The following is a 135,339-nucleotide window of genomic DNA, read 5'->3' on the forward strand; positions in this document are numbered from 1 at the left end:
CCACACCAGCCCTTCCTCAGCTTTTGGCAGTTCTCCTTAACCATGGTGTCAAACAGGTGTCGCATAGCATTGGTGTGCTGTTAGAGTAGCCCTACTGACAAGGAGCTCCTAAGAAATCGAGCTCCATTTCAAGCTGACTGTGCTTCCTCTTGCTTTAGCGTACAAACAGAAATGGAGAGCACACATGATAAGAGAGTTCTTGCAGGCAGTCTTGATTCTAATGCACTGCTGGACCCTCCTCTCCTGCCTGAGCCCTTTCCCTAAGCACAGCAGCCTGGGAGACCTCATTGGCAAAGCTCCTCCTCCCTTCCTCCTCCTCTATGTGCCCTTTTTCACTGGAGTTCGGGTCAGCTTATCCAGGCCACCCTCCTGAGACATCAGCTCATCTCCTGAGCCTCACGACAGACCACTCTTGTGCTCGGCGGAGGCTCTCCTTCATTTCCTGCTTGCTGCTCTGCCCTCGGGCAGATGCTGGGGAGGTTAAATGTGATGACCACAAAGGCAAAGCCCTGCCAGGGACACCACCCATGCAGAGCAATGTTAACCTGGGGGAGGTCTCCACTCCTACCCAGAACGTCTCCTTGACCAGCAGGCTCAAGGGAACCAACACCGGTCTCCCATGACCCTCAGATTTGTCCCAGAGCACCTCGGATGCTCTGGATTTGCTCCAGGTCTCTGTGGCACTGGCACTGCAAAGAGATACTGATACACAGAAGCCTAGCGTTATCATACTCTGAAATGCAGCTGGCTGAGCAGAAACAGAAGCAGGTGGTGAGATGCTGGCTGTTCAGCAGGCCCAGCAGGTGCGTGTGCTCTGACACACAGCAACACTCAGGCTGCCGCTGCTGCTTCCCCTTGGGGGCTGGTGTGCAGTGGGGGAACCGTCTCCTTCCTACTTCAGCGCTGTATGGGGCGAGCGTGGCTGTGTGGGGGCTCACAGGCTGAAGGGCACAGACCTGCAGGCAACTGGGCAGCGCCTCCATCTGCCCACAGGCCACTGTGAGGGGCCCAGGCCCTCCTGCCAATGTGCCATGGAGCCTGGGGCTGGGCTTGACTTGGTGCCACCCTGGAGCTTTCTAGCCCAGAGCCAGCCCCAGTGCCTGCCCCATGTGGAGGGCTGCAGTGCGGAGGGACCTGGTGCCAGAGGTCAGCCCCACAGCAGCAAGGAGGCTGCAGCAGATGCTGCCCCCAGCACAGGACAGTCCCTGTCAAGGAAGGGCTCTTGTCATGCTCCCTGGCACAGTGTGACACACCCAGACCCATGCGGGATCAGGCATAGGAAGGGCCCACACACCCTGCACCCACTGCAGCACCCAGGTGGGGAGCCCTGCTCAGATCATCATCAGGCTCCCCACGGGGACAGCCAGGCAGGCACCCACCCACTGGTGGGGAGCGCATGATGCCAGAAGTGGAGCCGAGACGCATATATGGGCATGCACGGGGATGGAGAAGGTTATTGGAGGCTGGGGCTCCGTCAGATGGGAGATAACCCTCCTGATAACGTCTCAAAAGGTGCCTAATGCCGTTGATTGGCTCCCCTGGCAGCGGGGCCTGCACCTCTGCCTATATATTGCCCCCCCCACCACAGCAGTCTCTGGTGGCCCAGGAGGAGAGCGGGTGCTGGGGGCTGCACTGTGGGGCAGGAGGTGTTTGGGATGGCCACCATCAGCCAGCTCCTTGCCAGCGCACTGGGGCTGCTGCTGTGCGTGCAGCTCTGCAGGGGTGAGTGCCTGCGGGCTCCCCGGGGCTGGAGCTGCCTGCCCTCATGCCGAGAGTGGGAGGCAGCCCTGGGGTTGGGGAGGCCACCGTGGGGCTGGGGTGGCCACCATGGGTCTGTGCGTGACCTGCTGGGAGGGCTTCCTAGGGACACCAGCGGAGACACCCCACCCAGGCAGCCCTCGGGGACTCGCAGTGCCTGCGCTGCGCTGGGGACAGGGCTTATGCCAGTGGGGCCAAACACTGAGCACATGTGCCAGGACATGTGCTCTGCTGTGTTCACCTTGCATCGGGTGCTGGACATTCAGGAGAATGTCCTGCAGTGCGCCGAGGCTTTCCCCCCCAACAGCCATACATCGGGACCCAAAAGCCAGGCCCGCAGTGGGGAGTGGAGGCCATCAGGGCAGGGAACAGCTGTGGGACAGAGTCCCCCAGCCAGCCTGGTAGGGCAGGCTGTGCCAGGTGCCCGTGGCACCATGCTGGGACTCCATGTCCTCCTTTGTGGTCCCACATGGGCACCCACAGGCACCGGGGAGCTGCGACTGGTTAACGGAGGCAGCCGCTGCGCCGGTCGGGTGGAGATGAAGCACGAGGGCCAGTGGGGCACCATGTGCAGCTATGACTTCGACTGGGATGTCCGTGGGGCCTCCGTGGTCTGCAGGCAGTTGGGATGCGGCACCGTGGCCAGGGCCTCCCCGTACACCCCATTTGGGGCTGGGACTGGCCGGATTTGGCTGCAACCCTTCTTATGCCGTGGCACTGAGACAGCGCTCCACAACTGCCCCCACTTCGGCTGGGGCCAGCACTACTGTGGCCATGACACAGATGTTGGGGTGACGTGCTCAGGTGAGGGTTTGGGTGACCGTACTGTGGTGCAGCCCCTTGGCTGCTCACGGTTGGGAGCTGGCATGGCCATTACCAGGGACTTCCCAATGGGGACTCCCTGGACACAGATGGGGTGCAGGAGTGGGGCTGGAGGGCAGCACCCTCATGCCCTGAGGGCACCTCTAATGCAGATGCCGTGGAGCTGAGGCTGGTGAATGGAGGTGGTCCCTGTGCAGGCAGAGTGGAGGTGAAGCTGCGGGGCCAGTGGGGGACGGTGGCAGATAATGAATGGGACATGGAAGATGCCGAGGTGGTGTGTCAGCAGCTGGGCTGTGGCTCAGCCAAAAGCGCCCATGCCTGGAGCCGCTTTGGGAAAGGGTCTGGACCAATTCATCTGGCTGTCGTTGACTGTCGCGGGGATGAGTCTGCCCTCTGGGAATGTACTATCAAGGGATGGGAGCTGTACAATGGAAGCCATAGCTGGGATGTTGGCGTGGTCTGCCAAGGTAAGAGCTGTGGTGGTCACAGCCCAGGCTGTCTCGCCCCCGGGGGCCACCTGTGCCAGCACCAAAGCTCTGGTGGCAGCCCCTCCACAACACCCCAACATGTCCCAGGGACCCCCAAGAGACCCCAGACTCTCTCCTCCGGCAGGGTTTGTGCGGCTGGTTGGCGGAGATGGTGCCTGCTTGGGCCGCGTGGAGGTCAGGCAGGGCCGAGCCTGGGCCACCCTCTGTGAAGCCCACATGGACCTCAACACCGCCCATGTCATCTGCAAGGAGCTGGGCTGTGGAGCAGCTCTGGCCATCACTGGGGCGGCACGCTTTGGGGCAGGAGCTGGGCCCATCTGGGACGGGGGCTTTGAGTGTGCAGGCAATGAATCCCTCCTGTCTGCCTGCGCCCGCAGGCTGCCCCATGGCCAGGGCTGCACCCACACCAGTGACGCTGCCATCATCTGCTCCCGTAAGAGAGCAGGGCACGGGACAGAGGCTGCAGCGGGAGGCGGGGGAGACGGGCAGCAGGGACAGGGGTGCCCAGGGCAGGGACGGGGCAGGGAGGCTGCGGCCTGGCTTGTGGCAGTCCCCAGGGGCACGAGACGGCAGCGGGGCATGGGGAGGCAGAGGGCTGCCATGCCTGCATGCCCCCACCATTGCAGAGCAGGGGACATGAGCTTTCATCTCCAGCGTCTTTTCTCCCTCCCAGCCTACACAGGCTTCAGGCTGGTGAACGGCAGCACAGAGTGCACAGGGCGGGTGGAGCTGGAGGCACGCGGCACCTGGGGCTCCCTCTGCGACGCTGGCTGGGACGTGCCCGATGCCCAGGTGCTCTGCCACCACCTTGGCTGCGGCTTTGCTGCCTCTGTGCCTCGCAGAGGGTATTTTGGGACAGGGAGCGGCCCGCTGTGGCAGGACACATTTCACTGCAGCGGGACCGAGTCCCACCTGGGAGAGTGCCCTGCCATGGCGCTGGGGACCCCTGCCTGCTCGCCGGACCACGCTGCCGCAGTCAATTGCTCAGGTGCGTGCGGGGCAGGTGGCGTCAGACAGGAGGGCCTGCTGTGGGGAGGGGACCCAGCACCCCAAATGGAGGGGTGCCCCTCCTTCTCACTGCCAGCAGGAGCTGTGGGGCACAGGGCCCGTCTGGGGAAGCAGGGCCATGTCAGGGCAGGAGGAGGGCTGAGCCCAGGCACAGGGTAGCAGGCACATGGGCAGGAGGAGGGCAGTGGGGCTGTGCTGTCCCCCGGCAAGCCGTGGGGCTCCTTGGCACCCCACGGTCCCCACAGGACATCTCCCCTCTGTGTGGGGCCAGGTGGCACTGAACCCCTGCGGCTGGTGGACGGGGAGAGCCGTTGTGACGGGCGCCTGGAGGTGGCCCTGGGTGGGGCCTGGGGCCGAGTCCTGCCACAGCAGTGGGACGACAGCGGTGCCAGCGTGGTGTGCCGGCAGCTCCGGTGCGGCACGGTGCAGAAGGCCTACACCGCCCCAGTGCTGGGGCCAGGCTCGAGTCCCCTGGGGCTGAGTGGGCTCTGGTGTGCAGGCACGGAGACCCACCTGGCCCAGTGCAATGCCACGCTGCCCAGCGCCGTGCCATCGGGCCACACTGAGGAGGCGGTGGTTGTGTGCTCAGGTGAGTGTGCCAGGAAGGGCCCCAGGGTGCCGCAGGGGCCTGAGTGGCTGCCCCATCCCGGGCTGTCTCTGGCTGCAGGGAGCCGGCGGGTGCGGCTGGCAAGCGGCCCTGGGCGCTGTGCTGGGAGAGTGGAGGTCTACGTGCAGGGGGCCTGGATCCATGTCTGTGAGGATGCCTGGGACCTCTGGGATGCCACCGTCGTCTGCCGCCAGCTGGGCTGCGGCAAGGCCCTGGCAGTGCCCGGCTCAGCCCGCTACGGCCGGGGCTCGGGGCCAGTGTGGCTGGGCGCCGGTGGGTGCTCCGGGACCGAGGCGACACTCTGGGACTGCTCGGCCCCGGCCCCGGCTCCAGGGCAGCGTGGTTGCAAGCAGGGTGCTGGCGCAGCAGCCGTTTGCTCAGGTCAGTGGCATCCTCCACTGGGGCCAGACGTAGCAGGGCTGTGGGACTGGCCGTGGTGCCAGCCCTCCCCACCGGCCTCCCTGACCAGCTCCCCACACCCTGGGCAGTCCCGGGGAGCGAGATGGCGCCTTTGCCCCACTGCCCCAGCGTGTCCGCTGCTTGGGGTGCTTCTCTTAGTGCCTCGGGGAGGTGGGCGGCGTAGTCATAAGAGTGGGGGTGTCTGCCCAGCCCTGGCTCAGCTGTGCCCCGCCCCGCTCATGCTATCCCCTTGCAGAGCTCACAGTCCTGCGGCTGGCGGGTGGCAGTGGCTGCACTGGGCGCCTGGAGGTCTTCTACAATGGGACGTGGGGCAGCGTGTGCGCCAATGGCACCAGCCCCGCCACAGCCGCCGTGGTGTGCCAGCAGCTGGGCTGCGGGGCCACGGGCCGACTGGCATCTGCCCCAGCAACCACACAGGGCTCAGGCCCCGCGTGGCTGGCCTGGGTGCAGTGCGAGCTGGGGACCGACTCCCTCTGGCACTGCCCCTCGGCACCCTGGCACCTGCAGCCCTGTGACTTCCCTGGGGACACCCACATCACATGTGACAGGGACCCTGGCGGCACCAGAGTGACTCCCACGCCAGCCAGGGCAACTGGATGCCCAGACGGCACAGCTTGCACAGGTAGCTTTGCCAGCGCAGTGGCCCCAGGGACCCTCCAGCTCGGGCTGGCGCAGCCCAGTGGAGGGGGAGCAGCTCTGGCAAGGAGACCCCAGCTGCCCGGGCACTGTCACCCCTCGGCTTCATGCAGGGGTTGGCCCTTCGGCCCAGGGGTGCCCTCCTTGGCCTCCCTGTCCTGCCAGCCACTCCCCTGCATCCCCCCATGCATCCACAGTGATGCAGGATGGGACAGGGTCCCCAGCCTCCCTCCAGCTCTGCCGTGTTTTGGTGTCCTCACAGGTGCCCACAGGAGCCCCGCGGGGGGTGCTGGGGCCATGCCAGTGCCCACCATCCTCTGCATCATCCTGGGGACCCTGCTCTGCCTGGCCCTGGGGGCTCTCGCCATGCAGGCATGGCGCACCATGGCTCAGCACAGAGGTGGGTCGCACCGGGGTTCTCCGGGGCTGAATCTACCAGGACGAGGCACCAGGGCAGAGCCAGTCAGGGCTGGGGGCCACTGATGGCTCCCGGGACTGCCTGGCCATGGGGCGGCCCGGCTGCACAGGCTGGGGACAGGCGTGGCGGTGGAGGCCAGGAGGCCAGTGCTGAAAGAGGGCAGGACGCAGCGCAGCACAAGGGCCAGGCAGGGGCACCAGAGCCACTCGGTGGATGGGGCACAGCAGTGGAGCTGGGCCACAGGGATATCGGGGGCACAGCTGGTGACCCCCACCATCCCATGTGCTGTGCCCATGGCCTGGGGTTATGGCTGCCCTTGCTTTCCAGGCCCTGGCAGAGCTGGGGACACAATCTCTGAGGCCGTCTATGAGGAGCTCGACTACACCCTGACGCCGGAGTACCAGGAGGTGCCCAGTGGCTCAGGTGCGTACACCCTGACTCCCGTGCTCGGGCCAGCCCAGCCCGGCACCTCTCCCTGGGGAAGGAGGTCTCTGCGCTGAGGCCCCCACGCACCCGCTGCAGCAGCTGTGCTGGGAGCCTGGCCATGTGCTGGCCACGGGGAGCTGGAGTGCAGGGCCGTATCCTGGCCCCTCACAGTCCCCGCTGTGCGGTGAGGCTGTCCTGCCCAGGGTGCTGGCCAGGCCGTGGGACTGGGCAGCCTCTCCTAACGCCCCATCCTCCAGGCTCTCCATCAGAAGGCTCAGCAGCAAAGCTGCCGTATTACACCAGTGACAGCGTGGAGGTCAGCAGCCCCGCGACAGCAGCAGGTACGGGGCCGGAGTGCAGGGCCGTGCTGCAACGCGCCCAGAGGCGCAGCCGTCATGCCACAGCCAGTGCCAGCAGGGGCCTCACATGGTGCCTGTGCAGCATGGCCACGTGGCCCTCGGTTATTTTCTGGGCCAACACTCGTGGCTGGGGATGAGCCTCTGGGCTGCTGGCTCCATCCGAGAGCTGGCAGCCCCATGCAGCAGGCCTGGCCCCCATGTCGGCACCCGCAGCTCTGTGGTCAGTGGGGGCTGGCACAACGCGACCCCTGCCCTGGCCTTCATTTCACTGCCCTGTCTGTTGCAGACACCCCTGCCCTGCCCAGGCATGGCCCCCCGGATGGGTATGACGATGCCGCGGCCGTGCTGCACCCGGGAGAGGCCGCTTCTCCAGGGTTGAGTGACGGAGGTGTCTCCGAGGTCACGGTGCTGGAAGGTAAGAGGCACCACAGCCCATACAGCAGCACTGCCATTCCCAGCGCTGTGCCATCCCGCCGGGAGAGGTGGCTCCCCGTGCTCTACTGCGGCGGTGGGTGGTGCCTGGGCATGGCGGGGACCACTGGCCTGGACCTGGCAGCCGGGGGATGAAATGCCCCCTAGAGGCACCGGCCATGCTGTCCGCAGCGGGGAGCCGGCCCTCGCTGAGCCACCCGGAGCTGCCAGGAGCCACGACAGATGCACCAGCTTCAGCGCCCCGAGACATGGGCTACGACGATGTTGGTGTCAGTGGCCCCAGGACATCACTGTGAGCATGGCGGGGCCGTGCTGTGGCAGTCCCTGAGGACACACACGGTGCCATGGGGCTCTGCCCCCATGAGCCACAGGCCAACCACAGCAGGCATCGTCTGTCTCACTAACGGCCCACTCGGGCTGGCCAGGGACTATGGGCACCATGGAGATGTGCCTCCATCATCCCTCCTGCGCAGCCCTCCAGGTGCTGCCTGAGTTTGTGCTTCCACTGTGCATTTCTCTCTCTTCTATTAAAAAAAATTAAAAAATGTTTGGAGCCTCGGCCCCAAGGTGAGGCCTTTGGGCACACTGCTGTATCCTCAGGGGTGGCTGGGGCGGACAAGGAGCATGTCCTGCTCAGAGTGAGCTCTGTTGCACATAGCCAGTAACTCTCCTGCCGGCCTCACACGGCTCCAGTTAATCGCTGTTGCTGCTGCAGGTCTTTCGCCCGCACTGTCCTACACTGGGATGTTACCATGCACGGCACCCTGACTACTGTGGCCCTCACCCGCCCCAGAGCAGCTCTGCACCAGGTCGACATTTGCCATCGCTGGTGGTGCACACTGCCCATGGCAGGGACTGCAGTGGAGCAAGCGTTGCTCTATAGAAAGGGCCAAGCATGGGCAGCGCCGCCTGATGCAGCAGTGGTGGAGCAGCTGGCAGGCTTCCTCTCCTCGCTGGAGGTTTCCCTTGCTGTAAGGCAGGCCTGCAGCCCAAACACAAGGGCAGGACAATAGTGTGACAAGTGGAGATGTCTTGGAGGGAGGCTATGGTCTGCCTTCCTGCCTGCCACCTAGTAAAAGCCCCCATCTGGGAGAGCAGGGCAGATGCTTTGTCTCCTTGATTGGAGGCATCACTGGGCACCAGTGAAAAGAGTCTGGCCCCATCCTCTTCACAAATTCCCTTCACATAGTTATACCCATCAATAGAGACCCCCCCGCCCTCAGGCTTCTCTCCTCCACCATGAACAGGCCCAGCTCTCTCAGCTTTTCCTTGTATGATACATATTCCCATTCCTTCAGCATCATAGGAGCCCTTTGCTGCACTTGCTCCAGGAGCTCCGTGTCTCTCTTGTCTTGAGGAGTCCAGAACTGCACACAGCACTCCAGACGTGGCCTCCCCAGGGCTCAGTAGAGGCAAAGGATCACCTCCCTCCACCTGCTGACAACACTCTGCCTAATGCAGCCCAGCATACCCTTGGCCTTCTTGGCCACAAGGGCACGGTGCTGGCTCACGGTCAGCTTGTTGTCCACCAGGCCTCCCAGGTCCTTCTCTGCACGGCTGCTTTCCAGCAGGTCAGCCACCACCCTCTACTGCTGCAGCGGGTATTCCTCCCCAGGGGCAGGCCTCTGCACTTCACCTGATTCAGCTTCATGAGGTTCCCCTCTGCCCATCTCCCCAGACCGTCAAGCTACCTCAGAAGGGCAGCACAGCCCTCTGGGGTATCTGCCACTCCTCTCAGGATCACCCTTGGATCATCAGCACACTTGCTGTGGGTGCACTCTGTCCCCTCATCCACGTCACTGAGGAAGAAGATGAACAGTACTGCACCCAGCATGGACCCCTGGCAGACACCGCCAGCTACAGTCCTCCAACGAGACTTTGTGCTGCTCATCACAATCCTCTGAGCTCTGCCAGACAGCCAGTTTTCAAGCCACCTCACTGTCTGCCCATCTAACCCACACTTCCTCAGCTTGCCTGTGAGGATGTGATGGGAGACAGTGTCCAAAGCCTTGCTCAAGTCAAGGGAGACAACTTGCCCTGCTCTCCCCTCATCTACCCAGCCAGGCGTCCCATCCTAGAAGGCTCTCACGTTGGTTAAGCATGATTTCCCCCTTTGGGAATCCACACTTGCTACTCTGGATCTGGAAAAGTCAGCCTCTCTTGAGGCTTTCTCCCTGCTCTCCAGGGCCTGGGATATGCGGAGGGCCCGTCTTTGCAGGAAAGACTGCAGCAAAGCAGCATTTAGGATCTCTGCCTTTCCAACATGCTTTGTCACCAGGGCACTTTGCCCAGTCAGCAGTGAGCCCACAACTTCCCTTCTCCTCCTTTGGTTATTGATGGATTTAAAGAAGCCCTGCTTGCTTCACATCCCTCAACACATTAAACTCCAAAGGGGCCGGGGTCTCGGCCTGGACCTTTTGAGCCCCATCCTTCCTACTCGGACAACATCCCTCTATTCCTCCCATGTTTCCTGAGGCTGGCTCCACACAAGCCCTGCCTCAGCTCTTGGCAGTTCTCCTTAACCATGGTGTCAAACAGATGTCCCCTGGCATTGTAGTACTCTAAGAGTAGTTCAGGAAACCACAAGTGTAAGCCACACACATGCAGCCACAGGCAACAAGCAAGCCAACGCTGCTGTTACTATGGCACGGCTGTTTCAACCTCATGAAGAAGGACAAGCGCCACACACCACTGTGTTGCTGGGAGCTGCAGGGATGGGAAAGACAATGACAAGGAGGAAGATCACCATGGAGTGGGCAGGAGCAGTCCTTTATACACAGTTTGACTATGTTTTCTACCTCAACTGGAAAGAAATCAGCCCCACTACAGCAGGGAGTGCAGCACACTTGATTTCCAAGCTCTGTCATTGCCCCTACTTGGACTCTTCCATCTTGGCTGGACCAGAAGTGCCTGGAGCCTGCACTTGCACTCTCTCCCCTGGCCTTCACAGTCTGGGTGGTTTTTTCCAGGCACAGCCCACATGGACTCACGAGCCACCTGGGCCCTGCATGGCCAATGCCTTTTGCTCAGACAGCAAGCAGGCCCTGCAGCGTCCTAGTGGGATGCAAGTACGGAGTTGAACTCTCTGGACTTGTGCACCCCCGAGCTAAAGAGAAACCTGAAACGAGAGCTCAAGGCCCCTGTGACCTTCTGCCCAACAAGAGCCGGCACAGAGCCTGGCTTGGGTCAGAATGGTTTGGGCTGGCCCTGTGGGACTCCTGCCACGTGCTTAACCCTGGCTCCTGTTCCCTGATTCAGAGCTGGAAAGCACTGAAACACAGATATGGTTCACCTGAGCAGACACTGAGACAGGACAACCACAGTGTCCCTCTCTCGCCTGCACAGCCCTGGGTGCACCATGGCTGCTTGGAGGCCAGTGTGGCAAACCCCATGAGCTGTGAGACTTTGGATACCTTCTGCCTCTTTTCCCCAGAAGCACCAGGGCAGTGAAAGCCATGGGCAGGGAGTGGGCATGGCAGCAGGGCTGTGGCCGTGCAGGCCCCCTGAGGTCGGATGCTGTGGGGCCGGGACAGTGTATCGCCATCGAGGTGGACCATGCCGTGTGGTCTCCGGCGGCAGTTCTTCTCTTTTTCTTGTTCGATTGAAAGACTGAACACATTGGGAGTAAAGGAAGAAACGTAGCAGGAGTTGGCTGCGCTCAAGGGAAGAAGGGAATTTTGCTGCTGTCATACCGGTGGGGGAGGACGGTGGCATTATGGGTAGGCGTGCCTCAAAGGGAGGCCACGGCCTGTCTTCCTGCCTGCCACCAAGCGTTGGCCCCATCCGAGACAGCAAGGCACACACTTTATGTCCGTGATTGGAGGCATCACCCACAAGGGGTACAAAGGAGGGTTGGGAAGAAAGCTGAAGGCATGTCTCTCAATGCTAAATATCCCTCTCTGGCTTCCCAACTGCTGCACTTTCATCTCTATAATCAGCTCACAGCTTTGGTACCTCCCATGAATGTTCCGCCAGTTAAACACAGAAGGTCTACATGCTCAATGGTTACGCTGCATTAGTTTTCTATGCTGCTCTTTCCTCTCTATGTGGTCAGTGCATATGCTGCATGAGCTTTCTATGCCACTCTTGTCTCTCTGCAAGGCCTGCCGGCATTTGTACGCAGCCCATACCGGAATGCTGAGGTCTGACAAGCCCCTGCCGCTAGTCCACTTCCCGACGGCTTCTGTTGCTGTGACCTGCTACTCTTTCAACTAGGGAAGCAAGTAGCTATGCACTGAGCTTTGCAGCCAAGGTAGGATGTGTCCTGCGAGAGCCCTGACTCAGCTGCTGATCTGCACCTCATCCCTGGTGTCTGTACACAGTGGGAAAATCCCCACACTGGGGCACTGGAGCTGTCTGTTGCACTGCAGCTGCAAAAAATGTCCCCACGTGGCAGCTGAGCTTGCCTGGGCAGAGGAGGATTCCCACCAGCTGTGACGCAACTGTGGGCAGGTGCTGGCCACCCTCGTCCCTGCCTTGGAAGGGGGTTCCGGGATGTTGGATGGAGGGTGCATTCCAAGGTGGAGCGAGGTGCTGGGAACTCCCCTGCCCTTGGGTGGGTGCTGCTGCCACAGCTTAGAGGAGGCCTGAGAGACCTGCAAGGCATTGCTGGGCTGAACTGCTTTGCTGGTACAGCCAGCCACGAGCACAGGTCCCCTTGACAACCAAATCCACCTAGCTACCTACTGCAGATGCTGAAGCAGCCACCCTTCCAGGCATTGTGTGGGAGGGAAACAAGGGGACAGGGCTGGGGCCGTGCCTGATTCACTGGACCTGAAAAGGGCACAGACTGGAAGTGGCATCCTCCCATGTTCCCACTGCAGTCGGTGGGGAGAAACAGGCCATACAGGGGGGGAATGCAGGTGCAGGCTGGACTGAACCATCCCGGGCACTGTCTCCCTCTGCCCTCCCAGTTCTGCACCAGCACCTGCACTAGCAGGGAGCATGAATGATGAAGTGCATCTGCACAGGGCTGACAGCATGGCACGACTGAAGCTGCCCTCCACTCTGCCTTGTGTTCACGGAAGCACAGAAGCACGCAACGGCAGAGGTTGGAAGGGACCTCTGGAGATCATTGTGGTCAATGCCCCTGCCCATGAGGGTCATCTAAAGCCCATCGCCCAGGACCCTATCCAGACGCCTCTGCAATGTCTCCTAGGACGGAGACCCCACAATCTCCCCAGGAAACCTGTTCCCGGGCTCTGTCACACTCACAGGAAAGTTTTTCCCTCTGGGCAGACGGAACTTCCTGGGTTTCAGGTTGTGCCCGTTGCCTCTCGTCCTATCGCTAGGCACCACTGAAAAGCTCTTGACACCCTCCCTTCAGATATTTATGCCCACTGATAAAGATTCCCCCACAGCCTTCCCTTCTCCACCATGAACAGGCCCAGTTCTCTCAGCCTTTCCGCGTGTGACAGATGCTCCCATCTCTTAAGCATCATAGGAGCCAAATGGGCCTTGACATTCCGAGCCCCATCCTTGCCTGCTTGGACAACATCCCTCCATTTCTCCCACATTTCCTGAGGCTGGCTCCACACCAGCCCTTCCTCAACCTTTCGCACTTCTCCTTAACCATGGTGTCAAACAGGTGTCACACAGCATTGGTGTGCTGTTAGAGTAGCCCTACTGATGAGGAGCTCCTAAGAAATCAAGCTCCCTTTCAAGCTGACTGTGCTTCCTCTTCGTTTAGATTACAAACAAAAATACAAAGCGCACATGACAAGACAGTTCCTGCAGGCAGTTATGATTCTAATGCACTGCTGGACCCTCCTCTCCTGCCTGAGCCCTTTCCCTAAGCACAGCAGCCTGGGAGACCTTGTTGGCAAAGCTCCTCCTCCCTTCCTCCTCCTCTATGTGCCCTTTTTCACTGGAGTTCAGGCCAGCTTATCCAGGCCATCCTCCTGAGACATCAGCTCATCTCCTGAGCCTCACGACAGACCACTCTTGTGCTCGGCGGAGGCTCTCCTTCATTCCCTGCTGGCTGTGCTGCACTTAGGCAGATGCTGGGGAGGCAAAGCCCTACCAGTGACAACACCCATGCAGAGCGATATTCACCTGGGGGATGTCCCCACTCCTACCCAAAATGTCCCAAATGACCAGCAGGCTCAAGGGAACCAACACCGGTCTCCTATATCCCTCAGATTTGTCCAAGAGCCTCTCAGTTGCTCTGGATTTGCTCCAGGTCTCTGTGGCACTGGCACTGCAAAGAGATACTGATACACAGAAGCCTAGCGTTATCATACTCTGAAATGCAGCTGGCTGAGCTGAAACAGAAGCAGGTGGTGAGATGCTGGCTGTTCAGCAGGCCCAGCAGATGCCTGTGCTCTGACACAGAGCAGCACTCGGGCTGCTGCAGCTGCTTCCCCTTGGGGGCTGGTGTGCAGTGGGGGAACCAACTCCTTCCTTCCCCGTCACTGCATGGGGCAAGCGTGGCTGCCATGGGGACTGTGGGGCTGAGGGGCACAGGCCTGCAGGCAACTGGATAGCACCTCCATCCACCCACAGGCTGCTGTGAGGAGCCCAGTCCCTCCTGCCAATGTGCCATGGAGCCTGGGGCTGGGCTTGACTTGGTGTCGCCCTGGAGCTTTCTAGCCCAGAGCCAGCCCCAGTGCCTGCCCCATGTGGAGGGCTGCAGTGCGGAGGGACCTGGTGCCAGAGGTCAGCCCCACAGCAGCAAGGAGCCTGCAGCAGATGCTGCCCCCTGCAGAGGACGGTCCCTGTCAAGGAAGGGCTCTTGCCACGCTCCCTGGCACAGTGTGACACACCCAGACCCATGCGGGATCAGGCATAGGGAGGGTCCGCACACCCTGCACCCGCTGCAGCACCCAGGTGGGGAGTCCTGCTCAGATCATCATCAGGCTCCCCACGGGGACAGCCAGGCAGGCACCCACCCACTGGTGGGGTGCGCGTGATGCCAGAAGTGGAGCCGAGACACATATATGGGCATGCACGGGGATGGAGAAGGTTATTGGAGGCTGGGGCTCCGTCAGATGGGAGATAACCCTCCTGATAACGTCTCAAAAGGTGCCTAAAGCCGTTGATTGGCTCCCCTGGCAGCGGGGCCTGCGCTTCTGCCTATATATTGCCCTCCCCACAGCGGGGGCCTCTGGTGGCCTGGGAGGCAAGCAGGAGCTGGGGACTGCAGCATTGGGCAGGAGGTGTTTGGGATGGCCACCATCAGCCAGCTCCTTGCCAGTGCACTGGGACTGCTGCTGTGCGTGCAGCTCTGCAGGGGTGAGTGCCTGCGGGCTCCCCGGGGATGGAGCTGCCTGCCCTCATGCCGAGAGTGGGAGGCAGCCCTGGGGTTGGGGAGGCCACCGTGGGGCTGGGGTGGCCACCATGGGTCTGTGCGTGACCTGCTGGGAGGGCTTCCTAGGGACATCAGCGGAGACACCCCACCCAGGCAGCCCTCGGGGACTCGCAGTGCCTGCGCTGCGCTGGGGACAGGGCTTATGCCAGTGGGGCCAAACACTGAGCACATGTGGCAGGACATGTCCTCTGCTGTGTTCACCTTGCATCGGGTGCTGGACATTCAGGGTCTGGATATGGCCCTACCTTTCTTCACACCTGGTGTCCTGCAGTGCACCCAAGGCTTTTCCACCCACACAGCCATATGCCAGGGTCCAAAAGCCAGGCCCGCAGTGGGGAGTGGAGGCCATCAGGGCAGGGAACAGCTGTGGGACAGAGCTCCCTGGCCAGCCTGGCAGGGCATGCTACACCAGACAACACTGACACCATGCTGGGACTCCATGTCCTCCTTTGTGGTCCCACATGGGCACCCACAGGCACCGGGGAGCTGCGACTGGTTAACGGAGGCAGCCGCTGCGCCGGCCGGGTGGAGGTGAAGCACGAGGGCCAGTGGGGCACCGTGTGCAGCTATGACTTCCTCTGGGATGTCCGTGGGGCCTCCGTGGTCTGCAGGCAGCTGGGATGTGGCACCGTGGCAAGGACTTCCCCATACATGCCGTTCGGGGCAGGGGCTGGCCGGATTTGGCTGCAACCTTTTCTATGTCGTGGCACTGAGACAGCACTCCACCACTGTCCCCACTACGGCTGGGGCCAGCACTACTGTGGCCATGACACAGATGTTGGGGTGACGTGCTCAGGTGAGGGATCAGGATACTCTGCCAGGGAGCAGACCCTTGGCTGTGCGCAGTTGGGAGATGGCATGGCTATGCCCAGGGCCTCCCCACTGGGGCCTGCCCAGGCACAGATGGGGTACAAGAGTAGAGCTGGAGTGCAGCACCCTCATGCCCTGAGGGCACCTCTAATACAGATGCTGTGGAGCTCAGGCTGGTGAATGGAGGTGGTCCCTGTGCAGGCAGAGTGGAGGTGAAGCTGCGGGGCCAGTGGGGAACGGTGGCAGATGACGTATGGGACATGGAGGATGCCGAGGTGGTGTGTCAGCAGCTGGGCTGTGGCTCGGCCAAAAGCGCCCATGACTCGACCCACTTTGGGAGAGGGTCTGGACCTATTCAACTGGCTCTTGTGGACTGTCGCGGGGATGAGTCTGCACTCTGGGAATGCACTGTCCCGGGATGGGGGCCATACCCTGGCCGCCATGACTGGGATGTTGGTGTGGTCTGCCAAGGTAAGAGCCATGGGGTCCCTCCAGGCTGCCTCGCACTCAGGCCCCGCTATGCCAGCACCAGGATTATGGGGGCAGCCCCCCTGCAAGCCCCCAGCGTGTTCCACAGACCCCCAAGAGACCCCAGACTCTCTCCTCCGGCAGGGTTTGTGCGGCTGGTCGGCGGGGACGGCGCCTGCTCGGGCCGTGTGGAGGTCAGGCAGGGCCGAGCCTGGGCCACCCTCTGCAAGGCCCACGTGGACCTCAACACCGCCCACGTCATCTGCAAGGAGCTGGGTTGCGGAGCAGCTCTGGCCATCACTGGGGCGGCACGCTTTGGGGCAGGAGCTGGGCCCATCTGGGACGGGGGCTTTGAGTGTGCAGGCAACGAATCCCTCCTGTCTGCCTGCGCCCGCAGGCTGCCCCATGGCCAGGGCTGCACCCACACCAGTGACGCTGCCATCATCTGCTCCCATAAGAGAGCAGGGCACGGGACAGCGGCTGCAGCGGGAGGCAGGGGAGACGGGCAGCAGGGACAGGAGTGCCCAGGGCAGGGACGGGGCAGGGAGGCTGCGGGCTGGCTTGTGGCAGCCCCCAGGGGTGCGGGAAGGCAGCAGGGTGTGGGAGGCAGAGGGCTGCCATGCCTGCATGCCCCCACCATTGCAGAGCACGGGACATGAGGCCTTCATCTCCAGCGTCTTTTCTCCCTCCCAGCCTACACGGGCTTCAGGCTGGTGAACGGCAGCACAGAGTGCACAGGGCGGGTGGAGCTGGAGGCACGCGGCACCTGGGGCTCCCTCTGCGATGCCGGCTGGGACATGCCCGACGCCCAGGTGCTCTGCCACCACCTCGGCTGCGGCTTTGCTGCCTCTGTGCCCCGTGGAGGGTATTTTGGGACAGGGAGCAGCCCGCTGTGGCAGGACACGTTTCACTGCAGCGGGACCGAGTCCCACCTGGGAGAGTGCCCTGCCACGGTGCTGGGGACCCCCGCCTGCTCGCCGGACCACGCTGCCGCAGTCAATTGCTCAGGTGCGTGTGGGGCAGGTGGTGCCAGCCACAAGGGCTTCCTGGGGGGAGGGGACCCAGCACCCCAAAAAGGAAGGGTACCCCACTCCCCCTACTGCCACCAGGAGCTGTGGGGCACAGGGCCCATCTGGGGAAGCAGCGCCATGTCAGGGCAGGAGGAGGGCTGAGCCCAGGCATAGGGCAGCAGGCACATGGGCAGGAGGAGGGCAGTGGGGCCGTGCTGTCCCCCAGCATCCTGTGGGACTCCTTGGCACCCCACGGTCCCCAAAGAGCCTCAGGACATCTCCCCTCTGTGCGGGGACAGGTGGCACGGAACCCCTGCGGCTGGTGGATGGGGAGAGCCGCTGTGACGGACACCTGGAGGTGGCCCTGGGTGGGGCCTGGGGCCGAGTCCTGGCTCAGCAGTGGGATGCCAGCAGTGCAAGCGTGGTGTGCCGGCAGCTCCGGTGCGGCACGGTGCAGAAGGCCTATGCTGCCCCAGTGCTGGGGCCAGGCTCGAGCCCCCTGGGGCTGAGCGGGCTCCGGTGTGTGGGCACGGAGGCTCGCCTGGCCCAGTGCAACTCCACGCTGCCCAGCGCTGTGCCGCCGGACCATGCCGAGGAAGCGGCAGTTGTGTGCTCGGGTGAGTGTGCCGGGAAGGGCCCCGGGGCACTGTGGGGGCCCGAGCAGCTGCCCCATCCCGGGCTGTCTCTGGCTGCAGGGAGCCAGCGCATCCGGCTGGTGAGTGGCCCTGGGCGCTGTGCTGGGAGAGTGGAGGTCTACGTGCAGGGGACCTGGAGCCGCGTCTGCGAGGACACCTGGGACCTGTGGGATGCCGCTGTCGTCTGCCACCAGTTGGGCTGCGGCGAGGTCCTGGCAGTGCCCGGCTCGGCCCGCTACGGCCGGGGCTCGGGGCCAGTGTGGCTGGGTGCTGGCGCCTGCTCTGGCGCCGAGGCGACACTCTGGGACTGCCCAGCCCCGGCACCAGCCCCAGCCCTGGCCCCGGGGCAGCGTGGCTGTAAGGAGGGTGCTGGTGCGGCAGCCATCTGCTCAGGTCAGCACCGCGCTCCACCAGGGCCAGGGCCAGCGGGGCTGTGGGACCGGTTGTGGCATCAGCCCTCCCAACCGGCCTCCCTGCCCACCTCCCCACACCCTGGGCAGTCCGGGGAGTGAGACGGCACCTTCGCCCCACTGCCCTGCCGTGTCCACTCCTTAGGATGCTTCTCATGGTGACCCGGGGAGGTGGGCGGAGTGGCCGGGACAGCAGGGGTGTTGCCCAGCCCCGCCTGAGCTGTGCCTACGCCCCCATGCTACCCCCTTGCAGAGCTCACAGCCCTGCGGCTGGCAGGCGGCAGCAGCTGCACCGGGCGCCTGGAGGTCTTCTACAATGGGACGTGGGGCAGCGTGTGCGCCAATGGCACCAGCCCCGCCACAGCCGTCGTGGTGTGCCAGCAGCTGGGCTGCGGGGCCACGGGCCGACTGGCATCTGCCCCAGCAACCACACAGGGCTCAGGCCCCGCGTGGCTGGCCTGGGTGCAGTGCGAGCTGGGGACCGACTCCCTCTGGCACTGCCCCTCGGCACCCTGGCACCTGCAGCCCTGTGACTTCCCTGGGGACACCCACATCACATGTGACAGGGACCCTGGCGGCACCAGATTGACTCCCACGCCAGCCAGGGCAACTGGATGCCCAGACGGCACAGCTTGCACAGGTAGCTTTGCCAGCGCAGTGGCCCCAGGGACCCTCCAGCTCGGGCTGGCGCAGCCCAGTGGAGGGGGAGCAGCTCTGGCAAGGAGATCCCAGCTGCCCGGGCACTGTCACCCCTCGGCTTCATGCAGGGGTTGGCCCTTTGGCCCAGGGGTGCCCTCCTTGGCCTCCCTGTCCTGCCAGCCACTCCCCTGCATCCCCCCATGCATCCACAGTGATGCAGGATGGGACAGGGTCCCCAGCCTCCCTCCAGCTCTGCCGTGTTTTGGTGTCCTCACAGGTGCCCACAGGAGCCCCACAGCGGGTGCTGGGGCCATGCCAGTGCCCACCATCCTCTGCATCATCCTGGGGACCCTGCTCTGCCTGGCCCTGGGGGCTCTCGCCATGCAGGCATGGCGCACCATGGCTCAGCACAGAGGTGGGTCGCACCGGGGTTCTCCGGGGCTGAATCTACCAGGACGAGGCACCAGGGCAGAGCCAGTCAGGGCTGGGGGCCACTGATGGCTCCCGGGACTGCCTGGCCATGGGACGGCCCGGCTGCACAGGCTGGGGACAGGCGTGGCGGTGGAGGCCAGGAGGCCAGTGCTGAAAGAGGGCAGGACGCGGCGCAGCACAAGGGCCAGGCAGGGGCACCAGAGCCACTCGGCAGATGGGGCACAGCAGTGGAGCTGGGCCACAGGGATATCGGGGGCACAGCTGGTGACCCCCACCATCCCATGTGCTGTGCCCATGGCCTGGGGTTATGGCTGCCCTTGCTTTCCAGGCCCTGGCAGAGCTGGGGACACAATCTCTGAGGCCGTCTATGAGGAGCTCGACTACACCCTGACGCCGGAGTACCAGGAGGTGCCCAGTGGCTCAGGTGCGTACACCCTGACTCCCGTGCTCGGGCCAGCCCAGCCCGGCACCTCTCCCTGGGGAAGGAGGTCTCTGCGCTGAGGCCCCCACGCACCCGCTGCAGCAGCTGTGCTGGGAGCCTGGCCATGTGCTGGCCACGGGGAGCTGGAGTGCAGGGCTGTATCCTGGCCCCTCACAGTCCCCGCTGTGCGGTGAGGCTGTCCTGCCCAGGGTGCTGGCCAGGCCGTGGGACTGGGCAGCCTCTCCTAACGCCCCATCCTCCAGGCTCTCCATCAGAAGGCTCAGCAGCAAAGCTGCCGTATTACACCAGTGACAGCGTGGAGGTCAGCAGCCCCGCGACAGCAGCAGGTACGGGGCCGGAGTGCAGGGCCGTGCTGCAACGCGCCCAGAGGCGCAGCCGTCATGCCACAGCCAGTGCCAGCAGGGGCCTCACATGGTGCCTGTGCAGCATGGCCACGTGGCCCTTGGTTATTTTCTGGGCCAACACTCGTGGCTGGGGATGAGCCTCTGGGCTGCTGGCTCCATCCGAGAGCTGGCAGCCCCATGCAGCAGGCCCGGCCCCCATGTCGGCACCCGCAGCTCTGTGGTCAGTGGGGGCTGGCACAACGCGACCCCTGCCCTGGCCTTCATTTCACTGCCCTGTCTGTTGCAGACACCCCTGCCCTGCCCAGGCATGGCCCCCCGGATGGGTATGACGATGCCGCGGCCGTGCTGCACCCGGGAGAGGCCGCTTCTCCAGGGTTGAGTGACGGAGGTGTCTCCGAGGTCACGGTGCTGGAAGGTAAGAGGCACCACAGCCCATACAGCAGCACTGCCATTCCCAGCGCTGTGCCATCCCGCCGGGAGAGGTGGCTCCCCGTGCTCTATTGCGGCGGTGGGTGGTGCCTGGGCATGGCGGGGACCACTGGCCTGGACCTGGCAGCCGGGGGATGAAATGCCCCCTAGAGGCACCGGCCATGCTGTCCGCAGCGGGGAGCCGGCCCTCGCTGAGCCACCCGGAGCTGCCAGGAGCCACGACAGATGCACCAGCTTCAGCGCCCCAAGACATGGGCTACGACGATGTTGGTGTCAGTGGCCCCAGGACATCACTGTGAGCATGGCGGGGCCGTGCTGTGGCAGTCCCTGAGGACACACACGGTGCCATGGGGCTCTGCCCCCATGAGCCACAGGCCAACCACAGCAGGCATCGTCTGTCTCACTAACGGCCCACTCGGGCTGGCCAGGGACTATGGGCACCATGGAGATGTGCCTCCATCATCCCTCCTGCGCAGCCCTCCAGGTGCTGCCTGAGTTTGTGCTTCCACTGTGCATTTCTCTCTCTTCTATTAAAAAAAATTAAAAAATGTTTGGAGCCTCGGCCCCAAGGTGAGGCCTTTGGGCACACTGCTGTATCCTCAGGGGTGGCTGGGGCGGACAAGGAGCATGTCCTGCTCAGAGTGAGCTCTGTTGCACATAGCCAGTAACTCTCCTGCCGGCCTCACACGGCTCCAGTTAATCGCTGTTGCTGCTGCAGGTCTTTCGCCCGCACTGTCCTACACTGGGATGTTACCATGCACGGCACCCTGACTACTGTGGCCCTCACCCGCCCCAGAGCAGCTCTGCACCAGGTCGACATTTGCCATCGCTGGTGGTGCACACTGCCCATGGCAGGGACTGCAGTGGAGCAAGCGTTGCTCTATAGAAAGGGCCAAGCATGGGCAGCGCCGCCTGATGCAGCAGTGGTGGAGCAGCTGGCAGGCTTCCTCTCCTCGCTGGAGGTTTCCCTTGCTGTAAGGCAGGCCTGCAGCCCAAACACAAGGGCAGGACAATAGTGTGACAATTGGAGATGTCTTGGAGGGAGGCTATGGTCTGCCTTCCTGCCTGCCACCTAGTAAAAGCCCCCATCTGGGAGAGCAGGGCAGATGCTTTGTCTCCTTGATTGGAGGCATCACTGGGCACCAGTGAAAAGAGTCTGGCCCCATCCTCTTCACAAATTCCCTTCACATAGTTATACCCATCAATAGAGACCCCCCGACCTCAGGCTTCTCTCCTCCACCATGAACAGGCCCAGCTCTCTCAGCTTTTCCTTGTATGATACATATTCCCATTCCTTCAGCATCATAGGAGCCCTTTGCTGCACTTGCTCCAGGAGCTCCGTGTCTCTCTTGTCTTGAGGAGTCCAGAACTGCACACAGCACTCCAGACGTGGCCTCCCCAGGGCTCAGTAGAGGCAAAGGATCACCTCCCTCCACCTGCTGACAACACTCTGCCTAATGCAGCCCAGCATACCCTTGGCCTTCTTGGCCACAAGGGCACGGTGCTGGCTCACGGTCAGCTTGTTGTCCACCAGGCCTCCCAGGTCCTTCTCTGCATGGCTGCTTTCCAGCAGGTCAGCCACCACCCTCTACTGCTGCAGCGGGTATTCCTCCCCAGGGGCAGGCCTCTGCACTTCACCTGATTCAGCTTCATGAGGTTCCCCTCTGCCCATCTCCCCAGACCGTCGAGCTACCTCAGAAGGGCAGCACAGCCCTCTGGGGTATCTGCCACTCCTCTCAGGATCACCCTTGGATCATCAGCACACTTGCTGCAGGTGCACTCTGTCCCCTCATCCACGTCACTGAGGAAGAAGATGAACAGTACTGCACCCAGCATGGACCCCTGGCAGACACCGCCAGCTACAGGCCTCCAACGAGACTTTGTGCTGCTCATCACAATCCTCTGAGCTCTGCCAGACAGCCAGTTTTCAAGCCACCTCACTGTCTGCCCATCTAACCCACACTTCCTCAGCTTGCCTGTGAGGATGTGATGGGAGACAGTGTCCAAAGCCTTGCTCAAGTCAAGGGAGACAACTTGCCCTGCTCTCCCCTCATCTACCCAGCCAGGCGTCCCATCCTAGAAGGCTCTCACGTTGGTTAAGCATGATTTCCCCCTTTGGGAATCCACACTTGCTACTCTGGATCTGGAAAAGTCAGCCTCTCTTGAGGCTTTCTCCCTGCTCTCCAGGGCCTGGGATATGCGGAGGGCCCGTCTTTGCAGGAAAGACTTTAGCAAAGCAGCATTTAGGATCTCTGCCTTTCCAACATGCTTTGTCACCAGGGCACTTTGCCCAGTCAGCAGTGAGCCCACAACTTCCCTTCTCCTCCTTTGGTTATTGATGGATTTAAAGAAGCCCTGCTTGCTTCACATCCCTCAACACATTAAACTCCAAAGGGGCCGGGGTCTCGGCCTGGACCTTTTGAGCCCCATCCTTCCTACTCGGACAACATCCCTCTATTCCTCCCATGTTTCCTGAGGCTGGCTCCACACAAGCCCTGCCTCAGCTCTTGGCAGTTCTCCTTAACCATGGTGTCAAACAGATGTCCCCTGGCATTGTAGTACTCTAAGAGTAGTTCAGGAAACCACAAGTGTAAGCCACACACATGCAGCCACAGGCAACAAGCAAGCCAACGCTGCTGTTACTATGGCACGGCTGTTTCAACCTCATGAAGAAGGACAAGCGCCACACACCACTGTGTTGCTGGGAGCTGCAGGGATGGGAAAGACAATGACAAGGAGGAAGATCACCATGGAGTGGGCAGGAGCAGTCCTTTATACACAGTTTGACTATGTTTTCTACCTCAACTGGAAAGAAATCAGCCCCACTACAGCAGGGAGTGCAGCACACTTGATTTCCAAGCTCTGTCATTGCCCCTACTTGGACTCTTCCATCTGGGCTGGACCAGGAGTGCCTCTGCATGGAGCCAGCACTTGCACTCTCTCCCCTGGCCTTCACAGTCTGGGTGGTTTTTTCCAGGCACAGCCCACATGGACTCACGAGCCACCTGGGCCCTGCATGGCCAATGCCTTTTGCTCAGACAGCAAGCAGGCCCTGCAGCGTCCTAGTGGGATGCAAGTACGGAGTTGCAGTCTCTGGACTTGTGCACCCCCGAGCTAAAGAGAAACCTGAAACGAGAGCTCAAGGCCCCTGTGACCTTCTGCCCAACAAGAGCCGGCACAGAGCCTGGCTTGGGTCAGAATGGTTTGGGCTGGCCCTGTGGGACTCCTGCCACGTGCTTAACCCTGGCTCCCGTTCCCTGATTCAGAGCTGGAAAGCACTGAAACACAGATATGGTTCACCTGAGCAGACACTGAGACAGGACAACCACAGTGTCCCTCTCTCGCCTGCACAGCCCTGGGTGCACCATGGCTGCTTGGAGGCCAGTGTGGCAAACCCCATGAGCTGTGAGACTTTGGATACCTTCTGCCTCTTTTCCCCAGAAGCACCAGGGCAGTGAAAGCCATGGGCAGGGAGTGGGCATGGCAGCAGGGCTGTGGCCGTGCAGGCCCCCTGAGGTCGGATGCTGTGGGGCCGGGACAGTGTATCGCCATCGAGGTGGACCATGCCGTGTGGTCTCCGGCGGCAGTTCTTCTCTTTTTCTTGTTCGATTGAAAGACTGAACACATTGGGAGTAAAGGAAGAAACGTAGCAGGAGTTGGCTGCGCTCAAGGGAAGAAGGGAATTTTGCTGCTGTCATACCGGTGGGGGAGGACGGTGGCATTATGGGTAGGCGTGCCTCAAAGGGAGGCCACGGCCTGTCTTCCTGCCTGCCACCAAGCGTTGGCCCCATCCGAGACAGCAAGGCACACACTTTATGTCCGTGATTGGAGGCATCACCCACAAGGGGTACAAAGGAGGGTTGGGAAGAAAGCTGAAGGCATGTCTCTCAATGCTAAATATCCCTCTCTGGCTTCCCAACTGCTGCACTTTCATCTCTATAATCAGCTCACAGCTTTGGTACCTCCCATGAATGTTCCGCCAGTTAAACACAGAAGGTCTACATGCTCAATGGTTACGCTGCATTAGTTTTCTATGCTGCTCTTTCCTCTCTATGTGGTCAGTGCATATGCTGCATGAGCTTTCTATGCCACTCTTGTCTCTCTGCAAGGCCTGCCGGCATTTGTACGCAGCCCATACCGGAATGCTGAGGTCTGACAAGCCCCTGCCGCTAGTCCACTTCCCGACGGCTTCTGTTGCTGTGACCTGCTACTCTTTCAACTAGGGAAGCAAGTAGCTATGCACTGAGCTTTGCAGCCAAGGTAGGATGTGTCCTGCGAGAGCCCTGACTCAGCTGCTGATCTGCACCTCATCCCTGGTGTCTGTACACAGTGGGAAAATCCCCACACTGGGGCACTGGAGCTGTCTGTTGCACTGCAGCTGCAAAAAATGTCCCCACGTGGCAGCTGAGCTTGCCTGGGCAGAGGAGGATTCCCACCAGCTGTGACGCAACTGTGGGCAGGTGCTGGCCACCCTCGTCCCTGCCTTGGAAGGGGGTTCCGGGATGTTGGATGGAGGGTGCATTCCAAGGTGGAGCGAGGTGCTGGGAACTCCCCTGCCCTTGGGTGGGTGCTGCTGCCACAGCTTAGAGGAGGCCTGAGAGACCTGCAAGGCATTGCTGGGCTGAACTGCTTTGCTGGTACAGCCAGCCACGAGCATAGGTCCCCTTGACAACCAAATCCACCTAGCTACCTACTGCAGATGCTGAAGCAGCCACCCTTCCAGGCGTTGTGTGGGAGGGAAACAAGGGGACAGGGCTGGGGCCGTGCCTGATTCACTGGACCTGAAAAGGGTACAGACTGGAAGTGGCATCCTCCCATGTTCCCACTGCAGTCGGTGGGGAGAAACAGGCCGTACGGGGAGGGGGGGAATGCAGGTGCAGGCTGGACTGAACCATCCCGGGCGCTGTCTCCCTCTGCCCTCCCAGTTCTGCACCAGCACCTGCACTAGCAGGGAGCAGGGCCTGGCAGCTCGGCAGTGGCAGTGCCACCTCAGGCCAATGCCGCACAGGGTAAAGAAGCTCTTTGTGTCAGGAAGGCCTTGAAGTGGCCAGAGCTTTCCAGATCCTTTTGCCTTGGGGTGACGTTTCAGTGCATCTGCACAGGGCCGATAGCGTGGCACAACTGACTCTGCCCTCCACCCTGCCTTGTGTTCACGGAAGCACAGAAGCACACAACGGCAGAGGTTGGAAGGGACCTCTGGAGATCATCGCGGCCAATGCCCCTGTCCATGAGGGTCATCTAAAGCCCATCGCCCAGGACCCTATCCAGACGCCTCTGCAATGCCTCCAAGGACGGAGACTCCACGACCTCCCCAGGAAACCTGTTCCCGGGCTCTGTCACACTCACAGGAAAGAAGCTTATCCTGCTGGGCAGACGGAACTTCCTGGGTTTCAGTTTGTGCCCATTGCCTCTCATCCTATTGCTGGGCACCACTGAAAAGCTCTTGTCACCCTCCCTTCAGATATTTATGCCCACTGATAAAGGTCTCCCCACAGGCTTCCCTTCTCCACCAAGAACAGGCCCAGTTCTCTCAGCCTTTCCGCGTGTGACAGATGCTCCCATCTCTTAAGCATCGTAGGAGCCAAATGGGCTTTGACATTCCGAGCCCCATCCTTGCCTGCTTGGACAACATCCCTCCATTTCTCCCACATTTCCTGAGGCTGGCTCCACACCAGCCCTTCCTCAGCTTTTGGCAGTTCTCCTTAACCATGGTGTCAAACAGATGTCACACAGCATTGGAGTGCTGTTAGAGTAGTCCTATTGATGAGGAGCTCCTAAGAAATCTGGCTCTGTTTCGAAATGACTTTGTTGCTTCTTCGTTTAGAGTGGAAACAGACATGCAGAGCACACATGATAAGAGAGTTCCTGCAGGCAGTCATGATTCTAATGCACTGCTGGACCCTCCTCTCCTGCCTGAGCCCTTTCCCTAAGCACAGCAGCCTGGGAGACCTTGTTGGCAAAGCTCCTGCTCCCTTCCTCTTTCCCTAAGCACAGCAGCCTGGGAGACCTTGTTGGCAAAGCTCCTGCTCCCTTCCTCCTCCTCTATGTGCCCTTTTCACTGGAGTTCGGGTCAGCTTATCCAGGCCACCCTCCTGAGACATCAGCTCATCTCCTGAGCCTCACGACAGACCACTCTTGTGCTCGGCGGAGGCTCTCCTTCATTCCCTGCTTGCTGCTCTGCACTCAGGCAGATGCTGGGGAGGTTAAATGTGATGATCACAAAGGCAAAGCCCTGCCAGGGATACCACCCATGCAGAGCAATGTTGACGTGGGGGAGGTCTCCACTCCTGGCCAGACTGTGCCCTTGACCAGCAGGCTCAAGGGAACCAACACCGGTCTCCCATGACCCTCAGATTTGTCCCCAGAGCCCCTCGGATGCTCTGGATTTGCTCCAGGTCTCTGTGGCACTGGCACTGCAAAGAGATACTGATACACAGAAGCCTAGCGTTATCGTACTCTGAAATGCAGCTGGCTGAGCAGAAACAGAAGCAGGTGGTGAGATGCTGGCTGTTCAGCAGCCCTGGCAGATGCGTGTGCTCTGACACACAGCAGCACTCAGGCTGCCGCTGCTGCTTCCCCGTGGGGGCTGGTGTGCAGTGGGGGAACCACCTCCTTCCTGCCTTAGGGCTGTGTCGAGTGAGTGTGGCTGTGTGGGGGCTCACAGGCTGAAGGGCACAGACCTACAGGCAACTGGGCAGCGCCTCCATCCACCCACAGGCTGCTGCGAGGGGCCCAGGAGGGGCCCAGTCCCTCCTGCCAATGTGCCATGGAGCCTGGGGCTGGGCTTGACTTGGTGCTGCCCTGGAGCTTTCTAGCCCAGAGCCAGCCCCAGTGCCTGCCCCATGTGGAGGGCTGCAGTGCGGAGGGACCTGGTGCCAGAGGTCAGCCCCACAGCAGCAAGGAGGCTGCAGCAGATGCTGCCCGCAGCACAGGACAGTCCCTGTCAAGGGAGGGCTCTTGCCGGGCTCCCTGGCATAGCGTGCCACACTCAGATCCACACAGGCTCAGGCACAGGGAGGGCCCGCACACCCTGCACCCACTGCAGCACCCAGGTGCGGAGTCCTGCTCAGATCATCATCAGGCTCCCCACGGGGACAGCCAGGCAGGCACCCACCCACTGGTGGGGAGCGCGTTTTGCCAGAAGTGGAGCCGAGACGCATATATGGGCATGCACGGGGATGGAGAAGGTTATTGGAGGCTGGGGCTCCGTCAAATGGGAGATAACCCTCCTGATAATGTCTCAAAACGTGCCTGACGCCGTTGATTGGCTCCCCTGGCAGTGGGGCCTGCACCTCTGCCTATATATTGCCCTCCCCACCGCAGCAGTCTCTGGTGGCCCAGGAGGAGAGCGGGTGCTGGAGATTGCAGCATGGGGCAGGAGGTGTTTGGGATGGCCACCACCAGCCAGTTCCTTGCCAGCGCACTGGGGCTGCTGCTGTGCGTGCAGCTCTGCAGGGGTGAGTGCCTGCGGGCTCCCCGGGGATGGAGCTGCCTGCCCCCATGCTGAGAGTGGGAGGCAGCCCTGGGGATGGGGAAGCCACAATGGGCCTGGGTTGGCCACCATGGGTCTGTGCGTGACCTGCTGGGCGAGCTTCCCAAGCAACCAGCAGAGACACCCTGCCTGGGCAGCCCTTGGGGACTCGCCGTGCCTGTGTTGCGCTGGGGACAGGGCTTTTGCCAGTGGGGCCAGACACTGAGCACATGTGGCAGGACATGTCCTCGGCCACCTCCACCTTGCATTGGGTGCCGGATATTCAGGGTCTGTATACGGCCCTGCTTTTCTTCACATCTGAGCATATGTGGCAGGATGCATGCCCCGCAGTTTTCCCCTTGCGCCAGGTGCTGGACATTGAGGGGCTGGATATGGCCTTGCCTTTCTTCACAGCTCGCATCCTGCAGTGCCCCCAGGGCTTTTCCAGACACACGGCCGTACAGTGGGACCCAAAAGCCAGGCCCACAGTGGGGAGTGGAGGCCATCAGGGCAGGGAACAGCTGTGGGACAGAGTCCCCCAGCCAGCCTGGTAGGGCAGGCTGTGCCAGGTGCCCGTGGCACCATGCTGGGACTCCATGTCCTCCTTTGTGGTCCCACATGGGCACCCACAGGCACCGGGGAGCTGCGACTGGTTAACGGAGGCAGCCGCTGCGCCGGTCGGGTGGAGGTGAAGCACGAGGGCCAGTGGGGCACCGTGTGCAGCTATGACTTCGACTGGGATGTCCGCGGGGCCTCCGTGGTCTGCAGGCAGCTGGGATGTGGCACCATGGCCAGGGCCTCCCCATACATGCCGTTCGGGGCAGGGGCTGGCCGGATTTGGCTGCAACCCTTCTTCTGCCGTGGCACCGAGACAGCGCTCCACTACTGCCCCCACTTTGGCTGGGGCCAGCACTACTGTGACCACAATTGGGATGTTGGGGTGACATGCTCAGGTGAGGTTTTGGGTTACCGTGCTGGGGGGGGCAGCCCCTTGGCTGCACGCAGTTGGGAGCCAGCATGGGTATGCCCACGGCCTCCCCACCTGCGGCTCCTCGGGCACACACGGAGTGCAGGAGTGGGGCTGCAGTGCACCACTCTCATGCCCTGAGGGCACCTCTAATGCAGATGCTGTGGAGCTGAGGCTGGTGAATGGAGGTGGTCCCTGCGCAGGCAGAGTGGAGGTGAAGCTGCGGGGCCAGTGGGGAACGGTGGCAGACAACAGCTGGGAAATGGAGGACGCCGAGGTGGTGTGTCAGCAGCTGGGCTGTGGCTCGGCCAAAAGCGCACACGGCTCAACTCGCTTTGGGAAAGGGTCTGGACCAATCCATCTGGCTCTGGTGGACTGTCGTGGGGACGAGTCTGCCATCTGGGAATGCACTGTCCAGGGGTGGGGGCCATACACTGGCCCCCATGACTGGGATGTTGGCGTGGTCTGCCAAGGTAAGAGCTGTGGTGGTCACGGCCCAGGCTTTCTCGCAATTGGGGCCGTCTGTGCCAGCACCATGGCTCTGGTGGCAGCCCCTCCACAACCCCCCAGCGTGTCCCAGGGACCCCCAAGAGATCCCAGACTCTCTCCTCCGGCAGGGTTTGTGCGGCTGGTTGGCGGAGACAGTGCCTGCTTGGGCCGCGTGGAGGTCAGGCAGGGCCGAGCCTGGGCCACCCTCTGTGAAGCCCACGTGGACCTCAACACCGCCCATGTCATCTGCAAGGAGCTGGGCTGTGGAGCAGCTCTGGCCATCACTGGGGCGGCACGCTTTGGGGCAGGAGCTGGGCCCATCTGGGACGGGGGCTTTGAGTGTGCAGGCAACGAATCCCTCCTGTCTGCCTGTGCCCGCAGGCTGCCCCATGGCCAGGGCTGCACCCACACCAGCGACGCCGGTGTCATCTGCTCCCGTAAGAGCGTGGGGTGCGGGGCAGAGGCTGCAGCGGGGGGCGCAGGAAACGGGCAGAGGAGACAGGGATGACCTGGGCAGGGACGGGGCAGGGAGGCTGCGGGCTGGCTTGTGGCAGCCCCCAGGGGTGCGGGAAGGCAGCAGGGTGTGGGAGGCAGAGGGCTGCCATGCCTGCATGCCCCCACCATTGCAGAGCAGGGGACATGAGGCCATCATCTCCAGCACCCTTTTCTCCCTCCCAGCCTACACAGGCTTCAGGCTGGTGAACGGCAGCACAGAGTGCACAGGGCGGGTGGAGCTGGAGGCACGCGGCACCTGGGGCTCCCTCTGCGATGCCGGCTGGGACATGCCCGACGCCCAGGTGCTCTGCCACCACCTCGGCTGCGGCTTTGCAGCCTCCGTGCCCCACGGAGGGTATTTTGGGACAGGGAGCGGCCCGCTGTGGCGGGACACTTTTCACTGCAGCGGGACCGAGTCCCACCTGGGAGAGTGCCCTGCCACGGCGCTGGGGACCCCCGCCTGCTCACCGGACCACGCTGCTGCAGTCAATTGCTCAGGTGCGTGCGGGGAGGTGGCGTCAGACAGGAGGGCCTCCTGGGGAGGGGGGACCTGGCACCCCAAATGGAGGGGTGCCCCTCCCTCCCACTGCCACCAGGAGCTGTGGGACACAGGGCCCATCTGGGGAAGCAGGGCCATGTCAGGGCAGGAGGAGGGCTGAGCCCAGGCACAGGGCAGCAGGCACATGGGCAGGAGGAGGGCAGTGGGGCCGTGCTGTCCCCCAGCATCCTGTGGGACTCCTTGGCACCCCACGGTCCCCACAGTGCCTCAGGACATCTCGCCTCTGTGCGGGGACAGGTGGTGCTGAACCCCTGCGGCTGGTGGACGGGGAGAGCCGCTGCGATGTCCGCCTGGAAGTGGCCCTGGGTGGGGCCTGGGGCCGAGTCCTGCCACAGCAGTGGGATGCCAGCAGTGCCAGCGTGGTGTGCCAGCAGCTCCGGTGCGGCACAGTGCAGAAGGCCTATGCTGCCCCAGTGCTGCAGCCAGGCTCGAGTCCCCTGGGGCTGAGCGGGCTCCGGTGCATGGGCACAGAGGCTCGCCTGGCCCAGTGCAATGCCACCCTGCACAGCACCATGCCACCGGGCCACACCGAGGAAGCAGTGGTTGTGTGTTCGGGTGAGTGTGCCGGGAAGGGCCCCGGGGCGCCGTGGGGGACCGAGCGGCTGCCCCATCCCGGGCTGTCTCTGGCTGCAGGGAGCCGGCGGGTGCGGCTGGCGAGCGGCCCTGGGCGCTGTGCTGGGAGAGTGGAGGTCTACGTGCAGGGGACCTGGAGCCACGTCTGCGAGGACGCCTGGGACCTCTGGGACGCCACCGTCGTCTGCCGCCAGCTGGGCTGCGGCGAGACCCTGGCAGTGCCCGGCTCGGCCCACTATGGCCGGGGCTCGGGGCCAGTGTGGCTGGGCGCCGGCAGGTGCTCCGGGGCTGAGGCAACGCTCTGGGACTGCCCGGCCCCGGCCCCGGTCCTGGCCCTGGGGCAGCGTGGTTGCAAGCAGGGTGCTGGCGCAGCAGCCGTTTGCTCAGGTCAGCGGCATGCTCCACCGGGGCCAGGGAGAGCGGGGCTGTGGGACCGGCCGTGGTGCCAGCCCTCCCCACCGGCCTCCCTGACCAGCTCCCCACACCCTGGGCAGTACGGGAAGCGAGACGGCACCTTTGCCCCACTGCCCCAGCGTGTCCACTGCTTGGGGTGCTTCTCCTGGTGCCCCGGGGAGGTGGGCGGAGTGGCCAGGACAGTGGGGGTGTCTGCCCACGCCTGCCTGAGCTGTGCTTCCCCATTCTGCCCCCTTGCAGAGCTCACAGTCCTGCGGCTGGCGGGTGGCAGCGGCTGCACTGGGCGCCTGGAGGTCTTCTACAATGGGACATGGGGCAGCGTGTGCGCCAATGGCACCAGCCCCGCCACAGCCGCCGTGGTGTGCCAGCAGCTGGGCTGCGGAGCCACGGGACGGCTGGCATCTGCTCCGGCAACCACACAGGGCTCAGGCCCTGCGTGGCTGGCCTGGGTGCAGTGCGAGCTGGGGACCGACTCCCTCTGGCACTGCCCCTCGGCACCCTGGCACCTGCAGCCCTGCGACTCCCCTGGGGACACCCACATCACATGTGACGGGGACCCTGGCGGCACCAGAGTGACTCCCACGCCAGCCAGGGCAACTGGATGCCCAGACGGCACAGCTTGCACAGGTAGCTTTGCCAGCGCAGTGGCCCCAGGGACCCTCCAGCTCGGGCTGGCGCAGCCCAGTGGAGGGGGAGCAGCTCTGGCAAGGAGACCCCAGCTGCCCGGGCACTGTCACCCCTCGGCTTCATGCAGGGGTTGGCCCTTCGGCCCAGGGGTGCCCTCCTTGGCCTCGCTGTCCTGCCAGCCACTCCCCTGCATCCCCCCATGCATCCACAGTGATGCAGGACGGGACAGGGTCCCCAGCCTCCCTCCAGCTCCGCCGTGTTTTGGTAGCTCTGCCTGCGCAGGGCAGCGTGGTGGCCCCAGGGATCCTCCAGCTGGCGCAGCCCAGTGGAGGGGGAGCAGCTCTGGCAAGGAGACCCCAGATGCCGAGCACTGCCCTGAGCTACACGCAGTCCCCCCAGGCACAGGGGTGCCCTCCTTGGCCTCCCTGTCCCTCAAGCTGCTCCCCTGCATCCTCTCGTGGGTCCACAGTGATGCAGGATGGGACAGGGTTCCCGACATCCCTCCAGCTCTGCCGTGTTTTGGTGTCCTCACAGGTGCCCACAGGAGCCCCGCGGGGGGTGCTGGGGCCATGTCGGTGCCCACCATCCTCTGCATCGTCCTGGGCACTCTGCTCTGCCTGGCCCTGGGGGCCCTCGCTGTGCAGGCATGGCGCGCCATGGCTCGGCACAGAGGTGGGTCGCACCGGGGTTCTCCGGGGCTGAATCTACCAGGATGAGGGCCAGGGCAGAGCCAGTCAGGGCTGGGGGCCACTGATGGCTCCCGGGACTGCCTGGCCATGGGGCGGCCCAGCTGCACAGGCTGGGGACAGGCACAGCATTGGAGGCCAGGAGGCCAGTGCCAAGCGAGGGCAGGACCCGGCGAAGCACGAGGGCCAGGCAGGGGCACCAGAGCCACTCAGCGGATGGGGCACAGCAGTGGAGCTGGGCCACAGGGATATCGGGGGCACAGCTGGTGACCCCCACCATCCCACGTGCTGTGCCCATGGCCTGGGGTTATGGCTGCCCTTGCTTTCCAGGCCCTGGCAGAGCTGGGGACACAATCTCTGAGGCCGTCTATGAGGAGCTTGACTACACCCTGACGCCGGAGTACCAGGAGGTGCCCAGTGGCTCAGGTGTGTGCACCCTGACTCCCGTGCTCGGGTCAGCCCAGCCCGGCACCTCTCCCTGGGGAAGGAGGTCTCTGCGCTGAGGCCCCCACGCACCCGCTGCAGCAGCTGTGCTGGGAGCCTGGCCATGTGCTGACCACGGGGAGCTGCAGTGCAGGGCCGTATCCTGGCCCCTCACAGTCCCCGCTGTGTGGCGAGGCTGTCCTGCCCAGGGTGCTGGCTAGGCCGTGGGACTGGGCAGCCTCTCCTAATGCCCCATCCCCCAGGCTCTCCATCAGAAGGCTCAGCTACAAAGCTGCCGTATTACACCAGTGACAGTGTGGAGGTCAGCAGCCCCGCGACAGCAGCAGGTACGGGGCCGGAGTGCAGGGCCGTGCTGCAACACGCCCAGAGGTGCAGCCCTCGTGCCGCAGCCAGTGCCAGCAGGGGCCTCACATGGTGCCTGTGCAGCATGGCCACGTGGCCCGCGGTTATTTTCTGGGCCAACACTCATGGCTGGGGATGAGCCTCTGGGCTGCTGGCTCCATCCGAGAGCTGGCAGCCCCATGCAGCAGGCCTGGCCCCCATGTCGGCACCCGCAGCTCCTTGGCCAGTGGGGGCTGGCACAACACGTCCCTGCCCTGGCCTTCGTTTCACTGCCCTGTCTGTTGCAGACACCCCTGCCCTGCCCAGGCATGGCCCCCCGGACGGGTATGATGATGCTGAGGCTGTCCTGCACCCAGGAGAGGCCGCTTCTCCAGGGTCAAGCAACGGAGATGTTTCTGAGGTTGCAGTGCTGGAAGGTAAGAGGTGCCGCAGCCTGCACAGCAGCACTGGCATTCCCAGCACTGTGCCATCCCGCCGGGAGAGGTGGCTCCCCCGTGCTCTACTGCGGCGGTGGGTGGTGCCTGGGCATGGCGGGGACCACTGGCCTGGACCTGGCAGCCGGGGGATGAAATGCCCCCTAGAGGCACCGGCCATGCTGTCCGCAGCGGGGAGCCGGCCCTCGCTGAGCCACCCGGAGCTGCCAGGAGCCACGACAGATGCACCAGCTTCAGCGCCCCAAGACATGGGCTACGACGATGTTGGTGTCAGTGGCCCCAGGACATCACCGTGAGCATGGCGGGGCCGGGCTGTGGCAGTCCCTGAGGACACACACGGTGCCATGGGGATCTGCCCCCATGAGCCACAGGCCAGCCACAGCAGGTATCGTCTGTCTCACTAACGGCCCACTCGGGCTGGCCAGGGACTATGGGCACCATGGAGATGTGTCTCCATCATCCCCCCCACGCAGCCCTCCAGGCGCTGCCTGAGTTTGTGCTTCCACTGTGCATTTCTCTCTCTTCTATTAAAAAAAATAAAAAAATGTTTGGAGCCTCGGCCCCAAGGTGAGGCCTTTGGGCACACTGCTGTATCCTCAGGGGTGGCTGGGGAGGACAAGGAGCACGTCCTGCTCAGAGTGAGCTCTGTTGCACATAGCCAGTAACTCTCCTGCTGGCCTGGCACAACTCCAGTTAATCGCTGTTGCTGCTGCAGGTCTTTCGCCCGCACTGTCCTACACTGGGATGTTACCATGCACGGCACCCTGACTACTGTGGCCCTCACCCGCCCCAGAGCAGCTCTGCACCAGGTCGACATTTGCCATTGCTGGTGGTGCACACTGCCCATGGCAGGGACTGCAGTGGAGCGAGCGCTGCTCTATAGAAAGGGCCAAGCATGGGCAGCGCCGCCCGATGCAGCAGTGGTGGAGCAGCTGGCAGGCTTCCTCTCCTCGCTGGAGGTTTCCCTTGCTGTAAGGCAGGCCTGCAGCCCAAACACAAGGGCAGGACAATAGTGTGACAAGTGGAGATGTCTTGGAGGGAGGCTATGGTCTGCCTTCCTGCCTGCCACCTAGTAAAAGCCCCCATCTGGGAGAGCAGGGCAGATGCTTTGTCTCCTTGATTGGGGGCATCATTGGGGACCACTGAAAGCAGTCTGGCCCCATCCTCTTCACACACTCCCTTCACATATTTATACCCATCAGTACAGACCCCCCGCCCTCAGGCTTCTCTCCTCCACCATGAACAGGCCCAGCTCTCTCAGCTTTTCCTTGTATGATACATATTCCCATTCCTTCAGCATCATAGGAGCCCTTTGCTGCACTCACTCCAGGAGCTCCATGTCTCTCTCATCTTGAGGAGCCCAGAACTGCACACAGCACTCCGGACGTGGCCTCCCCAGGGCTCAGTAGAGGCACAGGATCACCTCCCTCCACCTGCTGACAACACTCTGCCTAATGCAGCCCAGCATACCCTTGGCCTTCTTGGCCACAAGGGCACGGTCAGCTTGCTGTCCACCAGGCCTCCCAGGTCCTTCTCTGCATGGCTGCTTTCCAGCAGGTCAGCCTGTGGCGGACAGATGAGTGAACTTTTGCCTTAAACATTTCTTGGTACATAAGATGCAAGCAAACCATAACCCCAAACAAGCCACCTGTTCCCAGCAGAAACAGGACTGAGCTGCTGCGACCCCCGAAATGGTCTCCCTGCGACCACCCAGGACACACCAAGCCTGCGCTGAACCAGGGCACGATCGGGCAGAGACTTTGGGACCTGGACTGCAAATTACTGCTGCTTAACACAACTTTTATAAAACTTGCTTAGCCGCACTCCCTAGTTCAGTGAGAAAGGGCCCCAGAGCTGGTGCAGACTGGAAAGATAAGGGAGTTACAAGCAGTTTGCATTCCTATGCTTCACACTCTGGGAGGGAGGCTGTCAAGGCTTTGAAATAAGGCCTGCTTGGGCGCCAGGACCCTGGGAAACAAAGCCTCCCCTCACTGCTGAAACAGTGTTAATTAGGGGGGGTCTGGATTATATCCTCCTTGTCAGGACCTTGGAAGATAACACCTACTGTCACTGCTGGGGCAGTGCTAATTGCTGGAACAACACCTGTTTGTCAGGGCCCTGAGAAAGAAGGGCAGAACCCGAGGAATCAACACATTTGTCAGCAGAAACCGCAACAGTAAAGATAAGGGAGAAAAGCAGCCTGCCTGGGAACAACGATGAGACCCAATAGGGAGCAGGAGACCCCAGACCCAAAAATTACTATTGGTCTGAACTACCGCGTGAGGGGTGGGAAACTTAATTTGAAAAAGCTATAATTGCCCAGGGATTTCTTTGTTCAGGGTCCCTCTTTGGAGGCACCCAACTCGAGCTGTAACTACTGCACGCGTGTCATTCCAAACTTTTCAGCGGGAACCTAGGGTCGGACCCTGCTCGAGTTGTAATTACTGCACGCGCATCGCTAAAATTTACACCCAGGGTGAAGAGGACCAACGGGACGCCGCTGGATCCACGGGTGGTGATATCTCTTTCTCTCTCCCCCTTTTCTCTCTCTCTCTTTCTCTTTCTCCTCCCCTTCGCCTTCTCCCCCCACCTTTTCTCCCCACTCTGTGGAAAATAAAGTTAAAAGGTTGTACGCTATTTGACCGGTTTTAGCGTCTTAATCTCGTCTTTGGGATCATAACGAACCCCCCCCCCCGATATTGGATCGGGACACAGCCACCACCCTTTACTGCTGCAGCGGGTATTCCTCCCCAGGGGCAGGCCTCTGCACTTCCCTTGATTCAGCTTCATGAGGTTCCCCTCTGCCCACCTCCCCAGACTGTCGAGCTCCCTCGGAAGGGCAGTGCATCCCTCTGGGCTATCAGCCACTCCTCCTGGTTTTCAATCATCAGCACACTTGCTGTGGGTGCACTCTGTCCCTTCATTCACGTCACTGAGGAAGAAGATGAACAGTACTGCACCCAGCATGGACCCCTGGCAGACACCGCCAGCTACAGGCCTCCAACGAGACTTTGTGCTGCTCATCACAATCCTCTGAGCTCTGCCAGACAGCCAGTTTTCAAGCCACCTCACTGTCTGCCCATCTAACCCACACTTCCTCAGCTTGCCTGTGAGGATGTGATGGGAGACAGCGTCCAAAGCCTTGCTCAAGTGAAGGGAGACAACTTGCCCTGCTCTCCCCTCATCTACCCAGCCAGGCGCCCCATCCTAGAAGGCTCTCACGTTGGTTAAGCATGATTTCCCCCTTTGGGAATCCATGCTCGCTACTCTGGATCACTTTCTTAGCCTCCACATGCTTGCCAATGGTGTCCAGGATGAGCTGCTCCATCACCTTGGCAGGGATCGAGGTGAGGCTGCCCAGCGTGTATTTCCCTGCACCCTCCTTCTTGCCCTCGTGGAAGACTGGAGTGGCATTGGCTCTCTTCCAGGCCTCAGGCACCTCTCCTGATCTCCAGCACCTTCCAAAGAGGACTGAGAGGGGCCTAGCAAGGACCTTGGCCAGCTCGTCAGCACCCCTGGGGGCATGCCATGAGGGTGCATGGACTTGTGGATGTCCAGTTTGCTTCAGTGATCCCTAAGTCCATCCTCCTCCACCGAGGAAAAGTCGTCCTCTCTTGAGGCTTTCTCCCTGCTCTCCAGGGCCTGGGATGTGGGGAGGGCCAGTGTTCATGGGAATGACTGCAGCAAAGCAGCATTCAGGATCTCTGCCTTTTCTGTATGCTTTGTCACCAGGGCCCTTTCCCCGGTCAGCAGTGAGCCCACAACTTCCCTTCTCCTCCTTTGGTTATTGATGGATTTAAAGAAGCCCTGCTTGCTCTCCTTCACATCCCTCAACACATTAAACTCCAAAGGGGCCTCAGAGTAGGCCTTCTGAGCCCCAGCTCTGCCTACTCGGGCAACATCCCTCTATTCCTCCCATGTTTCCTGAGGCTGGCTCCACACAAGCCCTGCTTCAGCTCTTGGCAGTTCTCCTTAAGCATGGTGTCAAACAGATGTCCCCTGGCATTGCAGTACTCTAAGAGTAGTTCAGGAAACCACAAGTGTAAGCCAGACACATGCAGCCTCAGGCAACAAGCAAGCTAACGCTGCTGTTACTGTGGCACGGCTGTTTCAACCTCATGAAGAAGGACAAGCGCCACACACCACTGTGCTGCTGGGAGCTGCAGGGATGGGAAAGACAATGACAAGGAGGAAGATCACTGTGGAGTGGGCAGGAGCAGTATAAAGATACACAGTTTGACTATGTTTTCTACCTCAACTGGAAAGAAATCAGCCCCACTACAGCAGGGAGTGCAGCACACTTGATTTCCAAGCTCTGTCATTGCCCCTACTTGGACTCTTCCATCTGGGCTGGACCAGAAGTGCCTCTGCCTGGAGCCTGCACTTGCACTCGCTCCTCTGGCCTTCACGGTCTGGGTGGTATTTTTTGACAGGCACAGCCCACATGGAGCCATGAGCCACCTGGGCCCTGCATGGCCAATGCCTTTTGCTCAGACAGCAAGCAGGTCCTGCGGTGTCCTAGTGGGATGCAAGTACGGAGTTGCACTCTCTAGACTTGTGCACCCCCGAGCTAAAGAGAAACCTGAAACGAGAGCTCAAGGCCCCTGTGACCTTCTGCCCAAACAAGAGCTGGCACAGAGCCTGGCTTTGATCAGAGTGGTTCAGGTGGGCCCTGTGGGACTCCTGCCACGTGCTTAACCCTGGCTCCCGTTCCCTGATTCAGAGCTGGAAAGCACTGAAACACAGATATGGTTCACCTGAGCAGACACTGAGACAGGACAACCACAGTGTCCCTCTCTCGCCTGCACAGCCCTGGGTGCACCAGGGCTGCTTGGAGGCCAGCGTGGCAAATCCCGTGAGCTGTTAGGCTTTGGATACCTTCTGCCTCTTTCCCCTCGAAGCCCCAGGACAGTGAAAGCCATGGGCAGGGAGTGGGCATGGCAGTAAGGCTGTGGCCGTGCAGGCTCCCTGAGGTCGGATGCTGTGGGCCTGGGTCAGTGTGTCACCATCGAGGTGGACCATGCCCTGCAGTCTTAGGTGGCAGTGAATACCTGGCGTCATTTTAGCAGTTCTTCTTTTCTTGCTCTATTGAAAGATTGAACACATTGGGATTAAAGGAAGAAACGTAGCAGGAACTGGCTGCACTCAAGGGAAGAAGGGAATTTTGCTGCTGTCATACTGGTGGGGGAGGATGGTGCCATTACGGATGGGGGTGCTTTGAAGGGAGGCTACGGCCTGCCTTCCTGCCTGCCACCAAGCGTTGGCCCCATCCAAGACAGCAAGGCACGCGGTTTGTGTCCGTGATTGGAGGCATCACCCACAAGGGGTACAAAGCGGGCCTGGGAAGAAAGCTGAATGCACGTCTCTCAATACTAAATATCCCTCTCTGGCTTCCCAACTGCTGCACTTCCATCTCTATAATCAGCTCACAGCTTTGATACCTCCCGTGATTGTCCCACCAGTTAAACACAGAAGGTCTATGTGGTCAGTGCATATGCTGCATGAGCTTTCTATGCCACTCTGGTCTCTCTGCAAGGCCTGCTGGCATTTGTACGCAGCCCATACCGGAATGCTGAGGTCTGACAAGCCCCTGCCACTAGTCCACTTCCCGACAGCTTCTGTTGCTGTGACCTGCTACTCTTTCAACTAGGGAAGCAAGTGGCTATGCACTGAGGTTTGCAGCCAAGGTAGGATGTGTCCTGCGAGAGCCCTGACTCAGTTGCTGGTCTGCACCTCATCCCTGCTGTCTGTACACAGTGGGAAAATCCCCACGCTGGGGCACAGGAGCTGTCTGTTGTGCTGCAGCTGGGAAAAATGTCCCCACGTGGCAGCGGGGCTGTCTGGGCAGGGAAGGATTCCCACCAGCTGTGAAGCAACTGTGAGCAGGTGCTGGCCACCTTCGTTCCTGCCCTGGCAGAGGGCTCTCGGATGTCGGATGGAGGGTGCATTCCGAGGCGGAGCGAGGTGCTGGGAATTCCCCTGCCCTTGGGTGAGGGCTGCTGCCACAACTTAGAGGAGGCCCGAGAGACCTGCAAGGCATTGCTGGGCTGAACTGCTTTGCTGGTACAGCCAGCCACGAGCACAGGTCCCCTTGACCCCCCCAGTCCACCTAGCTACCTACTGCAGATGCTGAAGCAGCCACCCTTCCAGGCGTTGTGTGGGAGGGAAACAAGGGGGCAGGGCTGGGGCCGTGCCTGATTCACTGGACCTGAAAAGGACAGAGACCAGAAGTGCATCCTCCTATGTCCCCAGTGACTGCAGGGGGAGAAACAAGCCATACAGGGCGGGGATTGCAAGTGCAGGCTGGACTGAACCATCCCGGGCGCTGTCTCCCTCTGCCCTCCCAGTTCTGCACCAGCACCTGCACTAGCAGGGAGCAGGGCCTGGCAGCTTGGCAGTGGCAGTGCCACCTCAGGCCAATGCCGCACAGGGTAAAGAAGCTCTTTGTGTCAGGAAGGCCTTGAAGTGGCCAGAGCTTTCCAGATCCTTTTGCCTTGGGGTGACGTTTCAGTGCATCTGCACAGGGCCGACAGCGTGGCACGACTGACTCTGCCCTCCACCCTGCCTTGTGTTCACGGAAGCACAGAAGCACACAACGGCAGAGGTTGGAAGGGACCTCTGGAGATCATCGAGGCCAATGCCCCTGTCCATGAGGGTCATCTAAAGCCCATCACCCAGGACCCTATCCAGACGCCTCTGCAATGCCTCCAAAGATGGAGACTCCACAACCTCCCCGGGCAACCTGTTCCCGGGCTCCGTCACCCTCACAGGAAAGAAGCTTATCCTGCTGGGCAGACGGAACTTCCTGGGTTTCAGGTTGTGCCCGTTGCCTCTTGTCCTATCGCTGGGCACCACTGAAAAGCTCTTGACACCCTCCCTTCAGATATTTATGCCCACTGATAAAGATTCCCCCACAGCCTTCCCTTCTCCACCATGAACAGGCCCAGTTCTCTCAGCCTTTCCGCGTGTGACAGATGCTCCCATCTCTTAAGCATCGTAGGAGCCAAATGGGCCTTGACATTCCGAGCCCCATCCTTGCCTGCTTGGACAACATCCCTCCATTCCTCCCACATTTCCTGAGGCTGGCTCCACACCAGCCCTTCCTCAGCTTTTGGCAGTTCTCCTTAACCATGGTGTCAAACAAGTGTCACATAGCATTGGTGTGCTGTTAGAGTAGCCCTACTGATGAGGAGCTCCTAAGAAATCGAGCTCCCTTTCAAGCTGACTGTGCTTCCTCTTGCTTTAGCGTACAAACAGAAATGGAGAGCACACATGATAAGAGAGTTCTTGCAGGCAGTCTTGATTCTCATGCACTGCTGGACCCTCCTCTCCTGCCTGAGCCCTTTCCCTAAGCACAGCAGCCTGGGAGACCTCATTGGCAAAGCTCCTCCTCCCTTCCTCCTCCTCTATGTGCCCTTTTTCACTGGAGTTCGGGTCAGCTTATCCAGGCCACCCTCCTGAGACATCAGCTCATCTCCTGAGCCTCACGACAGACCACTCTTGTGCTCGGCGGAGGCTCTCCTTCATTTCCTGCTTGCTGCTCTGCCCTCGGGCAGATGCTGGGGAGGTTAAATGTGATGACCACAAAGGCAAGGCCCTGCCAGGGACACCACCCATGCAGAGCAATGTTAACCTGGGGGAGGTCTCCACTCCTGGCCAGACTGTCCCCTTGACCAGCAGGCTCAAGGGAACCAACACTGGTCTCCCATGACCCTCAGATTTGTCCCAGAGCACCTCGGATGCTCTGGATTTGCTCCAGGTCTCTGTGGCACTGGCACTGCAAAGAGATACTGATACACAGAAGCCTAGCGTTATCATACTCTGAAATGCAGCTGGCTGAGCAGAAACAGAAGCAGGTGGTGAGATGCTGGCTGTTCAGCAGGCCCAGCAGGTGCATGTGCTCTGACACACAGCAGCACTCAGGCTGCCGCTGCTGCTTCCCCTTGGGGGCTGGTGTGCAGTGGGGGAACCGTCTCCTTCCTACTTCAGCGCTGTATGGGGCGAGCGTGGCTGTGTGGGGGCTCACAGGCTGAAGGGCACACACCTGCAGGCAACTGGGCAGCGCCTCCATCTGCCCACAGGCCACTGTGAGGGGCCCAGTCCCTCCTGCCAATGTGCCATGGAGCCTGGGGCTGGGCTTGACTTGGTGCCACCCTGGAGCTTTCTAGCCCAGAGCCAGCCCCAGTGCCTGCCCCATGTGGAGGGCTGCAGTGCGGAGGGACCTGGTGCCAGAGGTCAGCCCCACAGCAGCAAGGAGGCTGCAGCAGATGCTGCCCGCAGCACAGGACAGTCCCTGTCAAGGAAGGGCTCTTGTCATGCTCCCTGGCACAGTGTGACACACCCAGACCCATGCGGGATCAGGCATAGGAAGGGCCCACACACCCTGCACCCACTGCAGCACCCAGGTGGGGAGCTCTGCTCAGATCATCATCAGGCTCCCCACGGGGACAGCCAGGCAGGCACCCACCCACTGGTGGGGAGCGCATGATGCCAGAAGTGGAGCCGAGACGCATATATGGGCATGCACGGGGATGGAGAAGGTTATTGGAGGCTGGGGCTCCGTCAGATGGGAGATAACCCTCCTGATAACGTCTCAAAAGGTGCCTAATGCCGTTGATTGGCTCCCCTGGCAGCGGGGCCTGCACCTCTGCCTATATATTGCCCCCCCCACCACAGCAGTCTCTGGTGGCCCAGGAGGAGAGCGGGTGCTGGGGGCTGCACTGTGGGGCAGGAGGTGTTTGGGATGGCCACCATCAGCCAGCTCCTTGCCAGCGCACTGGGGCTGCTGCTGTGCGTGCAGCTCTGCAGGGGTGAGTGCCTGTGGGCTCCCCGGGGCTGGAGCTGCCTGCCCTCATGCCGAGAGTGGGAGGCAGCCCTGGGGTTGGGGAGGCCACCGTGGGGCTGGGGTGGCCACCATGGGTCTGTGCGTGACCTGCTGGGAGGGCTTCCTAGGGACACCAGCGGAGACACCCCACCCAGGCAGCCCTCGGGGACTCGCAGTGCCTGCGCTGCGCTGGGGACAGGGCTTATGCCAGTGGGGCCAAACACTGAGCACATGTGGCAGGACATGTGCTCTGCTGTGTTCACCTTGCATCGGGTGCTGGACATTCAGGAGAATGTCCTGCAGTGCGCCGAGGCTTTCCCCCCCAACAGCCATACATCGGGACCCAAAAGCCAGGCCCGCAGTGGGGAGTGGAGGCCATCAGGGCAGGGAACAGCTGTGGGACAGAGTCCCCCAGCCAGCCTGGTAGGGCAGGCTGTGCCAGGTGCCCGTGGCACCATGCTGGGACTCCATGTCCTCCTTTGTGGTCCCACATGGGCACCCACAGGCACCGGGGAGCTGCGACTGGTTAACGGAGGCAGCCGCTGCGCCGGTCGGGTGGAGATGAAGCACGAGGGCCAGTGGGGCACCGTGTGCAGCTATGACTTCCTCTGGGATGTCCGTGGGGCCTCCGTGGTCTGCAGGCAGCTGGGATGCGGCACCGTGGCCAGGGCCTCCCCGTACACCCCATTTGGGGCTGGGACTGGCCGGATTTGGCTGCAACCCTTCTTATGCCGTGGCACTGAGACAGCGCTCCACAACTGCCCCCACTTCGGCTGGGGCCAGCACTACTGTGGCCATGACACAGATGTTGGGGTGACGTGCTCAGGTGAGGGTTTGGGTGACCGTACTGTGGTGCAGCCCCTTGGCTGCTCACGGTTGGGAGCTGGCATGGCCATTACCAGGGACTTCCCAATGGGGACTGCCTGGGCACAGATGGGGTGCAGGAGTGGGCTGCAGTGCACCACACTCATGCCCTGAGGGCACCTCTAATGCAGACGCCGTGGAGCTGAGGCTGGTGAATGGAGGTGGTCCCTGTGCAGGCAGAGTGGAGGTGAAGCTGCGGGGCCAGTGGGGGACGGTGGCAGACAACAGCTGGGAAATGGAGGACGCCGAGGTGGTGTGTCAGCAGCTGGGCTGTGGCTCGGCCAAAAGCGCACACGGCTCAACTCGCTTTGGGAAAGGGTCTGGACCAATCCATCTGGTTCGAGTTGACTGTCACGGGGATGAATCTGCCCTCTGGGAATGCACTGTCCAGGGGTGGGGGCCATACACTGGCCCCCATGACTGGGATGTTGGCGTGGTCTGCCAAGGTAAGAGCTGTGGTGGTCACGGCCCAGGCTTTCTCGCAATTGGGGCCGTCTGTGCCAGCACCATGGCTCTGGTGGCAGCCCCTCCACAACCCCCCAGCGTGTCCCAGGGACCCCCAAGAGATCCCAGACTCTCTCCTCCGGCAGGGTTTGTGCGGCTGGTTGGCGGAGACAGTGCCTGCTTGGGCCGCGTGGAGGTCAGGCAGGGCCGAGCCTGGGCCACCCTCTGTGAAGCCCACATGGACCTCAACACCGCCCATGTCATCTGCAAGGAGCTGGGCTGTGGAGCAGCTCTGGCCATCACTGGGGCGGCACGCTTTGGGGCAGGAGCTGGGCCCATCTGGGATGGGGGCTTTGAGTGTGCAGGCAACGAATCCCTCCTGTCTGCTTGCACCCGCAGGCTGCCCCATGGCCAGGGCTGCACCCACACCAGTGACGCTGCCATCATCTGCTCCCGTAAGAGAGCAGGGCACGGGACAGAGGCTGCAGCGGGAGGCGGGGGAGACGGGCAGCAGGGACAGGGGTGCCCAGGGCAGGGACGGGGCAGGGAGGCTGCGGGCTGGCTTGTGGCAGTCCCTAGGGGCACGAGAAGGCAGCGGGGTGTGGGAGGCAGAGGGCTGCCATGCCTGCATGCCCCCACCATTGCAGAGCAGGGGACATGAGCCTTCATCTCCAGCGTCTTTTCTCCCTCCCAGCCTACACAGGCTTCAGGCTGGTGAATGGCAGCACAGAGTGCACAGGGCGGGTGGAGCTGGAGGCACGCGGCACCTGGGGCTCCCTCTGCGACGCCGGCTGGGACATGCCCGACGCCCAGGTGCTCTGCCACCACCTCGGCTGCGGCTTTGCAGCCTCTGTGCCTCGCAGAGGGTATTTTGGGACAGGGAGCGGCCCACTGTGGCAGGACACATTTCACTGCAGCGGGACTGAGTCCCACCTGGGAGAGTGCCCTGCCACGGCGCTGGGGACCCCCGCCTGCTCACTGGGCCACGCTGCTGCAGTCAATTGCTCAGGTGCGTGCGGGGCAGGTGGCGTCAGACAGGAGGGCCTGCTGTGGGGAGGGGACCCAGCACCCCAAATGGAGGGGTGCCCCTCCTTCTCACTGCCACCAGGAGCTGTGGGGCACAGGGCCCATCTGGGGAAGCAGGGCCATGTCAGGGCAGGAGGAGGGCTGAGCCCACACACAGGGTAGCAGGCACATGGGCAGGAGGAGGGCAGTGGGGCCGTGCTGTCCCCCGGCAAGCCGTGGGGCTTCTTGGCACCCCACGGTCCCCACAGCGTCTCAGGACATCTCCCCTCTGTGTGGGGCCAGGTGGAACTGAACCCCTGCGGCTGGTGGATGGGGAGAGCCGCTGTGACGGGCGCCTGGAGGTGGCCCTGGGTGGGGCCTGGGGCCGAGTCCAGCAGTGGGACGACAGCGGTGCCAGCGTGGTGTGCCGGCAGCTCCGGTGCGGCACGGTGCAGAAGGCCTACGCCGCCCCAGTGCTGCAGCCAGGCTCGAGTCCCCTGGGGCTGAGCGGGCTCTGGTGTGCAGGCACGGAGACCCACCTGGCCCAGTGCAATGCCACGCTGCCCAGCGCCGTGCCATCGGGCCACACTGAGGAGGCGGTGGTTGTGTGCTCAGGTGAGTGTGCCAGGAAGGGCCCCGGGGCGCCACAGGGGCCTGAGTGGCTGCCCCATCCCGGGCTGTCTCTGGCTGCAGGGAGCCGGCGGGTGCGGCTGGCAAGCGGCCCTGGGCGCTGTGCTGGGAGAGTGGAGGTCTACGTGCAGGGGGCCTGGATCCATGTCTGTGAGGATGCCTGGGACCTCTGGGATGCCACCGTCGTCTGCCGCCAGCTGGGCTGCGGCAAGGCCCTGGCAGTGCCCGACTCAGCCCGCTACGGCCGGGGCTCGGGGCCAGTGTGGCTGGGCGCTGGCGGGTGCTCTGGGGCCGAGGCGACACTCTGGGACTGCCCGGCCCCGGCCCCAGCCCCAGGGCAGCGTGGTTGCAAGCAGGGTGCTGGCGCAGCAGCCGTTTGCTCAGGTCAGTGGCATCCTCCACCGGGGCCAGAGGTAGCAGGGCTGTGGGACTGGCCGTGGTGCCAGCCCTCCCCACCGGCCTCCCTGACCAGCTCCCCACACCCTGGGCAGTCCCGGGGAGCGAGATGGTGCCTTTGCCCCACTGCCCCAGCGTGTCCACTGCTTGGGGTGCTTCTCTTGGTGCCCCGGGGAGGTGGGTGGCGTGGTCGTAAGAGTGGGGGTGTTGCCCAGCCCTGGCTCAGCTGTGCCCCGCCCCGCTCATGCTATCCCCTTGCAGAGCTCACAGTCCTGCGGCTGGCGGGTGGCAGCAGCTGCACCGGGCGCCTGGAGGTCTTCTACAATGGGACGTGGGGCAGCGTGTGCGCCAATGGCACCAGCCCCGCCACAGCCGCCGTGGTGTGCCAGCAGCTGGGCTGCGGGGCCACGGGCCGACTGGCATCTGCCCCAGCAACCACACAGGGCTCAGGCCCTGCGTGGCTGGCCTGGGTGCAGTGCGAGCTGGGGACCGACTCCCTCTGGCACTGCCCCTCGGCACCCTGGCACCTGCAGCCCTGCGACTCCCCTGGGGACACCCACATCACATGTGACGGGGACCCTGGCGGCACCAGAGTGACTCCCACGCCAGCCAGGGCAACTGGATGCCCAGACGGCACAGCTTGCACAGGTAGCTTTGCCAGCGCAGTGGCCCCAGGGACCCTCCAGCTCGGGCTGGCGCAGCCCAGTGGAGGGGGAGCAGCTCTGGCAAGGAGACCCCAGCTGCCCGGGCACTGTCACCCCTCGGCTTCATGCAGGGGTTGGCCCTTTGGCCCAGGGGTGCCCTCCTTGGCCTCCCTGTCCCTCAAGCTGCTCCCCTGCATCCTCCCATGCATCCACAGTGATGCAGGATGGGACAGGGTCCCCAGCCTCCCTCCAGCTCTGCCGTGTTTTGGTGTCCTCACAGGTGCCCACAGGAGCCCTGCGGGGGGTGCTGGGGCCATGGCAGTGCCCACCATCCTCTGCATCATCCTGGGGACCCTGCTCTGCCTGGCCCTGGGGGCTCTCGCCATGCAGGCATGGTGTGCCATGGCTCAGCACAGAGGTGGGTCGCACCGGGGTTCTCCGGGGCTGAATCTACCAGGACGAGGCACCAGGGCAGAGCCAGTCAGGGCTGGGGGCCACTGATGGCTCCCGGGACTGCCTGGCCATGGGGCGGCCCGGCTGCACAGGCTGGGGACAGGCATGGCGGTGGAGGCCAGGAGGCCAGTGCTGAAAGAGGGCAGGACGCGGCGCAGCACGAGGGCCAGGCAGGGGCACCAGAGCCACTCAGCAGATGGGGCACAGCAGTGGAGCTGGGCCACAGGGATATCGGGGGCACAGCTGGGGACCCCCACCATCCCATGTGCTGTGCCCATGGCCTGGGGTTATGGCTGCCCTTGCTTTCCAGGCCCTGGCAGAGCTGGGGACACAATCTCTGAGGCCGTCTATGAGGAGCTCGACTACACCCTGACGCCAGAGTACCAGGAGGTGCCCAGTGGCTCAGGTGCGTACACCCTGACTCCCGTGGGAAGAGGCCAGCCCAGCCCGGCACCTCTCCCTGGGGAAGGAGGTCTCTGTGCTGAGGCCCCCACGCACCCGCTGCAGCAGCTGTGCTGGGAGCCCAGCCATGTGCTGACCACGGGGAGCTGCAGTGCAGGGCCGTATCCTGGCCCCTCACAGTCCCCGCTGTGCGGTGAGGCTGTCCTGCCCAGGGTGCTGGCTAGGCCGTGGGACTGGGCAGCCTCTCCTAACGCCCCATCCTCCAGGCTCTCCATCGGAGGGCTCAGCTACAAAGCTGCCGTATTACACCAGTGACAGTGTGGAGGTCAGCAGCCCCGCGACAGCAGCAGGTACGGGGCCGGAGTGCAGGGCCGTGCTGCAACGCGCCCAGAGGTGCAGCCGTCATGCCACAGCCAGTGCCAGCAGGGGCCTCACATGGTGCCTGTGCAGCATGGCCACGTGGCCCGCGGTTATTTTCTGGGCCAACACTCGTGGCTGGGGATGAGCCTCTGGGCTGCTGGCTCCATCCGAGAGCTGGCAGCCCCATGCAGCAGGCCTGGCCCCCATGTCGGCACCCGCAGCTCCTTGGCCAGTGGTGGCTGGCACAACACGTCCCTGCCCTGGCCTTCGTTTCACTGCCCTGTCTGTTGCAGACACCCCTGCCCAGGCATGGCCCCCCGGACGGGTATGATGATGCTGCGGCTGTCCTGCACCCAGGAGAGGCCGCTTCTCCAGGGTCAAGCAACGGAGATGTTTCTGAGGTTGCAGTGCTGGAAGGTAAGAGGTGCCGCAGCCTGCACAGCAGCACTGCCATTCCCAGCACTGTGCCATCCCGCCGGGAGAGGTGGCTCCCCCGTGCTCTACTGCGGCGGTGGGTGGTGCCTGGGCATGGCGGGGACCACTGGCCTGGACCTGGCAGCCGGGGGATGAAATGCCCCCTAGAGGCACCGGCCATGCTGTCCGCAGCGGGGAGCCGGCCCTCGCTGAGCCACCCGGAGCTGCCAGGAGCCACGACAGATGCACCAGCTTCAGCGCCCCAAGACATGGGCTACGACGATGTTGGTGTCAGTGGCCCCAGGACATCACCGTGAGCATGGCGGGGCCGGGCTGTGGCAGTCCCTGAGGACACACACGGTGCCATGGGGATCTGCCCCCATGAGCCACAGGCCAGCCACAGCAGGTATCGTCTGTCTCACTAACGGCCCACTCGGGCTGGCCAGGGACTATGGGCACCATGGAGATGTGTCTCCATCATCCCCCCCACGCAGCCCTCCAGGCGCTGCCTGAGTTTGTGCTTCCACTGTCCATTTCTCTCTCTTCTATTAAAAAAAATAAAAAAATGTTTGGAGCCTCGGCCCCAAGGTGAGGCCTTTGGGCACATTGCTATATCCCGGGGGTGGCTGGGGCGGACAAGGAGCATGTCCTGCTCAGAGTGAGCTCTGTTGCATGGAGCCAGTAACTCTCCTGCCGGCCTCACACGGCTCCAGTTAATCGCTGTTGCTGCTACGGGTCTTTCGCCCGCACTGTCCTAAGCCGAGACGCCTCCCTACATGGCACCCTGGCTGCTGTTGCCCTCACCCGCCCCAGAGCAGCGCTGCACCAGGTCGACATTTGCCATTGCTGGTGGTGCACACTGCCCATGGCAGGGACTGCCATGGAGCGAGCGCTGCTCTATAGAAAGAGCCAAGCATGGGCAGCGCCGCCCGATGCAGCAGTGGTGGAGCAGCTGGCAGGCTTCCTCTCCTCGCTGGAGGTTTCCCTTGCTGTAAGGCAGGCCTGCAGCCCAAACACAAGGGCAGGACAACAGTGTGACAAGTGGAGATGTCTTGGAGGGAGGCTATGGTCTGCCTTCCTGCCTGCCACCTAGTAAAAGCCCCCATCTGGGAGAGCAGGGCAGATGCTTTGTCTCCTTGATTGGAGGCATCACTGGGCACCAGTGAAAAGAGTCTGGCCCCATCCTCTTCACAAACTCCCTTCACATAGTTATACCCATCAATAGAGACCCCCCGACCTCAGGCTTCTCTCCTCCACCATGAACAGGCCCAGCTCTCTCAGCTTTTCCTCGTATGATACATATTCCCATTCCTTCAGCATCATAGGAGCCCTTTGCTGCACTTGCTCCAGGAGCTCCGTGTCTCTCTTGTCTTGGGGAGCCCAGAACTGCACATAGCACTCCAGACGTGGCCTCCCCAGGGCTCAGTAGAGGCACAGGATCACCTCCCTCCACCTGCTGACAACACTCTGCCTAATGCAGCCCAGCATACCCTTGGCCTTCTTGGCCACAAGGGCACAGTACTGGCTCACGGTCAGCTTGTTGTCCACCAGGCCTCCCAGGTCCTTCTCTGCACGGTTGCTTTCCAGCAGGTCAGCCACCACCCTCTACTGCTGCAGCGGGTATTCCTCCCCAGGGGCAGGCCTCTGCACTTCACCTGATTCAGCTTCATGAGGTTCCCATCTGCCCACCTCCCCAGACTGTCAAGCTCGCTCGCAAGGGCAGCACAGCCCCCTGGGCTATCAGCCACTCCTCCTGGTTTTCGATCATCAGCACACTTGCTGTGGGTGCACTCTGTCCCCTCATCCACGTCACTGAGGAAGAAGATGAACAGTACTGCACCCAGCATGGACCCCTGGCAGACACTGCCAGCTACAGTCCTCCAACGAGACTTTGTGCTGCTCATCACAACCCTCTGAGCTCTGCCAGACAGCCAGTTTTCAAGCCACCTCACTGTCTGCCCATCTAACCCACACTTCCTCAGCTTGCCTGTGAGGATGTGATGGGAGACAGCGTCCAAAGCCTTGCTCAAGTGAAGGGAGACAACTTGCCCTGCTCTCCCCTCATCTACCCAGCCAGGCGTCCCATCCTAGAAGGCTCTCACGTTGGTTAAGCATGATTTCCCCCTTTGGGAATCCACACTTGCTACTCTGGATCTGGAAAAGTCAGCCTCTCTTGAGGCTTTCTCCCTGCTCTCCAGGGCCTGGGATATGCGGAGGGCCCGTCTTTGCAGGAAAGACTGCAGCAAAGCAGCATTTAGGATCTCTGCCTTTCCAACATGCTTTGTCACCAGGGCCCTTTCCCCGGTCAGCAGTGAGCCCACAACTTCCCTTCTCCTCCTTTGGTTATTGATGGATTTAAAGAAGCCCTGCTTGCTTCACATCCCTCAACACATTAAACTCCAAAGGGGCCGGGGTCTCGGCCTGGACCTTTTGAGCCACATCCTTCCTACTCGGACAACATCCCTCTATTCCTCCCACGTTTCCTGAGGCTGGCTCCACACAAGCCCTGCCTCAGCTTTTGGCAGTTCTCCTTAACCACGGTGTCAAACAGATGTCCCCTGGCATTGTAGTACTCTAAGAGTAGTTCAGGAAACCACAAGTGTAAGCCAGACACATGCAGCCTCAGGCAACAAGCAAGCTAACGCTGCTGTTACTGTGGCACGGCTGTTTCAACCTCATGAAGAAGGACAAGCGCCACACACCACTGTGCTGCTGGGAGCTGCAGGGATGGGAAAGACAATGACAAGGAGGAAGATCACTGTGGAGTGGGCAGGAGCAGTATAAAGATACACAGTTTGACTATGTTTTCTACCTCAACTGGAAAGAAATCAGCCCCACTACAGCAGGGAGTGCAGCACACTTGATTTCCAAGCTCTGTCATTGCCCCTACTTGGACTCTTCCATCTGGGCTGGACCAGAAGTGCCTCTGCCTGGAGCCTGCACTTGCACTCGCTCCTCTGGCCTTCACGGTCTGGGTGGTATTTTTTGACAGGCACAGCCCACATGGAGCCATGAGCCACCTGGGCCCTGCATGGCCAATGCCTTTTGCTCAGACAGCAAGCAGGTCCTGCGGTGTCCTAGTGGGATGCAAGTACGGAGTTGCACTCTCTGGACTTGTGCACCCCCGAGCTTAAGAGAAACCTGAAACGAGAGCTCAAGGCCCCTGTGACCTTCTGCCCAAACAAGAGCTGGCACAGAGCCTGGCTTTGATCAGAGTGGTTCAGGTGGGCCCTGTGGGACTCCTGCCACGTGCTTAACCCTGGCTCCCGTTCCCTGATTCAGAGCTGGAAAGCACTGAAACACAGATATGGTTCACCTGAGCAGACACTGAGACAGGACAACCAAAGTCTCCCCCTGTCACCTGCACTGCCCTGGGTGCACCATGGCTGCTTGGAGGCCAGTGTGGCAAACCCCGTGAGCTGTGAGGCTTTGGATACCTTCTGCCTCTTTTCCCCAGAAGCACCAGGGCAGTGAAAGCCATGGGCAGGGAGTGGGCATGGCAGCAGGGCTGTGGCCGTGCAGGCCCCCTGAGGTCAGATGCTGTGGGGCCGGGACAGTGTGTTGCCATCGAGGTGGACCATGCCGTGTGGTCTCAGGCAGCAGTGAATACCTAGGGTCATTTTAGCAGTTCCTCTCCTTTTCCAGCTTGATTGAAAGATTGAACACATTGGGATTAAAGGAAGAAACGCAGCAGCAGTTGGCTGCACTCGAGGGAAGAAGGGAATTTTGCTGCTGTCATACCGGTGGGGGAGGATGGTGTCGTTATGGATGGGGGTGCTTTGAATCTCCACGCTCAGGCACACTAGATGCCTGTTGTGCTGCAGCTGGGGAAAAATGTCCCCACGTGGCAGCGGGGCTGTCTGGGCAGGGAAGGATTCCCACCAGCTGTGAAGCAACTGTGAGCAGGTGCTGGCCACCTTCGTTCCTGCCCTGGCAGAGGGCTCCCGGATGTCGGATGGAGGGTGCATTCCGAGGCGGAGCGAGGTGCTGGGAATTCCCCTGCCCTTGGGTGAGGGCTGCTGCCACAACTTAGAGGAGGCCCGAGAGACCTGCAAGGCATTGCTGGGCTGAACTGCTTTGCTGGTACAGCCAGCCACGAGCACAGGTCCCCTTGACCCCCCCAGTCCACCTAGCTACCTACTGCAGATGCTGAAGCAGCCACCCTTCCAGGCATTGTGTGGGAGGGAAACAAGGGGGCAGGGCTGGGGCCGTGCCTGATTCACTGGACCTGAAAAGGACAGAGACCAGAAGTGCATCCTCCTATGTCCCCAGTGACTGCAGGGGGAGAAACAAGCCATACAGGGCGGGGATTGCAAGTGCAGGCTGGACTGAACCATCCCGGGCGCTGTCTCCCTCTGCCCTCCCAGTTCTGCACCAGCACCTGCACTAGCAGGGAGCAGGGCCTGATAGCTCAGCAGTGGCAGTGCCACCTCAGGCCAATGCCGCACAGGGTAAAGAAGCCCTTTGTGTCAGGAAGGCCTTGAAGTGGCCAGAGCTTTCCAGATCCTTTTGCCTTGGGCTGAGGATTAAATGCATCTGCACAGGGCCGACAGCGTGGCACGACTGACTCTGCCCTCCACCCTGCCTTGTGTTCACGGAAGCACAGAAGCACACAACGGCAGAGGTTGGAAGGGACCTCTGGAGATCATCGAGGCCAATGCCCCTGTCCATGAGGGTCATCTAAAGCCCATCACCCAGGACCCTATCCAGACGCCTCTGCAATGCCTCCAAAGATGGAGACTCCACAACCTCCCCAGGAAACCTGTTCCCGGGCTCCGTCACCCTCACAGGAAAGAAGCTTATCCTGCTGGGCAGACGGAACTTCCTGGGTTTCAGGTTGTGCCCGTTGCCTCTTGTCCTATTGCTGGGCACCACTGAAAAGCTCTTGACACCCTCCCTTCAGATATTTATGCCCACTGATAAAGATTCCCCCACAGCCTTCCCTTCTCCACCATGAACAGGCCCAGTTCTCTCAGCCTTTCCGCGTGTGACAGATGCTCCCATCTCTTAAGCATCGTAGGAGCCAAATGGGCCTTGACATTCCGAGCCCCATCCTTGCCTGCTTGGACAACATCCCTCCATTTCTCCCACATTTCCTGAGGCTGGCTCCACACCAGCCCTTCCTCAGCTTTTGGCAGTTCTCCTTAACCATGGTGTCAAACAGGTGTCGCATAGCATTGGTGTGCTGTTAGAGTAGCCCTACTGACAAGGAGCTCCTAAGAAATCGAGCTCCATTTCAAGCTGACTGTGCTTCCTCTTGCTTTAGCGTACAAACAGAAATGGAGAGCACACATGATAAGAGAGTTCTTGCAGGCAGTCTTGATTCTCATGCACTGCTGGACCCTCCTCTCCTGCCTGAGCCCTTTCCCTAAGCACAGCAGCCTGGGAGACCTCATTGGCAAAGCTCCTCCTCCCTTCCTCCTCCTCTATGTGCCCTTTTTCACTGGAGTTCGGGTCAGCTTATCCAGGCCACCCTCCTGAGACATCAGCTCATCTCCTGAGCCTCACGACAGACCACTCTTGTGCTCGGCGGAGGCTCTCCTTCATTTCCTGCTTGCTGCTCTGCCCTCGGGCAGATGCTGGGGAGGTTAAATGTGATGACCACAAAGGCAAGGCCCTGCCAGGGACACCACCCATGCAGAGCAATGTTAACCTGGGGGAGGTCTCCACTCCTGGCCAGACTGTCCCCTTGACCAGCAGGCTCAAGGGAACCAACACCGGTCTCCCATGACCCTCAGATTTGTCCAAGAGCCTCTCAGTTGCTCTGGATTTGCTCCAGGTCTCTGTGGCACTGGCACTGCAAAGAGATACTGATACACAGAAGCCTAGCGTTATCATACTCTGAAATGCAGCTGGCTGAGCAGAAACAGAAGCAGGTGGTGAGATGCTGGCTGTTCAGCAGGCCCAGCAGATGCGTGTGCTCTGACACAGAGCAGCACTCGGGCTGCTGCTGCTGCTTCCGCGTGGGGGCTGGTGTGCAGTGGGGGAATCACCTCCTTCCTACCTCAGCGCTGTATGGGGCGAGCGTGGCTGTGTGGGGGCTCACAGGCTGAAGGGCACACACCTGCAGGCAACTGGGCAGCGCCTCCATCTGCCCACAGGCCACTGTGAGGGGCCCAGGCCCTCCTGCCAATGTGCCATGGAGCCTGGGGCTGGGCTTGACTTGGTGCCACCCTGGAGCTTTCTAGCCCAGAGCCAGCCCCAGTGCCTGCCCCATGTGGAGGGCTGCAGTGCGGAGGGACCTGGTGCCAGAGGTCAGCCCCACAGCAGCAAGGAGGCTGCAGCAGATGCTGCCCGCAGCACAGGACAGTCCCTGTCAAGGAAGGGCTCTTGTCATGCTCCCTGGCACAGTGTGACACACCCAGACCCATGCGGGATCAGGCATAGGAAGGGCCCACACACCCTGCACCCACTGCAGCACCCAGGTGGGGAGCTCTGCTCAGATCATCATCAGGCTCCCCACGGGGACAGCCAGGCAGGCACCCACCCACTGGTGGGGAGCGCATGATGCCAGAAGTGGAGCCGAGACGCATATATGGGCATGCACGGGGATGGAGAAGGTTGTTGGAGGCTGGGGCTCCGTCAGATGGGAGATAACCCTCCTGATAACGTCTCAAAAGGTGCCTAATGCCGTTGATTGGCTCCCCTGGCAGCGGGGCCTGCGCTTCTGCCTATATATTGCCCCCCCCCACCACAGCAGTCTCTGGTGGCCCAGGAGGCGAGCGGGTGCTGGGGGCTGCACTGTGGGGCAGGAGGTGTTTGGGATGGCCACCATCAGCCAGCTCCTTGCCAGCGCACTGGGGCTGCTGCTGTGCGTGCAGCTCTGCAGGGGTGAGTGCCTGCAGGCTCCCTGGGGCTGGAGCTGCCTGCCCTCATGCCGAGAGTGGGAGGCAGCCTTGGGGATGGGGAGGCCACCATGGGGCTGGGGTGGCCTCCATGGGTCTGTGTGTGACCTTCTGGGTGGGCTTCTCAGAGGCACCAGTGGAGGCACACCACCTGGGCAGCCCTCGGGGCCCACAGTGCCTGCACTGTGCTGGGGACAGGGTTTTTGCAGTGGGGCCGAACACTGAGCACATGTGGCAGGACATGTCCTCTGCTGTGTTCACCTTGCATCGGGTGCTGGACATTCAGGGTCTGGATATGGCCCTACCTTTCTTCACACCTGGTGTCCTGCAGTGCACCCAAGGCTTTTCCACCCACACAGCCATATGCCAGGGTCCAAAAGCCAGGCCCGCAGTGGGGAGTGGAGGCCATCAGGGCAGGGAACAGCTGTGGGACAGAGCTCCCTGGCCAGCCTGGCAGGGCATGCTACACCAGACAACACTGACACCATGCTGGGACTCCATGTCCTCCTTTGTGGTCCCACATGGGCACCCACAGGCACCGGGGAGCTGCGACTGGTTGACGGAGGCAGCCGCTGCGCCGGCCGGGTGGAGGTGAAGCACGAGGGCCAGTGGGGCACCGTGTGCAGCTATGACTTCATCTGGGATGTCCGTGGGGCCTCCGTGGTCTGCAGGCAGCTGGGATGTGGCACCGTGGCAAGGACTTCCCCATACATGCCGTTCGGGGCAGGGGCTGGCCAGATTTGGCTGCAACCTTTTCTATGTCGTGGCAGTGAGACAGCACTCCACCACTGTCCCCACTACGGCTGGGGCCAGCACTACTGTGGCCATGACACAGATGTTGGGGTGACGTGCTCAGGTGAGGGATCAGGATACTCTGCCAGGGAGCAGACCCTTGGCTGTGCGCAGTTTGGAGATGGCATGGCTATGCCCAGGGACTTCCCAATGGGGACTGCCTGGGCACAGATGGGGTGCAGGAGTGGGGCTGCAGTGCACCACACTCACGCCCTGAGGGCACCTCTAATACAGATGCTGTGGAGCTCAGGCTGGTGAATGGAGGTGGTCCCTGTGCAGGCAGAGTGGAGGTGAAGCTGCGGGGCCAGTGGGGAACGGTGGCAGATGACGTATGGGACATGGAGGATGCCGAGGTGGTGTGTCAGCAGCTGGGCTGTGGCTCGGCCAAAAGCGCCCATGACTCGACCCACTTTGGGAGAGGGTCTGGACCTACTCAACTGGCTCTTGTGGACTGTCGCGGGGATGAGTCTGCACTCTGGGAATGCACTGTCCCGGGATGGGGGCCATACCCTGGCCCCCATGACTGGGATGTTGGTGTGGTCTGCCAAGGTAAGAGCCATGGGGTCCCTCTAGGCTGCCTCGCACTCAGGCCCCACTATGCCAGCACCATGGTTATGGGGGCAGCCCCCCTGCAAGCCCCCAGCGTGTTCCAGGGACCCCCAAGAGACCCCAGACTCTCTCCTCCGGCAGGGTTTGTGCGGCTGGTTGGCGGGGACTGCACCTGCTTGGGCCGCGTGGAGGTCAGGCAGGGCCGAGGCTGGGCCACCCTCTGCAAGGCCCACGTGGACCTCAACACCGCCCACGTCATCTGCAAGGAGCTGGGTTGCGGAGCAGCTCTGGCCATCACTGGGGCAGCACGCTTTGGGGCAGGAGCTGGGCCCATCTGGGACGGGGGCTTTGAGTGTGCATCAACGAATCCCTCCTGTCTGCTTGCACCCGAAGGCTGCCCCATGGCCAGGTCTGCACCCACGCCAGCGACGCTGCCGTCATCTGCTCCTGTAAGAGAGCAGGGTACGGGGCAGAAGCTGTAGTGGGAGGTGCGGGGAGACGGGCAGCAGGGACAGGGGTGCCCTGGGCAGGGACAGGGTAGGGAGGCTGCGGGCTGGCTTGTGGCAGCCCCCAGGGGCACGAGAAGGCAGCGGGGCATGGGGAGGCAGAGGGCTGCCATGCCTGCATGCCCCCACCATTGCAGAGCAGGGGACATGAGGCCTTCATCTCCAGCGCCCTTTTCTCCCTCCCAGCCTACACGGGCTTCAGGCTGGTGAACGGCAGCACAGAGTGCACAGGGCAGGTGGAGCTGGAGGCACGCGGCACCTGGGGCTCCCTCTGCGATGCCGGCTGGGACATGCCCGATGCCCAGGTGCTCTGCCACCACCTCGGCTGCGGCTTTGCCACCTCCGTGCCCCGTGGAGGGTGTTTTGGGACAGGGAGCGGCCCGCTGTGGCAGGACACATTTCACTGCAGTGGGACCAAGTCCCACCTGGGAGAGTGCCCTGCCACGGTGCTGGGGATCCCTGCTTGCTCACCGGACCACGCTGCCGCAGTCAATTGCTCAGGTGCGTGTGGGGCAGGTGGCGTCAGACAGGAGGGCCTGCTGTGGGGAGGGGACCCAGCACCCCAAAAAGGAAGGGTACCCCACTCCCCCTACTGCCACCAGGAGCTGTGGGGCACAGGGCCCATCTGGGGAAGCAGGGCCATGTCAGGGCAGGAGGAGGGCTGAGCCCAGACACGGCAGCAGGCACATGGGCAGGAGGAGGGCAGTGGGGCCGTGCTGTCCCCCAGCATCCTGTGGGACTCCTTGGCACCCCACGGTCCCCAAAGAGCCTCAGGACATCTGCCCTCTGTGCGGGGACAGGTGGCACTGAACCCCTGTGGCTGGTGGATGGGGAGAGCCGCTGCGACGGACACCTGGAGGTGGCCCTGGGTGGGGCCTGGGGCCGAGTCCTGCCACAGCAGTGGGATGACAGCAGTGCAAGCGTGGTGTGCCGGCAGCTCCAGTGCGGCACGGTGCAGAAGGCCTATGCTGCCCCAGTGCTGGGGCCAGGCTCGAGCCCCCTGGGGCTGAGCGGGCTCCGGTGTGTGGGCACAGAGGCTCGCCTGGCCCAGTGCAACTCCACGCTGCCCAGCGCCGTGCCGCCGGACCACGCCGAGGAAGCGGCAGTTGTGTGCTCGGGTGAGTGTGCCGGGAAGGGCCCCGGAACACTGTGGGGGCCCGAGCGGCTGCCCCAACCCAAGCTGTCTCTGGCTGCAGGGAGCCAGCGCGTGCGGCTGGTGAGTGGCCCTGGGCGCTGTGCTGGGAGAGTGGAGGTCTACGTGCAGGGGACCTGGAGCCGCGTCTGCGAGGACACCTGGGACCTGTGGGACGCCGCTGTCGTCTGCCACCAGTTGGGCTGCGGCGAGGTCCTGGCAGTGCCCGGCTCGGCCCGCTACGGCCGGGGCTCGGGGCCAGTGTGGCTGGGTGCTGGCGCCTGCTCCGGGGCCGAGGCGACACTCTGGGACTGCCCAGCCCCGGCACCAGCCCCAGCCCTGGCCCCGGGGCAGCGTGGCTGTAAGGAGGGTGCTGGTGCGGCAGCCATCTGCTCAGGTCAGCACCGCGCTCCACCAGGGCCAGGGCCAGCGGGGCTGTGGGACCGGTTGTGGCATCAGCCCTCCCGACCGGCCTCCCTGCCCACCTCCCCACACCCTGGGCAGTCCAGGGAGTGAGACGGCACCTTCGCCCCACTGCCCTGCCGTGTCCACTCCTTAGGATGCTTCTCATGGTGACCCGGGGAGGTGGGCGGAGTGGCCGGGACAGCAGGGGTGTTGCCCAGCCCCGCCTGAGCTGTGCCTACGCCCCCATGCTACCCCCTTGCAGAGCTCACAGCCCTGCGGCTGGCAGGCGGCAGCAGCTGCACCGGGCGCCTGGAGGTCTTCTACAACGGGACGTGGGGCAGTGTGTGCGCCAACGGCACCAGCCCTGCCACAGCCGCTGTGGTGTGCCAGCAGCTGGGCTGTGGGGCTGGGGGCCGGCTGTCACCTACACCCACAACCACACAGGGCTCAGGCCCCGCGTGGCTGGCCTGGGTGCAGTGCGAGCTGGGGGCCGACTCCCTCTGGCACTGCCCCTCGGCACCCTGGCAGCTGCAGCCCTGTGACTCCCCTGGGGACACCCACATCTTGTGCGACAGGGAGCCTGGAGGTACCAGAGCAACTCCCACATCAGCCACGGCAACCAGCTGTCCAGATGGCACATCCTGCACAGGTAGCTCTGCCTGCACAGGGCAGCGCGGTGGCCCCAGGGATCCTCCAGCTCGGGGTGGTGCAGCCTCTCTGTCCCGCCAGCCACTCCCCTGCATCCCGCTGTGTGTCCACAGTGATGCAGCATGGGATATGGCCAGACTCCCTCCAGCCGTGCAGCTCGTGTCGGTGTCGTCGCAGGTGCTCACAGGACCCACGCGGCAGGGGCTGGATCCATGCCGGTGCCCACCATGCTCTGCATCGTCCTGGGCACCCTGCTCTGCCTGGCCGCGGGGACCCTCACTGTGCAGGCATGGCGCGCCATGGCTCAGCACAGAGGTGGGTTGTGCCAGTGGTCTCTGGGGCTGAAGCTACTAGGACGAGGAGTCAGGGCAGAGCCAGTCAGGGCTGGGGGCTGCTGATGGCTCCGGGGACTGCCTGGCCATGGGGCGGCCCAGCTGCACAGGCTGGAGTTGGGTGTGGCAGTGGAAGCCAGGAGGCCAGCGCTGAGCGAAGGCAGGACCCGGCGCAGGACAGAGGCCAGGCAGGGGTGCCAGAGCCACTCAGAGGATGGGGCAGAGCAGTGGAGCTGGGCCACAGGGTTATCGCGGGCACAGCTGGTGACCCCCTCCATCCCACATTCTGTGCCCACGGCCTGGGGTTACGGCTGCCCTTGCTTTCTAGGCCCTGGCAGAGCCACGGATGCAATCTCTGAGGCCGTCTATGAGGAGCTCGACTACACCCTGACACCGGAGTACCAGGAGGTGCCCAGTGTCTCAGGTGCATGCACCCTGGGACAGGAGCTTCAAGTGTTCAGGCAACGAATCTCTCCTGTCTGCCTGCACCCACAGACTGCCCCATGGCCAGGGCCACACACTCGCACCGATGCCAGTGTTGTCTGCTCTCATAAGAGCACGGAGCACGGGGAAAAGGCTGCAGAGGGAGGCACTGGGAGACGGGCAGTGGGGACAGGGGTGCCCTGGGCAGGGACGGGGCATGGAGGCTGTGGGCTGGCTTGTGGCACCCCCCAGGGGTGTGGGGAGGCAGAGGGATGCGGGAGGCAGAGGGCTGCAATGGCCTGGCAGGCCATGACTCCCAACAGCCCCTCCCTGGCCAGCCCGGCTCAGCCCAGTGCCTCTCCATGGGGAGGGAGGTCCCTGTACTGAGGCCCCCACGCACCCGCTGCAGCAGCTGGGCTGGGAGCCCGGCCACGTGCAGGCCATGGGGAGCTGCAGCGCAGAGGCATCTCCTGGCCCTCCACAGTCACCGCTGTGTGGCAAGGCTGTCCTGCCCAGGGTGCTGGCCAGGCCATGGGTCCAGGCAGCCTCCCCTAACGCCCCATCCTCCAGGCTCCCCGTCGGAGGGCTCAGTGATGAAGCTGCCATATTGCACCTTCCACAATGTGGAGGCCACCAGCCCCGGGACAGCAGCAGGTACGGGGCCGGGGCGCAGGACTGTGCTGCGGTGTGCCCAGAGCTGCAGCCCTCTGAGGCAGCTGGTGCCAGCAGGGGCCTCACATGGTGCCTTGGCAGCATGGCCATGTGGCCCTCGGTTATTTTCTGGCCTGGCACTTGTGGCTGGGGACAAGTCTTGGGCTGCTGGCTCCATTCGAGAGCTGGCAGCCCCATGCAGCAGGCCCTAACATTGGCACCCCCAGTTCCACAGCCAGTGGGGGCTGGCACAACGCGGCCCCTGCCCCCGCCTTTGTTTCACTGACCATCTGTCGCAGACAACCCTGCCCAGGCACGACCTCCCAGATGGGTATAATGATGCCGCGGCCACGCTGCGCCCTGGAGTGGCCCCTGCTCAGGGGCCGAGCAAGGAAGGTGTCTCCGAGGCAGTGGGGCTGGGAGGTAAGAGGCACCACAGCCTGCGTGGCAGTGCTGCTGTTCCCAGCACCGTGCCATCCCACCAGGAGAGGCAGCTTCCCCGCGCTGTGCCGCAGTGGTGGGCAGCGTGTGGGCATGGGGGGGATCCCCAGGCGGGTCCTGGCAGCCAGGGGATGAAACAGCCGCTACAGAAACTGGCCTTGCTGACCCCAGTGGGGAGCCCACCCTCGCTGAGCCACCTGGAGCTGCCGGGAGCTGTGACAAACGCCCTAGCCTCAGCGCCTGGGGACATGGGCTACGGCGACGTTGGCGTCAGCAGCCCCGGGACATCGCTGTGAGCACGATGGGGCCACGCTGCAGCAGTCCCTGGGGATGCACGTGGTGCCATGGGGCTCTGCCCCCACGCAGCCACGGCCCAGCCTCAGAGGGCGTTGGCTGCCTGATTGACCACCCACTCAGGCCTGCCAGGGCCTACGGGCACTGTGGAGATCTGCCTCCATCATCCCGCCAACACAGCCCTCTGGCCATGCCAGACTTTGTGTGTCCTTCCACTGTGCATTTCTCTCTTTTCTATTGTTCTCATGGCCGGGGCACAGGGCCATGCTGCCACGTGCCCGGAGGTGCAGCCCTCTGATGCAGCTGGTGGTCTCACGTGGTGCCTGGGCAGCATGGCCATGTGGCCCTCGGTTATTTTCTGGCCTGGCATTCATGGCTGAGGACTAGCCTCAGGGCTGCTGGCTCCATCCGAGAGCTGGCAGCCCCACACAGTGGGCCCCAACATCGGCAGCCCCAGGTCCATGGCCAGTGGGGGCTGGCACAACGCAACGCCTGCCCCAGCCTGGGTTTCACTGTCCTGTCTGTTGCAGACACCCCTGCACTGCTCTGGCACAACCCTCCCCAAATGGGTACGGTGATGCTGCGGCCGTGGTGTACTCAGGAGAGGCCACTGCTCCGGGACTGAGCAACGGAGATGTCTCCGAGCCGGCGGCACTGGGAGGTAAGAGGCGCCGCAGCCCACACAGCAGCGCTGCTGTTCCCAGCACTGTGCTGTCTGGCCGGGAGAGGTGGCTCCCCCGTGCACTTCCGCGGCAGTGTGCAGTGCCTGGGCACAAGTGGAGCCCCGGGCCTGGACCTGGCAGACGGGGGATAAAACGGCCCCTAGAGGTACCAGCCATGCTGTCTGCAGAGGGGAGCCGGCCCTCGCTGAGCCACCCAGAGCTGCCGGGAGCCGCGACAGATGCACCAGCTTCAGCGCCCCAAGACATGGGCTACGACGATGTTGGTGTCAGCGGCCCCGGGACGTTGCTATGAGGATGGCAGGGCCACACTGCAGCAGTCCCTGAGGACACGCGTGGTGCCATGGGGATCTGCCCCCACGCAGCCACAGGCCAGCCACAGCGGGCATCGCCTGTCTCATTAACCGCCCACTTGGGCCAGCCAGGGACTATGGGCACCATGGAGATGGGCCTCCATCATCCCTCCTGCGCAGCCCTCCAGGCGCTGCCTGAGTTTGTGCTTCCACTGTGCATTTCTCTCTCTTCTATTAAAAAAATAAAAAAATGTTTGGAGCCTCGGCCCCAAGGTGAGGCCTTTGGGCACATTGCCGTATCCCGGGGGTGGCTGGGGTGGACACGGAGCACGTTCTGCTCAGCGTGAGCTCTGTTGCACGGACCAGTAACTCTCCTGCCGGCCTCACACGGCTCCAGTTAATCGCTGTTGCTGCTGCGGGTGTTTTGTCCGCACTGTCCTAAGCTGAGACGCCTCCCTACATGGCACCCTGGCTGCTGTGGCCTGCACCCGCCCCAGAGCAGCGCTGCACCAGGTCGACATTCTCCATCGCTGCTGGTGCACACTGCCCACGTCAGAGACTGCCACAGAGCAAGTGCTGCTCTGCGGAAAGAGCCAAGCATTGGCAGTGAGGCCCGATGCAGCACTGGTGGAGCAGCTGATAGGCTTCCTCTCCTCGCTGGAGGTTTCCCTTGCTGTAAGGCAGGCCTGCAGCCCAAACGCAAGGGCAGGACAACAGTGTGACAAGTGGAGATGTCTTGCAGGGAGGTTATGACACATATTCCTGTCCCTTCAGCATCTTAGGAGCCCTTTACTGCACTCACTCCAGGAGCTCCATGTCTCTCTTGTCTTGAGGAGCCCAGAACTGCACACAGCACTCCAGACGAGGCCTCCCCAGGGCTCAGCAGAGGCACAGGATCACCTCCCTCCACCTGCTGACAACACTCTGCCTAATGCAGCCCAGCATACCCTTGGCCTTCTTGGCCACAAGGGCACGGTGCTGGCTCACGGTCAGCTTGTTGTCCACCAGGCCTCCCAGGTCCTTCTCTGCACGGCTGCTTTCCAGCAGGTCAGCCACCACCCTCTACTGCTGCAGTGGGTATTCCTCCCCAGGGGCAGGCCTCTGCACTTCCCTTGATTCAGCTTCATGAGGTTCCCCTCTGCCCATCTCCCCAGACTGTCGAGCTCCCTCGGAAGGGCAGCACAGCACTCTGGGGTATCAGCCACTCCTCCTGGTTTTTGATCATCAGCACACTTGCTGTGGGTGCACTCTGTCCCTTCGTCCACGTCACTGAGGAAGAAGATGAACAGTACTGCACCCAGCAGGGACCCCTGGCAGACACCGCTAGCTTGCTAGCTACAGGCCTCCAACGAGACTTTGTGCTGCTCATCACAACTCTCTGAGCTCTGCCAGACAGCCAGTTTTAAGCCACCTCACTGTCTGCTCCTCTAACCCACACTTCCTCAGCTTGCCTGTGAGGATGTGATGGGAGACAGTGTCAAAAGCCTTGCTCAAGTCAAGGGAGACAACTTGCCCTGCTCTCCCCTCATCTATCCAGCCAGGCATCCCATCCTAGAAGGCTGTCATGCTGCTTAATCCCTGCTTGCTGTCTTTCACATCCCTCAACACATTAAACTCCAAATGGGCCTTGACCTTTCGACAAGCACCACACACCACTGTGCTACTGGGAGCTATGGAGATGGGAAAGACAATGACAAGGAGGAAGATCACCGTGGAGTGGGCAGGAGCAGTCCTTTATACACAGTTTGACTATGTTTTCTACCTCAACTGGAAAGAAATCAGCCCCACTACAGCAGGGAGTGCAGCACACTTGATTTCCAAGCTCTGTCATTGCCCCTACTTGGACTCTTCCATCTGGGCTGGACCAGAAGCACCTCTGCCTGGAGCCAGCACTTGCATTCACTCCCCTGGCCTTCACAGTCTGGGTGGGTTTTTCCAGGCACAGCCCACATGGACTCACGAGCCACCTGGGCCCTGCATGGCCAATGCCTTTTGCTCAGACAGCAAGCAGGTCCTGCGGTGTCCTACGGGACGCAGGTATGGAGTTGTGCTCTCTAGACTTGTGCGCCCCCAAGCTAAAGAGAAACCTGAAACAATAGCTCAAGGCCCCTGTGACCTGCTGCCCCAACAAGAGCCGGCACAGAGCCTGGCTTGGGTCAGAGTGGTTCAGGTGGGCCCTGTGGGACTCCTGCCATGTGCTAGCCATGGCTCCCGTTCCCTGACTCGGAACTGGAAAGCACTGAAACACAGATGCAGTTCACCTGAGCAGACAGACAGGACAACCACAGTGTCCCTCTCTCGCCTGCACTGCCCTGGGTGCACCAGGGCTGCTTTGAGGCCAGTGTGGCAAATCCCAAAGTGAGCTGCGTGGCTCTGAGCCCCTTCTGATCTCTGTCACCTTTCCGCCGGCAGCCCCAGGACAGTAAAAGCCATGGGCAGGGAGTGGGCATGGCAGTAAGGCTGTGGCCGTGCAGGCTCCCTGAGGTCGGATGCTGTGGGCCTGGGTCAGTGTGTCACCATCGAGGTGGACCATGCCCTGCAGTCTTAGGTGGCAGTGAATACCTGGGGTCATTTTAGCAGTTCTTCTTTTCTTGCACTATTGAAAGATTGAACATATCGGGATTAAAGGAAGAAACACAGCAGGAGCTGGCTGCACTCAAAGGAAGAAAGGAATTTTGCTGCTGTCATACCGGTGGGGGAGGACGATGGCATTATGGATGGGGGTGCCTCAAAGGGAGGCTACGGCCTGCCTTCCTGCCTGCCACCAAGCGTTGGCCCCATCCGAGACAGCAAGGCACATGCTTTGTGTCTGTGATTGCAGGCATCACCCACAAGGTGCACAAAGTGGGCCTGGGAAGAAAACTGAATGCACATCTCTCAATGCTAAATATCCCTCTCTGGCTTCCCAACTGCTGCACTTCCATCTCCATAATCAGCTCACAGCTTTGATACCTCCCATGATTGTCCCACCAGTTAAACACAGAAGGTCTATGTGGTCAGTGCATATGCTGCATGAGCTTTCTATGCCACTCTTGTCTCTCTGCAAGGCCTGCCAGCATTTGTACGCAGCCCATACTGGAATGCTGAGGTCTGACAAGCCCCTGCCACTAGTCCACTTCCCGACAGCTTCTGTTGCTGTGACCTGCTACTCTTTCAACTAGGGAAGCAAGTGGCTATGCACTGAGGTTTGCAGCCAAGGTAGGATGTGTTCTGTGAGAGCCCTGACTCAGTTGCTGGTCTGCACCTCGTCCCTGCTGTCTGTACACAGTGGGAAAATCCCCACACTGGGGCACTGGAGCTGTCTGTTGTGCTGCAGCTGCAAAATATGTCCCCACGTGGCAGCTGAGCTTGCCTGGGCAGGGAGGGATTCCCACCAGCTGTGAAGCGACTGTGGGCAGGTGCTAGCCACCCTCGTCCCTGCCCTGACAGAGGGCTCCCGGATGTTGGATGGAGGGCGCATTCTGAGGTGGAGCGAGGTGCTGGGAACTGCCCTGCCCTTGGGTGGGTGCTGCTGCCACAACTTAGAGGTGGCCCGAGAGACCTGCAAGGCACTGCTGGGCTGAACTGCTTTGCTGGTACAGCCAGCCACGAGCACAGGTCCCCTTGACCCCCCAGTCCACCTAGCTACCTACTGCAGATGCTGAAGCAGCCACCCTTCCAGGCATTGTGTGGGAGGGAAACAAGGGGGCAGGGCTGGGGCTGTGCCTGATTCACTGGACCTGAAAAGGGCACAGACCGGAAGTGGCATCGTCCCATGTTCCCACTGCAGTCGGTGGGGAGAAACAGGCCGTAAAAGGGAGAATGCAGGTGCAGGCTGGGCTGAACCATCCCGGGCGCTGTCTCCCTCTGCCCTCCCAGTTCTGCACCAGCACCTGCACTAGCAGGGAGTAGGGCCTGGCAGCTCGGCAGTGACATTACAACCTGAGGCCAATGCCGCACAGGGTAAAGAAGCTCTTTGTGTCAGGAAGGCCTTGAAGTGGCCAGAGCTTTCCAGATCCTTTTGCCTTGGGGTGACGTTTCAGTGCATCTGCACAGGGCCGACAGCGTGGCACGACTGAAGCTGCCCTGCGCTCTGCCTTGTGTTCACGGAAGCACAGACGCACACAACGGCAGAGATTGGAAGGGACTTCTGGAGATCATCGAGGCCAATGCCCCTGTCCATGAGGGTCATCTAAAGCCCATCGCCCAGGACCCTATCCAGATGCCTCTGCAATGCCTCCAAAGACGGAGACTCCACAGCCTCCCCGGGCAACCTGTTCCCAGGCTCCGTCACCCTCACAGGAAAGAAGCTTTTCCTTCTGGGCAGACGGAACTTCCTGGGTTTCAGGTTGTGCCCGTTGCCTCTCATCCTATCGCTGGGCACCACTGAAAAGCTCTTGACACCCTCCCTTCAGATATTTATGCCCACTGATAAAGATCTCCCCACAGGCTTCCCTTCTCCACCATGAACAGGCCCAGTTCTCTCAGCCTTTCCGCGTGTGACAGATGCTCCCATCCCTTAAGCATCATACGAGCCAAATGGGCCTTGACATTCCGAGCCCCATCCTTGCCTGATTGGACAACATCCCTCCATTCCTCCCACATTTCCTGAGGCTGGCTCCAAACCGGCCCTTCCTCAGCTTTTCACAGTTCTCCTTAACCGTGGTGTCAAACAAGTGTCGCATAGGATTGGTGTGCTGTTGGAGTGGCCCTACTGATGAGGAGATCCTAAGAAATAAGGCTCCATTTCAAGCTGACTGTGCTTCCTCTTGCTTTAGAGTACAAACAGAAATGCAGAGCACACACGATAAGAGAGTTCTTGCAGGCAAGCTTGATTCTCATGCACTGCTGGACCCTCCTCTCCTGCCTGAGCCCTTTCCCTAAGCACAGTGGCCTGGGAGACCTCACGGGCAAAGCTCCTCCTCCCTTCCTCCTCTTGTATGTGCCCTTTTTCACTGGAGTTCGGGTCAGCTTATCCAGGCCACCCTCCTGAGGCATTAGCTCATCTCCTGAGCCTCGCGACAGAGGCTTGTGCTTGCTGGAGGCTGTCCTTCATTCCCTGCATGGGAATGCCCTATCCAGACGCTTCTGCAATTTCTCCAAGAACAGAGATTCCACAACCTCCCCAGGCAACCTGTTCCAGGGCTTCCTCACAGGAAAGAAATTTTTCCTTCTGGGCAGACAGAACTTCCTGGCTCTTGATACCCTCCCTTCAAATATTTATACCCACTGATAAAGATCCACCCCCCCAGGCTTTTCTTCTCCACCATGAACAGGCCAAGCTCTCCCAACCTTTCCTCATGTGACTGATGTTCTCATCCCTTAAGCACCTTAGGAGCCAAATGGGCCTTGACCTTCCAAGCCCCATCCCTGCCTACTCGGATAAAATCCTGATCCTCTTGCACTACTGGACCCTCCTCTCCTGCCTGAGCCCTTTCCCTAAGCACAGCAACCAGGGAGACCTTGTTGGCAAAGCTCCTCCTCCCTTCCTCCTCCTCTATGTGCCCTTTTTCACTAGAGCTCAGGCCAGCTTAGCCGGGTCACCCTCCTGAGGAATCAGCTCATCTCCTGAGCCTCGCGACAGAGGCTTGTGCTTGGTGGAGGCTCTCCTTCATTCCCTGCTGGCTGTCCTACACTCAGGTAGGTGCTGGGGAGGTTAAATGTGATGATCACAAAGGCAAAGCCCTGACAGTGATGCCACCCACACAGAGCGATATTAAGCTGGGGGAGGTCTCCACTCCTGGCCAGACCGTCCCCTTGACCAGCTGGCTCAAGGGAACCAACACCGGTCTCCCATATCCCTCAGATTTGTCTGAAGAGGCCCTCAATCACTCTGGATTTGCTCCAGGTCTCTGTGGCAGTGGCACTGCAAAGAGATACTGATACACAGAAGCCTAGCGTTATCGTACTCTGAAATGCAGCTGGCTGAGCAGAAACAGAAGCAGGTGGTGAGATGCTGGCTGTTCAGCAGGCCCAGCAGGTGCATGTGCTCTGACACACAGCAGCACTCAGGCTGCTGCTGCTGCTTCCGCGTGGGGGCTGGTGTGCAGTGGGGGAACCAACTCCTTCCTGCCTCGGCACTGCATGCGGCAAGCGTGGCTGCCATGGGGACTGTGGGGCTGAGGGGCACAGGCCTGCAGGCAACTGGGCAGCACCTCCATCCACCCACAGGCTGCTGTGAGGTGCCCAGGCCCTCCTGCCAATGTGCCATGGAGCCTGGGGCTGGGCTTGACTTGGTGCCGCCCTGGAGCTTTCTAGCCCAGAGCCAGCCCCAGTGCCTGCCCCATGTGGAGGGCTGCAGTGAGGAGGGACCTGGTGCCAGAGGTCAGCCCCACAGCAGCAAGGAGGCTGCAGCAGATGCTGCCCCCTGCAGAGGACGGTCCCTTTCAAGGAAGGGCTCTTGCCACACTCCCTGGCACAGTGTGACACACCCAGACCCATGCGGGATCAGGCATAGGAAGGGCCCACACACCCTGCACCCACTGCAGCACCCAGGTGGGGAGCCCTGCTCAGATCATCATCAGGCTCCCCACGGGGACAGCCAGGCAGGCACCCACCCACTGGTGGGGTGCATGTGATGGCAGAAGTGGAGCCGAGACGCATATATGGGCATGCACGGGGATGGAGAAGGTTATTGGAGGCTGGGGCTCCGTCAGATGGGAGATAACCCTCCTGATAACGTCTCAAAAGGTGCCTAACACTGTTGATTGGCTGCCCTGGCAGCGAGGCCTGCACCTCTGCCTATATATTGCCCTCCCCACCACAGCAGCCTCTGGTGGCCCAGGAGGCAAGCAGGAGCTGGGGGCTGCAGCATTGGGCAGGAGGTGTTTGGGATGGCCACCATCAGCCAGCTCCTTGCCAGCGCACTGGGACTGCTGCTGTGCGTGCAGCTCTGCAGGGGTGAGTGCCTGTGGGCTCCCCGGGGCTGGAGCTGCCTGCCTTCATGTCGAGAGTGGGAGGCAGCCCTGGGGTTGGGGAAGACACGATGGGGCTGGGGTGGCCCCCATGGGCCTGTGTGTGACCTGCTGGGCAGGCTTCCCAAGGACACCAGTGGAGACATCCCACCTGGACAGCTCTCGGGCACTCGCGGTGCCTGGGGTGTGCTGGGGACAGGGTTTTTGCAGTGGGGCCAAACACTGAGCACATGTGGCAGTATGCATGCCCCACAGTTTTCCCCTTGTGTCAGGTGCTGGACATTCAGGGGCTGGATACGGCCCTGCCTTTCTTCACAGCTCACATCCTGCAGTGCCCCCAGGGCTTTTCCACATACACGGCCATATGCCAGGGCCCAAGAACCAGGCCCGCAGTGGGGAGTGGAGGCCATCAGGGCAGGGAACAGCTGTGGGACAGAGCCCCCTGGGCCAACCTGGCAGGGCAGGCTGCACCAGGCACCCGTGGCATCATGCGGGGGCTCCACATCCTCCTTTGTGGTCCCACATGGGCACCCACAGGCACTGAGGAGCTGAGACTGGTTGACGGAGGCAGCCGCTGCGCCGGTCGGGTGGAGGTGAAGCACGAGGGCCAGTGGGGCACCGTGTGCAGCTATGACATCCTCTGGGATGTCCGCGGGGCCTCCGTGGTCTGCAGGCAGCTGGGATGTGGCACCGTGGCCAGGACTTCCCCATACACCCCATTTGGGGCAGGGGCTGGCCGGATTTGGCTGCAACCCTTCTTCTGCCGTGGCACCGAGACAGCGCTCCACCACTGCCCCCACTATGGCTGGGGCCAGCACTACTGCGGACATGACTGGGACGTGGGGGTGACATGCTCAGGTGAGGGATTAGGTGACTGTGCTGGGGGGCAGCCCTTTGGCTGCACGCGGTTGGGAACCATTATGGCCATGCCCAGTGCCTCCCCACCAGGGACTCCCCGGGTGTGGGAGTGGCGCTGGAGGGCAGCACTCTCATGCCCTGAGGGCACCTCTAATGCAGATGCTGTGGAGCTGAGGCTGGTGAATGGAGGTGGTCCCTGTGCAGGCAGAGTGGAGGTGAAGCTGCGGGGCCAGTGGGGGACGGTGGCAGATAATGAATGGGACATGGAAGATGCCGAGGTGGTGTGTCAGCAGCTGGGCTGGGGCTCAGCCAAAAGCGCCCATGCCTGGACCCGCTTTGGGAAAGGGTCTGGACCAATTCATCTGGCTGTCGTTGACTGTCGCGGGGATGAGTCCGCCCTCTGGGAATGTACTATCAAGGGATGGGAGCTGTACAATGGAAGCCATGGCTGGGATGTTGGCGTGGTCTGCCAAGGTAAGAGCTGTGGTGGTCACAGCCCAGGCTGTCTCGCCCCCGGGGGCCACCTGTGCCAGCACCAAAGCTCTGGTGGCAGCCCCTCCACAACCCCCCAACATGTCCCAGGGACCTCCAGGCGACCCCACACTCTCTTCCCCGGCAGGGTTTGTGCAGCTGGTCGGTGGGGACAGTGCCTGCTCGGGTCGTGTGGAGGTCAGGCAGGGCCGAGGCTGGGCCACCCTCTGCAAGGCCCATGTGGACCTCAACGCTGCCCATGTCATCTGCAAGGAGCAGGGCTGTGGAGCAGCTCTGGCCGTCACCGGGGCAGCACACTTTGGGGCAGGAGCTGGGCCCATCTGGGACGGGGGCTTTGAGTGTGCAGGCAACGAATCCCTCCTGTCTGCCTGCGCCCGCAGGCTGCCCCACGGCCAGGGCTGCACGCACAGCAGTGACGCTGGCGTCATCTGCTCTCGTAAGAGCGTGGGGTGTGGGGCAGAGGCTGCAGCGGGGGGCATGGGGAGACGGGCAGCGGGGACAGGGGTGCCCTGGGCAGGGACGGGGCAGGGAGGCTGCGGGTTGGCTTGTGGCAGCCCCCAGGGCATGGGGAGGCAGAGGGCTGCCATGCCTGCGTGCCCCCGCCATTGTAGCTGCACAGGGCCTTTGTCTCCAGCACCCTTTCTCTCTCCCAGCCTACACGGGCTTCAGGCTGGTGAACGGCAGCACAGAGTGCACAGGGCGGGTGGAGCTGGAGGCACGTGGCACCTGGGGCTCCCTCTGCGACGCTGGCTGGGACATGCCCGATGCCCAGGTGCTCTGCCACCACCTTGGCTGCGGCTTTGCTGCCTCCGTGCCCCGCGGAGGGTATTTTGGGACAGGGAGCGGCCCGCTGTGGCAGGACACTTTTCACTGCAGCGGGACCGAGTCCCACCTGGGAGAGTGCCCTGCCATGGCGCTGGGGACCCCCGCCTGCTCACCGGACCACGCTGCCGCAGTCAATTGCTCAGGTGCGTGTGGGGCAGGTGGCGTCAGACAGGAGGGCCTGCTGTGGGGAGGGGACCCAGCACCCCAAATGGAGGGGTGCCCCTCCTTCTCACTGCCAGCAGGAGCTGTGGGGCACAGGGCCCGTCTGGGGAAGCAGGGCCATGTCAGGGCAGGAGGAGGGCTGAGCCCAGGCATAGGGCAGCAGGCACACGGGCAGGAGGAGGGCAGTGGGGCCATGCTGTCACCCGGGATCCCATGGGGCTCCTTGGCACCCTGCGGTCCCCGCAGCACCTCAGGACATCTTCCCTCTCTGCGGGGACAGGTGGTGCTGAACCCCTGCGGCTGGTGGACGGGGAGAGCCGCTGCGATGGCCGCCTGGAGGTGGCCCTGGGTGGGGCCTGGGGCCGAGTCCTGGCTCAGCAGTGGGATGCCAGCAGTGCCAGCGTGGTGTGCCGGCAGCTCCGGTGCGGCACAGTGCAGAAGGCCTACACCGCCCCAGTGCTGGGGCCAGGCTCAAGCCCCCTGGTGCTGGGCGGGCTCCGGTGTGCGGGCACGGAGGCTCACCTGGCCCAGTGCAACGCCACGCTGCACAGCACCGTGCCACCGGGCCACGTCAAGGAGGCAGCGGTTGTGTGTTCGGGTGAGTGTGCCGGGAAGGGCCCCGGGGCGCCGCGGGGGCCCAAGCAGCTGCCCCGACCCGAGTGGTCTCTGGCTGCAGGGAGCCAGCAGGTGCGGCTGGCGAGCGGCCCTGGGCGCTGTGCTGGGAGAGTGGAGATCTACGTCCAGGGGACCTGGAGTCACGTCTGCGAGGATGCCTGGGACCTCCGGGATGCCGCCGTCGTCTGCCGCCAGCTGGGCTGCGGAGAGGCCCTGGCAGCGCCCGGCTCGGCCCACTACGGCCGGGGCTTGGGGCCAGTGTGGCTGGGTGCCGGCGGCTGCTCCGGAGCTGAGGCAATGCTCTGGGACTGCCCAGCCCCATCCCCGGCCCCAGCCCTGGGGCAGCGTGGTTGCAAGCAGGGCGCCAGTGTGGCAGCCATCTGCTCAGGTCAGTGCTGTGCTCCACCAGGGACGAGTGCAGCGTGGCTGTGGGACCGGCAGTAGCGCCAGCCCTCCCCACCAGACTCCCTGACCACCTCCCCACACCCTGGGCAGTCCCAGGGGGCAAGATGCCGCCTTCACCCCACTGCCCCAGCGTGTCCGTTTCTGGGCGTGCTTCTCTTGGAGCCCTAGGGAGGTGGGCGGGGTGACCGGGACAGCAGGGGTGTCTGCCCACGCCCGCCTGAGCTGTGGCCCCCCATTCTGCCCCCTTGCAGAGCTCACAGCCCTGCGGCTGGCGGGCGGCAGCAGCTGCACCGGGCGCCTGGAGGTCTTCTACAATGGGACATGGGGCAGCGTGTGCGCCAATGGCACCAGCCCTGCGACAGCCGCCGTGGTGTGCCGGCAGCTGGGCTGCGGAGCCACGGGACAGCTGGCATCTGCACCGGCAACCACACAGGGCTCAGGCCCCGCGTGGCTGGCCTGGGTGCAGTGTGAGCTGGGGACCGACTCCCTCTGGCACTGCCCCTCAGCACCCTGGCACCTGCAGCCCTGTGACTTCCCTGGAGACACCCACATCACATGTGACGGGGACCCTGGCAGCACCAGAGCAACTCCCACGCCAGCCATGGCAACTGGCTGTCCAGACGGCGCAGCCTGCACAGGTAGCTCTGCCTGCGCAGGGCAGCGTGGTGGCCCCAGGGATCCTCCAGCTCCGACCAGCACAGCCCAGTGGAGGGGGAGCAGCTCTGGCAAGGAGACCCCAGCTGCCGAGCACTGCCACCCCTCGGCCTCATGCAGGGGTTGGCTCCCGGGCACAGGGGTGCCCTCCTTGGCCTCCCTGTCCCGCCAGCCGCTCCCCTGCACCCCCCCATGCATCCACAGTGATGCAGGACGGGACAGGGTCCCCAGCCTCCCTCCAGCTCCGCCGCATGTTGGTGTCATCACAGGTGCCCACAGGAGCCCCACAGCGGGTGCTGGGGCCATGCCAGTGCCCACCATCCTCTGCATCATCCTGGGGACCCTGCTCTGCCTGGCCCTGGGGGCTCTCGCCATGCAGGCATGGCGCACCATGGCTCAGCACAGAGGTGGGTCGTGCCGGGGGTCTCTGGGGCTGAATCTACCAGGACGAGGCACCAGGGCAGAGCCAGTCAGGGCTGGGGGCTGCTGATGGCTCCCGGGACTGCCCGGCCATGGGACGGCCCGGCTGCACAGGCTGGGGGCAGGCGCAGCAGCGGAGGCCAGGAGGCCAGTGCCGAGCAGGGGCAGGACCCGGCGCAGCATGGGGGCCAGGCAGGGGCACCAGAGCCACTCAGCGGATGGGGCACAGCAGTGGAGCTGGGCCACAGGGATATCGGGGGCACAGCTGGTGACCCCCACCATCCCACGTGCTGTGCCCATGGCCTGGGGTTATGGCTGCCCTTGCTTTCCAGGCCCTGGCAGAGCTGGGGACACAATCTCCGAGGCCGTCTATGAGGAGCTCGACTATACTCTGACGCCGGATTACCAGGAGGTGCACAGTGGCTCAGGTGTGTGCACCCTGGGCCTGGCAGGCTGTGACTCCCAACGGCCCCTTGCTGGCCCAGCCTGGCCCGGCCTGGCACCTCTTTCTGGAGAGGGAGGTCTCTGCACTGAGGCCCCCACGCACCCATTGCTGCAGCAGCTGGGCTTGAAGCCTGGCCACCTGCTGACCACGGGGAGCTGCAGCAGGGGGGTATCTCCTTGCCCTCCACAGTCCCCACTGTATGGCGAGGCTGTCCTGCCCAGGGTGCTGGCTAGGCCATGGGGCTGGGCAGCCTCCACTAACACCACATCCTCCAGACTCACCGTCAGAGGGCTCAGCAACGAAGCTGCCGTATTACACCGACAACAGTGTGGAGGCCAGCAGCCCTGTGACAGCAGCAGGTACAGGGCCGGGGTGCAGGGTCGTGCTACCATGTGCCCAGAGATGCAGCCCTTGCACCACAGCTGGTGCCAGCAGGGGCCACACGCAGTACCTGGAGCAGCATGGCCGTGTGGCCCTTGGTTATTTTCTGGGCCAGCACTCATGGCCAGGGTCGAGCCTCCAGGCTGCAGCCTCCATCCCAGAGTTGGCAGCCCCACGCAGCGGGCCCCCATGTCAGCACCCCCAGCTCCGTGGCTGGTGGCAGCTGGCACAATGCAACCCCTGCCCCAGCCTTCGTTTCACTGCCCCGTCTGTCACAGACACCCCTGCCCTGTCCAGGCATGACCCCCCGGATGGGTACGATGATGCCGTGGCCATGCAGCACCCGAGAGAGGCCGCTGCTCTGGGGCTGAGTGACGGAGATTTCTCTGAGGCAGCGGCGCTGGGAGGTAAGAGGCACTGCAGCCCGCGCAGCAGCCCTACCATACCCAGCGTCGTGCTGTCCCACCGGGTGAGGCTGCTCCCCTGCACTCTGCCGCAGTGGTGGGCCCCACGGTGGGGTGCCCCAGCCCAGGCCTGGCAGCCAGGGCATGAAACAGCCCCTACAGGCACCGGCCTTCCTGTCCCCAGTGGGGAGCCGGCCCTCACTGAGCCACCCGGAGCCGCCGGGAGCCACAACAGACGCCCCAGCCTCAGTGCCCAAGGACGTGGGCTACGATGATGTTGGTGTCAGCGGCCCCAGGACGTCACTGTGAGCATGGTGGGGTCACGCTGCAGCAGCCCTGAGGACATGCGTGGTGCCGTGTGACTCTGCCCCCACAGAGCCACAGCCTGGCCACAGAGGAAATCGTCTGCCTGATTGACCGCCTGCTCAGGCCTGCTGGGGACTACGGGCACTGTGGAAAACTGCCTCCATCATCCCTTCCATGCAGCCCTCCATGCAGCCTTCCATGTGTGTGCTTCCACTGTGCATTTTCTATTAAAAAAACAAGAATTTTTGAGCCTTGGCCCCAGGGTCGGTGCTTTGGGCATGTTGCCATCTCCCAGGGGTGGCTGGGGCAGACACGAAGCACGTCCTGCTCAGCATGAGCCTTCTCGCGCAGAGCCAGTAACTCTCCAGCTGCCCTCACGCGGCTCCGGTTAATGACAGTCGCTGCTGCCGGTGTTTCGTCCACGATGCCCTACACCGGGACGCCTCCCTGCATGGTGCCCCAGCTGCTGTGGCCCACACCTGCCGTAGGGCAGTGCTGTACCAGGCTGACATTTGCCATCGCAGGTGGGGCACACTGCCCATGGCAGGGGCTGCCATGGAGTGAGTGCCGCTCTGCAAAAACAGCCGAGCATCAACAGTGCTGCCCGATGCAGCCATGGTGGAGCAGCTGGCAGACTTCCTCTCCTCACTGGAGGTTTCCCTTGCTGTAAGGCAGGCCTGCAGCCCAAACACAAAGGCAGGACAGTAGTGTGACAATTGCAAATGTCTCAGAGGGAGGCTACCACCTGCCTTCCTGCCTGCCAACAAGCAAAGGCCCCATCTGCAAGAGCAGGGCACACGCTTTGTCTCCTTGATTGGGGGCATCATTGGACACCACTGAAAAGAGTCTGGCCCCATCCTCTTCACACACTCCCTTCACATAGTTATACTAATCAATAAAAATCCCCCCATTCAGGCTTCTCTCCTCCACCATGAACAGGCCCAGCTCTCTCAGCCTTTCCTCGCATGACACATGCTCCCGTCCCTTCAGCATCTTAGGAGCCCTTTGCTGCACTCACTCCAGGAGCTCCATGTCTCTATTGTCTCGGGGAGCCCAGAACTGCACACAGCACTCCAGACGTGGCCTCCCCAGGGCTCAGTAGAGGCAAAGGATCACCTCCCTCCACCTGCTGACAACACTCTGCCTAATGCAGCCCAGCATACCCTTGGCCTTCTTGGCCACAAGGGCACGGTGCTGGCTCGCGGTCAGCTTGTTGTCCACCAGGCCTCCCAGGTCCTTCTCTGCACGGCTGCTTTCCAGCAGGTCAGCCACCACCCTCTACTGCTGCAGCGGGTATTCCTCCCCAGGGGCAGGCCTCTGCACTTCACCTGATTCAGCTTCATGAGGTTCCCATCTGCCCACCTCCCCAGACTGTCAAGCTCGCTCGCAAGGGCAGCACAGCCCCCTGGGCTATCAGCCACTCCTCCTGGTTTTCGATCATCAGCACACTTGCTGTGGGTGCACTCTGTCCCCTCATCCACGTCACTGAGGAAGAAGATGAACAGTACTGCACCCAGCATGGACCCCTGGCAGACACTGCCAGCTACAGTCCTCCAACGAGACTTTGTGCTGCTCATCACAATCCTCTGAGCTCTGCCAGACAGCCAGTTTTCAAGCCACCTCACTGTCTGCCCATCTAACCCACACTTCCTCAGCTTGCCTGTGAGGATGTGATGGGAGACAGTGTCCAAAGCCTTGCTCAAGTCAAGGGAGACAACTTGCCCTGCTCTCCCCTCATCTACCCAGCCAGGCGTCCCATCCTAGAAGGCTCTCACGTTGGTTAAGCATGATTTCCCCCTTTGGGAATCCACACTTGCTACTCTGGATCTGGAAAAGTCAGCCTCTCTTGAGGCTTTCTCCCTGCTCTCCAGGGCCTGGGATATGCGGAGGGCCCGTCTTTGCAGGAAAGACTTTAGCAAAGCAGCATTTAGGATCTCTGCCTTTCCAACATGCTTTGTCACCAGGGCCCTTTCCCCGGTCAGCAGTGAGCCCACAACTTCCCTTCTCCTCCTTTGGTTATTGATGGATTTAAAGAAGCCCTGCTTGCTTCACATCCCTCAACACATTAAACTCCAAAGGGGCCGGGGTCTCGGCCTGGACCTTTTGAGCCACATCCTTCCTACTCAGACAACATCCCTCTATTCCTCCCATGTTTCCTGAGGCTGGCTCCACACAAGCCCTGCCGCAGCTTTTGGCAGTTCTCCTTAACCACGGTGTCAAACAGATGTCCCCTGGCATTGTAGTACTCTAAGAGTAGTTCAGGAAACCACAAGTGTAAGCCAGACACATGCAGCCTCAGGCAACAAGCAAGCTAACGCTGCTGTTACTGTGGCACGGCTGTTTCAACCTCATGAAGAAGGACAAGCGCCACACACCACTGTGCTGCTGGGAGCTGCAGGGATGGGAAAGACAATGACAAGGAGGAAGATCACCGTGGAGTGGGCAGGAGCAGTATAAAGATACACAGTTTGACTATGTTTTCTACCTCAACTGGAAAGAAATCAGCCCCACTACAGCAGGGAGTGCAGCACACTTGATTTCCAAGCTCTGTCATTGCCCCTACTTGGACTCTTCCATCTGGGCTGGACCAGAAGTGCCTCTGCCTGGAGCCAGCACTTGCACTCGCTCCTCTGGCCTTCACGGTCTGGGTGGTATTTTTTGACAGGCACAGCCCACATGGAGCCATGAGCCACCTGGGCCCTGCATGGCCAATGCCTTTTGCTCAGACAGCAAGCAGGTCCTGCGGTGTCCTAGTGGGATGCAAGTACGGAGTTGCACTCTCTGGACTTGTGCACCCCCGAGCTAAAGAGAAACCTGAAACGAGAGCTCAAGGCCCCTGTGACCTTCTGCCCAAACAAGAGCTGGCACAGAGCCTGGCTTGGGTCAGAGTGGTTCAGGTGGGCCCTGTGGGACTCCTGCCACGTGCTTAACCCTGGCTCCCGTTCCCTGATTCAGAGCTGGAAAGCACTGAAACACAGATATGGTTCACCTGAGCAGACACTGAGACAGGACAACCAAAGTCTCCCCCTGTCACCTGCACTGCCCTGGGTGCACCATGGCTGCTTGGAGGCCAGTGTGGCAAACCCCGTGAGCTGTGAGGCTTTGGATACCTTCTGCCTCTTTTCCCCAGAAGCACCAGGGCAGTGAAAGCCATGGGCAGGGAGTGGGCATGGCAGCAGGGCTGTGGCCGTGCAGGCCCCCTGAGGTCAGATGCTGTGGGGCCGGGACAGTGTGTTGCCATCGAGGTGGACCATGCCGTGTGGTCTCAGGCAGCAGTGAATACCTAGGGTCATTTTAGCAGTTCCTCTCCTTTTCCAGCTTGATTGAAAGATTGAACACATTGGGATTAAAGGAAGAAACACAGCAGCAGTTGGCTGCACTCGAGGGAAGAAGGGAATTTTGCTGCTGTCATACCGGTGGGGGAGGACGGTGTCGTTATGGATGGGGGTGCTTTGAATCTCCACGCTCAGGCACACTAGATGCCTGTTGTGCTGCAGCTGGGAAAAATGTCCCCACGTGGCAGCGGGGCTGTCTGGGCAGGGAAGGATTCCCACCAGCTGTGAAGCAACTGTGAGCAGGTGCTGGCCACCTTCGTTCCTGCCCTGGCAGAGGGCTCTCGGATGTCGGATGGAGGGTGCATTCCGAGGCGGAGCGAGGTGCTGGGAATTCCCCTGCCCTTGGGTGAGGGCTGCTGCCACAACTTAGAGGAGGCCCGAGAGACCTGCAAGGCATTGCTGGGCTGAACTGCTTTGCTGGTACAGCCAGCCACGAGCACAGGTCCCCTTGACCCCCCCAGTCCACCTAGCTACCTACTGCAGATGCTGAAGCAGCCACCCTTCCAGGCGTTGTGTGGGAGGGAAACAAGGGGGCAGGGCTGGGGCCGTGCCTGATTCACTGGACCTGAAAAGGACAGAGACCAGAAGTGCATCCTCCTATGTCCCCAGTGACTGCAGGGGGAGAAACAAGCCATACAGGGCGGGGATTGCAAGTGCAGGCTGGACTGAACCATCCTGGGCGCTGTCTCCCTCTGCCCTCCCAGTTCTGCACCAGCACCTGCACTAGCAGGGAGCAGGGCCTGATAGCTCAGCAGTGGCAGTGCCACCTCAGGCCAATGCCGCACAGGGTAAAGAAGCTCTTTGTGTCAGGAAGGCCTTGAAGTGGCCAGAGCTTTCCAGATCCTTTTGCCTTGGACTGAGGATTAAATGCATCTGCACAGGGCCGACAGCGTGGCACGACTGAAGCTGCCCTGCGCTCTGCCTTGTGTTCACGGAAGCACAGAAGCACACAACGGCAGAGGTTGGAAGGGACCTCTGGAGATCATCGAGGCCAATGCCCCTGTCCATGAGGGTCATCTAAAGCCCATCGCCCAGGACCCTATCCAGACGCCTCTGCAATGCCTCCAAAGATGGAGACTCCACAACCTCCCCAGGAAACCTGTTCCCGGGCTCCGTCACCCTCACAGGAAAGAAGCTTATCCTGCTGGGCAGACGGAACTTCCTGGGTTTCAGGTTGTGCCCGTTGCCTCTTGTCCTATCGCTGGGCACCACTGAAAAGCTCTTGACACCCTCCCTTCAGATATTTATGCCCACTGATAAAGATTCCCCCACAGCCTTCCCTTCTCCACCATGAACAGGCCCAGTTCTCTCAGCCTTTCCGCGTGTGACAGATGCTCCCATCTCTTAAGCATCGTAGGAGCCAAATGGGCCTTGACATTCCGAGCCCCATCCTTGCCTGCTTGGACAACATCCCTCCATTCCTCCCACATTTCCTGAGGCTGGCTCCACACCAGCCCTTCCTCAGCTTTTGGCAGTTCTCCTTAACCATGGTGTCAAACAGGTGTCGCATAGCATTGGTGTGCTGTTAGAGTAGCCCTACTGACAAGGAGCTCCTAAGAAATCGAGCTCCATTTCAAGCTGACTGTGCTTCCTCTTGCTTTAGCGTACAAACAGAAATGGAGAGCACACATGATAAGAGAGTTCTTGCAGGCAGTCTTGATTCTAATGCACTGCTGGACCCTCCTCTCCTGCCTGAGCCCTTTCCCTAAGCACAGCAGCCTGGGAGACCTCATTGGCAAAGCTCCTCCTCCCTTCCTCCTCCTCTATGTGCCCTTTTTCACTGGAGTTCGGGTCAGCTTATCCAGGCCACCCTCCTGAGACATCAGCTCATCTCCTGAGCCTCACGACAGACCACTCTTGTGCTCGGCGGAGGCTCTCCTTCATTTCCTGCTTGCTGCTCTGCCCTCGGGCAGATGCTGGGGAGGTTAAATGTGATGACCACAAAGGCAAAGCCCTGCCAGGGACACCACCCATGCAGAGCAATGTTAACCTGGGGGAGGTCTCCACTCCTACCCAGAACGTCTCCTTGACCAGCAGGCTCAAGGGAACCAACACCGGTCTCCCATGACCCTCAGATTTGTCCCAGAGCACCTCGGATGCTCTGGATTTGCTCCAGGTCTCTGTGGCACTGGCACTGCAAAGAGATACTGATACACAGAAGCCTAGCGTTATCATACTCTGAAATGCAGCTGGCTGAGCAGAAACAGAAGCAGGTGGTGAGATGCTGGCTGTTCAGCAGGCCCAGCAGGTGCGTGTGCTCTGACACACAGCAACACTCAGGCTGCCGCTGCTGCTTCCCCTTGGGGGCTGGTGTGCAGTGGGGGAACCGTCTCCTTCCTACTTCAGCGCTGTATGGGGCGAGCGTGGCTGTGTGGGGGCTCACAGGCTGAAGGGCACAGACCTGCAGGCAACTGGGCAGCGCCTCCATCTGCCCACAGGCCACTGTGAGGGGCCCAGGCCCTCCTGCCAATGTGCCATGGAGCCTGGGGCTGGGCTTGACTTGGTGCCACCCTGGAGCTTTCTAGCCCAGAGCCAGCCCCAGTGCCTGCCCCATGTGGAGGGCTGCAGTGCGGAGGGACCTGGTGCCAGAGGTCAGCCCCACAGCAGCAAGGAGGCTGCAGCAGATGCTGCCCCCAGCACAGGACAGTCCCTGTCAAGGAAGGGCTCTTGTCATGCTCCCTGGCACAGTGTGACACACCCAGACCCATGCGGGATCAGGCATAGGAAGGGCCCACACACCCTGCACCCACTGCAGCACCCAGGTGGGGAGCCCTGCTCAGATCATCATCAGGCTCCCCACGGGGACAGCCAGGCAGGCACCCACCCACTGGTGGGGAGCGCATGATGCCAGAAGTGGAGCCGAGACGCATATATGGGCATGCACGGGGATGGAGAAGGTTATTGGAGGCTGGGGCTCCGTCAGATGGGAGATAACCCTCCTGATAACGTCTCAAAAGGTGCCTAATGCCGTTGATTGGCTCCCCTGGCAGCGGGGCCTGCACCTCTGCCTATATATTGCCCCCCCCACCACAGCAGTCTCTGGTGGCCCAGGAGGAGAGCGGGTGCTGGGGGCTGCACTGTGGGGCAGGAGGTGTTTGGGATGGCCACCATCAGCCAGCTCCTTGCCAGCGCACTGGGGCTGCTGCTGTGCGTGCAGCTCTGCAGGGGTGAGTGCCTGCGGGCTCCCCGGGGCTGGAGCTGCCTGCCCTCATGCCGAGAGTGGGAGGCAGCCCTGGGGTTGGGGAGGCCACCGTGGGGCTGGGGTGGCCACCATGGGTCTGTGCGTGACCTGCTGGGAGGGCTTCCTAGGGACACCAGCGGAGACACCCCACCCAGGCAGCCCTCGGGGACTCGCAGTGCCTGCGCTGCGCTGGGGACAGGGCTTATGCCAGTGGGGCCAAACACTGAGCACATGTGCCAGGACATGTGCTCTGCTGTGTTCACCTTGCATCGGGTGCTGGACATTCAGGAGAATGTCCTGCAGTGCGCCGAGGCTTTCCCCCCCAACAGCCATACATCGGGACCCAAAAGCCAGGCCCGCAGTGGGGAGTGGAGGCCATCAGGGCAGGGAACAGCTGTGGGACAGAGTCCCCCAGCCAGCCTGGTAGGGCAGGCTGTGCCAGGTGCCCGTGGCACCATGCTGGGACTCCATGTCCTCCTTTGTGGTCCCACATGGGCACCCACAGGCACCGGGGAGCTGCGACTGGTTAACGGAGGCAGCCGCTGCGCCGGTCGGGTGGAGATGAAGCACGAGGGCCAGTGGGGCACCGTGTGCAGCTATGACTTCGACTGGGATGTCCGTGGGGCCTCCGTGGTCTGCAGGCAGTTGGGATGCGGCACCGTGGCCAGGGCCTCCCCGTACACCCCATTTGGGGCTGGGACTGGCCGGATTTGGCTGCAACCCTTCTTATGCCGTGGCACTGAGACAGCGCTCCACAACTGCCCCCACTTCGGCTGGGGCCAGCACTACTGTGGCCATGACACAGATGTTGGGGTGACGTGCTCAGGTGAGGGTTTGGGTGACCGTACTGTGGTGCAGCCCCTTGGCTGCTCACGGTTGGGAGCTGGCATGGCCATTACCAGGGACTTCCCAATGGGGACTCCCTGGACACAGATGGGGTGCAGGAGTGGGGCTGGAGGGCAGCACCCTCATGCCCTGAGGGCACCTCTAATGCAGATGCCGTGGAGCTGAGGCTGGTGAATGGAGGTGGTCCCTGTGCAGGCAGAGTGGAGGTGAAGCTGCGGGGCCAGTGGGGGACGGTGGCAGATAATGAATGGGACATGGAAGATGCCGAGGTGGTGTGTCAGCAGCTGGGCTGTGGCTCAGCCAAAAGCGCCCATGCCTGGAGCCGCTTTGGGAAAGGGTCTGGACCAATTCATCTGGCTGTCGTTGACTGTCGCGGGGATGAGTCTGCCCTCTGGGAATGTACTATCAAGGGATGGGAGCTGTACAATGGAAGCCATAGCTGGGATGTTGGCGTGGTCTGCCAAGGTAAGAGCTGTGGTGGTCACAGCCCAGGCTGTCTCGCCCCCGGGGGCCACCTGTGCCAGCACCAAAGCTCTGGTGGCAGCCCCTCCACAACACCCCAACATGTCCCAGGGACCCCCAAGAGACCCCAGACTCTCTCCTCCGGCAGGGTTTGTGCGGCTGGTTGGCGGAGATGGTGCCTGCTTGGGCCGCGTGGAGGTCAGGCAGGGCCGAGCCTGGGCCACCCTCTGTGAAGCCCACATGGACCTCAACACCGCCCATGTCATCTGCAAGGAGCTGGGCTGTGGAGCAGCTCTGGCCATCACTGGGGCGGCACGCTTTGGGGCAGGAGCTGGGCCCATCTGGGACGGGGGCTTTGAGTGTGCAGGCAATGAATCCCTCCTGTCTGCCTGCGCCCGCAGGCTGCCCCATGGCCAGGGCTGCACCCACACCAGTGACGCTGCCATCATCTGCTCCCGTAAGAGAGCAGGGCACGGGACAGAGGCTGCAGCGGGAGGCGGGGGAGACGGGCAGCAGGGACAGGGGTGCCCAGGGCAGGGACGGGGCAGGGAGGCTGCGGCCTGGCTTGTGGCAGTCCCCAGGGGCACGAGACGGCAGCGGGGCATGGGGAGGCAGAGGGCTGCCATGCCTGCATGCCCCCACCATTGCAGAGCAGGGGACATGAGCTTTCATCTCCAGCGTCTTTTCTCCCTCCCAGCCTACACGGGCTTCAGGCTGGTGAACGGCAGCACAGAGTGCACAGGGCGGGTGGAGCTGGAGGCACGCGGCACCTGGGGCTCCCTCTGCGACGCTGGCTGGGACGTGCCCGATGCCCAGGTGCTCTGCCACCACCTTGGCTGCGGCTTTGCTGCCTCTGTGCCTCGCAGAGGGTATTTTGGGACAGGGAGCGGCCCGCTGTGGCAGGACACATTTCACTGCAGCGGGACCGAGTCCCACCTGGGAGAGTGCCCTGCCATGGCGCTGGGGACCCCTGCCTGCTCGCCGGACCACGCTGCCGCAGTCAATTGCTCAGGTGCGTGCGGGGCAGGTGGCGTCAGACAGGAGGGCCTGCTGTGGGGAGGGGACCCAGCACCCCAAATGGAGGGGTGCCCCTCCTTCTCACTGCCAGCAGGAGCTGTGGGGCACAGGGCCCGTCTGGGGAAGCAGGGCCATGTCAGGGCAGGAGGAGGGCTGAGCCCAGGCACAGGGTAGCAGGCACATGGGCAGGAGGAGGGCAGTGGGGCTGTGCTGTCCCCCGGCAAGCCGTGGGGCTCCTTGGCACCCCACGGTCCCCACAGGACATCTCCCCTCTGTGTGGGGCCAGGTGGCACTGAACCCCTGCGGCTGGTGGACGGGGAGAGCCGTTGTGACGGGCGCCTGGAGGTGGCCCTGGGTGGGGCCTGGGGCCGAGTCCTGCCACAGCAGTGGGACGACAGCGGTGCCAGCGTGGTGTGCCGGCAGCTCCGGTGCGGCACGGTGCAGAAGGCCTACACCGCCCCAGTGCTGCAGCCAGGCTCGAGTCCCCTGGGGCTGAGTGGGCTCTGGTGTGCAGGCACGGAGACCCACCTGGCCCAGTGCAATGCCACGCTGCCCAGCGCCGTGCCATCGGGCCACACTGAGGAGGCGGTGGTTGTGTGCTCAGGTGAGTGTGCCAGGAAGGGCCCCAGGGTGCCGCAGGGGCCTGAGTGGCTGCCCCATCCCGGGCTGTCTCTGGCTGCAGGGAGCCGGCGGGTGCGGCTGGCAAGCGGCCCTGGGCGCTGTGCTGGGAGAGTGGAGGTCTACGTGCAGGGGGCCTGGATCCATGTCTGTGAGGATGCCTGGGACCTCTGGGATGCCACCGTCGTCTGCCGCCAGCTGGGCTGCGGCAAGGCCCTGGCAGTGCCCGGCTCAGCCCGCTACGGCCGGGGCTCGGGGCCAGTGTGGCTGGGCGCCGGTGGGTGCTCCGGGACCGAGGCGACACTCTGGGACTGCTCGGCCCCGGCCCCGGCTCCAGGGCAGCGTGGTTGCAAGCAGGGTGCTGGCGCAGCAGCCGTTTGCTCAGGTCAGTGGCATCCTCCACTGGGGCCAGACGTAGCAGGGCTGTGGGACTGGCCGTGGTGCCAGCCCTCCCCACCGGCCTCCCTGACCAGCTCCCCACACCCTGGGCAGTCCCGGGGAGCGAGATGGCGCCTTTGCCCCACTGCCCCAGCGTGTCCGCTGCTTGGGGTGCTTCTCTTAGTGCCTCGGGGAGGTGGGCGGCGTAGTCATAAGAGTGGGGGTGTCTGCCCAGCCCTGGCTCAGCTGTGCCCCGCCCCGCTCATGCTATCCCCTTGCAGAGCTCACAGTCCTGCGGCTGGCGGGTGGCAGTGGCTGCACTGGGCGCCTGGAGGTCTTCTACAATGGGACGTGGGGCAGCGTGTGCGCCAATGGCACCAGCCCCGCCACAGCCGCCGTGGTGTGCCAGCAGCTGGGCTGCGGGGCCACGGGCCGACTGGCATCTGCCCCAGCAACCACACAGGGCTCAGGCCCCGCGTGGCTGGCCTGGGTGCAGTGCGAGCTGGGGACCGACTCCCTCTGGCACTGCCCCTCGGCACCCTGGCACCTGCAGCCCTGTGACTTCCCTGGGGACACCCACATCACATGTGACAGGGACCCTGGCGGCACCAGAGTGACTCCCACGCCAGCCAGGGCAACTGGATGCCCAGACGGCACAGCTTGCACAGGTAGCTTTGCCAGCGCAGTGGCCCCAGGGACCCTCCAGCTCGGGCTGGCGCAGCCCAGTGGAGGGGGAGCAGCTCTGGCAAGGAGACCCCAGCTGCCCGGGCACTGTCACCCCTCGGCTTCATGCAGGGGTTGGCCCTTCGGCCCAGGGGTGCCCTCCTTGGCCTCCCTGTCCTGCCAGCCACTCCCCTGCATCCCCCCATGCATCCACAGTGATGCAGGATGGGACAGGGTCCCCAGCCTCCCTCCAGCTCTGCCGTGTTTTGGTGTCCTCACAGGTGCCCACAGGAGCCCCGCGGGGGGTGCTGGGGCCATGCCAGTGCCCACCATCCTCTGCATCATCCTGGGGACCCTGCTCTGCCTGGCCCTGGGGGCTCTCGCCATGCAGGCATGGCGCACCATGGCTCAGCACAGAGGTGGGTCGCACCGGGGTTCTCCGGGGCTGAATCTACCAGGACGAGGCACCAGGGCAGAGCCAGTCAGGGCTGGGGGCCACTGATGGCTCCCGGGACTGCCTGGCCATGGGGCGGCCCGGCTGCACAGGCTGGGGACAGGCGTGGCGGTGGAGGCCAGGAGGCCAGTGCTGAAAGAGGGCAGGACGCGGCGCAGCACAAGGGCCAGGCAGGGGCACCAGAGCCACTCGGTGGATGGGGCACAGCAGTGGAGCTGGGCCACAGGGATATCGGGGGCACAGCTGGTGACCCCCACCATCCCATGTGCTGTGCCCATGGCCTGGGGTTATGGCTGCCCTTGCTTTCCAGGCCCTGGCAGAGCTGGGGACACAATCTCTGAGGCCGTCTATGAGGAGCTCGACTACACCCTGACGCCGGAGTACCAGGAGGTGCCCAGTGGCTCAGGTGCGTACACCCTGACTCCCGTGCTCGGGCCAGCCCAGCCCGGCACCTCTCCCTGGGGAAGGAGGTCTCTGCGCTGAGGCCCCCACGCACCCGCTGCAGCAGCTGTGCTGGGAGCCTGGCCATGTGCTGGCCACGGGGAGCTGGAGTGCAGGGCCGTATCCTGGCCCCTCACAGTCCCCGCTGTGCGGTGAGGCTGTCCTGCCCAGGGTGCTGGCCAGGCCGTGGGACTGGGCAGCCTCTCCTAACGCCCCATCCTCCAGGCTCTCCATCAGAAGGCTCAGCAGCAAAGCTGCCGTATTACACCAGTGACAGCGTGGAGGTCAGCAGCCCCGCGACAGCAGCAGGTACGGGGCCGGAGTGCAGGGCCGTGCTGCAACGCGCCCAGAGGCGCAGCCGTCATGCCACAGCCAGTGCCAGCAGGGGCCTCACATGGTGCCTGTGCAGCATGGCCACGTGGCCCTCGGTTATTTTCTGGGCCAACACTCGTGGCTGGGGATGAGCCTCTGGGCTGCTGGCTCCATCCGAGAGCTGGCAGCCCCATGCAGCAGGCCTGGCCCCCATGTCGGCACCCGCAGCTCTGTGGTCAGTGGGGGCTGGCACAACGCGACCCCTGCCCTGGCCTTCATTTCACTGCCCTGTCTGTTGCAGACACCCCTGCCCTGCCCAGGCATGGCCCCCCGGATGGGTATGATGATGCCGCGGCCGTGCTGCACCCGGGAGAGGCCGCTTCTCCAGGGTTGAGTGACGGAGGTGTCTCCGAGGTCACGGTGCTGGAAGGTAAGAGGCACCACAGCCCATACAGCAGCACTGCCATTCCCAGCGCTGTGCCATCCCGCCGGGAGAGGTGGCTCCCCGTGCTCTACTGCGGCGGTGGGTGGTGCCTGGGCATGGCGGGGACCACTGGCCTGGACCTGGCAGCCGGGGGATGAAATGCCCCCTAGAGGCACCGGCCATGCTGTCCGCAGCGGGGAGCCGGCCCTCGCTGAGCCACCCGGAGCTGCCAGGAGCCACGACAGATGCACCAGCTTCAGCGCCCCGAGACATGGGCTACGACGATGTTGGTGTCAGTGGCCCCAGGACATCACTGTGAGCATGGCGGGGCCGTGCTGTGGCAGTCCCTGAGGACACACACGGTGCCATGGGGCTCTGCCCCCATGAGCCACAGGCCAACCACAGCAGGCATCGTCTGTCTCACTAACGGCCCACTCGGGCTGGCCAGGGACTATGGGCACCATGGAGATGTGCCTCCATCATCCCTCCTGCGCAGCCCTCCAGGTGCTGCCTGAGTTTGTGCTTCCACTGTGCATTTCTCTCTCTTCTATTAAAAAAAATTAAAAAATGTTTGGAGCCTCGGCCCCAAGGTGAGGCCTTTGGGCACACTGCTGTATCCTCAGGGGTGGCTGGGGCGGACAAGGAGCATGTCCTGCTCAGAGTGAGCTCTGTTGCACATAGCCAGTAACTCTCCTGCCGGCCTCACACGGCTCCAGTTAATCGCTGTTGCTGCTGCAGGTCTTTCGCCCGCACTGTCCTACACTGGGATGTTACCATGCACGGCACCCTGACTACTGTGGCCCTCACCCGCCCCAGAGCAGCTCTGCACCAGGTCGACATTTGCCATCGCTGGTGGTGCACACTGCCCATGGCAGGGACTGCAGTGGAGCAAGCGTTGCTCTATAGAAAGGGCCAAGCATGGGCAGCGCCGCCTGATGCAGCAGTGGTGGAGCAGCTGGCAGGCTTCCTCTCCTCGCTGGAGGTTTCCCTTGCTGTAAGGCAGGCCTGCAGCCCAAACACAAGGGCAGGACAATAGTGTGACAAGTGGAGATGTCTTGGAGGGAGGCTATGGTCTGCCTTCCTGCCTGCCACCTAGTAAAAGCCCCCATCTGGGAGAGCAGGGCAGATGCTTTGTCTCCTTGATTGGAGGCATCACTGGGCACCAGTGAAAAGAGTCTGGCCCCATCCTCTTCACAAATTCCCTTCACATAGTTATACCCATCAATAGAGACCCCCCCGCCCTCAGGCTTCTCTCCTCCACCATGAACAGGCCCAGCTCTCTCAGCTTTTCCTTGTATGATACATATTCCCATTCCTTCAGCATCATAGGAGCCCTTTGCTGCACTTGCTCCAGGAGCTCCGTGTCTCTCTTGTCTTGAGGAGTCCAGAACTGCACACAGCACTCCAGACGTGGCCTCCCCAGGGATCAGTAGAGGCAAAGGATCACCTCCCTCCACCTGCTGACAACACTCTGCCTAATGCAGCCCAGCATACCCTTGGCCTTCTTGGCCACAAGGGCACGGTGCTGGCTCACGGTCAGCTTGTTGTCCACCAGGCCTCCCAGGTCCTTCTCTGCACGGCTGCTTTCCAGCAGGTCAGCCACCACCCTCTACTGCTGCAGCGGGTATTCCTCCCCAGGGGCAGGCCTCTGCACTTCACCTGATTCAGCTTCATGAGGTTCCCCTCTGCCCATCTCCCCAGACCGTCAAGCTACCTCAGAAGGGCAGCACAGCCCTCTGGGGTATCTGCCACTCCTCTCAGGATCACCCTTGGATCATCAGCACACTTGCTGTGGGTGCACTCTGTCCCCTCATCCACGTCACTGAGGAAGAAGATGAACAGTACTGCACCCAGCATGGACCCCTGGCAGACACCGCCAGCTACAGGCCTCCAACGAGACTTTGTGCTGCTCATCACAATCCTCTGAGCTCTGCCAGACAGCCAGTTTTCAAGCCACCTCACTGTCTGCCCATCTAACCCACACTTCCTCAGCTTGCCTGTGAGGATGTGATGGGAGACAGTGTCCAAAGCCTTGCTCAAGTCAAGGGAGACAACTTGCCCTGCTCTCCCCTCATCTACCCAGCCAGGCGTCCCATCCTAGAAGGCTCTCACGTTGGTTAAGCATGATTTCCCCCTTTGGGAATCCACACTTGCTACTCTGGATCTGGAAAAGTCAGCCTCTCTTGAGGCTTTCTCCCTGCTCTCCAGGGCCTGGGATATGCGGAGGGCCCGTCTTTGCAGGAAAGACTGCAGCAAAGCAGCATTTAGGATCTCTGCCTTTCCAACATGCTTTGTCACCAGGGCACTTTGCCCAGTCAGCAGTGAGCCCACAACTTCCCTTCTCCTCCTTTGGTTATTGATGGATTTAAAGAAGCCCTGCTTGCTTCACATCCCTCAACACATTAAACTCCAAAGGGGCCGGGGTCTCGGCCTGGACCTTTTGAGCCCCATCCTTCCTACTCGGACAACATCCCTCTATTCCTCCCATGTTTCCTGAGGCTGGCTCCACACAAGCCCTGCCTCAGCTCTTGGCAGTTCTCCTTAAGCATGGTGTCAAACAGATGTCCCCTGGCATTGTAGTACTCTAAGAGTAGTTCAGGAAACCACAAGTGTAAGCCACACACATGCAGCCACAGGCAACAAGCAAGCCAACGCTGCTGTTACTATGGCACGGCTGTTTCAACCTCATGAAGAAGGACAAGCGCCACACACCACTGTGTTGCTGGGAGCTGCAGGGATGGGAAAGACAATGACAAGGAGGAAGATCACCATGGAGTGGGCAGGAGCAGTCCTTTATACACAGTTTGACTATGTTTTCTACCTCAACTGGAAAGAAATCAGCCCCACTACAGCAGGGAGTGCAGCACACTTGATTTCCAAGCTCTGTCATTGCCCCTACTTGGACTCTTCCATCTGGGCTGGACCAGAAGTGCCTGGAGCCTGCACTTGCACTCTCTCCCCTGGCCTTCACAGTCTGGGTGGTTTTTTCCAGGCACAGCCCACATGGACTCACGAGCCACCTGGGCCCTGCATGGCCAATGCCTTTTGCTCAGACAGCAAGCAGGCCCTGCAGCGTCCTAGTGGGATGCAAGTACGGAGTTGAACTCTCTGGACTTGTGCACCCCCGAGCTAAAGAGAAACCTGAAACGAGAGCTCAAGGCCCCTGTGACCTTCTGCCCAACAAGAGCCGGCACAGAGCCTGGCTTGGGTCAGAATGGTTTGGGCTGGCCCTGTGGGACTCCTGCCACGTGCTTAACCCTGGCTCCTGTTCCCTGATTCAGAGCTGGAAAGCACTGAAACACAGATATGGTTCACCTGAGCAGACACTGAGACAGGACAACCACAGTGTCCCTCTCTCGCCTGCACAGCCCTGGGTGCACCATGGCTGCTTGGAGGCCAGTGTGGCAAACCCCATGAGCTGTGAGACTTTGGATACCTTCTGCCTCTTTTCCCCAGAAGCACCAGGGCAGTGAAAGCCATGGGCAGGGAGTGGGCATGGCAGCAGGGCTGTGGCCGTGCAGGCCCCCTGAGGTCGGATGCTGTGGGGCCGGGACAGTGTATCGCCATCGAGGTGGACCATGCCGTGTGGTCTCCGGCGGCAGTTCTTCTCTTTTTCTTGTTCGATTGAAAGACTGAACACATTGGGAGTAAAGGAAGAAACGTAGCAGGAGTTGGCTGCGCTCAAGGGAAGAAGGGAATTTTGCTGCTGTCATACCGGTGGGGGAGGACGGTGGCATTATGGGTAGGCGTGCCTCAAAGGGAGGCCACGGCCTGTCTTCCTGCCTGCCACCAAGCGTTGGCCCCATCCGAGACAGCAAGGCACACACTTTATGTCCGTGATTGGAGGCATCACCCACAAGGGGTACAAAGGAGGGTTGGGAAGAAAGCTGAAGGCATGTCTCTCAATGCTAAATATCCCTCTCTGGCTTCCCAACTGCTGCACTTTCATCTCTATAATCAGCTCACAGCTTTGGTACCTCCCATGAATGTTCCGCCAGTTAAACACAGAAGGTCTACATGCTCAATGGTTACGCTGCATTAGTTTTCTATGCTGCTCTTTCCTCTCTATGTGGTCAGTGCATATGCTGCATGAGCTTTCTATGCCACTCTTGTCTCTCTGCAAGGCCTGCCGGCATTTGTACGCAGCCCATACCGGAATGCTGAGGTCTGACAAGCCCCTGCCGCTAGTCCACTTCCCGACGGCTTCTGTTGCTGTGACCTGCTACTCTTTCAACTAGGGAAGCAAGTAGCTATGCACTGAGCTTTGCAGCCAAGGTAGGATGTGTCCTGCGAGAGCCCTGACTCAGCTGCTGATCTGCACCTCATCCCTGGTGTCTGTACACAGTGGGAAAATCCCCACACTGGGGCACTGGAGCTGTCTGTTGCACTGCAGCTGCAAAAAATGTCCCCACGTGGCAGCTGAGCTTGCCTGGGCAGAGGAGGATTCCCACCAGCTGTGACGCAACTGTGGGCAGGTGCTGGCCACCCTCGTCCCTGCCTTGGAAGGGGGTTCCGGGATGTTGGATGGAGGGTGCATTCCAAGGTGGAGCGAGGTGCTGGGAACTCCCCTGCCCTTGGGTGGGTGCTGCTGCCACAGCTTAGAGGAGGCCTGAGAGACCTGCAAGGCATTGCTGGGCTGAACTGCTTTGCTGGTACAGCCAGCCACGAGCACAGGTCCCCTTGACAACCAAATCCACCTAGCTACCTACTGCAGATGCTGAAGCAGCCACCCTTCCAGGCGTTGTGTGGGAGGGAAACAAGGGGACAGGGCTGGGGCCGTGCCTGATTCACTGGACCTGAAAAGGGCACAGACTGGAAGTGGCATCCTCCCATGTTCCCACTGCAGTCGGTGGGGAGAAACAGGCCATACAGGGGGGGAATGCAGGTGCAGGCTGGACTGAACCATCCCGGGCACTGTCTCCCTCTGCCCTCCCAGTTCTGCACCAGCACCTGCACTAGCAGGGAGCATGAATGATGAAGTGCATCTGCACAGGGCTGACAGCATGGCACGACTGAAGCTGCCCTCCACTCTGCCTTGTGTTCACGGAAGCACAGAAGCACGCAACGGCAGAGGTTGGAAGGGACCTCTGGAGATCATTGTGGTCAATGCCCCTGCCCATGAGGGTCATCTAAAGCCCATCGCCCAGGACCCTATCCAGACGCCTCTGCAATGTCTCCTAGGACGGAGACCCCACAATCTCCCCAGGAAACCTGTTCCCGGGCTCTGTCACACTCACAGGAAAGTTTTTCCCTCTGGGCAGACGGAACTTCCTGGGTTTCAGGTTGTGCCCGTTGCCTCTCGTCCTATCGCTAGGCACCACTGAAAAGCTCTTGACACCCTCCCTTCAGATATTTATGCCCACTGATAAAGATTCCCCCACAGCCTTCCCTTCTCCACCATGAACAGGCCCAGTTCTCTCAGCCTTTCCGCGTGTGACAGATGCTCCCATCTCTTAAGCATCATAGGAGCCAAATGGGCCTTGACATTCCGAGCCCCATCCTTGCCTGCTTGGACAACATCCCTCCATTTCTCCCACATTTCCTGAGGCTGGCTCCACACCAGCCCTTCCTCAACCTTTCGCACTTCTCCTTAACCATGGTGTCAAACAGGTGTCACACAGCATTGGTGTGCTGTTAGAGTAGCCCTACTGATGAGGAGCTCCTAAGAAATCAAGCTCCCTTTCAAGCTGACTGTGCTTCCTCTTCGTTTAGATTACAAACAAAAATACAAAGCGCACATGACAAGACAGTTCCTGCAGGCAGTTATGATTCTAATGCACTGCTGGACCCTCCTCTCCTGCCTGAGCCCTTTCCCTAAGCACAGCAGCCTGGGAGACCTTGTTGGCAAAGCTCCTCCTCCCTTCCTCCTCCTCTATGTGCCCTTTTTCACTGGAGTTCAGGCCAGCTTATCCAGGCCATCCTCCTGAGACATCAGCTCATCTCCTGAGCCTCACGACAGACCACTCTTGTGCTCGGCGGAGGCTCTCCTTCATTCCCTGCTGGCTGTGCTGCACTTAGGCAGATGCTGGGGAGGCAAAGCCCTACCAGTGACAACACCCATGCAGAGCGATATTCACCTGGGGGATGTCCCCACTCCTACCCAAAATGTCCCAAATGACCAGCAGGCTCAAGGGAACCAACACCGGTCTCCTATATCCCTCAGATTTGTCCAAGAGCCTCTCAGTTGCTCTGGATTTGCTCCAGGTCTCTGTGGCACTGGCACTGCAAAGAGATACTGATACACAGAAGCCTAGCGTTATCATACTCTGAAATGCAGCTGGCTGAGCTGAAACAGAAGCAGGTGGTGAGATGCTGGCTGTTCAGCAGGCCCAGCAGATGCCTGTGCTCTGACACAGAGCAGCACTCGGGCTGCTGCAGCTGCTTCCCCTTGGGGGCTGGTGTGCAGTGGGGGAACCAACTCCTTCCTTCCCCGTCACTGCATGGGGCAAGCGTGGCTGCCATGGGGACTGTGGGGCTGAGGGGCACAGGCCTGCAGGCAACTGGATAGCACCTCCATCCACCCACAGGCTGCTGTGAGGAGCCCAGTCCCTCCTGCCAATGTGCCATGGAGCCTGGGGCTGGGCTTGACTTGGTGTCGCCCTGGAGCTTTCTAGCCCAGAGCCAGCCCCAGTGCCTGCCCCATGTGGAGGGCTGCAGTGCGGAGGGACCTGGTGCCAGAGGTCAGCCCCACAGCAGCAAGGAGCCTGCAGCAGATGCTGCCCCCTGCAGAGGACGGTCCCTGTCAAGGAAGGGCTCTTGCCACGCTCCCTGGCACAGTGTGACACACCCAGACCCATGCGGGATCAGGCATAGGGAGGGTCCGCACACCCTGCACCCGCTGCAGCACCCAGGTGGGGAGTCCTGCTCAGATCATCATCAGGCTCCCCACGGGGACAGCCAGGCAGGCACCCACCCACTGGTGGGGTGCGCGTGATGCCAGAAGTGGAGCCGAGACACATATATGGGCATGCACGGGGATGGAGAAGGTTATTGGAGGCTGGGGCTCCGTCAGATGGGAGATAACCCTCCTGATAACGTCTCAAAAGGTGCCTAAAGCCGTTGATTGGCTCCCCTGGCAGCGGGGCCTGCGCTTCTGCCTATATATTGCCCTCCCCACAGCGGGGGCCTCTGGTGGCCTGGGAGGCAAGCAGGAGCTGGGGACTGCAGCATTGGGCAGGAGGTGTTTGGGATGGCCACCATCAGCCAGCTCCTTGCCAGTGCACTGGGACTGCTGCTGTGCGTGCAGCTCTGCAGGGGTGAGTGCCTGCGGGCTCCCCGGGGATGGAGCTGCCTGCCCTCATGCCGAGAGTGGGAGGCAGCCCTGGGGTTGGGGAGGCCACCGTGGGGCTGGGGTGGCCACCATGGGTCTGTGCGTGACCTGCTGGGAGGGCTTCCTAGGGACATCAGCGGAGACACCCCACCCAGGCAGCCCTCGGGGACTCGCAGTGCCTGCGCTGCGCTGGGGACAGGGCTTATGCCAGTGGGGCCAAACACTGAGCACATGTGGCAGGACATGTCCTCTGCTGTGTTCACCTTGCATCGGGTGCTGGACATTCAGGGTCTGGATATGGCCCTACCTTTCTTCACACCTGGTGTCCTGCAGTGCACCCAAGGCTTTTCCACCCACACAGCCATATGCCAGGGTCCAAAAGCCAGGCCCGCAGTGGGGAGTGGAGGCCATCAGGGCAGGGAACAGCTGTGGGACAGAGCTCCCTGGCCAGCCTGGCAGGGCATGCTACACCAGACAACACTGACACCATGCTGGGACTCCATGTCCTCCTTTGTGGTCCCACATGGGCACCCACAGGCACCGGGGAGCTGCGACTGGTTAACGGAGGCAGCCGCTGCGCCGGCCGGGTGGAGGTGAAGCACGAGGGCCAGTGGGGCACCGTGTGCAGCTATGACTTCCTCTGGGATGTCCGTGGGGCCTCCGTGGTCTGCAGGCAGCTGGGATGTGGCACCGTGGCAAGGACTTCCCCATACATGCCGTTCGGGGCAGGGGCTGGCCGGATTTGGCTGCAACCTTTTCTATGTCGTGGCACTGAGACAGCACTCCACCACTGTCCCCACTACGGCTGGGGCCAGCACTACTGTGGCCATGACACAGATGTTGGGGTGACGTGCTCAGGTGAGGGATCAGGATACTCTGCCAGGGAGCAGACCCTTGGCTGTGCGCAGTTGGGAGATGGCATGGCTATGCCCAGGGCCTCCCCACTGGGGCCTGCCCAGGCACAGATGGGGTACAAGAGTAGAGCTGGAGTGCAGCACCCTCATGCCCTGAGGGCACCTCTAATACAGATGCTGTGGAGCTCAGGCTGGTGAATGGAGGTGGTCCCTGTGCAGGCAGAGTGGAGGTGAAGCTGCGGGGCCAGTGGGGAACGGTGGCAGATGACGTATGGGACATGGAGGATGCCGAGGTGGTGTGTCAGCAGCTGGGCTGTGGCTCGGCCAAAAGCGCCCATGACTCGACCCACTTTGGGAGAGGGTCTGGACCTATTCAACTGGCTCTTGTGGACTGTCGCGGGGATGAGTCTGCACTCTGGGAATGCACTGTCCCGGGATGGGGGCCATACCCTGGCCGCCATGACTGGGATGTTGGTGTGGTCTGCCAAGGTAAGAGCCATGGGGTCCCTCCAGGCTGCCTCGCACTCAGGCCCCGCTATGCCAGCACCAGGATTATGGGGGCAGCCCCCCTGCAAGCCCCCAGCGTGTTCCACAGACCCCCAAGAGACCCCAGACTCTCTCCTCCGGCAGGGTTTGTGCGGCTGGTCGGCGGGGACGGCGCCTGCTCGGGCCGTGTGGAGGTCAGGCAGGGCCGAGCCTGGGCCACCCTCTGCAAGGCCCACGTGGACCTCAACACCGCCCACGTCATCTGCAAGGAGCTGGGTTGCGGAGCAGCTCTGGCCATCACTGGGGCGGCACGCTTTGGGGCAGGAGCTGGGCCCATCTGGGACGGGGGCTTTGAGTGTGCAGGCAACGAATCCCTCCTGTCTGCCTGCGCCCGCAGGCTGCCCCATGGCCAGGGCTGCACCCACACCAGTGACGCTGCCATCATCTGCTCCCATAAGAGAGCAGGGCACGGGACAGCGGCTGCAGCGGGAGGCAGGGGAGACGGGCAGCAGGGACAGGAGTGCCCAGGGCAGGGACGGGGCAGGGAGGCTGCGGGCTGGCTTGTGGCAGCCCCCAGGGGTGCGGGAAGGCAGCAGGGTGTGGGAGGCAGAGGGCTGCCATGCCTGCATGCCCCCACCATTGCAGAGCACGGGACATGAGGCCTTCATCTCCAGCGTCTTTTCTCCCTCCCAGCCTACACGGGCTTCAGGCTGGTGAACGGCAGCACAGAGTGCACAGGGCGGGTGGAGCTGGAGGCACGCGGCACCTGGGGTTCCCTCTGCGATGCCGGCTGGGACATGCCCGACGCCCAGGTGCTCTGCCACCACCTCGGCTGCGGCTTTGCTGCCTCTGTGCCCCGTGGAGGGTATTTTGGGACAGGGAGCAGCCCGCTGTGGCAGGACACGTTTCACTGCAGCGGGACCGAGTCCCACCTGGGAGAGTGCCCTGCCACGGTGCTGGGGACCCCCGCCTGCTCGCCGGACCACGCTGCCGCAGTCAATTGCTCAGGTGCGTGTGGGGCAGGTGGTGCCAGCCACAAGGGCTTCCTGGGGGGAGGGGACCCAGCACCCCAAAAAGGAAGGGTACCCCACTCCCCCTACTGCCACCAGGAGCTGTGGGGCACAGGGCCCATCTGGGGAAGCAGCGCCATGTCAGGGCAGGAGGAGGGCTGAGCCCAGGCATAGGGCAGCAGGCACATGGGCAGGAGGAGGGCAGTGGGGCCGTGCTGTCCCCCAGCATCCTGTGGGACTCCTTGGCACCCCACGGTCCCCAAAGAGCCTCAGGACATCTCCCCTCTGTGCGGGGACAGGTGGCACGGAACCCCTGCGGCTGGTGGATGGGGAGAGCCGCTGTGACGGACACCTGGAGGTGGCCCTGGGTGGGGCCTGGGGCCGAGTCCTGGCTCAGCAGTGGGATGCCAGCAGTGCAAGCGTGGTGTGCCGGCAGCTCCGGTGCGGCACGGTGCAGAAGGCCTATGCTGCCCCAGTGCTGGGGCCAGGCTCGAGCCCCCTGGGGCTGAGCGGGCTCCGGTGTGTGGGCACGGAGGCTCGCCTGGCCCAGTGCAACTCCACGCTGCCCAGCGCTGTGCCGCCGGACCATGCCGAGGAAGCGGCAGTTGTGTGCTCGGGTGAGTGTGCCGGGAAGGGCCCCGGGGCACTGTGGGGGCCCGAGCAGCTGCCCCATCCCGGGCTGTCTCTGGCTGCAGGGAGCCAGCGCATCCGGCTGGTGAGTGGCCCTGGGCGCTGTGCTGGGAGAGTGGAGGTCTACGTGCAGGGGACCTGGAGCCGCGTCTGCGAGGACACCTGGGACCTGTGGGATGCCGCTGTCGTCTGCCACCAGTTGGGCTGCGGCGAGGTCCTGGCAGTGCCCGGCTCGGCCCGCTACGGCCGGGGCTCGGGGCCAGTGTGGCTGGGTGCTGGCGCCTGCTCTGGCGCCGAGGCGACACTCTGGGACTGCCCAGCCCCGGCACCAGCCCCAGCCCTGGCCCCGGGGCAGCGTGGCTGTAAGGAGGGTGCTGGTGCGGCAGCCATCTGCTCAGGTCAGCACCGCGCTCCACCAGGGCCAGGGCCAGCGGGGCTGTGGGACCGGTTGTGGCATCAGCCCTCCCGACCGGCCTCCCTGCCCACCTCCCCACACCGTGGGCAGTCCGGGGAGTGAGACGGCACCTTCGCCCCACTGCCCTGCCGTGTCCACTCCTTAGGATGCTTCTCATGGTGACCCGGGGAGGTGGGCGGAGTGGCCGGGACAGCAGGGGTGTTGCCCAGCCCCGCCTGAGCTGTGCCTACGCCCCCATGCTACCCCCTTGCAGAGCTCACAGCCCTGCGGCTGGCAGGCGGCAGCAGCTGCACCGGGCGCCTGGAGGTCTTCTACAATGGGACGTGGGGCAGCGTGTGCGCCAATGGCACCAGCCCCGCCACAGCCGTCGTGGTGTGCCAGCAGCTGGGCTGCGGGGCCACGGGCCGACTGGCATCTGCCCCAGCAACCACACAGGGCTCAGGCCCCGCGTGGCTGGCCTGGGTGCAGTGCGAGCTGGGGACCGACTCCCTCTGGCACTGCCCCTCGGCACCCTGGCACCTGCAGCCCTGTGACTTCCCTGGGGACACCCACATCACATGTGACAGGGACCCTGGCGGCACCAGATTGACTCCCACGCCAGCCAGGGCAACTGGATGCCCAGACGGCACAGCTTGCACAGGTAGCTTTGCCAGCGCAGTGGCCCCAGGGACCCTCCAGCTCGGGCTGGCGCAGCCCAGTGGAGGGGGAGCAGCTCTGGCAAGGAGATCCCAGCTGCCCGGGCACTGTCACCCCTCGGCTTCATGCAGGGGTTGGCCCTTTGGCCCAGGGGTGCCCTCCTTGGCCTCCCTGTCCTGCCAGCCACTCCCCTGCATCCCCCCATGCATCCACAGTGATGCAGGATGGGACAGGGTCCCCAGCCTCCCTCCAGCTCTGCCGTGTTTTGGTGTCCTCACAGGTGCCCACAGGAGCCCCACAGCGGGTGCTGGGGCCATGCCAGTGCCCACCATCCTCTGCATCATCCTGGGGACCCTGCTCTGCCTGGCCCTGGGGGCTCTCGCCATGCAGGCATGGCGCACCATGGCTCAGCACAGAGGTGGGTCGCACCGGGGTTCTCCGGGGCTGAATCTACCAGGACGAGGCACCAGGGCAGAGCCAGTCAGGGCTGGGGGCCACTGATGGCTCCCGGGACTGCCTGGCCATGGGACGGCCCGGCTGCACAGGCTGGGGACAGGCGTGGCGGTGGAGGCCAGGAGGCCAGTGCTGAAAGAGGGCAGGACGCGGCGCAGCACAAGGGCCAGGCAGGGGCACCAGAGCCACTCGGCAGATGGGGCACAGCAGTGGAGCTGGGCCACAGGGATATCGGGGGCACAGCTGGTGACCCCCACCATCCCATGTGCTGTGCCCATGGCCTGGGGTTATGGCTGCCCTTGCTTTCCAGGCCCTGGCAGAGCTGGGGACACAATCTCTGAGGCCGTCTATGAGGAGCTCGACTACACCCTGACGCCGGAGTACCAGGAGGTGCCCAGTGGCTCAGGTGCGTACACCCTGACTCCCGTGCTCGGGCCAGCCCAGCCCGGCACCTCTCCCTGGGGAAGGAGGTCTCTGCGCTGAGGCCCCCACGCACCCGCTGCAGCAGCTGTGCTGTGAGCCTGGCCATGTGCTGGCCACGGGGAGCTGGAGTGCAGGGCTGTATCCTGGCCCCTCACAGTCCCCGCTGTGCGGTGAGGCTGTCCTGCCCAGGGTGCTGGCCAGGCCGTGGGACTGGGCAGCCTCTCCTAACGCCCCATCCTCCAGGCTCTCCATCAGAAGGCTCAGCAGCAAAGCTGCCGTATTACACCAGTGACAGCGTGGAGGTCAGCAGCCCCGCGACAGCAGCAGGTACGGGGCCGGAGTGCAGGGCCGTGCTGCAACGCGCCCAGAGGCGCAGCCGTCATGCCACAGCCAGTGCCAGCAGGGGCCTCACATGGTGCCTGTGCAGCATGGCCACGTGGCCCTTGGTTATTTTCTGGGCCAACACTCGTGGCTGGGGATGAGCCTCTGGGCTGCTGGCTCCATCCGAGAGCTGGCAGCCCCATGCAGCAGGCCCGGCCCCCATGTCGGCACCCGCAGCTCTGTGGTCAGTGGGGGCTGGCACAACGCGACCCCTGCCCTGGCCTTCATTTCACTGCCCTGTCTGTTGCAGACACCCCTGCCCTGCCCAGGCATGGCCCCCCGGATGGGTATGACGATGCCGCGGCCGTGCTGCACCCGGGAGAGGCCGCTTCTCCAGGGTTGAGTGACGGAGGTGTCTCCGAGGTCACGGTGCTGGAAGGTAAGAGGCACCACAGCCCATACAGCAGCACTGCCATTCCCAGCGCTGTGCCATCCCGCCGGGAGAGGTGGCTCCCCGTGCTCTATTGCGGCGGTGGGTGGTGCCTGGGCATGGCGGGGACCACTGGCCTGGACCTGGCAGCCGGGGGATGAAATGCCCCCTAGAGGCACCGGCCATGCTGTCCGCAGCGGGGAGCCGGCCCTCGCTGAGCCACCCGGAGCTGCCAGGAGCCACGACAGATGCACCAGCTTCAGCGCCCCAAGACATGGGCTACGACGATGTTGGTGTCAGTGGCCCCAGGACATCACTGTGAGCATGGCGGGGCCGTGCTGTGGCAGTCCCTGAGGACACACACGGTGCCATGGGGCTCTGCCCCCATGAGCCACAGGCCAACCACAGCAGGCATCGTCTGTCTCACTAACGGCCCACTCGGGCTGGCCAGGGACTATGGGCACCATGGAGATGTGCCTCCATCATCCCTCCTGCGCAGCCCTCCAGGTGCTGCCTGAGTTTGTGCTTCCACTGTGCATTTCTCTCTCTTCTATTAAAAAAAATTAAAAAATGTTTGGAGCCTCGGCCCCAAGGTGAGGCCTTTGGGCACACTGCTGTATCCTCAGGGGTGGCTGGGGCGGACAAGGAGCATGTCCTGCTCAGAGTGAGCTCTGTTGCACATAGCCAGTAACTCTCCTGCCGGCCTCACACGGCTCCAGTTAATCGCTGTTGCTGCTGCAGGTCTTTCGCCCGCACTGTCCTACACTGGGATGTTACCATGCACGGCACCCTGACTACTGTGGCCCTCACCCGCCCCAGAGCAGCTCTGCACCAGGTCGACATTTGCCATCGCTGGTGGTGCACACTGCCCATGGCAGGGACTGCAGTGGAGCAAGCGTTGCTCTATAGAAAGGGCCAAGCATGGGCAGCGCCGCCTGATGCAGCAGTGGTGGAGCAGCTGGCAGGCTTCCTCTCCTCGCTGGAGGTTTCCCTTGCTGTAAGGCAGGCCTGCAGCCCAAACACAAGGGCAGGACAATAGTGTGACAATTGGAGATGTCTTGGAGGGAGGCTATGGTCTGCCTTCCTGCCTGCCACCTAGTAAAAGCCCCCATCTGGGAGAGCAGGGCAGATGCTTTGTCTCCTTGATTGGAGGCATCACTGGGCACCAGTGAAAAGAGTCTGGCCCCATCCTCTTCACAAATTCCCTTCACATAGTTATACCCATCAATAGAGACCCCCCGACCTCAGGCTTCTCTCCTCCACCATGAACAGGCCCAGCTCTCTCAGCTTTTCCTTGTATGATACATATTCCCATTCCTTCAGCATCATAGGAGCCCTTTGCTGCACTTGCTCCAGGAGCTCCGTGTCTCTCTTGTCTTGAGGAGTCCAGAACTGCACACAGCACTCCAGACGTGGCCTCCCCAGGGCTCAGTAGAGGCAAAGGATCACCTCCCTCCACCTGCTGACAACACTCTGCCTAATGCAGCCCAGCATACCCTTGGCCTTCTTGGCCACAAGGGCACGGTGCTGGCTCACGGTCAGCTTGTTGTCCACCAGGCCTCCCAGGTCCTTCTCTGCATGGCTGCTTTCCAGCAGGTCAGCCACCACCCTCTACTGCTGCAGCGGGTATTCCTCCCCAGGGGCAGGCCTCTGCACTTCACCTGATTCAGCTTCATGAGGTTCCCCTCTGCCCATCTCCCCAGACCGTCGAGCTACCTCAGAAGGGCAGCACAGCCCTCTGGGGTATCTGCCACTCCTCTCAGGATCACCCTTGGATCATCAGCACACTTGCTGCAGGTGCACTCTGTCCCCTCATCCACGTCACTGAGGAAGAAGATGAACAGTACTGCACCCAGCATGGACCCCTGGCAGACACCGCCAGCTACAGGCCTCCAACGAGACTTTGTGCTGCTCATCACAATCCTCTGAGCTCTGCCAGACAGCCAGTTTTCAAGCCACCTCACTGTCTGCCCATCTAACCCACACTTCCTCAGCTTGCCTGTGAGGATGTGATGGGAGACAGTGTCCAAAGCCTTGCTCAAGTCAAGGGAGACAACTTGCCCTGCTCTCCCCTCATCTACCCAGCCAGGCGTCCCATCCTAGAAGGCTCTCACGTTGGTTAAGCATGATTTCCCCCTTTGGGAATCCACACTTGCTACTCTGGATCTGGAAAAGTCAGCCTCTCTTGAGGCTTTCTCCCTGCTCTCCAGGGCCTGGGATATGCGGAGGGCCCGTCTTTGCAGGAAAGACTGCAGCAAAGCAGCATTTAGGATCTCTGCCTTTCCAACATGCTTTGTCACCAGGGCACTTTGCCCAGTCAGCAGTGAGCCCACAACTTCCCTTCTCCTCCTTTGGTTATTGATGGATTTAAAGAAGCCCTGCTTGCTTCACATCCCTCAACACATTAAACTCCAAAGGGGCCGGGGTCTCGGCCTGGACCTTTTGAGCCCCATCCTTCCTACTCGGACAACATCCCTCTATTCCTCCCATGTTTCCTGAGGCTGGCTCCACACAAGCCCTGCCTCAGCTCTTGGCAGTTCTCCTTAACCATGGTGTCAAACAGATGTCCCCTGGCATTGTAGTACTCTAAGAGTAGTTCAGGAAACCACAAGTGTAAGCCACACACATGCAGCCACAGGCAACAAGCAAGCCAACGCTGCTGTTACTATGGCACGGCTGTTTCAACCTCATGAAGAAGGACAAGCGCCACACACCACTGTGTTGCTGGGAGCTGCAGGGATGGGAAAGACAATGACAAGGAGGAAGATCACCATGGAGTGGGCAGGAGCAGTCCTTTATACACAGTTTGACTATGTTTTCTACCTCAACTGGAAAGAAATCAGCCCCACTACAGCAGGGAGTGCAGCACACTTGATTTCCAAGCTCTGTCATTGCCCCTACTTGGACTCTTCCATCTGGGCTGGACCAGGAGTGCCTCTGCATGGAGCCAGCACTTGCACTCTCTCCCCTGGCCTTCACAGTCTGGGTGGTTTTTTCCAGGCACAGCCCACATGGACTCACGAGCCACCTGGGCCCTGCATGGCCAATGCCTTTTGCTCAGACAGCAAGCAGGCCCTGCAGCGTCCTAGTGGGATGCAAGTACGGAGTTGCAGTCTCTGGACTTGTGCACCCCCGAGCTAAAGAGAAACCTGAAACGAGAGCTCAAGGCCCCTGTGACCTTCTGCCCAACAAGAGCCGGCACAGAGCCTGGCTTGGGTCAGAATGGTTTGGGCTGGCCCTGTGGGACTCCTGCCACGTGCTTAACCCTGGCTCCCGTTCCCTGATTCAGAGCTGGAAAGCACTGAAACACAGATATGGTTCACCTGAGCAGACACTGAGACAGGACAACCACAGTGTCCCTCTCTCGCCTGCACAGCCCTGGGTGCACCATGGCTGCTTGGAGGCCAGTGTGGCAAACCCCATGAGCTGTGAGACTTTGGATACCTTCTGCCTCTTTTCCCCAGAAGCACCAGGGCAGTGAAAGCCATGGGCAGGGAGTGGGCATGGCAGCAGGGCTGTGGCCGTGCAGGCCCCCTGAGGTCGGATGCTGTGGGGCCGGGACAGTGTATCGCCATCGAGGTGGACCATGCCGTGTGGTCTCCGGCGGCAGTTCTTCTCTTTTTCTTGTTCGATTGAAAGACTGAACACATTGGGAGTAAAGGAAGAAACGTAGCAGGAGTTGGCTGCGCTCAAGGGAAGAAGGGAATTTTGCTGCTGTCATACCGGTGGGGGAGGACGGTGGCATTATGGGTAGGCGTGCCTCAAAGGGAGGCCACGGCCTGTCTTCCTGCCTGCCACCAAGCGTTGGCCCCATCCGAGACAGCAAGGCACACACTTTATGTCCGTGATTGGAGGCATCACCCACAAGGGGTACAAAGGAGGGTTGGGAAGAAAGCTGAAGGCATGTCTCTCAATGCTAAATATCCCTCTCTGGCTTCCCAACTGCTGCACTTTCATCTCTATAATCAGCTCACAGCTTTGGTACCTCCCATGAATGTTCCGCCAGTTAAACACAGAAGGTCTACATGCTCAATGGTTACGCTGCATTAGTTTTCTATGCTGCTCTTTCCTCTCTATGTGGTCAGTGCATATGCTGCATGAGCTTTCTATGCCACTCTTGTCTCTCTGCAAGGCCTGCCGGCATTTGTACGCAGCCCATACCGGAATGCTGAGGTCTGACAAGCCCCTGCCGCTAGTCCACTTCCCGACGGCTTCTGTTGCTGTGACCTGCTACTCTTTCAACTAGGGAAGCAAGTGGCTATGCACTGAGGTTTGCAGCCAAGGTAGGATGTGTCCTGCGAGAGCCCTGACTCAGTTGCTGGTCTGCACCTCATCCCTGCTGTCTGTACACAGTGGGAAAATCCCCACGCTGGGGCACAGGAGCTGTCTGTTGTGCTGCAGCTGGGAAAAATGTCCCCACGTGGCAGCGGGGCTGTCTGGGCAGGGAAGGATTCCCACCAGCTGTGAAGCAACTGTGAGCAGGTGCTGGCCACCTTCGTTCCTGCCCTGGCAGAGGGCTCTCGGATGTCGGATGGAGGGTGCATTCCGAGGCGGAGCGAGGTGCTGGGAACTCCCCTGCCCTTGGGTGAGGGCTGCTGCCACAACTTAGAGGAGGCCCGAGAGACCTGCAAGGCATTGCTGGGCTGAACTGCTTTGCTGGTACAGCCAGCCACGAGCACAGGTCCCCTTGACCCCCCCAGTCCACCTAGCTACCTACTGCAGATGCTGAAGCAGCCACCCTTCCAGGCGTTGTGTGGGAGGGAAACAAGGGGGCAGGGCTGGGGCCGTGCCTGATTCACTGGACCTGAAAAGGACAGAGACCAGAAGTGCATCCTCCTATGTCCCCAGTGACTGCAGGGGGAGAAACAAGCCATACAGGGCGGGGATTGCAAGTGCAGGCTGGACTGAACCATCCCGGGCGCTGTCTCCCTCTGCCCTCCCAGTTCTGCACCAGCACCTGCACTAGCAGGGAGCAGGGCCTGGCAGCTTGGCAGTGGCAGTGCCACCTCAGGCCAATGCCGCACAGGGTAAAGAAGCTCTTTGTGTCAGGAAGGCCTTGAAGTGGCCAGAGCTTTCCAGATCCTTTTGCCTTGGGGTGACGTTTCAGTGCATCTGCACAGGGCCGACAGCGTGGCACGACTGACTCTGCCCTCCACCCTGCCTTGTGTTCACGGAAGCACAGAAGCACACAACGGCAGAGGTTGGAAGGGACCTCTGGAGATCATCGAGGCCAATGCCCCTGTCCATGAGGGTCATCTAAAGCCCATCACCCAGGACCCTATCCAGACGCCTCTGCAATGCCTCCAAAGATGGAGACTCCACAACCTCCCCGGGCAACCTGTTCCCGGGCTCCGTCACCCTCACAGGAAAGAAGCTTATCCTGCTGGGCAGACGGAACTTCCTGGGTTTCAGGTTGTGCCCGTTGCCTCTTGTCCTATCGCTGGGCACCACTGAAAAGCTCTTGACACCCTCCCTTCAGATATTTATGCCCACTGATAAAGATTCCCCCACAGCCTTCCCTTCTCCACCATGAACAGGCCCAGTTCTCTCAGCCTTTCCGCGTGTGACAGATGCTCCCATCTCTTAAGCATCGTAGGAGCCAAATGGGCCTTGACATTCCGAGCCCCATCCTTGCCTGCTTGGACAACATCCCTCCATTCCTCCCACATTTCCTGAGGCTGGCTCCACACCAGCCCTTCCTCAGCTTTTGGCAGTTCTCCTTAACCATGGTGTCAAACAAGTGTCACATAGCATTGGTGTGCTGTTAGAGTAGCCCTACTGATGAGGAGCTCCTAAGAAATCGAGCTCCCTTTCAAGCTGACTGTGCTTCCTCTTGCTTTAGCGTACAAACAGAAATGGAGAGCACACATGATAAGAGAGTTCTTGCAGGCAGTCTTGATTCTCATGCACTGCTGGACCCTCCTCTCCTGCCTGAGCCCTTTCCCTAAGCACAGCAGCCTGGGAGACCTCATTGGCAAAGCTCCTCCTCCCTTCCTCCTCCTCTATGTGCCCTTTTTCACTGGAGTTCGGGTCAGCTTATCCAGGCCACCCTCCTGAGACATCAGCTCATCTCCTGAGCCTCACGACAGACCACTCTTGTGCTCGGCGGAGGCTCTCCTTCATTTCCTGCTTGCTGCTCTGCCCTCGGGCAGATGCTGGGGAGGTTAAATGTGATGACCACAAAGGCAAGGCCCTGCCAGGGACACCACCCATGCAGAGCAATGTTAACCTGGGGGAGGTCTCCACTCCTGGCCAGACTGTCCCCTTGACCAGCAGGCTCAAGGGAACCAACACCGGTCTCCCATGACCCTCAGATTTGTCCCAGAGCACCTCGGATGCTCTGGATTTGCTCCAGGTCTCTGTGGCACTGGCACTGCAAAGAGATACTGATACACAGAAGCCTAGCGTTATCATACTCTGAAATGCAGCTGGCTGAGCAGAAACAGAAGCAGGTGGTGAGATGCTGGCTGTTCAGCAGGCCCAGCAGGTGCATGTGCTCTGACACACAGCAGCACTCAGGCTGCCGCTGCTGCTTCCCCTTGGGGGCTGGTGTGCAGTGGGGGAACCGTCTCCTTCCTACTTCAGCGCTGTATGGGGCGAGCGTGGCTGTGTGGGGGCTCACAGGCTGAAGGGCACACACCTGCAGGCAACTGGGCAGCGCCTCCATCTGCCCACAGGCCACTGTGAGGGGCCCAGTCCCTCCTGCCAATGTGCCATGGAGCCTGGGGCTGGGCTTGACTTGGTGCCACCCTGGAGCTTTCTAGCCCAGAGCCAGCCCCAGTGCCTGCCCCATGTGGAGGGCTGCAGTGCGGAGGGACCTGGTGCCAGAGGTCAGCCCCACAGCAGCAAGGAGGCTGCAGCAGATGCTGCCCGCAGCACAGGACAGTCCCTGTCAAGGAAGGGCTCTTGTCATGCTCCCTGGCACAGTGTGACACACCCAGACCCATGCGGGATCAGGCATAGGAAGGGCCCACACACCCTGCACCCACTGCAGCACCCAGGTGGGGAGCTCTGCTCAGATCATCATCAGGCTCCCCACGGGGACAGCCAGGCAGGCACCCACCCACTGGTGGGGAGCGCATGATGCCAGAAGTGGAGCCGAGACGCATATATGGGCATGCACGGGGATGGAGAAGGTTATTGGAGGCTGGGGCTCCGTCAGATGGGAGATAACCCTCCTGATAACGTCTCAAAAGGTGCCTAATGCCGTTGATTGGCTCCCCTGGCAGCGGGGCCTGCACCTCTGCCTATATATTGCCCCCCCCACCACAGCAGTCTCTGGTGGCCCAGGAGGAGAGCGGGTGCTGGGGGCTGCACTGTGGGGCAGGAGGTGTTTGGGATGGCCACCATCAGCCAGCTCCTTGCCAGCGCACTGGGGCTGCTGCTGTGCGTGCAGCTCTGCAGGGGTGAGTGCCTGTGGGCTCCCCGGGGCTGGAGCTGCCTGCCCTCATGCCGAGAGTGGGAGGCAGCCCTGGGGTTGGGGAGGCCACCGTGGGGCTGGGGTGGCCACCATGGGTCTGTGCGTGACCTGCTGGGAGGGCTTCCTAGGGACACCAGCGGAGACACCCCACCCAGGCAGCCCTCGGGGACTCGCAGTGCCTGCGCTGCGCTGGGGACAGGGCTTATGCCAGTGGGGCCAAACACTGAGCACATGTGGCAGGACATGTGCTCTGCTGTGTTCACCTTGCATCGGGTGCTGGACATTCAGGAGAATGTCCTGCAGTGCGCCGAGGCTTTCCCCCCCAACAGCCATACATCGGGACCCAAAAGCCAGGCCCGCAGTGGGGAGTGGAGGCCATCAGGGCAGGGAACAGCTGTGGGACAGAGTCCCCCAGCCAGCCTGGTAGGGCAGGCTGTGCCAGGTGCCCGTGGCACCATGCTGGGACTCCATGTCCTCCTTTGTGGTCCCACATGGGCACCCACAGGCACCGGGGAGCTGCGACTGGTTAACGGAGGCAGCCGCTGCGCCGGTCGGGTGGAGATGAAGCACGAGGGCCAGTGGGGCACCGTGTGCAGCTATGACTTCCTCTGGGATGTCCGTGGGGCCTCCGTGGTCTGCAGGCAGCTGGGATGCGGCACCGTGGCCAGGGCCTCCCCGTACACCCCATTTGGGGCTGGGACTGGCCGGATTTGGCTGCAACCCTTCTTATGCCGTGGCACTGAGACAGCGCTCCACAACTGCCCCCACTTCGGCTGGGGCCAGCACTACTGTGGCCATGACACAGATGTTGGGGTGACGTGCTCAGGTGAGGGTTTGGGTGACCGTACTGTGGTGCAGCCCCTTGGCTGCTCACGGTTGGGAGCTGGCATGGCCATTACCAGGGACTTCCCAATGGGGACTCCCTGGGCACAGATGGGGTGCAGGAGTGGGCTGCAGTGCACCACACTCATGCCCTGAGGGCACCTCTAATGCAGACGCCGTGGAGCTGAGGCTGGTGAATGGAGGTGGTCCCTGTGCAGGCAGAGTGGAGGTGAAGCTGCGGGGCCAGTGGGGGACGGTGGCAGACAACAGCTGGGAAATGGAGGACGCCGAGGTGGTGTGTCAGCAGCTGGGCTGTGGCTCGGCCAAAAGCGCACACGGCTCAACTCGCTTTGGGAAAGGGTCTGGACCAATCCATCTGGTTCGAGTTGACTGTCACGGGGATGAATCTGCCCTCTGGGAATGCACTGTCCAGGGGTGGGGGCCATACACTGGCCCCCATGACTGGGATGTTGGCGTGGTCTGCCAAGGTAAGAGCTGTGGTGGTCACGGCCCAGGCTTTCTCGCAATTGGGGCCGTCTGTGCCAGCACCATGGCTCTGGTGGCAGCCCCTCCACAACCCCCCAGCGTGTCCCAGGGACCCCCAAGAGATCCCAGACTCTCTCCTCCGGCAGGGTTTGTGCGGCTGGTTGGCGGAGACAGTGCCTGCTTGGGCCGCGTGGAGGTCAGGCAGGGCCGAGCCTGGGCCACCCTCTGTGAAGCCCACATGGACCTCAACACCGCCCATGTCATCTGCAAGGAGCTGGGCTGTGGAGCAGCTCTGGCCATCACTGGGGCGGCACGCTTTGGGGCAGGAGCTGGGCCCATCTGGGATGGGGGCTTTGAGTGTGCAGGCAACGAATCCCTCCTGTCTGCTTGCACCCGCAGGCTGCCCCATGGCCAGGGCTGCACCCACACCAGTGACGCTGCCATCATCTGCTCCCGTAAGAGAGCAGGGCACGGGACAGAGGCTGCAGCGGGAGGCGGGGGAGACGGGCAGCAGGGACAGGGGTGCCCAGGGCAGGGACGGGGCAGGGAGGCTGCGGGCTGGCTTGTGGCAGTCCCTAGGGGCACGAGAAGGCAGCGGGGTGTGGGAGGCAGAGGGCTGCCATGCCTGCATGCCCCCACCATTGCAGAGCAGGGGACATGAGCCTTCATCTCCAGCGTCTTTTCTCCCTCCCAGCCTACACAGGCTTCAGGCTGGTGAATGGCAGCACAGAGTGCACAGGGCGGGTGGAGCTGGAGGCACGCGGCACCTGGGGCTCCCTCTGCGACGCCGGCTGGGACATGCCCGACGCCCAGGTGCTCTGCCACCACCTCGGCTGCGGCTTTGCAGCCTCTGTGCCTCGCAGAGGGTATTTTGGGACAGGGAGCGGCCCACTGTGGCAGGACACATTTCACTGCAGCGGGACTGAGTCCCACCTGGGAGAGTGCCCTGCCACGGCGCTGGGGACCCCCGCCTGCTCACTGGGCCACGCTGCTGCAGTCAATTGCTCAGGTGCGTGCGGGGCAGGTGGCGTCAGACAGGAGGGCCTGCTGTGGGGAGGGGACCCAGCACCCCAAATGGAGGGGTGCCCCTCCTTCTCACTGCCACCAGGAGCTGTGGGGCACAGGGCCCATCTGGGGAAGCAGGGCCATGTCAGGGCAGGAGGAGGGCTGAGCCCACACACAGGGTAGCAGGCACATGGGCAGGAGGAGGGCAGTGGGGCCGTGCTGTCCCCCGGCAAGCCGTGGGGCTTCTTGGCACCCCACGGTCCCCACAGCGTCTCAGGACATCTCCCCTCTGTGTGGGGCCAGGTGGAACTGAACCCCTGCGGCTGGTGGATGGGGAGAGCCGCTGTGACGGGCGCCTGGAGGTGGCCCTGGGTGGGGCCTGGGGCCGAGTCCAGCAGTGGGACGACAGCGGTGCCAGCGTGGTGTGCCGGCAGCTCCGGTGCGGCACGGTGCAGAAGGCCTACGCCGCCCCAGTGCTGCAGCCAGGCTCGAGTCCCCTGGGGCTGAGCGGGCTCTGGTGTGCAGGCACGGAGACCCACCTGGCCCAGTGCAATGCCACGCTGCCCAGCGCCGTGCCATCGGGCCACACTGAGGAGGCGGTGGTTGTGTGCTCAGGTGAGTGTGCCAGGAAGGGCCCCGGGGCGCCACAGGGGCCTGAGTGGCTGCCCCATCCCGGGCTGTCTCTGGCTGCAGGGAGCCGGCGGGTGCGGCTGGCAAGCGGCCCTGGGCGCTGTGCTGGGAGAGTGGAGGTCTACGTGCAGGGGGCCTGGATCCATGTCTGTGAGGATGCCTGGGACCTCTGGGATGCCACCGTCGTCTGCCGCCAGCTGGGCTGCGGCAAGGCCCTGGCAGTGCCCGACTCAGCCCGCTACGGCCGGGGCTCGGGGCCAGTGTGGCTGGGCGCTGGCGGGTGCTCTGGGGCCGAGGCGACACTCTGGGACTGCCCGGCCCCGGCCCCAGCCCCAGGGCAGCGTGGTTGCAAGCAGGGTGCTGGCGCAGCAGCCGTTTGCTCAGGTCAGTGGCATCCTCCACCGGGGCCAGAGGTAGCAGGGCTGTGGGACTGGCCGTGGTGCCAGCCCTCCCCACCGGCCTCCCTGACCAGCTCCCCACACCCTGGGCAGTCCCGGGGAGCGAGATGGTGCCTTTGCCCCACTGCCCCAGCGTGTCCACTGCTTGGGGTGCTTCTCTTGGTGCCCCGGGGAGGTGGGTGGCGTGGTCGTAAGAGTGGGGGTGTTGCCCAGCCCTGGCTCAGCTGTGCCCCGCCCCGCTCATGCTATCCCCTTGCAGAGCTCACAGTCCTGCGGCTGGCGGGTGGCAGCAGCTGCACCGGGCGCCTGGAGGTCTTCTACAATGGGACGTGGGGCAGCGTGTGCGCCAATGGCACCAGCCCCGCCACAGCCGCCGTGGTGTGCCAGCAGCTGGGCTGCGGGGCCACGGGCCGACTGGCATCTGCCCCAGCAACCACACAGGGCTCAGGCCCTGCGTGGCTGGCCTGGGTGCAGTGCGAGCTGGGGACCGACTCCCTCTGGCACTGCCCCTCGGCACCCTGGCACCTGCAGCCCTGCGACTCCCCTGGGGACACCCACATCACATGTGACGGGGACCCTGGCGGCACCAGAGTGACTCCCACGCCAGCCAGGGCAACTGGATGCCCAGACGGCACAGCTTGCACAGGTAGCTTTGCCAGCGCAGTGGCCCCAGGGACCCTCCAGCTCGGGCTGGCGCAGCCCAGTGGAGGGGGAGCAGCTCTGGCAAGGAGACCCCAGCTGCCCGGGCACTGTCACCCCTCGGCTTCATGCAGGGGTTGGCCCTTCGGCCCAGGGGTGCCCTCCTTGGCCTCCCTGTCCCTCAAGCTGCTCCCCTGCATCCTCCCATGCATCCACAGTGATGCAGGATGGGACAGGGTCCCCAGCCTCCCTCCAGCTCTGCCGTGTTTTGGTGTCCTCACAGGTGCCCACAGGAGCCCTGCGGGGGGTGCTGGGGCCATGGCAGTGCCCACCATCCTCTGCATCATCCTGGGGACCCTGCTCTGCCTGGCCCTGGGGGCTCTCGCCATGCAGGCATGGTGTGCCATGGCTCAGCACAGAGGTGGGTCGCACCGGGGTTCTCCGGGGCTGAATCTACCAGGACGAGGCACCAGGGCAGAGCCAGTCAGGGCTGGGGGCCACTGATGGCTCCCGGGACTGCCTGGCCATGGGGCGGCCCGGCTGCACAGGCTGGGGACAGGCATGGCGGTGGAGGCCAGGAGGCCAGTGCTGAAAGAGGGCAGGACGCGGCGCAGCACGAGGGCCAGGCAGGGGCACCAGAGCCACTCAGCAGATGGGGCACAGCAGTGGAGCTGGGCCACAGGGATATCGGGGGCACAGCTGGGGACCCCCACCATCCCATGTGCTGTGCCCATGGCCTGGGGTTATGGCTGCCCTTGCTTTCCAGGCCCTGGCAGAGCTGGGGACACAATCTCTGAGGCCGTCTATGAGGAGCTCGACTACACCCTGACGCCAGAGTACCAGGAGGTGCCCAGTGGCTCAGGTGCGTACACCCTGACTCCCGTGGGAAGAGGCCAGCCCAGCCCGGCACCTCTCCCTGGGGAAGGAGGTCTCTGTGCTGAGGCCCCCACGCACCCGCTGCAGCAGCTGTGCTGGGAGCCCAGCCATGTGCTGACCACGGGGAGCTGCAGTGCAGGGCCGTATCCTGGCCCCTCACAGTCCCCGCTGTGCGGTGAGGCTGTCCTGCCCAGGGTGCTGGCTAGGCCGTGGGACTGGGCAGCCTCTCCTAACGCCCCATCCTCCAGGCTCTCCATCGGAGGGCTCAGCTACAAAGCTGCCGTATTACACCAGTGACAGTGTGGAGGTCAGCAGCCCCGCGACAGCAGCAGGTACGGGGCCGGAGTGCAGGGCCGTGCTGCAACGCGCCCAGAGGTGCAGCCGTCATGCCACAGCCAGTGCCAGCAGGGGCCTCACATGGTGCCTGTGCAGCATGGCCACGTGGCCCGCGGTTATTTTCTGGGCCAACACTCGTGGCTGGGGATGAGCCTCTGGGCTGCTGGCTCCATCCGAGAGCTGGCAGCCCCATGCAGCAGGCCTGGCCCCCATGTCGGCACCCGCAGCTCCTTGGCCAGTGGTGGCTGGCACAACACGTCCCTGCCCTGGCCTTCGTTTCACTGCCCTGTCTGTTGCAGACACCCCTGCCCAGGCATGGCCCCCCGGACGGGTATGATGATGCTGCGGCTGTCCTGCACCCAGGAGAGGCCGCTTCTCCAGGGTCAAGCAACGGAGATGTTTCTGAGGTTGCAGTGCTGGAAGGTAAGAGGTGCCGCAGCCTGCACAGCAGCACTGCCATTCCCAGCACTGTGCCATCCCGCCGGGAGAGGTGGCTCCCCCGTGCTCTACTGCGGCGGTGGGTGGTGCCTGGGCATGGCGGGGACCACTGGCCTGGACCTGGCAGCCGGGGGATGAAATGCCCCCTAGAGGCACCGGCCATGCTGTCCGCAGCGGGGAGCCGGCCCTCGCTGAGCCACCCGGAGCTGCCAGGAGCCACGACAGATGCACCAGCTTCAGCGCCCCAAGACATGGGCTACGACGATGTTGGTGTCAGTGGCCCCAGGACATCACCGTGAGCATGGCGGGGCCGGGCTGTGGCAGTCCCTGAGGACACACACGGTGCCATGGGGATCTGCCCCCATGAGCCACAGGCCAGCCACAGCAGGTATCGTCTGTCTCACTAACGGCCCACTCGGGCTGGCCAGGGACTATGGGCACCATGGAGATGTGTCTCCATCATCCCCCCCACGCAGCCCTCCAGGCGCTGCCTGAGTTTGTGCTTCCACTGTCCATTTCTCTCTCTTCTATTAAAAAAAATAAAAAAATGTTTGGAGCCTCGGCCCCAAGGTGAGGCCTTTGGGCACATTGCTATATCCCGGGGGTGGCTGGGGCGGACAAGGAGCATGTCCTGCTCAGAGTGAGCTCTGTTGCATGGAGCCAGTAACTCTCCTGCCGGCCTCACACGGCTCCAGTTAATCGCTGTTGCTGCTACGGGTCTTTCGCCCGCACTGTCCTAAGCCGAGACGCCTCCCTACATGGCACCCTGGCTGCTGTTGCCCTCACCCGCCCCAGAGCAGCGCTGCACCAGGTCGACATTTGCCATTGCTGGTGGTGCACACTGCCCATGGCAGGGACTGCCATGGAGCGAGCGCTGCTCTATAGAAAGAGCCAAGCATGGGCAGCGCCGCCCGATGCAGCAGTGGTGGAGCAGCTGGCAGGCTTCCTCTCCTCGCTGGAGGTTTCCCTTGCTGTAAGGCAGGCCTGCAGCCCAAACACAAGGGCAGGACAACAGTGTGACAAGTGGAGATGTCTTGGAGGGAGGCTATGGTCTGCCTTCCTGCCTGCCACCTAGTAAAAGCCCCCATCTGGGAGAGCAGGGCAGATGCTTTGTCTCCTTGATTGGAGGCATCACTGGGCACCAGTGAAAAGAGTCTGGCCCCATCCTCTTCACAAACTCCCTTCACATAGTTATACCCATCAATAGAGACCCCCCGACCTCAGGCTTCTCTCCTCCACCATGAACAGGCCCAGCTCTCTCAGCTTTTCCTCGTATGATACATATTCCCATTCCTTCAGCATCATAGGAGCCCTTTGCTGCACTTGCTCCAGGAGCTCCGTGTCTCTCTTGTCTTGGGGAGCCCAGAACTGCACATAGCACTCCAGACGTGGCCTCCCCAGGGCTCAGTAGAGGCACAGGATCACCTCCCTCCACCTGCTGACAACACTCTGCCTAATGCAGCCCAGCATACCCTTGGCCTTCTTGGCCACAAGGGCACAGTACTGGCTCACGGTCAGCTTGTTGTCCACCAGGCCTCCCAGGTCCTTCTCTGCACGGTTGCTTTCCAGCAGGTCAGCCACCACCCTCTACTGCTGCAGCGGGTATTCCTCCCCAGGGGCAGGCCTCTGCACTTCACCTGATTCAGCTTCATGAGGTTCCCATCTGCCCACCTCCCCAGACTGTCAAGCTCGCTCGCAAGGGCAGCACAGCCCCCTGGGCTATCAGCCACTCCTCCTGGTTTTCGATCATCAGCACACTTGCTGTGGGTGCACTCTGTCCCCTCATCCACGTCACTGAGGAAGAAGATGAACAGTACTGCACCCAGCATGGACCCCTGGCAGACACTGCCAGCTACAGTCCTCCAACGAGACTTTGTGCTGCTCATCACAACCCTCTGAGCTCTGCCAGACAGCCAGTTTTCAAGCCACCTCACTGTCTGCCCATCTAACCCACACTTCCTCAGCTTGCCTGTGAGGATGTGATGGGAGACAGCGTCCAAAGCCTTGCTCAAGTGAAGGGAGACAACTTGCCCTGCTCTCCCCTCATCTACCCAGCCAGGCGTCCCATCCTAGAAGGCTCTCACGTTGGTTAAGCATGATTTCCCCCTTTGGGAATCCACACTTGCTACTCTGGATCTGGAAAAGTCAGCCTCTCTTGAGGCTTTCTCCCTGCTCTCCAGGGCCTGGGATATGCGGAGGGCCCGTCTTTGCAGGAAAGACTGCAGCAAAGCAGCATTTAGGATCTCTGCCTTTCCAACATGCTTTGTCACCAGGGCCCTTTCCCCGGTCAGCAGTGAGCCCACAACTTCCCTTCTCCTCCTTTGGTTATTGATGGATTTAAAGAAGCCCTGCTTGCTTCACATCCCTCAACACATTAAACTCCAAAGGGGCCGGGGTCTCGGCCTGGACCTTTTGAGCCACATCCTTCCTACTCGGACAACATCCCTCTATTCCTCCCACGTTTCCTGAGGCTGGCTCCACACAAGCCCTGCCTCAGCTTTTGGCAGTTCTCCTTAACCACGGTGTCAAACAGATGTCCCCTGGCATTGTAGTACTCTAAGAGTAGTTCAGGAAACCACAAGTGTAAGCCAGACACATGCAGCCTCAGGCAACAAGCAAGCTAACGCTGCTGTTACTGTGGCACGGCTGTTTCAACCTCATGAAGAAGGACAAGCGCCACACACCACTGTGCTGCTGGGAGCTGCAGGGATGGGAAAGACAATGACAAGGAGGAAGATCACTGTGGAGTGGGCAGGAGCAGTATAAAGATACACAGTTTGACTATGTTTTCTACCTCAACTGGAAAGAAATCAGCCCCACTACAGCAGGGAGTGCAGCACACTTGATTTCCAAGCTCTGTCATTGCCCCTACTTGGACTCTTCCATCTGGGCTGGACCAGAAGTGCCTCTGCCTGGAGCCTGCACTTGCACTCGCTCCTCTGGCCTTCACGGTCTGGGTGGTATTTTTTGACAGGCACAGCCCACATGGAGCCATGAGCCACCTGGGCCCTGCATGGCCAATGCCTTTTGCTCAGACAGCAAGCAGGTCCTGCGGTGTCCTAGTGGGATGCAAGTACGGAGTTGCACTCTCTGGACTTGTGCACCCCCGAGCTTAAGAGAAACCTGAAACGAGAGCTCAAGGCCCCTGTGACCTTCTGCCCAAACAAGAGCTGGCACAGAGCCTGGCTTTGATCAGAGTGGTTCAGGTGGGCCCTGTGGGACTCCTGCCACGTGCTTAACCCTGGCTCCCGTTCCCTGATTCAGAGCTGGAAAGCACTGAAACACAGATATGGTTCACCTGAGCAGACACTGAGACAGGACAACCAAAGTCTCCCCCTGTCACCTGCACTGCCCTGGGTGCACCATGGCTGCTTGGAGGCCAGTGTGGCAAACCCCGTGAGCTGTGAGGCTTTGGATACCTTCTGCCTCTTTTCCCCAGAAGCACCAGGGCAGTGAAAGCCATGGGCAGGGAGTGGGCATGGCAGCAGGGCTGTGGCCGTGCAGGCCCCCTGAGGTCAGATGCTGTGGGGCCGGGACAGTGTGTTGCCATCGAGGTGGACCATGCCGTGTGGTCTCAGGCAGCAGTGAATACCTAGGGTCATTTTAGCAGTTCCTCTCCTTTTCCAGCTTGATTGAAAGATTGAACACATTGGGATTAAAGGAAGAAACGCAGCAGCAGTTGGCTGCACTCGAGGGAAGAAGGGAATTTTGCTGCTGTCATACCGGTGGGGGAGGATGGTGTCGTTATGGATGGGGGTGCTTTGAATCTCCACGCTCAGGCACACTAGATGCCTGTTGTGCTGCAGCTGGGGAAAAATGTCCCCACGTGGCAGCGGGGCTGTCTGGGCAGGGAAGGATTCCCACCAGCTGTGAAGCAACTGTGAGCAGGTGCTGGCCACCTTCGTTCCTGCCCTGGCAGAGGGCTCCCGGATGTCGGATGGAGGGTGCATTCCGAGGCGGAGCGAGGTGCTGGGAATTCCCCTGCCCTTGGGTGAGGGCTGCTGCCACAACTTAGAGGAGGCCCGAGAGACCTGCAAGGCATTGCTGGGCTGAACTGCTTTGCTGGTACAGCCAGCCACGAGCACAGGTCCCCTTGACCCCCCCAGTCCACCTAGCTACCTACTGCAGATGCTGAAGCAGCCACCCTTCCAGGCATTGTGTGGGAGGGAAACAAGGGGGCAGGGCTGGGGCCGTGCCTGATTCACTGGACCTGAAAAGGACAGAGACCAGAAGTGCATCCTCCTATGTCCCCAGTGACTGCAGGGGGAGAAACAAGCCATACAGGGCGGGGATTGCAAGTGCAGGCTGGACTGAACCATCCCGGGCGCTGTCTCCCTCTGCCCTCCCAGTTCTGCACCAGCACCTGCACTAGCAGGGAGCAGGGCCTGATAGCTCAGCAGTGGCAGTGCCACCTCAGGCCAATGCCGCACAGGGTAAAGAAGCCCTTTGTGTCAGGAAGGCCTTGAAGTGGCCAGAGCTTTCCAGATCCTTTTGCCTTGGGCTGAGGATTAAATGCATCTGCACAGGGCCGACAGCGTGGCACGACTGACTCTGCCCTCCACCCTGCCTTGTGTTCACGGAAGCACAGAAGCACACAACGGCAGAGGTTGGAAGGGACCTCTGGAGATCATCGAGGCCAATGCCCCTGTCCATGAGGGTCATCTAAAGCCCATCACCCAGGACCCTATCCAGACGCCTCTGCAATGCCTCCAAAGATGGAGACTCCACAACCTCCCCAGGAAACCTGTTCCCGGGCTCCGTCACCCTCACAGGAAAGAAGCTTATCCTGCTGGGCAGACGGAACTTCCTGGGTTTCAGGTTGTGCCCGTTGCCTCTTGTCCTATTGCTGGGCACCACTGAAAAGCTCTTGACACCCTCCCTTCAGATATTTATGCCCACTGATAAAGATTCCCCCACAGCCTTCCCTTCTCCACCATGAACAGGCCCAGTTCTCTCAGCCTTTCCGCGTGTGACAGATGCTCCCATCTCTTAAGCATCGTAGGAGCCAAATGGGCCTTGACATTCCGAGCCCCATCCTTGCCTGCTTGGACAACATCCCTCCATTTCTCCCACATTTCCTGAGGCTGGCTCCACACCAGCCCTTCCTCAGCTTTTGGCAGTTCTCCTTAACCATGGTGTCAAACAGGTGTCGCATAGCATTGGTGTGCTGTTAGAGTAGCCCTACTGACAAGGAGCTCCTAAGAAATCGAGCTCCATTTCAAGCTGACTGTGCTTCCTCTTGCTTTAGCGTACAAACAGAAATGGAGAGCACACATGATAAGAGAGTTCTTGCAGGCAGTCTTGATTCTCATGCACTGCTGGACCCTCCTCTCCTGCCTGAGCCCTTTCCCTAAGCACAGCAGCCTGGGAGACCTCATTGGCAAAGCTCCTCCTCCCTTCCTCCTCCTCTATGTGCCCTTTTTCACTGGAGTTCGGGTCAGCTTATCCAGGCCACCCTCCTGAGACATCAGCTCATCTCCTGAGCCTCACGACAGACCACTCTTGTGCTCGGCGGAGGCTCTCCTTCATTTCCTGCTTGCTGCTCTGCCCTCGGGCAGATGCTGGGGAGGTTAAATGTGATGACCACAAAGGCAAGGCCCTGCCAGGGACACCACCCATGCAGAGCAATGTTAACCTGGGGGAGGTCTCCACTCCTGGCCAGACTGTCCCCTTGACCAGCAGGCTCAAGGGAACCAACACCGGTCTCCCATGACCCTCAGATTTGTCCAAGAGCCTCTCAGTTGCTCTGGATTTGCTCCAGGTCTCTGTGGCACTGGCACTGCAAAGAGATACTGATACACAGAAGCCTAGCGTTATCATACTCTGAAATGCAGCTGGCTGAGCAGAAACAGAAGCAGGTGGTGAGATGCTGGCTGTTCAGCAGGCCCAGCAGATGCGTGTGCTCTGACACAGAGCAGCACTCGGGCTGCTGCTGCTGCTTCCGCGTGGGGGCTGGTGTGCAGTGGGGGAATCACCTCCTTCCTACCTCAGCGCTGTATGGGGCGAGCGTGGCTGTGTGGGGGCTCACAGGCTGAAGGGCACACACCTGCAGGCAACTGGGCAGCGCCTCCATCTGCCCACAGGCCACTGTGAGGGGCCCAGGCCCTCCTGCCAATGTGCCATGGAGCCTGGGGCTGGGCTTGACTTGGTGCCACCCTGGAGCTTTCTAGCCCAGAGCCAGCCCCAGTGCCTGCCCCATGTGGAGGGCTGCAGTGCGGAGGGACCTGGTGCCAGAGGTCAGCCCCACAGCAGCAAGGAGGCTGCAGCAGATGCTGCCCGCAGCACAGGACAGTCCCTGTCAAGGAAGGGCTCTTGTCATGCTCCCTGGCACAGTGTGACACACCCAGACCCATGCGGGATCAGGCATAGGAAGGGCCCACACACCCTGCACCCACTGCAGCACCCAGGTGGGGAGCTCTGCTCAGATCATCATCAGGCTCCCCACGGGGACAGCCAGGCAGGCACCCACCCACTGGTGGGGAGCGCATGATGCCAGAAGTGGAGCCGAGACGCATATATGGGCATGCACGGGGATGGAGAAGGTTGTTGGAGGCTGGGGCTCCGTCAGATGGGAGATAACCCTCCTGATAACGTCTCAAAAGGTGCCTAATGCCGTTGATTGGCTCCCCTGGCAGCGGGGCCTGCGCTTCTGCCTATATATTGCCCCCCCCCACCACAGCAGTCTCTGGTGGCCCAGGAGGCGAGCGGGTGCTGGGGGCTGCACTGTGGGGCAGGAGGTGTTTGGGATGGCCACCATCAGCCAGCTCCTTGCCAGCGCACTGGGGCTGCTGCTGTGCGTGCAGCTCTGCAGGGGTGAGTGCCTGCAGGCTCCCTGGGGCTGGAGCTGCCTGCCCTCATGCCGAGAGTGGGAGGCAGCCTTGGGGATGGGGAGGCCACCATGGGGCTGGGGTGGCCTCCATGGGTCTGTGTGTGACCTTCTGGGTGGGCTTCTCAGAGGCACCAGTGGAGGCACACCACCTGGGCAGCCCTCGGGGCCCACAGTGCCTGCACTGTGCTGGGGACAGGGTTTTTGCAGTGGGGCCGAACACTGAGCACATGTGGCAGGACATGTCCTCTGCTGTGTTCACCTTGCATCGGGTGCTGGACATTCAGGGTCTGGATATGGCCCTACCTTTCTTCACACCTGGTGTCCTGCAGTGCACCCAAGGCTTTTCCACCCACACAGCCATATGCCAGGGTCCAAAAGCCAGGCCCGCAGTGGGGAGTGGAGGCCATCAGGGCAGGGAACAGCTGTGGGACAGAGCTCCCTGGCCAGCCTGGCAGGGCATGCTACACCAGACAACACTGACACCATGCTGGGACTCCATGTCCTCCTTTGTGGTCCCACATGGGCACCCACAGGCACCGGGGAGCTGCGACTGGTTGACGGAGGCAGCCGCTGCGCCGGCCGGGTGGAGGTGAAGCACGAGGGCCAGTGGGGCACCGTGTGCAGCTATGACTTCATCTGGGATGTCCGTGGGGCCTCCGTGGTCTGCAGGCAGCTGGGATGTGGCACCGTGGCAAGGACTTCCCCATACATGCCGTTCGGGGCAGGGGCTGGCCAGATTTGGCTGCAACCTTTTCTATGTCGTGGCAGTGAGACAGCACTCCACCACTGTCCCCACTACGGCTGGGGCCAGCACTACTGTGGCCATGACACAGATGTTGGGGTGACGTGCTCAGGTGAGGGATCAGGATACTCTGCCAGGGAGCAGACCCTTGGCTGTGCGCAGTTTGGAGATGGCATGGCTATGCCCAGGGACTTCCCAATGGGGACTGCCTGGGCACAGATGGGGTGCAGGAGTGGGGCTGCAGTGCACCACACTCACGCCCTGAGGGCACCTCTAATACAGATGCTGTGGAGCTCAGGCTGGTGAATGGAGGTGGTCCCTGTGCAGGCAGAGTGGAGGTGAAGCTGCGGGGCCAGTGGGGAACGGTGGCAGATGACGTATGGGACATGGAGGATGCCGAGGTGGTGTGTCAGCAGCTGGGCTGTGGCTCGGCCAAAAGCGCCCATGACTCGACCCACTTTGGGAGAGGGTCTGGACCTACTCAACTGGCTCTTGTGGACTGTCGCGGGGATGAGTCTGCACTCTGGGAATGCACTGTCCCGGGATGGGGGCCATACCCTGGCCCCCATGACTGGGATGTTGGTGTGGTCTGCCAAGGTAAGAGCCATGGGGTCCCTCTAGGCTGCCTCGCACTCAGGCCCCACTATGCCAGCACCATGGTTATGGGGGCAGCCCCCCTGCAAGCCCCCAGCGTGTTCCAGGGACCCCCAAGAGACCCCAGACTCTCTCCTCCGGCAGGGTTTGTGCGGCTGGTTGGCGGGGACTGCACCTGCTTGGGCCGCGTGGAGGTCAGGCAGGGCCGAGGCTGGGCCACCCTCTGCAAGGCCCACGTGGACCTCAACACCGCCCACGTCATCTGCAAGGAGCTGGGTTGCGGAGCAGCTCTGGCCATCACTGGGGCAGCACGCTTTGGGGCAGGAGCTGGGCCCATCTGGGACGGGGGCTTTGAGTGTGCAGGCAACGAATCCCTCCTGTCTGCTTGCACCCGAAGGCTGCCCCATGGCCAGGTCTGCACCCACGCCAGCGACGCTGCCGTCATCTGCTCCTGTAAGAGAGCAGGGTACGGGGCAGAAGCTGTAGTGGGAGGTGCGGGGAGACGGGCAGCAGGGACAGGGGTGCCCTGGGCAGGGACAGGGTAGGGAGGCTGCGGGCTGGCTTGTGGCAGCCCCCAGGGGCACGAGAAGGCAGCGGGGCATGGGGAGGCAGAGGGCTGCCATGCCTGCATGCCCCCACCATTGCAGAGCAGGGGACATGAGGCCTTCATCTCCAGCGCCCTTTTCTCCCTCCCAGCCTACACGGGCTTCAGGCTGGTGAACGGCAGCACAGAGTGCACAGGGCAGGTGGAGCTGGAGGCACGCGGCACCTGGGGCTCCCTCTGCGATGCCGGCTGGGACATGCCCGATGCCCAGGTGCTCTGCCACCACCTCGGCTGCGGCTTTGCCACCTCCGTGCCCCGTGGAGGGTGTTTTGGGACAGGGAGCGGCCCGCTGTGGCAGGACACATTTCACTGCAGTGGGACCAAGTCCCACCTGGGAGAGTGCCCTGCCACGGTGCTGGGGATCCCTGCTTGCTCACCGGACCACGCTGCCGCAGTCAATTGCTCAGGTGCGTGTGGGGCAGGTGGCGTCAGACAGGAGGGCCTGCTGTGGGGAGGGGACCCAGCACCCCAAAAAGGAAGGGTACCCCACTCCCCCTACTGCCACCAGGAGCTGTGGGGCACAGGGCCCATCTGGGGAAGCAGGGCCATGTCAGGGCAGGAGGAGGGCTGAGCCCAGACACGGCAGCAGGCACATGGGCAGGAGGAGGGCAGTGGGGCCGTGCTGTCCCCCAGCATCCTGTGGGACTCCTTGGCACCCCACGGTCCCCAAAGAGCCTCAGGACATCTGCCCTCTGTGCGGGGACAGGTGGCACTGAACCCCTGTGGCTGGTGGATGGGGAGAGCCGCTGCGACGGACACCTGGAGGTGGCCCTGGGTGGGGCCTGGGGCCGAGTCCTGCCACAGCAGTGGGATGACAGCAGTGCAAGCGTGGTGTGCCGGCAGCTCCAGTGCGGCACGGTGCAGAAGGCCTATGCTGCCCCAGTGCTGGGGCCAGGCTCGAGCCCCCTGGGGCTGAGCGGGCTCCGGTGTGTGGGCACAGAGGCTCGCCTGGCCCAGTGCAACTCCACGCTGCCCAGCGCCGTGCCGCCGGACCACGCCGAGGAAGCGGCAGTTGTGTGCTCGGGTGAGTGTGCCGGGAAGGGCCCCGGAACACTGTGGGGGCCCGAGCGGCTGCCCCAACCCAAGCTGTCTCTGGCTGCAGGGAGCCAGCGCGTGCGGCTGGTGAGTGGCCCTGGGCGCTGTGCTGGGAGAGTGGAGGTCTACGTGCAGGGGACCTGGAGCCGCGTCTGCGAGGACACCTGGGACCTGTGGGACGCCGCTGTCGTCTGCCACCAGTTGGGCTGCGGCGAGGTCCTGGCAGTGCCCGGCTCGGCCCGCTACGGCCGGGGCTCGGGGCCAGTGTGGCTGGGTGCTGGCGCCTGCTCCGGGGCCGAGGCGACACTCTGGGACTGCCCAGCCCCGGCACCAGCCCCAGCCCTGGCCCCGGGGCAGCGTGGCTGTAAGGAGGGTGCTGGTGCGGCAGCCATCTGCTCAGGTCAGCACCGCGCTCCACCAGGGCCAGGGCCAGCGGGGCTGTGGGACCGGTTGTGGCATCAGCCCTCCCGACCGGCCTCCCTGCCCACCTCCCCACACCCTGGGCAGTCCGGGGAGTGAGACGGCACCTTCGCCCCACTGCCCTGCCGTGTCCACTCCTTAGGATGCTTCTCATGGTGACCCGGGGAGGTGGGCGGAGTGGCCGGGACAGCAGGGGTGTTGCCCAGCCCCGCCTGAGCTGTGCCTACGCCCCCATGCTACCCCCTTGCAGAGCTCACAGCCCTGCGGCTGGCAGGCGGCAGCAGCTGCACCGGGCGCCTGGAGGTCTTCTACAACGGGACGTGGGGCAGTGTGTGCGCCAACGGCACCAGCCCTGCCACAGCCGCTGTGGTGTGCCAGCAGCTGGGCTGTGGGGCTGGGGGCCGGCTGTCACCTACACCCACAACCACACAGGGCTCAGGCCCCGCGTGGCTGGCCTGGGTGCAGTGCGAGCTGGGGGCCGACTCCCTCTGGCACTGCCCCTCGGCACCCTGGCAGCTGCAGCCCTGTGACTCCCCTGGGGACACCCACATCTTGTGCGACAGGGAGCCTGGAGGTACCAGAGCAACTCCCACATCAGCCACGGCAACCAGCTGTCCAGATGGCACATCCTGCACAGGTAGCTCTGCCTGCACAGGGCAGCGCGGTGGCCCCAGGGATCCTCCAGCTCGGGGTGGTGCAGCCTCTCTGTCCCGCCAGCCACTCCCCTGCATCCCGCTGTGTGTCCACAGTGATGCAGCATGGGATATGGCCAGACTCCCTCCAGCCGTGCAGCTCGTGTCGGTGTCGTCGCAGGTGCTCACAGGACCCACGCGGCAGGGGCTGGATCCATGCCGGTGCCCACCATGCTCTGCATCGTCCTGGGCACCCTGCTCTGCCTGGCCGCGGGGACCCTCACTGTGCAGGCATGGCGCGCCATGGCTCAGCACAGAGGTGGGTTGTGCCAGTGGTCTCTGGGGCTGAAGCTACTAGGACGAGGAGTCAGGGCAGAGCCAGTCAGGGCTGGGGGCTGCTGATGGCTCCGGGGACTGCCTGGCCATGGGGCGGCCCAGCTGCACAGGCTGGAGTTGGGTGTGGCAGTGGAAGCCAGGAGGCCAGCGCTGAGCGAAGGCAGGACCCGGCGCAGGACAGAGGCCAGGCAGGGGTGCCAGAGCCACTCAGAGGATGGGGCAGAGCAGTGGAGCTGGGCCACAGGGTTATCGCGGGCACAGCTGGTGACCCCCTCCATCCCACATTCTGTGCCCACGGCCTGGGGTTACGGCTGCCCTTGCTTTCTAGGCCCTGGCAGAGCCACGGATGCAATCTCTGAGGCCGTCTATGAGGAGCTCGACTACACCCTGACACCGGAGTACCAGGAGGTGCCCAGTGTCTCAGGTGCATGCACCCTGGGACAGGAGCTTCAAGTGTTCAGGCAACGAATCTCTCCTGTCTGCCTGCACCCACAGACTGCCCCATGGCCAGGGCCACACACTCGCACCGATGCCAGTGTTGTCTGCTCTCATAAGAGCACGGAGCACGGGGAAAAGGCTGCAGAGGGAGGCACTGGGAGACGGGCAGTGGGGACAGGGGTGCCCTGGGCAGGGACGGGGCATGGAGGCTGTGGGCTGGCTTGTGGCACCCCCCAGGGGTGTGGGGAGGCAGAGGGATGCGGGAGGCAGAGGGCTGCAATGGCCTGGCAGGCCATGACTCCCAACAGCCCCTCCCTGGCCAGCCCGGCTCAGCCCAGTGCCTCTCCGTGGGGAGGGAGGTCCCTGTACTGAGGCCCCCACGCACCCGCTGCAGCAGCTGGGCTGGGAGCCCGGCCACGTGCAGGCCATGGGGAGCTGCAGCGCAGAGGCATCTCCTGGCCCTCCACAGTCACCGCTGTGTGGCAAGGCTGTCCTGCCCAGGGTGCTGGCCAGGCCATGGGTCCAGGCAGCCTCCCCTAACGCCCCATCCTCCAGGCTCCCCGTCGGAGGGCTCAGTGATGAAGCTGCCATATTGCACCTTCCACAATGTGGAGGCCACCAGCCCCGGGACAGCAGCAGGTACGGGGCCGGGGCGCAGGACTGTGCTGCGGTGTGCCCAGAGCTGCAGCCCTCTGAGGCAGCTGGTGCCAGCAGGGGCCTCACATGGTGCCTTGGCAGCATGGCCATGTGGCCCTCGGTTATTTTCTGGCCTGGCACTTGTGGCTGGGGACAAGTCTTGGGCTGCTGGCTCCATTCGAGAGCTGGCAGCCCCATGCAGCAGGCCCTAACATTGGCACCCCCAGTTCCACAGCCAGTGGGGGCTGGCACAACGCGGCCCCTGCCCCCGCCTTTGTTTCACTGACCATCTGTCGCAGACAACCCTGCCCAGGCACGACCTCCCAGATGGGTACAATGATGCCGCGGCCACGCTGCGCCCTGGAGTGGCCCCTGCTCAGGGGCCGAGCAAGGAAGGTGTCTCCGAGGCAGTGGGGCTGGGAGGTAAGAGGCACCACAGCCTGCGTGGCAGTGCTGCTGTTCCCAGCACCGTGCCATCCCACCAGGAGAGGCAGCTTCCCCGCGCTGTGCCGCAGTGGTGGGCAGCGTGTGGGCATGGGGGGGATCCCCAGGCGGGTCCTGGCAGCCAGGGGATGAAACAGCCGCTACAGAAACTGGCCTTGCTGACCCCAGTGGGGAGCCCACCCTCGCTGAGCCACCTGGAGCTGCCGGGAGCTGTGACAAACGCCCTAGCCTCAGCGCCTGGGGACATGGGCTACGGCGACGTTGGCGTCAGCAGCCCCGGGACATCGCTGTGAGCACGATGGGGCCACGCTGCAGCAGTCCCTGGGGATGCACGTGGTGCCATGGGGCTCTGCCCCCACGCAGCCACGGCCCAGCCTCAGAGGGCGTTGGCTGCCTGATTGACCACCCACTCAGGCCTGCCAGGGCCTACGGGCACTGTGGAGATCTGCCTCCATCATCCCGCCAACACAGCCCTCTGGCCATGCCAGACTTTGTGTGTCCTTCCACTGTGCATTTCTCTCTTTTCTATTGTTCTCATGGCCGGGGCACAGGGCCATGCTGCCACGTGCCCGGAGGTGCAGCCCTCTGATGCAGCTGGTGGTCTCACGTGGTGCCTGGGCAGCATGGCCATGTGGCCCTCGGTTATTTTCTGGCCTGGCATTCATGGCTGAGGACTAGCCTCAGGGCTGCTGGCTCCATCCGAGAGCTGGCAGCCCCACACAGTGGGCCCCAACATCGGCAGCCCCAGGTCCATGGCCAGTGGGGGCTGGCACAACGCAACGCCTGCCCCAGCCTGGGTTTCACTGTCCTGTCTGTTGCAGACACCCCTGCACTGCTCTGGCACAACCCTCCCCAAACGGGTACGGTGATGCTGCGGCCGTGGTGTACTCAGGAGAGGCCACTGCTCCGGGACTGAGCAACGGAGATGTCTCCGAGCCGGCGGCACTGGGAGGTAAGAGGCGCCGCAGCCCACACAGCAGCGCTGCTGTTCCCAGCACTGTGCTGTCTGGCCGGGAGAGGTGGCTCCCCCGTGCACTTCCGCGGCAGTGTGCAGTGCCTGGGCACAAGTGGAGCCCCGGGCCTGGACCTGGCAGACGGGGGATAAAACGGCCCCTAGAGGTACCAGCCATGCTGTCTGCAGAGGGGAGCCGGCCCTCGCTGAGCCACCCAGAGCTGCCGGGAGCCGCGACAGATGCACCAGCTTCAGCGCCCCAAGACATGGGCTACGACGATGTTGGTGTCAGCGGCCCCGGGACGTTGCTATGAGGATGGCAGGGCCACACTGCAGCAGTCCCTGAGGACACGCGTGGTGCCATGGGGATCTGCCCCCACGCAGCCACAGGCCAGCCACAGCGGGCATCGCCTGTCTCATTAACCGCCCACTTGGGCCAGCCAGGGACTATGGGCACCATGGAGATGGGCCTCCATCATCCCTCCTGCGCAGCCCTCCAGGCGCTGCCTGAGTTTGTGCTTCCACTGTGCATTTCTCTCTCTTCTATTAAAAAAATAAAAAAATGTTTGGAGCCTCGGCCCCAAGGTGAGGCCTTTGGGCACATTGCCGTATCCCGGGGGTGGCTGGGGTGGACACGGAGCACGTTCTGCTCAGCGTGAGCTCTGTTGCACGGACCAGTAACTCTCCTGCCGGCCTCACACGGCTCCAGTTAATCGCTGTTGCTGCTGCGGGTGTTTTGTCCGCACTGTCCTAAGCTGAGACGCCTCCCTACATGGCACCCTGGCTGCTGTGGCCTGCACCCGCCCCAGAGCAGCGCTGCACCAGGTCGACATTCTCCATCGCTGCTGGTGCACACTGCCCACGTCAGAGACTGCCACAGAGCAAGTGCTGCTCTGCGGAAAGAGCCAAGCATTGGCAGTGAGGCCCGATGCAGCACTGGTGGAGCAGCTGATAGGCTTCCTCTCCTCGCTGGAGGTTTCCCTTGCTGTAAGGCAGGCCTGCAGCCCAAACGCAAGGGCAGGACAACAGTGTGACAAGTGGAGATGTCTTGCAGGGAGGTTATGACACATATTCCTGTCCCTTCAGCATCTTAGGAGCCCTTTACTGCACTCACTCCAGGAGCTCCATGTCTCTCTTGTCTTGAGGAGCCCAGAACTGCACACAGCACTCCAGACGAGGCCTCCCCAGGGCTCAGCAGAGGCACAGGATCACCTCCCTCCACCTGCTGACAACACTCTGCCTAATGCAGCCCAGCATACCCTTGGCCTTCTTGGCCACAAGGGCACGGTGCTGGCTCACGGTCAGCTTGTTGTCCACCAGGCCTCCCAGGTCCTTCTCTGCACGGCTGCTTTCCAGCAGGTCAGCCACCACCCTCTACTGCTGCAGTGGGTATTCCTCCCCAGGGGCAGGCCTCTGCACTTCCCTTGATTCAGCTTCATGAGGTTCCCCTCTGCCCATCTCCCCAGACTGTCGAGCTCCCTCGGAAGGGCAGCACAGCACTCTGGGGTATCAGCCACTCCTCCTGGTTTTTGATCATCAGCACACTTGCTGTGGGTGCACTCTGTCCCTTCGTCCACGTCACTGAGGAACAAGATGAACAGTACTGCACCCAGCAGGGACCCCTGGCAGACACCGCTAGCTTGCTAGCTACAGGCCTCCAACGAGACTTTGTGCTGCTCATCACAACTCTCTGAGCTCTGCCAGACAGCCAGTTTTAAGCCACCTCACTGTCTGCTCCTCTAACCCACACTTCCTCAGCTTGCCTGTGAGGATGTGATGGGAGACAGTGTCAAAAGCCTTGCTCAAGTCAAGGGAGACAACTTGCCCTGCTCTCCCCTCATCTATCCAGCCAGGCATCCCATCCTAGAAGGCTGTCATGCTGCTTAATCCCTGCTTGCTGTCTTTCACATCCCTCAACACATTAAACTCCAAATGGGCCTTGACCTTTCGACAAGCACCACACACCACTGTGCTACTGGGAGCTATGGAGATGGGAAAGACAATGACAAGGAGGAAGATCACCGTGGAGTGGGCAGGAGCAGTCCTTTATACACAGTTTGACTATGTTTTCTACCTCAACTGGAAAGAAATCAGCCCCACTACAGCAGGGAGTGCAGCACACTTGATTTCCAAGCTCTGTCATTGCCCCTACTTGGACTCTTCCATCTGGGCTGGACCAGAAGCACCTCTGCCTGGAGCCAGCACTTGCATTCACTCCCCTGGCCTTCACAGTCTGGGTGGGTTTTTCCAGGCACAGCCCACATGGACTCACGAGCCACCTGGGCCCCTGCATGGCCAATGCCTTTTGCTCAGACAGCAAGCAGGTCCTGCGGTGTCCTACGGGACGCAGGTATGGAGTTGTGCTCTCTAGACTTGTGCGCCCCCAAGCTAAAGAGAAACCTGAAACAATAGCTCAAGGCCCCTGTGACCTGCTGCCCCAACAAGAGCCGGCACAGAGCCTGGCTTGGGTCAGAGTGGTTCAGGTGGGCCCTGTGGGACTCCTGCCATGTGCTAGCCATGGCTCCCGTTCCCTGACTCGGAACTGGAAAGCACTGAACCACAGATGCAGTTCACCTGAGCAGACAGACAGGACAACCACAGTGTCCCTCTCTCGCCTGCACTGCCCTGGGTGCACCAGGGCTGCTTTGAGGCCAGTGTGGCAAATCCCAAAGTGAGCTGCGTGGCTCTGAGCCCCTTCTGATCTCTGTCACCTTTCCGCCGGCAGCCCCAGGACAGTAAAAGCCATGGGCAGGGAGTGGGCATGGCAGTAAGGCTGTGGCCGTGCAGGCTCCCTGAGGTCGGATGCTGTGGGCCTGGGTCAGTGTGTCACCATCGAGGTGGACCATGCCCTGCAGTCTTAGGTGGCAGTGAATACCTGGGGTCATTTTAGCAGTTCTTCTTTTCTTGCACTATTGAAAGATTGAACATATCGGGATTAAAGGAAGAAACACAGCAGGAGCTGGCTGCACTCAAAGGAAGAAAGGAATTTTGCTGCTGTCATACCGGTGGGGGAGGACGATGGCATTATGGATGGGGGTGCCTCAAAGGGAGGCTACGGCCTGCCTTCCTGCCTGCCACCAAGCGTTGGCCCCATCCGAGACAGCAAGGCACATGCTTTGTGTCTGTGATTGCAGGCATCACCCACAAGGTGCACAAAGTGGGCCTGGGAAGAAAACTGAATGCACATCTCTCAATGCTAAATATCCCTCTCTGGCTTCCCAACTGCTGCACTTCCATCTCCATAATCAGCTCACAGCTTTGATACCTCCCATGATTGTCCCACCAGTTAAACACAGAAGGTCTATGTGGTCAGTGCATATGCTGCATGAGCTTTCTATGCCACTCTTGTCTCTCTGCAAGGCCTGCCAGCATTTGTACGCAGCCCATACTGGAATGCTGAGGTCTGACAAGCCCCTGCCACTAGTCCACTTCCCGACAGCTTCTGTTGCTGTGACCTGCTACTCTTTCAACTAGGGAAGCAAGTGGCTATGCACTGAGGTTTGCAGCCAAGGTAGGATGTGTTCTGTGAGAGCCCTGACTCAGTTGCTGGTCTGCACCTCGTCCCTGCTGTCTGTACACAGTGGGAAAATCCCCACACTGGGGCACTGGAGCTGTCTGTTGTGCTGCAGCTGCAAAATATGTCCCCACGTGGCAGCTGAGCTTGCCTGGGCAGGGAGGGATTCCCACCAGCTGTGAAGCGACTGTGGGCAGGTGCTAGCCACCCTCGTCCCTGCCCTGACAGAGGGCTCCCGGATGTTGGATGGAGGGCGCATTCTGAGGTGGAGCGAGGTGCTGGGAACTGCCCTGCCCTTGGGTGGGTGCTGCTGCCACAACTTAGAGGTGGCCCGAGAGACCTGCAAGGCACTGCTGGGCTGAACTGCTTTGCTGGTACAGCCAGCCACGAGCACAGGTCCCCTTGACCCCCCAGTCCACCTAGCTACCTACTGCAGATGCTGAAGCAGCCACCCTTCCAGGCATTGTGTGGGAGGGAAACAAGGGGGCAGGGCTGGGGCTGTGCCTGATTCACTGGACCTGAAAAGGGCACAGACCGGAAGTGGCATCGTCCCATGTTCCCACTGCAGTCGGTGGGGAGAAACAGGCCGTAAAAGGGAGAATGCAGGTGCAGGCTGGGCTGAACCATCCCGGGCGCTGTCTCCCTCTGCCCTCCCAGTTCTGCACCAGCACCTGCACTAGCAGGGAGTAGGGCCTGGCAGCTCGGCAGTGACATTACAACCTGAGGCCAATGCCGCACAGGGTAAAGAAGCTCTTTGTGTCAGGAAGGCCTTGAAGTGGCCAGAGCTTTCCAGATCCTTTTGCCTTGGGGTGACGTTTCAGTGCATCTGCACAGGGCCGACAGCGTGGCACGACTGAAGCTGCCCTGCGCTCTGCCTTGTGTTCACGGAAGCACAGACGCACACAACGGCAGAGGTTGGAAGGGACTTCTGGAGATCATCGAGGCCAATGCCCCTGTCCATGAGGGTCATCTAAAGCCCATCGCCCAGGACCCTATCCAGATGCCTCTGCAATGCCTCCAAAGACGGAGACTCCACAGCCTCCCCGGGCAACCTGTTCCCGGGCTCCGTCACCCTCACAGGAAAGAAGCTTTTCCTTCTGGGCAGACGGAACTTCCTGGGTTTCAGGTTGTGCCCGTTGCCTCTCATCCTATCGCTGGGCACCACTGAAAAGCTCTTGACACCCTCCCTTCAGATATTTATGCCCACTGATAAAGATCTCCCCACAGGCTTCCCTTCTCCACCATGAACAGGCCCAGTTCTCTCAGCCTTTCCGCGTGTGACAGATGCTCCCATCCCTTAAGCATCATACGAGCCAAATGGGCCTTGACATTCCGAGCCCCATCCTTGCCTGATTGGACAACATCCCTCCATTCCTCCCACATTTCCTGAGGCTGGCTCCAAACCGGCCCTTCCTCAGCTTTTCACAGTTCTCCTTAACCGTGGTGTCAAACAAGTGTCGCATAGGATTGGTGTGCTGTTGGAGTGGCCCTACTGATGAGGAGATCCTAAGAAATAAGGCTCCATTTCAAGCTGACTGTGCTTCCTCTTGCTTTAGAGTACAAACAGAAATGCAGAGCACACACGATAAGAGAGTTCTTGCAGGCAAGCTTGATTCTCATGCACTGCTGGACCCTCCTCTCCTGCCTGAGCCCTTTCCCTAAGCACAGTGGCCTGGGAGACCTCACGGGCAAAGCTCCTCCTCCCTTCCTCCTCTTGTATGTGCCCTTTTTCACTGGAGTTCGGGTCAGCTTATCCAGGCCACCCTCCTGAGGCATTAGCTCATCTCCTGAGCCTCGCGACAGAGGCTTGTGCTTGCTGGAGGCTGTCCTTCATTCCCTGCATGGGAATGCCCTATCCAGACGCTTCTGCAATTTCTCCAAGAACAGAGATTCCACAACCTCCCCGGGCAACCTGTTCCAGGGCTTCCTCACAGGAAAGAAATTTTTCCTTCTGGGCAGACAGAACTTCCTGGCTCTTGATACCCTCCCTTCAAATATTTATACCCACTGATAAAGATCCACCCCCCCAGGCTTTTCTTCTCCACCATGAACAGGCCAAGCTCTCCCAACCTTTCCTCATGTGACTGATGTTCTCATCCCTTAAGCACCTTAGGAGCCAAATGGGCCTTGACCTTCCAAGCCCCATCCCTGCCTACTCGGATAAAATCCTGATCCTCTTGCACTACTGGACCCTCCTCTCCTGCCTGAGCCCTTTCCCTAAGCACAGCAACCAGGGAGACCTTGTTGGCAAAGCTCCTCCTCCCTTCCTCCTCCTCTATGTGCCCTTTTTCACTAGAGCTCAGGCCAGTTTATCCAGGCCACCCTCCTGAGGAATCAGCTCATCTCCTGAGCCTCGCAACAGAGGCTTGTGCTTGCTGGAGGCTCTCCTTCATTCCCTGCTGGCTGTCCTACACTCAGGTAGGTGCTGGGGAGGTTAAATGTGATGATCACAAAGGCAAAGCCCTGACAGTGATGCCACCCACACAGAGCGATATTAAGCTGGGGGAGGTCTCCACTCCTGGCCAGACCGTCCCCTTGACCAGCAGGCTCAAGGGAACCAACACTGGTCTCCCATATCCCTCAGATTTGTCTGAAGAGGCCCTCAATCACTCTGGATTTGCTCCAGGTCTCTGTGGCACTGGCACTGCAAAGAGATACTGATACACAGAAGCCTAGCGTTATCGTACTCTGAAATGCAGCTGGCTGAGCAGAAACAGAAGCAGGTGGTGAGATGCTGGCTGTTCAGCAGGCCCAGCAGATGCCTGTGCTCTGACACAGAGCAGCACTCAGGCTGCTGCTGCTGCTTCCCCTTGGGGGCTGGTGTGCAGTGGGGGAACCAACTCCTTCATGCCTCGGCACTGCATGCGGCAAGCGTGGCTGCCATGGGGACTGTGGGGCTGAGGGGCACAGGCCTGCAGGCAGCTGGGCAGCACCTCCATCCGCCTGCAAGCTGCTGTGAGGGGCCCAGGCCCTCCTGCCAATGTGCCATGGAGCCTGGGGCTGGGCTTGACTTGGTGCCACGCTGGAGCTTTCTAGCCCAGAGCCAGCCCCAGTGCCTGCCCCATGTGGAGGGCTGCAGTGCGGAGGGACCTGGTGCCAGAGGTCAGCCCCACAGCAGCAAGGAGGCTGCAGCAGATGCTGCCCGCAGCACAGGACAGTCCCTGTCAAGGAAGGGCTCTTGCCACGCTCCCTGGCACAGTGTGACACACCCAGACCCATGCGGGATCAGGCATAGGAAGGGCCCACACACCCTGCACCCACTGCAGCACCCAGGTGCGGAGTTCTGCTCAGATCATCATCAGGCTCCCCACGGGGACAGCCAGGCAGGCACCCACCCACTGGTGGGGTGCGTGTGATGCCAGAAGTGGAGCCGAGACGCATATATGGGCATGCACGGGGATGGAGAAGGTTATTGGAGGCTGGGGCTCCGTCAGATGGGAGATAACCCTCCTGATAACGTCTCAAAAGGTGCCTGATGCTGTTGATTGGCTCCCCTGGCAGCGAGGCCTGCACCTCTGCCTATATATTGCCCTCCCCACCACAGCAGTCTCTGGTGGTCCAGGAGGCAAGCAGGAGCTGGGGGCTGCACCATGGGGCAGGAGGTGTTTGGGATGGCCACCACCAGCCAGCTCCTTGCCAGCACACTGGGACTGCTGCTGTGCGTGCAGCTCTGCAGGGGTGAGTGCCTGCGGGCTCCCCGGGGCTGGAGCTGCCTGCCTTCATGTCGAGAGTGGGAGGCAGCCCTGGGGTTGGGGAAGACACGATGGGGCTGGGGTGGCCCCCATGGGCCTGTGTGTGACCTGCTGGGCAGGCTTCCCAAGGACACCAGTGGAGACACCCCACCTGGGCAGCTCTCGGACACTCGCGGTGCCTGGGGTGTGCTGGGGACAGGGTTTTTGCAGTGGGGCCAAACACTGAGCACATGTGGCAGTATGCATGCCCCACAGTTTTCCCCTTGCGTCAGGTGCTGGACATTCAGGGGCTGGATATGGCCCTGCCTTTCTTCACAGCTTGCATCCTGCAGTGCCCCCAGGGCTTTTCCACATACACGGCCATATGCCAGGGCCCAAGAGCCAGCCCCACAGTGGGGAGTGGAGGCCATCAGGGCAGGGAACAGCTGTGGGACATAGCCCCCTGGGCCAACCTGGCAGGGCAGGCTGCACCAGGCACCCGTGGCATCATGCGGGGGCTCCACATCCTCCTTTGTGGTCCCACATGGGCACCCACAGGCACCGGGGAGCTGCGACTGGTTGACGGAGGCAGCCGCTGCGCCGGCCGGGTGGAGGTGAAGCACGAGGGCCAGTGGGGCACCGTGTGCAGCTATGACTTCATCTGGGATGTCCGCGGGGCCTCCGTGGTCTGCAGGCAGCTGGGATGTGGCACCGTGGCCAGGACTTCCCCATACACCCCATTTGGGGCAGGGGCTGGCCGGATTTGGCTGCAACCCTTCTGCCGTGGCACCGAGACAGCGCTCCACTACTGCCCCCACTATGGCTGGGGCCAGCACTACTGCGGACATGACTGGGACGTGGGGGTGACATGCTCAGGCAAGGGATTAGGTGACTGTGCTGGGGGGCAGCCCTTTGGCTGCGCGCGGTTGGGAGCCATTATGGCCATGCCCAGGGCCTCCCCACCAGGGACTCCCCGGGTGTGGGAGTGGCGCTGGAGGGCAGCACTCTCATGCCCTGAGGGCACCTCTAATGCAGATGCCGTGGAGCTGAGGCTGGTGAATGGAGGTGGTCCCTGTGCCGGCAGAGTGGAGGTGAAGCTGCGGGGCCAGTGGGGGACGGTGGCAGATAACGAATGGGACATGGAAGATGCCGAGGTGGTGTGTCAGCAGCTGGGCTGTGGCTCAGCCAAAAGCGCCCATGCCTGGACCCGCTTTGGGAAAGGGTCTGGACCAATTCATCTGGCTGTCGTTGACTGTCGCGGGGATGAGTCCGCCCTCTGGGAATGTACTATCA

The 135,339-nt window shown here is 62.1% G+C and overlaps 11 protein-coding genes across 11 annotated transcripts in view; all 11 read left to right on the top strand.

Moving 5' to 3' along the window:
* Positions 1-1,694: 1,694 nt before the first annotated feature.
* On the top strand, positions 1,695-10,979 carry LOC135328589 (antigen WC1.1-like; the record flags this gene model as incomplete). Its single annotated transcript, XM_064513470.1, has 16 exons — positions 1,695-1,722; positions 2,242-2,562; positions 2,733-3,047; positions 3,193-3,501; positions 3,742-4,056; positions 4,348-4,665; positions 4,744-5,064; positions 5,339-5,725; positions 6,002-6,139; positions 6,485-6,580; positions 6,841-6,924; positions 7,229-7,357; positions 7,546-7,666; positions 8,090-8,345; positions 9,053-9,192; positions 10,808-10,979. Coding segments are annotated over 16 exons (3,450 nt in total), but the record flags the coding sequence as incomplete, so codon positions are not given.
* Positions 10,980-14,540: 3,561 nt separating this feature from the next.
* Positions 14,541-22,208, top strand: LOC135328590 (antigen WC1.1-like). The gene is made up of 14 exons (XM_064513471.1): positions 14,541-14,607; positions 15,159-15,479; positions 15,650-15,964; positions 16,106-16,414; positions 16,655-16,969; positions 17,271-17,588; positions 17,667-17,999; positions 18,270-18,656; positions 18,933-19,070; positions 19,416-19,511; positions 19,772-19,855; positions 20,160-20,288; positions 20,477-20,597; positions 21,983-22,208. The coding sequence occupies exons 1-14, from the start codon at positions 14,541-14,543 to the stop codon at positions 22,206-22,208; spliced, it is 3,159 nt and encodes a 1,052-aa protein (XP_064369541.1).
* A 5,463-nt stretch (positions 22,209-27,671) lies between these two features.
* Positions 27,672-34,099, top strand: LOC135328591 (antigen WC1.1-like). Its single transcript, XM_064513472.1, has 13 exons — positions 27,672-27,759; positions 28,406-28,726; positions 28,899-29,213; positions 29,358-29,666; positions 29,908-30,222; positions 30,521-30,838; positions 30,917-31,243; positions 31,511-31,897; positions 32,432-32,569; positions 32,914-33,009; positions 33,270-33,353; positions 33,657-33,785; positions 33,975-34,099. The coding sequence occupies exons 1-13, from the start codon at positions 27,672-27,674 to the stop codon at positions 34,097-34,099; spliced, it is 2,952 nt and encodes a 983-aa protein (XP_064369542.1).
* An 8,486-nt stretch (positions 34,100-42,585) lies between these two features.
* On the top strand, positions 42,586-48,556 carry LOC135328592 (antigen WC1.1-like; the record flags this gene model as incomplete). Its single annotated transcript, XM_064513473.1, has 13 exons — positions 42,586-42,613; positions 43,133-43,453; positions 43,623-43,937; positions 44,082-44,390; positions 44,630-44,944; positions 45,244-45,555; positions 45,634-45,954; positions 46,228-46,614; positions 46,891-47,028; positions 47,374-47,469; positions 47,732-47,815; positions 48,183-48,242; positions 48,432-48,556. Coding segments are annotated over 13 exons (2,811 nt in total), but the record flags the coding sequence as incomplete, so codon positions are not given.
* A 6,486-nt stretch (positions 48,557-55,042) lies between these two features.
* Positions 55,043-63,612, top strand: LOC135328593 (antigen WC1.1-like; the record flags this gene model as incomplete). The annotated part of the gene is given in 16 exon segments (XM_064513474.1): positions 55,043-55,070; positions 55,620-55,940; positions 56,111-56,425; positions 56,567-56,794; positions 56,797-56,874; positions 57,118-57,432; positions 57,732-58,049; positions 58,128-58,460; positions 58,731-59,054; positions 59,294-59,431; positions 59,777-59,872; positions 60,442-60,525; positions 61,135-61,255; positions 61,788-61,918; positions 62,787-62,905; positions 63,385-63,612. Coding segments are annotated over 16 exon segments (3,177 nt in total), but the record flags the coding sequence as incomplete, so codon positions are not given.
* Positions 63,613-69,078: 5,466 nt separating this feature from the next.
* Positions 69,079-75,093, top strand: LOC135328594 (scavenger receptor cysteine-rich type 1 protein M130-like; the record flags this gene model as incomplete). The annotated part of the gene is made up of 12 exons (XM_064513475.1): positions 69,079-69,109; positions 69,661-69,981; positions 70,141-70,455; positions 70,601-70,909; positions 71,127-71,441; positions 71,741-72,058; positions 72,137-72,472; positions 72,741-73,118; positions 73,404-73,541; positions 73,887-73,982; positions 74,659-74,787; positions 74,969-75,093. Coding segments are annotated over 12 exons (2,811 nt in total), but the record flags the coding sequence as incomplete, so codon positions are not given.
* Positions 75,094-81,564: 6,471 nt separating this feature from the next.
* On the top strand, positions 81,565-90,849 carry LOC135328595 (antigen WC1.1-like; the record flags this gene model as incomplete). Its single annotated transcript, XM_064513476.1, has 16 exons — positions 81,565-81,592; positions 82,112-82,432; positions 82,603-82,917; positions 83,063-83,371; positions 83,612-83,926; positions 84,218-84,535; positions 84,614-84,934; positions 85,209-85,595; positions 85,872-86,009; positions 86,355-86,450; positions 86,711-86,794; positions 87,099-87,227; positions 87,416-87,536; positions 87,960-88,215; positions 88,923-89,062; positions 90,678-90,849. Coding segments are annotated over 16 exons (3,450 nt in total), but the record flags the coding sequence as incomplete, so codon positions are not given.
* A 3,561-nt stretch (positions 90,850-94,410) lies between these two features.
* Positions 94,411-102,078, top strand: LOC135328596 (antigen WC1.1-like). The gene is made up of 14 exons (XM_064513477.1): positions 94,411-94,477; positions 95,029-95,349; positions 95,520-95,834; positions 95,976-96,284; positions 96,525-96,839; positions 97,141-97,458; positions 97,537-97,869; positions 98,140-98,526; positions 98,803-98,940; positions 99,286-99,381; positions 99,642-99,725; positions 100,030-100,158; positions 100,347-100,467; positions 101,853-102,078. Exons 1-14 carry the CDS (start codon positions 94,411-94,413, stop codon positions 102,076-102,078), a joined length of 3,159 nt encoding a protein of 1,052 aa, XP_064369547.1.
* A 5,449-nt stretch (positions 102,079-107,527) lies between these two features.
* LOC135328597 (antigen WC1.1-like) lies at positions 107,528-113,498 on the top strand (the record flags this gene model as incomplete). The annotated part of the gene is made up of 13 exons (XM_064513478.1): positions 107,528-107,555; positions 108,075-108,395; positions 108,565-108,879; positions 109,024-109,332; positions 109,572-109,886; positions 110,186-110,497; positions 110,576-110,896; positions 111,170-111,556; positions 111,833-111,970; positions 112,316-112,411; positions 112,674-112,757; positions 113,125-113,184; positions 113,374-113,498. Coding segments are annotated over 13 exons (2,811 nt in total), but the record flags the coding sequence as incomplete, so codon positions are not given.
* Positions 113,499-120,389: 6,891 nt separating this feature from the next.
* On the top strand, positions 120,390-128,555 carry LOC135328598 (antigen WC1.1-like). The gene is made up of 13 exons (XM_064513479.1): positions 120,390-120,882; positions 121,053-121,367; positions 121,509-121,817; positions 122,061-122,375; positions 122,675-123,403; positions 123,674-123,997; positions 124,237-124,374; positions 124,720-124,799; positions 125,765-125,888; positions 126,078-126,198; positions 126,731-126,861; positions 127,730-127,848; positions 128,328-128,555. Exons 1-13 carry the CDS (start codon positions 120,390-120,392, stop codon positions 128,553-128,555), a joined length of 3,426 nt encoding a protein of 1,141 aa, XP_064369549.1.
* A 5,467-nt stretch (positions 128,556-134,022) lies between these two features.
* Positions 134,023-135,339, top strand: part of LOC135328599 (scavenger receptor cysteine-rich type 1 protein M130-like) — a gene marked incomplete at its 5' end in the record, with an annotated part of 10,677 nt that continues 9,360 nt past the window's right edge. Inside the window, 3 exons of the mRNA XM_064513480.1 lie at positions 134,023-134,053; positions 134,605-134,922; positions 135,082-135,339. The exon at positions 135,082-135,339 is cut by the window's right edge and continues 57 nt beyond it. Of these exons, the coding sequence (XP_064369550.1) occupies positions 134,023-134,053; positions 134,605-134,922; positions 135,082-135,339 (607 nt within the window). The remainder of the gene's footprint in view (positions 134,054-134,604; positions 134,923-135,081) is intronic.

This window comes from Dromaius novaehollandiae, chromosome 5, assembly GCF_036370855.1.
Source record: "Dromaius novaehollandiae isolate bDroNov1 chromosome 5, bDroNov1.hap1, whole genome shotgun sequence".
Classification (NCBI taxonomy): domain Eukaryota; kingdom Metazoa; phylum Chordata; class Aves; order Casuariiformes; family Dromaiidae; genus Dromaius; species Dromaius novaehollandiae.

Coding starts and splice junctions, on each gene's coding strand:
- LOC135328590 (XM_064513471.1), top strand. CDS start 14,541: ATGGCCACCATCAGCCAGCTCCTTGCCAGTGCACTGGGACTGCTGCTG. Junction 15,965..16,105: donor TGTTGGTGTGGTCTGCCAAG/GTAAGAGCCATG, acceptor CTCCTCCGGCAG/GGTTTGTGCGGCTGGTCGGC. Junction 16,415..16,654: donor CGCTGCCATCATCTGCTCCC/ATAAGAGAGCAG, acceptor TCTCCCTCCCAG/CCTACACGGGCTTCAGGCTG.
- LOC135328591 (XM_064513472.1), top strand. CDS start 27,672: ATGGGGCAGGAGGTGTTTGGGATGGCCACCACCAGCCAGTTCCTTGCC. Junction 27,760..28,405: donor GTGCGTGCAGCTCTGCAGGG/GTGAGTGCCTGC, acceptor GGGCACCCACAG/GCACCGGGGAGCTGCGACTG. Junction 29,214..29,357: donor TGTTGGCGTGGTCTGCCAAG/GTAAGAGCTGTG, acceptor CTCCTCCGGCAG/GGTTTGTGCGGCTGGTTGGC.
- LOC135328596 (XM_064513477.1), top strand. CDS start 94,411: ATGGCCACCATCAGCCAGCTCCTTGCCAGTGCACTGGGACTGCTGCTG. Junction 95,350..95,519: donor TGTTGGGGTGACGTGCTCAG/GTGAGGGATCAG, acceptor CCTCTAATACAG/ATGCTGTGGAGCTCAGGCTG. Junction 96,840..97,140: donor TGCCGCAGTCAATTGCTCAG/GTGCGTGTGGGG, acceptor GTGCGGGGACAG/GTGGCACGGAACCCCTGCGG.
- LOC135328598 (XM_064513479.1), top strand. CDS start 120,390: ATGCCAGGGTCCAAAAGCCAGGCCCGCAGTGGGGAGTGGAGGCCATCA. Junction 123,998..124,236: donor GTGCGACAGGGAGCCTGGAG/GTACCAGAGCAA, acceptor GTGTCGTCGCAG/GTGCTCACAGGACCCACGCG. Junction 127,849..128,327: donor CGCTGGAGGTTTCCCTTGCT/GTAAGGCAGGCC, acceptor CCATCTCCCCAG/ACTGTCGAGCTCCCTCGGAA.